The 120,044-nt window shown below is 35.4% G+C and overlaps 4 protein-coding genes across 6 annotated transcripts in view; 1 reads left to right on the forward strand and 3 right to left on the reverse strand.

Moving 5' to 3' along the window:
• Positions 1–5,590, reverse strand: part of LOC128995052 (uncharacterized) — a 7,003-nt gene extending 1,413 nt beyond the window's left edge. Inside the window, exons 1-3 of the mRNA XM_054419928.1 lie at positions 5,560–5,590; positions 661–722; positions 1–311 (exon numbers count right to left, since the gene is read on the reverse strand). The exon at positions 1–311 is cut by the window's left edge and continues 105 nt beyond it. Coding sequence (XP_054275903.1) covers positions 1–311; positions 661–722; positions 5,560–5,577 — 391 coding nt within the window. The 5' untranslated portion in view covers positions 5,578–5,590. The remainder of the gene's footprint in view (positions 312–660; positions 723–5,559) is intronic.
• Positions 5,591–33,220: 27,630 nt separating this feature from the next.
• On the forward strand, positions 33,221–78,295 carry LOC128995312 (kinesin-like protein KIF18A). Of its 3 annotated transcripts, none has more exons than XM_054420290.1 (16): positions 33,221–33,338; positions 37,357–37,542; positions 40,386–40,621; positions 43,807–43,964; positions 44,297–44,512; positions 45,076–45,232; positions 45,605–45,804; positions 46,490–46,582; positions 48,133–48,345; positions 50,779–50,967; positions 60,853–61,035; positions 61,538–61,690; positions 70,331–70,478; positions 71,397–71,609; positions 76,406–76,499; positions 77,711–78,295. In XM_054420290.1, exons 2-16 carry the CDS (start codon positions 37,367–37,369, stop codon positions 77,757–77,759), a joined length of 2,478 nt encoding a protein of 825 aa, XP_054276265.1. In that variant the 5' UTR covers positions 33,221–33,338; positions 37,357–37,366; the 3' UTR covers positions 77,760–78,295. The 3 variants fall into 3 exon arrangements, with proteins under 3 accessions (XP_054276265.1, XP_054276264.1, XP_054276266.1); XM_054420289.1 differs by lacking the exon at positions 33,221–33,338 and adding an exon at positions 34,044–34,234; XM_054420291.1 differs by lacking the exons at positions 33,221–33,338; positions 76,406–76,499 and adding an exon at positions 34,044–34,234.
• A 4,858-nt stretch (positions 78,296–83,153) lies between these two features.
• LOC128995015 (exonuclease mut-7 homolog) lies at positions 83,154–103,618 on the reverse strand. Its single transcript, XM_054419879.1, has 10 exons — positions 103,437–103,618; positions 99,919–100,120; positions 99,286–99,397; positions 98,545–98,688; positions 97,837–97,968; positions 96,885–97,039; positions 93,634–93,855; positions 91,758–91,886; positions 85,823–86,119; positions 83,154–84,578 (listed from the first exon to the last, which is right to left on the reverse strand). Exons 1-10 carry the CDS (start codon positions 103,601–103,603, stop codon positions 84,444–84,446), a joined length of 1,695 nt encoding a protein of 564 aa, XP_054275854.1. The 5' UTR covers positions 103,604–103,618; the 3' UTR covers positions 83,154–84,443.
• A 33-nt stretch (positions 103,619–103,651) lies between these two features.
• Positions 103,652–117,600, reverse strand: LOC128995450 (exonuclease mut-7 homolog). Its single transcript, XM_054420469.1, has 10 exons — positions 117,395–117,600; positions 114,939–115,019; positions 112,121–112,225; positions 110,647–110,754; positions 110,188–110,292; positions 107,729–107,866; positions 106,262–106,476; positions 105,631–105,827; positions 104,315–104,496; positions 103,652–103,782 (listed from the first exon to the last, which is right to left on the reverse strand). Exons 2-10 carry the CDS (start codon positions 115,015–115,017, stop codon positions 103,652–103,654), a joined length of 1,260 nt encoding a protein of 419 aa, XP_054276444.1. The 5' UTR covers positions 115,018–115,019; positions 117,395–117,600.
• Positions 117,601–120,044: the final 2,444 nt, after the last annotated feature.

The raw sequence follows: 120,044 nt of genomic DNA on the forward strand, positions 1-120,044 counted from the left end.
CACCACCGCCTCCGCTGATGATCTTAATGATGGTAGGGGCACCACCTCCTCCTCCATGGCCACCGCCCCCGTATCCACCACCGCCGCCCCCGTATCCACCGCCGCCACCTCCATGGCCACCGCCGCCGTATCCGCCACCGCCGCCTCCAAAACCGCCGCCGAAGCCACCTCCGAAACCGCCACCGCCGCCATAGTCGTCGCCGTGGTCATCATGCTCCTCGTGATGTTTGTGCTCCTCCACGTGGACTATCTCCTTCTGTTCATGGTGTACCTCCTTGACGATCGTGGGGATGTGCACTCGAATGTGGACACTGAACAAAATTAATGAATTAATGCGGACTGAAATCACAAATATTAAACTATAATACATATAGAGTTGGGTTCCATAAATTTGGTTTATAATAAAGACAATTTTACTAAATCCAAGTTCAACTTCGTTGAGCTGGATGTCACTATTATTATTTTCTGTTAACTCATAATATTGTTGCCACCCAATTTAGACTAGTCAATAAAAATGCAACTACTCAATATTTTTGAGATAGTAGTAGGTTATGAACACAGTTTTAATCATGCTTGTGATTGTCTTAATCATGCAAAAAAGTAAAAAAAAGTATCAATAGAACAGGCATAAAATAAGAGTTTTTGCAAAAGAATACTTACTGTTCCTTGCCGAAAGTCGCTTCGCTGGTGACAAAAAACAGGGCTAACGCCGCACACGATAGCTGAAACAAAGTTTTATTTCTCAATCGATTGTCTAAAACATTTGAAATTTTCAAACTACCGTAGCAAAGAATATTCTTAAAGGATTTGAAAATTTCTGAAACCATTTAAGATTCTTTATATAGGTAATAGCTATGATTCAAATCACAAAATAATATTTTTTCGGACTTTAGTTTCGAACATTTGCAGAATAAACAAAGTCTTCTGACTATTTTACTACGAAGAGAGCAGCTAGTTTCATGAATGTAGTTCAGTTGAATGGGGAACCAAGGAACTGACTCATCATAGTAAATGCTTCGTCAGTTTTTCCTTCAGATATGAAGAGTAATCGTGACTCTCTAGTCCTACATCTTTTTGTAACTTCTTTCAATGGCTAATGTAGTCCTTTCTCTGTTTCAAATGGCTGCGTCTTAACAGCGCATCAAAATGAGTGTGTGATGTCAGTCAGGATATCTTCATTTTAAATTTCCAATTAGACACAATTAATTTTAAAATTACAAGGAAGGTAAAATTAGCTTAGGGATTAGATTAGACAAAATCATTTCCGTAGAGTGATCCCTATTTGGATATTATCGTCAATGCGTTATAGAAGCATGGCGACTTTGATTTAAGATCAAATTTCAGCTTTTGTCGCTAGTCACAAACTAAGCTCACCACTACCAAACTAGACCTTCAACTGTCAAAGCAGACCCATCATTACAACTATAACTAAGAGCAGACACACACTAAAGGTACCAGAACTTGAATATCGTCACCATCGCAATCTGTACTTTCTCCCTGGCCAAATGGAAGAGTCGAGTTTACTTTACACCGCGAAATCAATAACTCAGGCAAATATTGAAATGTAAATGTGGTGTGAAAGTGAATTCTCCGATGGAGGATGGAGAATGTAGTTAACTATCGATGTGTCCGGGAAATAACTGGTCACGATCAGCTGATTGCAGCCAAGGGTCACTTCCGGCTGACCACCTCCGTCTGTTTCGTAACACCTCAGCCTTTAATTTAACTGTTCGACTCTCCCTGGACGTCACGCAGGTCACATAACATTCGTGTTTTACGCAGCCAGTTATTAGTGCGGAGCTCATCAGGCCTTTCACAGCACGAAATTACGTAGTTTTACCAGTTATTTGCGTATCTAAATTAATAAATAGTAGGATTGATTGCATGCTACAATAATAGATTCTGCCTGTTATGTTTATATACAGCTGTTGAATACAGCTTCCTTTGTCATTACACGAAATTAATATATTTTTTGAAAACTTATTTGAATGATGTTTTTCTACAAATATCGTTCATCAAGGATCCTATTTTTTATATTTTATACGTGGTCAATGAACGAGTTCGTTAGTTTGTCTAAAAGATCATCTTTTGCAATTGTAGGTCATCCTCTGAATCTAAAAAACTTTATTCAGCATCGTGAAATAAATTAACGAATCCAACTGAGTGGAATGCTTGACAAAGATACTTTTGAGAAATTCCCAAGTAATCACTCCAAAGAGTTGATTGAACCACACCACGTAAGAGCAAGTCGCTTCGTCTCGCGATCTTGAACTTGTCTCGTCCTAGACTACTTTCACTTACTCCTAGAGCACCTTCGCCTCGGCGGTAATCTGGTGGTCTAGTTGAAGGTGAAACCAAGGTCTCCCCGCAGCCTTTCAAAGGGTAACCACAATTTCCAAGAAAGTAGAAGTATGAGTTCACGTGAGTAGGAAGTAAAAGTAGTCTTTTACCGGTCAAACGAGTTGTGCAACGGGATGATCCGAGGCACCGGGAGATTCCTTTCGGCAACAAACTTTCGACACTCGTATTACCGACACTCATAGCTACGAAACTCATAACTCCGACACCTATATCTCCTACACTCATAGCTACGAAACTCATAACTCCGACACTTATATCTCCTACACTTATAGCTACGATACTCATAACTCCGACACTTATATCTCCTACACTCATAGCTCCGATACTCATAACTCCGACACTTATATCTCCTACACTCATAGCTACGAAACTCAAAACTCCGACACTTATAACATCGATCCACTTTGTGTAACTCCAACATTAACAACTTCAACTTATAAAAATACAACACTCATAACTCTGACACTTGTAACTGCGACACTCATAGCTCCGAAACTCCAAATTCCGATACCGAGAACTCCGACACTTATAACATCGATCCTCTTAACTTTAATATGTGTAATTTTGACATTTATCACTCCAACATTAACAACTCCAACTCATATAAATCCAACATTCATAACTCCGACAATCATAGCTTCAACCCTCGTCACACTGCAATACCCATGACTCCTACCAACTCTAACCTGCACATCAAACTAGAATTGTCAAAACGATAGTGCCCCACTCATATAGTTGTGCGATCTTTAGAAAACAAGGAATTTTATCACTGAGATCGTAATTAATTGGTGCAATTATCTCAAAATCCTTTTTTTATTCGTTGGTTTGTTTATAGTTCACCAGGAAACGCATGTACGAAAATTATTTGTTGGTGAACAGACAATGTTGTGTAAGCTTATCGGGTTGTAAACTTTTTTTCATGATTTAGAAAATCTATGAAAAAAAATCACTAAACATTTGGGAATGCATAACCTTGAGAACCTATTCGAAAACAACGAAATAGCTATCCGTAGTCCTGTATCATGTGCAATCTTAAGCATACACAATAATTTCTAAACACAACTCCATAAAAAATAGGTCCATAATAACCTAACACATATTAGCTCCAAGTTACGACGAGGTGCTCTAAACGAAAATAACAATGCATGCAAAAAGTGTCCCTTTCACTCAAACCCCAACGTCACAATCGAATTTATCAATGGATTTACGATGTTTGATATTTCCGGAAGAGATTAGTGGAAAGTGTCAGAATTTAGATGATCTGTGTGATATACATCTACGTATTCTAATTATTTAGGTAGAAAGTGGAAGATTGTGCATCGCCGTCTCCGTTGCAGCAGCCTGCAGATTGCACTTTCTCTGCTCCAAGACGTATGGGTAAATCTCGTAACTAATAATTACGTTATAAATTAGTTTTATCGCACCAAGCACTCGGCTCGATATGATATAAGGGTTTTACAACGGAAAAAGTGGGTATTAACACCGTGTTTTGTCTATAACCGATATTTGTATCATGACGTTGTCACATAGGGTGTCATCCCAGGAGCTTTGTGGTGGTTTCGGGATAGTTGGGAAACCATATTGACGTTTTTTTCAGACGTCATATTGGTTCAGAGAGAAGAACAACTAACAATGAGAGAAATTTACTTAGTAAAAACTAGCTGTTGTACCCGTGCTTTGCAACGGGAAGAGAACACGAAATAGAAACATTTTGATCTTTACATCTGTTGATAAAATAGTTACACATAAGCCTTTTAAAAACAAAATTTTACCTTTATGGCCTTAATAGGATAGCTGTTGTCATAAATTTAAAAAAAATAATAGTACTGCACCCTGTTGGTAAACCTTGTTACTTTTTAATGCTATTCAATATCATAGAACCAACTTGTGTAGCCTAGTTGAAACAGCTGACAAAATTCTTTTATTCCTTTTAGATACGATTACTCATAAGGTTAACATGGGAAACTCCAGAGCCACTGGGGCGGAGCCCGAAAGGACTTTTAAGATAAGAATGCGTCTATTTGTTAATCGGGAATGTGAGCTATCATCATACCAAATTTCAGCCCAATCCGACCAGTATTTTTCGCGTTAACTTGTCACAAACATACATCCATCCATCCATACATCCAAACTTTCTCATTTATAATATTAGTAGGATTACAGACGACACAGAGTTTTAATTCAAGTCCCGTTTGAGTTCACGTTACTCGTACAAGTGACATCAGGAAATGAAACTGTATCCTTCTTTCTGTGGCTAGGGTGTAAATGTACTAGCTGGTACGTATGAGTGGATAACATTTTTTAGTTTATTTCAAATAACATCTATTGATTTTTTTTCATCATGAATGTGTTTAGCAATTAGCTGATTAGAAATAATTTATTTGTAGGTAAAAAAAGTTAAATGTTAAGAATAATTAAAGTAGTGTTTTAGCTGAACCATATAGGCCTATACATAGTTAAAATGTGTAGCAGAATAGTTGATAGTGTTATTCAACATCTAAAAATACAATCACAGTAAAGGTATATCCGATTTTGTCATGGTTTAGTCGTATTCCTTTTTATGTATTTTTTTAATCGACGCATAGCAAATGTTCATAAAACTCCAATTCATCTGTAAGTACAAAGAAATATAGGATCGCTCAAAATAGATCTTTTAGTGATTTAGATGACTTCAAATTAGCTAGAATATATTAGAATTTTGTTTGTTACTGAAACAGAAAAATAACATACCGGCAATTCACACCCTGAAACCAAATTACTGCCTTATCTATACCACGATTATTTAATTTATATGTAGAAATATAATTTTAATAAAAGTTTGCATATACTTTTCATTTAGTATTTGTCAAACCTAGTATGTGATTTCAAGGGAATTCACTATTTTATGTATCCTTTACATTTTATGTAATTATATTTTATAACTTTAAGTTTGTATGAAAACCTAAAAGTTGTATCATGAAGCTGTATGTATATTTGTGTGTATAGATAATAGGTTTAACTTAGATCGTCTATATTTTCAGCATTTAACAACATTAATTTTGTAAAAGTGTCCCAACCAACAATAAATTCGCCCCTCTAAAATCAGGATGAAACTGTAAACTAGCCGCTAACCCAGGTTTAAGTTCTCTACCAAATAATCGAGTGAGTTTTTAAAGTTGACAGCATTTCACTATATCCACTAGCGAGCACTGGACTTACCTGTAGAAGGGAGCCCATGCTGCGACGGGTCCTTGTTTGGGTCTGAGCAGAACTCTCGCGCCTGGTTTATATATATCTCTGCGCCGGCGTGAACCTGTCCCTGCCCCTGCCCCTGTCCTGTACTTGTACATGACCTACGCACCTACGCACGCGCACACACCAGCACGCGCTCAGAGGTAGGATATGATCCTATGAACTCCTTCCTAGTATTGTCCTTAGCATACGGTGATAACGTTGTATATATTTTTAATTTGAATGAAATATATGCAATAATATTCACGCGTAAAATGTATACTAGTATACAGTAAAACTTGAAGGGGACTTGGCCAATTTTCACGAGTGAGATGTTATTTTAATATTTTATATTTCTTGACTTCGTCTTGATATTGATTTCGAGCCAGCAAAACCAGGTTTTTTCGATCCCTCATTTTCGGCCCTAGGTACGAAGTATACTATTTCGTCATACTGCAGCAAAAACAAAAAGCTGTTTTTAATGCATGCGTTGCAGGTCAAAAGTAGCATTTTTACTCTCTAAAAAAATTTAAAGGCTTTTTTAGTCTCTAGGGAGTAAAAATCAGCTGTTGTTATTAGTTAGTTGTTGTCTTATTTAAGTAACTTATTGTTACTTACGATTGAATAATTTACTAAATAGCCGCTGGTTTTCATTAGAATATTAAATGGAAAACAATCTAGAATCATCGTCTAGAAGTAAATTTGAGAGGTAATCTTTAAATTAAAACTATTTCAGTTTTGTAATATACAGGGCGTTTATAAGAGAATCATCAGGTTTTAAAACATTTTATTGACGTTAATGTTAAACAAATACGGATATAAAATATATCAACATTAAGGAGAACTCATACATTTTGCATAGATACCCCTACAAGTGCTCAATGTGCCGTCCATTAGCCGTGGAGCAAGTTTCCAATATATGCTGTAAATTGTCCCATACACCGGCTACCATCGCAAGGTTGATTGATTCTACAGCATTGCGAATTCATCCATGGAGCTCTTGAAGTGTTTAAGGCATTGGCGGTACATAAACTTTGTCTTTTACATAGCCCCATGTAAATAAAATCACACACCGAAAGATCAGGGGATCTAGGGGGCCATTGAGAAGGGTAAAGTCATCATCGTTACATTTGCCAAATACTAGAAAAAATACCGGTATGGATCATAAACATAAGCAAATGACGTTGTTGGCCCGAATCCTATACTAATAGCATTGAACATATTATGTTTTGGCAGTTCATTTAAGCAATGTTAAATATTGTTTATTTTCGGGCCAAAAACGTCATTTGTTTATGTTTATGATCCATACCGGTATTTTTCTAGTAATAGTGGATTCTTTTATGTATTTTGTTCAAATAATGGTTCAATACTGCAATATGACGAAAAATACAGTTTAATTGCAGTATAAAATTTTATTCATTCGTTGATCCAATAAATTGTCTAAATATTTTAGCTTTTAACAACGAATATATGGTATGTTTCATTGCCATTGAAATTATAATATTTATAGGATACAAAATACAGTAATTGAGCTGTTCATTCTGATTAATTTGCCACCCACCATAATGTAACCTCGGGTTTCCTTTTTTACTCAATCTCCATATAGGTTCGACCCCCAGATAAAATTTTAACCCAATGCTTAATAGGTACGTCTATAAAACGTGTTTACTCCACATAGCAAAAATTAACATAGACCTCTTGGAAATTGCCTACTCAACCCGACTGCTACCCCCCAAAACCACTACCAAAACTGCTCACTTACTTACTAATTGCTTACTGCCGTTCTTCTCCTCCGCAGATTGGGGGAAGCGTCATCTTTTTCTTTTTCTCATTTTCTTGTTTTTCTGGTATTGTTGTAGAGTTTCTGATCTCTAGTGGCTTCTATTAAATATATGTTCATTCAGGAATTCGTTTAGGCTGTAGTAGAGGCGTTCGAGGAGACGGTTGTTCAGTAGGGTAGAGCATTTTCTTGTGTCTGTAATATTTTTAAGCCGATTTAGTTGTAGGTTGTTAAGTTCCATCCCTCTATATGTTGGGGTTCTTGCAGTTTTTTTCTAGTCTATGCTGTGGTAAATTTAAGTAATTTTTTTGTTCACATATCAAACTCGTAAATCCTTCGTAGTAAAAATAATATAAAAAATATAAAAATATAAATACAAAAATTAAAGAAATACATTGTGAAATAATTAGAACACACGAGTGTCAGTGGCTAGAGCAACTCAACTCCATACATCTTGAGGGCAACTATCGTGCAACTCGTTCTAACATTGTTGAGGAGTGACCAATGAGGATCTAGCAAGTACTCCCTCGCACGAAGGAATCCTGCCGAAGGAAAAACTGGGCCTGACCTTGATGGAAACCCTGCCTGAGAATGTAGACTAGGATCAGTCAGCCGTTAGTATCAACTTGGACGTGATCAACTTTGCTTTTTACTACTTCTGGTTTGTTTTTGCTCAGGATTAGTTTCCGCTGCATCGAGTGCAATGCTCTCTTCTACACGGGGTTGTTTTTGCTCCTGAAATACAGTTGCTGAACCTGGTCAGTTGTTATTTACACCAGTGATATCCTCACCGATGTTAACAAATTGGAATTTTTTATGGTAGCAAATCTTGCCAAGTATTAATCATTATTGTTGCATTACTCCAGCAGTCCCCTTGCTGGGCCTAACGATTGCCGTTTAGTGCAGCAGTTTTCTTGTGGAATCTAATAAAATGGCATTAATTGTATCAATATCCTAACTGAAATAATGACATTTTTTAAATGACGTGTTTCCTCAAATCCCAATAATGTCTATAAGAGACTACAATGTCACTCAGGCAGTGGGACGGTGATCTGTGACAATTACAGTACGTGCAGATCCTACAGAGAACTTTGATGGACACCTGTTTCTCTGTAACGATGTGTCGTGTTAAACGGTGTAGTAACTGCTCTTGAGTCGTTCTACAACTCATTCATTAGTAGTGTAGTTAGCTGGCTAGATGAGTGGTTAAATGCTCGCCTAACAATCAGAATGTCACCGGGTCGAACCATCGAACCTGAAAAAGTCAGTATAGTTAGGTTAATCAATGGTCCTGGATAAAATATCTTATCTTAGTCAATGGCAATGCTACTGCAAGGGTCGTCTCATTCTATTCAATTATACACTCTTGCATTCAAATTCAGATTAAAGTTCGTACACAAAGTAGTGATGTTACTGAAGTCATTAACTGTTTACGTAGACCATATTGTTGCAGTGTATTTATTCCTGAAGCCTACTGGTCCACTTTGAGTCAACTCATGAATATGAACAACGTCTTCTATTAAACTGTAAGGGTGTAATTGAGCTTTCTTACACCCTATTTGAGTTTTATCGGTTGGCAATCAAACCACGCCCACCAAACCACAAACTATAATATTGATGTAGAGTTGTCTGGTATGTCAGCATGTTTTACCTTCATTATTGCTAGAACTTAAAGAATGTTTCCAAATTTTAATAGTTACAGAAAAACAATACAGTACCTATAAAGAAAAACTTTATTCAAGCAACTTTCTTGCAACATATTCAAACCAAACTTCATGACCAAGCTAAGTTTCATATTGTTCAAATTGAACATCACACACCACGCCTACGAAATTCAAATTTGTTTTTATTTAAATGAAAAAACAATGCAGTAGGAATCGGTAAACGCCAAATGCATAAAACCTACGTAGTAAGTGACCAAATCTTAGTATTTTAATATCATGATTTATTTATAATAATTATTAACATGTATGCCTTAATTTGCTGTCACCAACAATACTACATTATTTTTAAAAATCCAACAAAGTAATTTTGAATCGTCCGCAACCAAGAGAAACCTACCTGGGAGTTTCCAATTTATGCAAATACCAGCAAAAACCAAACAGGAGATTAATTTCCTTTTCACTGATTTGCCTAACCTTGGCTAAAGCTACGTTATCTCCGTAGCTGAGGAAGGATGTATATGTAATTCAAAATCGGTTTGATGCTGAGCCGCTGTTGTCAAAACACTTCCTGCTGTTGATGGCTGATTCCTGATGCCCGCTGCTTGGTGTTGACTTTCTCTGTAATAACCCTACCTTGCTCAAGGGCGACTGACCGACCATTCTCAGAACACACGCATGCAATTGTCAACTTCCTTGTGAAGCATTGAAGCTCTTTGCACCAATATACTATACGTCCTCAATTTTTTTTTCATGTTTCAATATTATTTTGCCTTCCAGTATTCGCTCTTAATTTACTGATTTGACAGAGTCAACGAGTCTGTGATCCAAAAAAACTGAGTTGTAACATCATACGAGAAATTTGTTTCCGTAAAGTGTTTATCCATTTCATTATTAAAGAAAACACCTGCTTACGGTAATCCACATATTAACCTTAGCAAACTAGTTTCACGAACGTTCGATGGTACCACTCCGGCGAGATTAGTACCATCGTCTTGGACTCGAGTTTAAGTCACCGTCTACTGAAGACCACAGTAATTCTTGTCCAGAAAAGAACTTCACTGTTTAGAGAAGAAAAAGCTATACGGTGCACAATATTGCTTTGTATCAAGCTCTATTTTACTATATGAAAGTGTTGCATAGCCTATGAATTGTACATCATTTTATATGCGTGACCCCTTTGTGAAGGGTCGAGGTTTTCCAGCTCTTAATTGAAAGCAAGAGGCAACGATTAGGCTAATTTTACATTGCCCTTAATTTACATTCTTTTGCTCTCAATTAACTTTTGCACTTCATACGCTGTTGTTTCATGTGAATTTTTTTTAATTTTAACTACAAATTGATTAGATATACAGGGTGAATAAAGTCAAGACCCCCCCTTCTAATATTTTTCTAAGTAAATATACAGAGATGTCCTTTTGGTGGTCGTGCAATCTTAGAAGGATGTTTCGTGATTTTGAAAATTTTGAGTGTCCCCCCTGGTGGCAACTCGAATTTTTTTTAATGTAGTAATGTAGACCCCCTTTAAGTGACAACTCATTTTAAAGTGTTTTTGTTTCCAAACACTTTAAAATGAGGTGTCACTTGAAGGGGATTTACATTTAACAATTATAATGTTGCCCCCAAAATCCCTCCTTTTCGGGGAACACTCAACAATTTCAAAATCATAAAATGAAACTTCCTGTCAATTATACATAAACACCCAAAGGATCATCCTGTAATATTTACTTAGGAACAAATTAGAAGGGAGGGGAAATTACTTTTTTACACACGAAAATTAATGTAAGAATAGACGTCATTAAACTTTTGATGGGCTGCCATATAGTTAGAGAAAAGATAGCGAACTCTGGTTTCCACCTTTCTTTGAATTTATATAAACACATCATTTTGAGGTGTCACTTGAAGGAGGGTGTAATTCTAAAAATTTTGGGTTGCCCCCGAAATTCCCCATTTTCAGGGGACACTCAAAATTTTCAAAATCATAAAATTAAACTTATTGCTAAGATTGCACGACCACCAAAAGGATATCTCTGTATATTTACTTATAAAAATATTAGATGGGGGTTATTGGCTTTTTATTCACCCTGTATACGATAAGTGCTATAAAATATAAATAAACGTAACTTAGTTTATTTACATTTGTTTGGTTGATTAATGAATTACTCGCATCAGTATGACGGTTCACTTGTTCTAAAATTCACATGCTCCACTTCTTCCAAACGAGGTCAACTTCGACTCAGACATAAAATGTAGTGTTCCTGTTTTTCGCACAGTTTCACATAAGATCTTAAGAGTCTTCCGTAGTGGAAGCCATGTTGGATTTCTTCCCCATAAGAACAATGTTAACTTTGGGTCCAAATATCTCATCAGCAAATTGTCATATAATTATGGATAAGGAGTTAAATTTAAGGAATTGCGGTCCTCTAGAGATTGACGTTTTTTATTTCACAATTTTTAATTTTTATAATGAATAATTGATTATTAATTAGCTTAATTTTAAGCTAATTATTGAAAGGAAATGAAAATGGATTTTCGAAATTCAAAAACCTCAGTCACGAGTCTATTATGTTAAAAATACAAATTATAAATTTCAAAGCTATATCATAACAAATAATGCCGTTACGTGTCCCCAATGATGTAATGTTCTAACATTGTTCTTATGGGGAAGAAATCCAACATGGCTTCCACTACGGAAGACTCTTAAGCACGCCCAGAACTTTCGGTACAGCAGTGTCAATTATATACACCATTTTTTACTGATTATGGTGGATATATTTTTTCAAGTGGATTCTAATCTGATCACTACCTAGTCTTGATTGTCTGTAAATTACCATTTTATCAGCACCACACGGTAAAGCTGCGTATAGAGGATCAGTTACTTTACTTTTCTATGAAAAATTGCTCAGCCTTCTCCAATTCCTTGGATTGTGAATAGAAATAAGTGCTATTTATTTTGCTCCACACATTACACACTTCTAGCCTGTTCCTCACCCGATACAGCTCAAACTTTAACTTCACCGATGTTATAGCCGATACCTTCTGGTTGTGTAGGATCACCAGACATACCATTGTCTTCTACATACCGTACAGAAGAGACGTAACTAGGTGGTAATCACTACTTCCGTGGTTCTGCCATTTCCACTTCCGATCGTCACGACCTTCAAGTGCTGGTCGCATATCACTATCAATATCACGCACGATCCCCGTCCTTTCATCACTTTCACACAAGCCGCCGCCGCTGTGCGCTCCTGAAGGTCGTCCATGGTTGATACACAAGCTGGTCATGCAACATAGTAGCTTGTCAAATTGTGATGATATTGGTTTACTTGGATGCGAAATAATTTTTGAAACAAGAGCTTAATTAGAGGATATAATCTGCAAAAGTGTTTACCTGTAACACTAATTTGCCAACCGTTATCTTATCGACGAGGTGAACTGCCGCTTGAATCAGCAGTTTTGGCAACTACATATTGGGATAGATTAGGTTGTGACTATTACACCTTCATTTGCATAGTGGAATATTTTAATGGTGGCACCCCTCTTCTTGACCTATTACGACAATGTGAAGATAGCTTTCTAGATATGCGTGTGTAGCCTAATTGCCACTTGTGCTATACTCAACGTAGTTGACGAGTCCACCTCACTCTGCGGTGTACTGACTGCTGATTGGCCTGTGGTTACGGCAGTCTGTAATGAACATCCAGGACTATTCCTGATTACAACCGTACTTCCTGGAGCTGATATGTCGAGATATTACGATGATCCTCCCACGCCCCCCACGCCCCTCTGCTGGTTGTCCGGGAATTAATCGTGTGTGCTTGGGAACTCAAACGCTTCCGTGGCGTATGCTTGAGAATCTGAACAAATGCCTCTTAACGAACGGAGCAACAGATGATTATGTTATGTTAAACACGATCTGCTTGTATACTACAAGTACGCATAGCCGAACTAGCAATGGCTTACGTGTGTATTAGCTGTGATGTGCTAAGTAAGACCTCGTGGAATACCATATTGATAAGATTGGATGCCGATTTTTTAAAAGAAAAAAATGTAATAGGAGCTATTTGTGGCAGAACAGTGATGCTTCTATGAAGAATGATTTATTAATGGACTCCTGAAAGTATTCAATTTTCAGGAAAGAAATTTTGATAAGGTGTTTCAGTTTGAAAAGAAAATATTTTTAGTCCTAACCTAACCATGTTTGGATAGTATTCTTTTGTACACGGTTGAAGAGCTTTGAGCAAATAAAAAAATAATAACATTTTTGCCAAATTGGTTCAATGTTATCTATATCTATATATTAATACGCAAACAGTTATATTTTCATAGTTATAACTCGATAACGGCAGTACGGATTCTAACGTTTGATGTACGAAAGTACCCAAATTTAGGATAGTAAATGTTAAAGAGAAGCAAAATGTGACGTTAAAATGCTCCTAGGTTCACGACTGCTGATCCAAACCCGACGAATCATTATGGTTCTAAATAAAGGGTGCGCCAAAAAGAAATGACGGTTTCTGTTTTGTAATAAGTCAGCTGTTATACTAGCTAGAGACCTCATTGTTGTAGTGAACGATTGCTTATGTTATGCCATTTTTAGGTTATGTTTGGTAAAACATCACGTCGTCAAAAGAAAGTTACTGTCTAGTGTGGTGTGGCACTGTTTGGAGTCATCGGACCATATGTTTTTGAGGACGAAAGTGGGAACACCCCCCTGTCACTGTAAACTCGGAACGCTATTTGGAAATACTGAGGGGGTTTTTGGTTCCACAACTGCGGATGTTATGAGGGATAGACATGACTAACACGTGGTTTCATCAGGATGGCGCAACTTGTCATACAGCCAATTATTCAATGTCAGTTTTGCGTGAACTCTTTGCCGGCAAAGTGATCTCTTGGTTTGGTGATGTGCTGTGGTCACCTCGATCCCCAGACTTAATTTTGTGTGACTGTTGGCTCTGGGGATACTTAAAAAGCAAAATGTTTGTTTCGAAATGTCAAACCATCCCTGAACTCAAGCAGTGTATCAGGGAAGAGATTGATTCTATTCATCAGGTGAAGGTGACTGCAAATAAGCAAAAAAAAATGGGAAGCCTGTGTTTATGAGAAGTTGATATGACCTGAGTGATATAATTTTTCATAAATGAAAATGGCATAGTAGTGTGTACAATATAACGTTATTTAATACATAAAATTGTAGTTTGTTCTTGAGTTATTTAGTATTAAAAACCATCAGGTTATTTTGGCGCACCCTTTAGAATACTTTCTCAGAGGGATTTTTATTTTCCAGTCTACTGTAATTCTGCGGTATGTAACAAGAGCCTCTCTCCTCCTTGGCAATCAACTGGCTATTCATGTTTAAGGAAACACATATTGCATGGTCAAAAGAAGTATGGTGATCCAGAGTTTTCACAATTCAATCAAATAAGTCTGTCAAGCTCACTTACCAGGGTCCTTTTACAAATCCAAAGACGACATTTATTTTTGTGTTAAGCTGCACTCAACTATTTACAATGTGTCTACATAAGGGACGAACTGGGCGAGGGTGTGACCCCCTGGAGTTCGATCCACAGAAGACTTCCTGTTTGTATATTCCCACCACGCGGCGATGCCAGCCGCATGTTCTAGGTCGAGGTTACCCCTTACTTTTACTTTCTCTTATGTAACACCGGCCACCGCCGCTTTTGTCTTCGTCCACTTTTTACCTCTATTGTCGACCGTTTAGTGGTTGCTGACCCATAACATCTCTTGATCGATTCACTCTGAACCATATTAATTACCCGTTTGTCTTCCACGCCTTAAAAGAAAAAACATGCCAAGAATTTGTAAAGGGCATTATCGGTGCAGTAATATTTTTGCTAGCTAATGCAATAAGGTTGATGGTGATTTAACTTTTGGATGTCAACACTTTATAGATTAAATAAAGCTCTACCAAATATTCTTTTAAAACTGTCTCCTCTTAGTTGAGGTTATATTTTCTTGACTGTTGCAAAAGAGCCCCTATTGGAAAATAGCCACACGTTAGGAGATATTTTCAAAATGTCATAACCTTTAAAAGAAAACCATGCGTATTTATGTTGCAGTAGCCTACTTATTCTAGCATATGTTTTAAACAATTTATTTGTCACTATCCAATTGGTCAACTGCACTTAAGGTAAAGTGTTATACAAAATTAGTAATGGTAGAGCCTTTGGAATTTGGAATAATAAATTATGACGTAGCATATAAGGATTCCTTATTCAGGCTTCGAGGTTTGTACCTTTACAATTCTTTACATCTGCTGGAATAAGCTATAAGCATATTAGAATATAGATTTACACAAATAAAAAATCTTAAGGATTCTGTTACAATACAAGTGTATTAATAATGAGCATTTTATTACAATAATAATTGAAGTTTGATGATTCAAATGAACAAATACCGGGTCGCCATCTTGGGTTTAGCTCAGTAGAATAGACCAATGAGTTTATAAATTAATACAATAATTCAATTACAAATATTCTCTGGGAGGGAACACGGCTGACTCAAAATATTAATACTCAATAACATATATTCCAATTATTAAAAATGGGAATAATTATATGATACTAGCTGCTGTACCTGCGCTTCGCAACGGGAAGGAATGTCTGTTTCATAATCATTGAACTAGATTTAGAATAAATAATCCATCATAAAGTTTAAGATTAAATAATCCTTCCACATAAATATATTTAATTTCTTTGGATCAACTGTATGAAATTGTGAAATGAGGATTTGGCAGTTATGGTTGTTTACATCACAATGCAACAACACAAAGGTAAACACTGTGAATTTTCTCATGCTTCCATGGAGAACAATTAGGCTAATATTTACTTTTGAAAACCTCACCTCAAAACTTTGAACATCTAAGGGGCGTAGCCCGAGAGGAACTCAGGGAAGTGAATATGCCTATGACATTTCTAAATATGTGGACAATCTTTGTGCTTAATTTTGGCTTTATTGGTTAGTGAATTTATTCGTGACAGTAAATACATAAATATCATACAGACAGACACCACCTTGCACCACCTCAATTTTATAATAGTATAGATTGCACTAAGGCTAGGATAGGCTAAATAGTCCAACAATGAATTGAATAGGATTCGAGTACTTTTGCAACCAATATTTTTTTAAAGTCGTTTCTGATTGAGCTAGTATGTTCGAAAATCATCTAATAATATAAATGTTCAAATGTCGAAAGCTGAATGTCCAAAGCTATTCGATGTGTTACCATACATCGAATAGCTTTGGAAGATATAACTGGTTATATCCGTACAATATAAATATTCTGGATTCGTTTCTCCTCATGAATACAGTCATAGTTCACACTTCATGAGGGGGACCAAATAAAGCAGTTACCGCAAATGAGCCTTTGTTCTCTGGGAACATTTAATTTTCACCTCCATCGCGGCAAACCGCTAAATTAAACTTAAACTAAACTAACTAAACTAAATTAAACTTAAATTAAACTCTCACTCTCCATAGAACATCGGTCGGTTGAATTTGTCTTGCGGGTTCGATTCCAAACATCGATGTTCAGAACTAATTGCATCGGTTACCGTTTCCTTTACAAATTCATGGTCATAATATTGAAACTTTATTATTCAATTTCTTCAACTATGTTCTCTGGAACCGTTTCGAAAGTCAATATTTAGTCAGCGTCGGAAGAAATCACTCTGGGCCTCATGTGTCCACTGGGAAATTATGAATCGCCCCAATAAGACGTGAAAGATCAGTTCTTTTTGCACACCTGAACCTTAACGAAATATTACAGGGTACGCAAATTATTGCAACAAACACGTCAACAATTATTGTAAACACCTCTTTAGTATTTTGTGTTTCTGGCGACACTACCTAAATTAATCATACATTGAGTTCAATTAATTGATCGTCCAGTGTTTTACTATGTGGTCGCAGTTTTCCAGAGGTTAAATCATTCAAGTTAAACTTTTTTAACAGTGTAACTTCCTATGATTTCAATGGAAATGAAATTCGATGTTTTTCAAAGCTACAAGCCTGATCACTCGAAACTAAACGAACTGTGCGCCAATCAATCCTAGAGACGTATCGCCTGATAGGTTTTCACCGCCCTTTCATACAGTTGCAAATCATTCGATCAAAAGTGAAACTGCTGTTGATCACTGCCGGATTCAAATGAGACATTCGTTCCACTAGACGCTAGTACTCGGTTCAAAATCTTTATTGCACTGAGTATCTCCATCTTTGTCGCACTCGTTGCAGTTAAGCACCCTCCGCTCTCTCCGTCTTTGTCTGTGTCGCTGTTTCCGGGGTTGGTTTGCATTATGTATGATGGCTGATGGCACCGGTTTGACCGTACTCCCACTTTCCACCATTTCACATTCGCCCGACACCCGAGACCTGGACCCTCGCCAGGCCGTGAACCATTCATGACGTCCATCGCTCCCAGAGTCATCATTAGGAGTACTAAAACCCTAGCCTAGGTTGTGCGGTTGGTCGGGTAAATGGTTTTGGCGGTTGGAGAAATGTAAATGGGCAATAAAGGTGGGAAAATCATTTGAGGAGAAACCCGTCATGAGCGGTAGGTACAGTGGCCTCGAGTTTTGAAGTAGTTTTGTATGAGCATGCAGAGATTCACGTTTTGACACAATCTAGAGTAAACGTTTTGTTTTCTTTCGAGTGACATTTTTTATCACATATGCTTGACAGTTCTGAGGCACATTAAAAGACATTACTGTAGACAAAATATAGGCCCATACGATTTTAAACTGTCGAATATCACGTCCTATCACTAAAAGAAATTGGCAATGTTAAATATTGCGTGTTATTATTTCTAGGCGCTTAAGAAATCTTCATTCGTCTCTTTGACTTCTTCAGTTCTTCGGCATGAATGTTTTTTTAGAACACCAGTGAATTAAATTGTTGCCCCTTGCACTCTGGATATTAGAACGGAAACGGAATGGATCATAAATATGAAAAATTACGTCAGTAGCCCTAAAATAAGCATGTTTGTATTATTTTTTAATTGGAAATGTCAAAGAACGTCCAAACCATCTGTTACGGTTACTAGTGTATGAATCGGGTCGGTGACATCATTTGTTTGTGGTACATACCACGAATACTAGAAAAGACCTAATGTTTCTTTTATAATACGCGTGGTTACCATCAAAAAAGGAAATCAGTCATGTTTCTAATTCATTCCACGTTATAGGTTGGCTTAAGAATTGTAATCAAAAAACTGTTGGATCTTTGCATTTTCTTCCAACAGTAAATTCTACTTTTTCTTACATTCCCAATGAATATACAATTTCAAAGTTTCAACCTTAACTCCATCCCTCCATGATTGGTAACACCTACGAAACATTCCGTGACTAATGGAATTATTGGACGCGTCCGTGAATCCTGTCTTGAGCGGCTCCAGTTTTTGTCTCCCACTCAACTGCTGCGGGAAATTGTCTAATAACATGTTTATCTCAAATAACTTTCTACGTGTTGAGTCTCCGACAGTTTAATGGCCGTAGGTTTTTGCTCGCATTCATTCGGTTTACGCAAAGGTCGCTGTGGCTGCTGCATGTTTCTCCTCTTACCGAGCCACTTCCTTCCTTCTGTTTCTGTTACAGCTGCAGATACGGTCAAGTTCACTGCTAATGTCACTTTCTTCCGCCAGGGGCGTGGCGGTCGCTGTGGAGGCGTCGCTGTCGTTAGTTCATGTTCACGACCAGAGACTACAGAGTAAATTGAGATAAGTGACGATTGCATTCAACTGAAAACAACGATAATGTACACCGATAATCAGGCTTCAGGTTTACAAGTCCTTAGATCTTTAGAATGAAAATGTTTTATTTCAATAAAGCCGATGAAGTGATGTTTTGTGTCTATGTCTAAATAAGATCCAATCTCAATAACATAAAATGTTTATAGATATACAAGTTTGGTTTTTTTATGACAGTTCAAATTATTTTTCCTATCAGATGGAAGGAATTTTCATGATGTTGTACAGGGTTCTTACTAATCTATATATTTAATACACAGTTGTAACACTGTTTTCTCAGTTATTACTGGACCGATCTACAAGATGTATGTCTCAAATTAAAGGATGTAATGCGTAGATTTGCCGAACTTCCTTAGAATTTACGTTTTTTCTAAGGGCTAAGCACTATAGACCTTCAAAGGTCGAGTCAATACAATTCTTATTGAAGATTATAATACACAGGTTATAAATGATTTGTCAGCTGTTTAATGTTTGCCAGACATTTGTTATTATTTTTATAACCTCACTTTCGGTATCTATATAATTAATACGCTACATGAAACTTTGTCGGTTGAACTCCTCCGTCATTTCTTAACCGATTTTATCCATTGACATCTCATTGGAAAAAGCGTGTCGCGTAGATTTGCAAACTGGCCTTACATTTTTGACAAAGTCCCTTGGGTTCAGCCCCAGTGGCTTTGAAAGTTCCCATGTTATCCTTATGAAGAACATAATTGTTTACGTTTTGATCAGCTGTATAATTTAATTGATGTTATTTATTTTTCGATTCAATGAAACACATTGGGTAAATTTATTTACTATTTGAGTTTTTGTAAACATAACCCCCAAAACGAAAACGAACCGTGTTAGTATGGTTGTATCTTGAATTTTTGTATTTATCGTTGCTTTGTGTCGCTATGACGGATCGTGTTAGCATGATTGTAACTTAAATTTGTGTATTTATCGTTGTTTTGTGTAGCTATAATTTATTTATGTGTTGTTTTTTTTTTTCTTTTAAATGCCTCCAACGCGACGACAACGAAACATAGACAGGAGGCGTACACGTCAGCACCTGACCCTGGACAATCTCAACTATTAGGTTACGAATGCGAGCTAACACTACCCCTAAAAGACTTTTCGTTCTCAATTGACCCTCTATCAATGACATGTGTTGCCTGTACAGCGAGGCATTTTGAGAAGGAGAAAACCAGCCGGAATGCTTTAGGTTTATCAATAACGAAGATAACCAGGTAATCAGGGTCTGAGTTACACAATGGTAATATTTGAGTTGACTCTTTTTAAACTCATTGTAAATATGACTGTTATTGGTTTTGAAATAACCCCTGTAATACTTTGCAATTGCTCGAATTCGAGCAACATGTACACTAGTGTAATTATTAATCTAGAAGTTCCTGTTAAAAACAGACACGATTTCGATCAAGGAAAAGTGTATTTTTTGTTAACTTATTATACCAAAATGTGTTATTTAAACAATATTTGTAGCCTATGTTGTGGTGTAAATTTTGTATTTTCGTATACTGTATTAGTTTTCCTGCGAACTGATTTGAAGGAAAGTGCTAATTGATTTTAGGTTTGAGTATGGAACATGAAATAATACCCAAAGTAGGGGACGAAAACTGTTTATTCCGATCAATATAATTTATTCCCTACGGCCACCAGGACAATCATAGTGAAATCCGCTTGCAGGTTGTGTAGAAAATTGCTTATGTGTGGGAAACATACAAACATTTTATCATAGGTGATCAATATTACTCAAGGTAAGTGTTTGGCGTTAAGCAGTACCAAACTTTACCTTCTGGAGATGGCAATTACGAATACGTGTAACTACAATATAAATTTGTATTTTCGAAATATGTGTTACTTTTCATGCAAAATGATCCAAAGGAAAGTGGTAATTGAGTTTGAGTTAGGGAATGGATGGAACGTGAAATAATACCGAAAGTAGGGGACGGAAACTGTTTGTTCCGATCAAAATCATTTATCCCACCAGAACAATCATGGGGAAATCCACTTGCAAGTTGTGCAGATAATTGCTAATGAGTGGGAAACATACAAACATTTTATAGTAGGTGATGATGAATCTTACTTAAAAGATCAGTGTTTGACGTTCAGTAGTACCAATCTTTACCTTCTCGAGATGGCGAGTATTCTGGATATGTAGAACTACAATTTATCAGTGAACTATACCCTAATTATTTTTTCCAGTAGGTACACAGGGAAGTTGCTTGAGAAACTGTGACTTACGATTTCGGTTCTGGCAAAAAAGTGTGTGATTTGATGTTTAAAGGCAAATTTGACTCGGGTCATTACAGTGTTATACAACTTTATCATAATCCCCAGGGTGTGAAAAGTACAAAAAGAAAAAGAAAAGGTGGAAACTGTGCGTAAAGAGACAACCAGAACGAAAAAAACGTGGAGACCCATGGAACTAAAAAGTAAATAACAGTGATGGTGTTAAATGTGCTCTGGAAGTTCCTAAAAAAACACCAACTCTTTTGAATTGGGGTCGTTAGATTGGATTTGTTACTACTGCAAATCTATGAATTTAGAGTCAGAACAGACTAACAGGGACACGACACAAGTATTTTCTCCTTATGTTGTCACAAGGGGAAGGTAAAATTAGCTCCTTATCGACATTCTGAGTTCATAGAAAATCTTATCAACATGGACTACATAGGCTATAAATAAAGTAAAAGAAACAAAAAAAACTATTTGAATAAATATAAGATCTTACAACTCTGCATTTGCAATGGTGAGTTTATAAGTCTCACTTAGATGAATAATCATTCTGGTAGTATAGGCCTATATAATTTTAAGATCCGGGGCTCCGTTTACCATCGGATTCGTTAATACCCTCTAACATTGAACCAAAGTATGCCCAACTTTATATACGAGTATAGCCTGTACGACGTATACGCAGCTGTTACTCACAGAATGGGTCAAAGATCCGTGAAATGCGGCCAACTGCTGATGCGTAATTTAAATTACTATCTTTATTCCGCACAACGAATGTAATGAACAAGAAAACAACGAATGTAGGAATATACATTAACAAATTATCTCCATAGCATAAGTAGTGTATTAGGTTGTCAGCATTGTGCAGTTCATATACCATTTATTTTTTAAATGTAACTCGAATTAAATTAAAACATTCATTCTACGAGGCGAAGAATCAACTGCGATTTGTAGCGCCCCAGCAGTAAGTAAGTAAGTATTTGGTTAAACTAATATATTGGTTTGATTAACATAAATAGTTTATACAGGCCCAACTATCCGTTCTACTTCATATAAAAAAAGCAGTCCCTAAATAAAATACAAAGATAAACAGTATTTGTTAATTATTATGTCTTTTATTTTATCTATTTTTTTTTTCAATTTCTAATATTATTATTTCCTGAAAGCGGAAATCTCTCACGCACGAGTAGTAGCCTATGTGAGAGGCATTTCATAATTAATGACTATGTTAGTATATTATTTTATTTATTTATGTCATTGCATAGCTATGAAATTTTTACTGGCAAAGCGTAACAATGTATTTACTTACTGAAATAAACATTATTTTGATTTTATTTGATTTGATTTGACAATATTCCCGTGGCGGAGCAAGGGCGCCTAACTAGTAACTATTATAAAAGTGAAAGTTTGTGTGTTTGTTTGTTTGTTTGTGTGTTTGAAGGTCAATCACGCATAAACCACTGGATGGATTGGGCTGATATTTGGCTGATGATAGCTCACATTCCCGATTAACATATAGGCATATTCTTATCTCAAAAATCCCTTCGGGCTCCACCCCAGTGGCTCTGTAGTTCCCCAGGTTAACCTTATGAGTATTCATATTTAAAGGGAATTAAAGAATTTAGTCAGCTGTTTCAACTAAAAAAGTTGGTTCTATGATATACAATACCCCCGCCGCAGCAAACCTGCAGACTAAGCGAATTTCCATTTGCCTGATTGGATTTACACTAAAATGTCTCCTTAAAAATATCACATTTATTCCCTATTTAAATAGAATCAGTTTAACACATACTTAGGTTTGCTGCAACAGGGAGGGTAAAAGTGTTTTTTATGTAAAATGTTAATAGTTAGTAAGAAATAAAAACATTTTCAAAATTTGGGCAAAATATGTTAATAAACAAGCAAACTACAACAGTTTACTTATTCTCCATAAGAATAACATGGGAATTTTAAATTAACAATTTTTTGGAATTTTCTCCGTAACCATTAGGCGCATTATAACGCTTCAATATACTAAATTATTTGTTTTTTAAGCTCTACAAAATAGTTTGGAAAGAAATTGCAAAACTTTATGTTTTTTGGGTCAAAAATTGGAAAAACCCATTTTTACCCCATAAAAGCCCCCATAAACCCCCGTTCCCATGGTCCGATCATGCTGGTTCGCGAACTCGTTCGAATAAACGTAGGTTTACACGTTTGTACCAAATTTCATCAAAATCGGATCATTTTTGCTCGAGTTATCGCGCTAACGGACACATGTATATATATATATATATATATATATATATATATATATATATATATATATATATATGTATATGAATTTGAACGAATGGTGTTTTTGGCCTCTAGGGACCTCAAAACGAAAAAACAAATCGGTCCTGGGTCCAGGTCTTATCATGAGTACTACGGTAATAGCTTATTCCCTATATGGGAAATTCGCTAAAAGCATTAAAAAGTTACAAGATTTACCAACAGGGTGCAGAACTATATTTTTTTTTTGCATTTATGTAAACAGCTAATTTGAACTAAGCAGCAACCAACAACTGTGATACGCAATGAGAACTGTCAAAGTAGGATTGTTTACAGTTATGACTATGTTTTAATGTCATGAATAATTTGTGATTTTTTAAATTTGTAATACTTTATTATTGTTTAGGTGAAGAGGTAGAACATAATGGCTATGGTAGATGTGTAATACCATAGTATACCGTCAATTTAAAGAAGCAAATTTTATCAAACTTTGTCCTCCCCCATTGCAAACGCAAAGCTTGAGTATAACTGCAATAAGCAATTTAAACTTATATGCCAACCCCGTACGAAGGACGGGTACTCTGCTAGTTATTTTATAAATCTGATAAATCTGATTTTAATCTGATTTTAATCTGATTTTAATCTGATAAATCTGATTTTAATCTGATTATTTATAAAATTAACAAAGTGATAAATGAACCCTGGTTTTGGTGATTTTTTTCACTTATTCATTCGCTTTTGGGACCTAATTTTCAATTATAAGTGACAACTGACCAAACAATTATGAAATATTCGCCCGAGTAGTTGTATAGTAAGTGTACGAGTAACGCTGAAACATATACTAATCATCTTATAAAAGCTCAAAATATTCCAATTTGATCTTAACGTTTTCCATCAACAATAGTATATTTCATCTCTAGGGCGTAAGCTCTTTTCATCCCGAGCTCAAGTTTCAAGGTTGAGGAAAATTAGCGAGGGTTGAAAAGACACTTTTTGTCCGTGTGGGGAACGTCATATTACATTATTTAACAAACTAAGTTAGAAAACAAATATACTTTTCATGTAAATATAAACTCTCAACACAACTTCCAGGTTGTTTTCAATTATGCCAATGCAAATAAGCAGCTGTTCAATAAGTTTTTGGATAATTTCGTCTATTACGATTGTATCACTGTACATTATACATGATTATACTATCGATATGTCGAACCACGATTACTATTCGTGTGTCGAACTATTGACAATATTGCAACGACTAGCTACAGCTGATTAAATCAATCGGTTAGTAATTTCGATACATGCGATTGCTTACAATCGCAGTTTGATTAGTTTACAACAGCCGAGTTTTACTCCCTAGGGAGATTAATGAAACTGAGGTATCTTGGTCTCATTAGTGATGTTGGTTCTACACGGGGTTTCTCTGATCGACCTGAAACGTGTCAGAACATGTATCTCCATGAATCTCGTCAACTACTTTCGCTCCGTCTGGATGCAATATTTAAACATCAACTAGTTTCAAGTGTCACTTGAGTTTATGTTGAGGTAGTGATAAATATATGTAGATTTCTATTCAAGGAGCAACCCAGCAACCCTCCGGTAATCTTCCGGGCACAGTGAATAGAGCGACAACCAAGTACTCTTCTCCATCTTACTCTCCAACTTATGAATCTTGTTAATTTAAGAAGAGAACATTTTTGAGTTATAATAATTTCATGTGATTTCAACTAGCAATGTAACAATTACGCCAGACAATACGAAACTTCCATTGTATTGCAGTTGAGAGGCTCATTCAACGTTGTCCTTGACTGAGTAAAACCAACTGAAACTGGTTTATAAAGACACCATATTAATCAACTTTGTAAGGATAGGAAGTCATTGTGATTCTGATTCTTATTCAACGATTCTATCATGTTTTCAAATGTAAGATAAATGATAATATTTATAAAAAAAATTGAAACAGCATTCTCTCTTGGTACTAGTGGTAAATATAAAAAAAATCAAAATAAAAAATGTTTATGTAACTAAGGGATTTGTTTCTCTGTTTAGCGGCCACTCTGTTTAGTGGTTGAAAATGTAAGTTAGCTTGATGTGGAACTCAGGGGTAGTATTGTATTGTATTGCCGAATTCACATACCGTTGCTCAGCCTCTTAGATGGTTTAAGTAATCTGTGAGACCAGAACAATACAGATAGAAAACATTGGATCCCAATAATTGGCATGTAATTACCTGATCCGGATCAGTCAATTATAGCGATCAGCTGTTATCTTGCCAAGTTATTGCTGGAAACTTCCACATTGCGTAACCCTAAGGAGGCTGTTCGTTGCTCGTGAAAGTGGATGATAACGATATAACGTCATCTGAGCTTCCGGGTTAATGAACTTGACCGACCGTAAAAGGTGGCAAGTCCACAACCACAACGGCGACCGGTGCGACAAGTCTAGACTGTGGAATCAATGGTGACAGCTTTTTGTCTGAATCCCTTGTTTTACCATACCCGGTCACCTAGTGAACTTGATCTTAGACGAGGGAAGTCCAAAACAAGGGAGATATAGACTCGGAGATTTATTGCTTCAGCTTGGTTGAGAATGAGAAGAAGCAATTATAGAGCCATCATTCTCCAATATCAATCGAAAGAGGGTTATTGATTCACACTAACCCAAAAGAAAAGAGTTGTCTATACTACCATGAGCTATGGATAAACAATGTTGTAAAATTTGAGAGGGATAATGCAAGACTTAAATTGGTTTTGTTATGAGGAAAAGGTCTTTATGTTTTAAGAAGGTTGTATTTTCTTCCCTAAGTCAACACGCATTTGCTCGAAATATGAATACTTACGCAAAACGTGCAATATTCAAATATCTACTAGAGACAGGAAGCGTTTCCGAACTTGTTCAACACCTGTCTCCCCTATAGGCTCAGCAAAAAATGGCGTCTAAGCTATAGGCCTATACTTGCACAATACACGCAACTGTAAAAGTACCTTTTTGCTTAACCTCTTTTCTACTTAGGCCAGCGAGTGAACGCGTTTCTACGTTGTCTACTTCTAGCACCACCTTCTAGCGTCCATTGTAATCGACGATTTGGCAAGATATTGAGATATGTGTCATGAGAATACTGCTCTCTGGCCATTACAACAAATCCAAATATCCAAATGATAATATTTCATTTTGCACATTGAAGTAGTTCCACTGTTCGATACATAAACATGATATAGCTGACTATTTAACTGCTACTCATTTTTATATTTCTTCAACTTCAAGCATTCAAGGTTTTTAAGTCTTCCGACAGCGCAACTCCCGACTTCCCTCCCAGCTGCGGTCATTTGGCAGAGCATCCTTCATTCTTTCTACCACTTTCCAGTTGCGTCACAAGATACCAGACGGTCGCAAGTATTTAAAGCGCATGCCTGCTGCCTCTTTTGGTCGTGCCAGGAATCACCAAAAGAACCTTTGCTTATGTCGAAAGAAGAGGTGTTTCGTAAGTGCGGAAGCCAGGAAGATGTATTTTTGTCCAACTTAGTTGTATTGACTCGACATTATCCTAAGTACTTCGCGTGTTCAGTTGTAACACGATTCCTATTCTAAAAAATATTATAGATGAGCTATCAAAATTCCCCACCGAAAATTCGCTTTTGAACTTTCATCGTCCTTTATTTACCCAGATACAAGAACTTGACATATTTTCGACCTTTGTTTGGTAGTAGCATTTCTTCTTGCCGCTTTTCTTAATAATTTCTCCGAAAAATTTAGCCGCAGAATGTGGTATCATCAGTGGATTTTGATGTCCCCAGAGGCCAAAATACCATTCGTTCAAATTTGTATATATGTATACAGGGTGGATGAAAAGTAACTTGCACCCCTCCTTAACTTTTGAACCTTTTGAGATACTAGTGTACATGTTGCTCGAAATCGAGCAATTGCAAAGAAGTACAGGAGTTATTTATAAACAAATAACTTGGTTAAAAACTAATAACAGTCATAATTTCTGATGATTTTAAAAGAGTCAACTAAAAGATTATTAACGAATGGAAATACTCACAATTACAGTCCTATTCCAGTTTAAAGGGTTAATTTTTAACAATTAAACTACCCATGGACGGGAAAAGGTAAGCTTACAATTTAAGTCAACGCAAAAAGTCTGCCAGCTTTTATCCTAAGTTATTTAGCCAATTTGTAGACAATAAGGTGTAGGCTACTTTAAACTCTTCAGGACAGAGTTGGGCAAAAACTGGCAGAACTCTGAAATGGTGTTATTTATCATAGGCTTACTCATATGCCAAATCCTTAAAATAAAAATTCAATAACTAATAAGTTATATAATTAAACACAAACCAACATCCAAAACTATGCACATTTTTAATACAACATAGATAATTTACACATTGACAGTTTACAATTTACGTTCTTTCTTCTCATGTTTCATAATCATTGAAATAGATTTATAATAAATAATCTATCATAAAGTTTGAGATTAAATAAACCTACCACATAGTTGTTTAATTTTTTTTGGATCAGCTGTCTGAAATTTTGAAATAGGCATTTGACAGTTCTGGTTGTTTACATTTAAATGTCAAAGCAAATGTAAACATTGTGAATTTTCTCATGCTTCCATGGAGACCAATTATTAATATTTAATTTCTAACAACAGCTGGAGTTTCAAAACAATGTTTGTTTCCCATGTTAATCTTATGGAGAAATACGAAACTTTAAAGGGCCCCAAGGCCTCACTCTCTAATTATTTCCCTAAAAAGAAAGTTTCCTGCACAACTTCACGTTACGCTCTTTCCAATGACACCAAAAACATGTCAATCAGTTCAGTAGTTTCGGAGGAGTAATTGTCACAAAAATCCTGCTTGCGTATTAAATAAGTAAATAGATATAGATTTGTAATTGGTTTGCGGCAACCTTCTTAGAAATGAGGGGCTACAATAATTTTGAAAATTTTGAGCTACCCCCTACCCCCACTACCCCTAGGAGCATTTTTTTCAAAATTAACAAAATGAGTTGATTTTTTATATTATATCCAGACTATTACAACGCATTTTACACAAATCCGTCTATCTTGGATAGGCTTGATTGCCATCGGCTTTGAAGGCTATTAATTATCCATCTGTCTTATTACCTTTATTGATCACAGGCTGTCTGTGTTATCTGTATTAATGTCTGAGGAACATGTCGACCTTAGTCAGTAACAAGACTACAAGATCGGGCCACTCACCTTACACTCATCTCCATTCTACTGGCTTAAAATTACCTACATTCGTATGGTCACGATTTCAGTTTAAAGTATTAAAAGTATAGGCTTTGTAAGGGCTTGATGTATTTTAAAAACAACGTTTTGACTCATTTTACATGTCCGCACCCTGGGATAACAACATTGTTTTACAATGACACTAGAAAGACCAATCACGTCGTTGAAGACAGCAGTAAACGCTTATAGCTGTATCCAAAATTCAACCAATGGAAGTATTTATTATACCATTTATACCATGATCCAATCGATCCGAGATCCGATGTTGTAAACCACAGAATGAACACACGTCGTGTCCATCTGTTCATTGGTTGCACACATTATCCGTTTTCTTGTTGACACAATCTATAGGATTCAAATCTCGAGATTTGGCCATACATTATTCGTGGAGAACGTTTTGTGGTCAAGGGTGCGCTTGGGTATGCTCTACCTCAGCTCGGAAATCTTCAGTTGCAATGTTGCACCATTGGACAGTGCCGCGAGAAGCGCTTGCAAAGGTTTCCAAGATTACTGTTTTCGAATTAACCAATAATGATAGCTACGCACTCTAAACGGCTTATAGTAGTGCAAATACCAATCTATAGTTCTGCGTTTTTCAAATTTTCAAATAACGTTTTTCAATAAGTTAGGGCTAGTTGAAAAGACCTTTTATCTTGTCCTACAAATCAAGTTTATAAGGTGTGTATTAAAAATAAATGAAATAATGAGACGCAGAACTATAGAAAATTTCTTCCTCTTTAATATGAGACCTTAACTTTGATTCTACCTTCAATGTAGCAGGTGAAAACAGTAATCTTGCAAACCCTTGCATTCGGTTGCGCGTCAGGGGTGGAGCGCACACTTAATCAAGTTGGAGTCTTGTTCATGGATACGGGAATTATCTCAAACATAAACTGGTAAAGGTAGAGCTATAAAGGAAGACGAACGCTACGCCGGAAGTAAACCAGTTATTGTTACGTCACAATGAGAGGTGAGAGCGTCAGAGCGAGTTATGACCATAACGACCTCACGACGTTAGGCAAATGACCTGTGACCGCACCAAGTTAATCCTGACCAACCTTCATGATGCTGTTGGAGCTGAAACTTCGACAAATATATCACCCAGAGCTCGGCTGAGTCCAGGTGAATCGTTAATGAGAGTCGTTCTTTTGTTGTCTCCGAACGACTTCCCTAATGGCCATGGCCTTCTACGCGGCGCTTGCAGTCTTCTTCAAATTTGTCAATGCAATCCAAACTATGACGTGTGTATAAATTGTGTTCTGCAGCTTGAAGGCTTTACAATAATGTGAAAATTTGACATTTCAAATTATCACGGTTAAATTTGGACTACCATACAGTCTGTTGTTTCGTTTACTGCTAATATCCACCCTTGCCCTCGTTATCACTTTGAAAGTAGTTAAGTAGTTTTCAATCCTATCCTCCTATACCATATATATCCCCCATATATCCTATACCCTTATATGAGCAATGTTTGCTTGTATGTATGCTTGCACAAATACCTCGAAAACGGCTTTGACAATTTCCTTCAAATGTTGTAAATAATTTATTTCTGGCCTAAAATCGTGTTTAATGCAGTTAAAATTGCCAATAAAAATCTAATTATGTACGTAAAAAATTAAATGTAAAATAACAGTTTTTAACAATAATGGTCTTATGGGTTGCCAAGTAGTGAGTATGTTTTATCTAACAAGGGAAAAGGCAAACAAGAGACTTGTAACACGTGTCTCTAACCAGCCATCCACAATATACTAGCAAATTACAAAATACAGCACAAAAGGAAAAACATAAGCTGTAACTATATTTTATTGAGTTTTATTGAGCAAAGATAAAACTGAAAATTACTCAATATAGGTGAAAATCCTGGTGGAAGTTTCCTGGTGACAAAAGTCATGGGTGAAAATAGTTCCAATCAAATACGGATTATTTTACTTGGCTCTCTCCTACTAAAACTTGATCCCCCAAGTATTGAGGCAATTTTTAGCAAACTTTGGTTTTACAGTGAAATATATTTTAAAATATATGACATTTTTTTATGTAAATAAGTGTTAAAACAAATATTTTCAATCAGCTGTTTTAACTTTAACAAACTGTCAAAACGTTTATGTAAGTATAGGCTGTAAAAAAGTTATTTTCACCATCGACTGTAAAATATTAATGTGTTGTAAGAATAACTTTTTATGTAAGAGCGCAAAGAAAGTCAATCGCCTTTTGGGAACTGTTAGATGCTTAGCTTACATCCATTCATTTCGATAGCGACAATGACTGTGCTCGTAAAACACACAAGATTTTTCCTACTACCATAATTAACATAACAGAACACATAGATTAACTTTTTAGTTGTATGAAATATCATTTAGGCTTTGTTTGCTTTTTATTCATTTTAATACTTCTGTAGTAGTTGCTGTTTTATAAATAAACCATCAGTGAAATCAGCTGATTCAGCAAGCTGGAAAAATCATTGAGTAAATACAGCGGGAATGAACTATTTTGCATATGGAAATAACTTTCCATTTCGTGGTGGTAGCCTTGACATAAGGTTACCTGGAGCTGGAGCCATCGACTATACATAGCTGGAGCTACATGATAATGAGCCACCAAAACAACCTACCACCAAAAAGAAGAACAATGTCAGGTGGTTCGTTGCCATTGTTGGGTGGGCCTAGACGGGAGCGTGCGACGCACGACAACCCACCTCTGATACATGTGATGTGGCAGGTTTTCGTGGTGGTGCCTAGACGGGATCATATATTCAACAACAACAACAACAACCTCAAATATATGCGTGGTTGCAGGTTGTCGGTGTAGTACCCAAGACTGGAGCATGCACTACAACCCGCCACCTCTGATAAATATATGGCAACATGTTGTCAGGTTCAGGTACCATTTGTTGGTACATACTACATATACACCCCCTCGAGTATTTGTGTGATGGCGGGTTGTTGGAATGGAACCTAGTCACCATCATGCGAAGTGATGGGTTATCAGGGTGGCACCCTGCAGCGACCATGGTTCATTACCACCGTGATGGGCGATACAGCGATACGATACGTATCGGAAAAAAATATCGTATCGCCGTATTGCATCGAGCGTCTGTATCGCGATACACGAATCGTATCATCAAAAATCGAAAAACGATACGTATCATATAGTTTCCCCCTCCCCTACCTAACCTAGAAACTACCAATTTAATAACATACGTATAATTTTGCGATTATTACAATTAGGAATGTCAAACTAACATAAGCTAACTTGATATCTAGACACTAAAATTATTTAAGGATGAAAAAGTTTTTTTTATAGTGCGAGTGCTGGCTTTGCGCCGGAACTCGGTCGGTTTGGGTCGGGCAGCAGACCTGCAGAGTGAATGTCCACCTGACACATGTGTTGGGCAGAAGTCCAGCAACTGTCATCGGTTCATGTCAAGATTTGTGTTTTTATGCTGTATTTATATCTATTAACATCTAGTCACATTTCTTTACTGTGCTTCGTACGAACCAAATTTTTGTAACATGAACTAAGCGGATTGCTGAACGTTGGATGAGGTCCCAGATGTGAGGCTTTATCAGCTGCTGTCCTCGGAGATGGTCGCCCTTGGGCCGCCAACGGCCCAGCTTCTCCGGGGACCACTATGCCGCCTTCCACCATCCACCTTCCAAGATGGATCACCGCCGCCCACCATCACTAGTGTGATGTGACAAGTGCCACCATAAGCTCAAGTTGCCTTGAACTTTATGAACATTTTTAATAAAAAAAAGGATTGCTTTTTTAAAGGGGCCCAAAATAATTTATTATTCCATTATTGAATTTTGATAGTCAACGTTATTTATTTCATTGTTATTTCTTTATTTGTTAATTAATTCTAAAGTTTAATACGTCATAGTTACCATCCTATTTATTTAGTTAGGCCTAATTTTTTTCAGTCACCGGTATACTGGTACCAGTTTTGTAAATTCAGAAGGGTAGACTTAAATTGATATTTTATCTAAATTTAAAAGATAATTCTTTGGATGGCTTTTTGTTATTGTTGTATTTGTTGATTTTTGGCATTATAGGCTTTTGTTCACAATTTGTTTGTCTTGTAATTCACCCACGGCCTTTCACTTTTTAGTTAGGTTTGTGGGACGACCACTCGCACTGTTACTATGGGGGGCACGCTTCCAATAGTTAGTTGTTCGTCTGGGAACGGTGCGAGGGGTCGGCTCAGCCCGTAGCTTTGCAGTGGATTAGGAAATCTTAATTGGCCTCCTCTCTGAATAGACGATCCTTATGCACGTTGAATTCACCACTGAACACTATTTTTTTAGAAGCATGTCTGCTGTGGAATAGTCACCACACAGAGACAGAGTTCAAGTTGGTTTGGAACATTTTCTTAACGCATAATATCTGGACGACTGTATTATTGATTATATATCTCCAAAAATGGAATGTTTATAATCAATGCCTGTATATGCACACTAGAATCGTGGATGTGTATCCATATTCTCAACAGTGACTTCTAGAACATCAATGTAGAACGTCTCTAAGTTGAAAAATTTATTTAAATAAAGTTATATTTATTTTCTTGCACTTATATGAAAGGGAAGCATAAACTACTATATTGCAAAAATCTTCATTCGTCTCACTCTATACTCTTTGCCTTTTTCCCTTCCTCCTTGCTACTTGCTAGATTCCTCCTCGTCTCGCTCGTCGTTCGTCGCTCGTCTGGTTTTGATTTTAAACTGTAACCGACAAACGTGCCATTCTATTCATTATGTTATTTACACTAAAGTTTGATTTTTTATAAACAAAATTACTCTTCCTCTACTCTATAAATCTAAGGTACGTATACATCTAATTTTAACAAAAGTTATTTTGTAAATAATCCATATCAGATGTAGGCATATCGTCAGTCAAAGATATGAATCTTTCTTTTGGCTAGTAACTTAACAGTTTTCTTGTAAGTACAGGCCTAGTAGAACCAACCTGTTGTAGAATGTGTTAGAGATGGGCTAAATGAGTACATCGAAATACTGATTACTACCGGTACTGGTACTCTCGAGTATCAGTTACTTTTGATGATTACTTTGTACTCATGAGTACTCATCACGGTCGACGGGATTTTGTACCCGTAGAGTGTTCCTGTATCAGTATAATACCAAATACCATTAGTGGATACCACTGGTAGTACTCAGTTCCTTTACAAAATGATTACTATGTGTTCTTAAGCAGTTTATTCATTTATAGTGATCAGTGAAAGCAGTTTTCATATATGTGGAATTTGCTATTACTAACAAATGATTATGGTATTTTCAGCTATAATACTCAGTTAAGTTTAAACGAGTAGGCTACTACTAAACTGATACCCGAGACGAGTCCTGGTACTGGATTGAAGGCTTAGCAGTACCACCAGTACTCAATAGTAGAAACGAGTACTCCAGTATCAGATACTTTTGGTTTTGAGTAACAGTTACACACGGGACTGGCGAGTATCCGATACAAAGTATCAGATACTGCAGTCCCGACTCACCTCTAGAATGTGTAGATTAGTTGTACAGCTATAAATCATTTTATTAAATTGACGATATAAGTTTTATTTTGATTTTATTTGAGTCTCACCAATTAGACCTATAAATGACAACTGCAGTAGATGTGTCGGTGTTAAATAATAAGTTTGTAAGTACACATCAGATCTTCAATTAGACTAACATGAAAAAAACCTGTTTTGGCATCACCAGGTAATTATTTAAGAGATTATTCACCTTATGCTAGATAAGATTGTAGGACTAACCTCTTACTCAGTCACTCATTGAAAGAACATTTCTGTAACCTATGTTTAGTTAGGGCTTATTAAAAGTTTACTTAGGCTAGGTACAGTAAGTTACTTAGACATACCGGTACCTATTTTGAGATGGCAACTTAAGGATTGTGTGCCCCATTGCAGTCATAAAGGTTTGATCTGGCAATAGTTAGATTATGATTTCTAGGACTAAATTCAATTTGAAGCTTTTGTATCTTTGCCTAATACTTACAAATGGCTATTAAGTTAGTTAGGCCTAGTTTAAATGGATGTTTAATTATAAGGGGGGTGTATCGGCGTATCTTCTTAGTTGTGAATTTACTGTACAAAGGGTAGGAGATTTTGGGGTTATAAGACAACAATAACAGTCTTCTGCTGGAACAGGCCTTACACTTATTAAGAACGAGTTGGAGGTAGGTAAGTAGCCAGTTAAAAATCTGTAAAATAATCCACATAGCCCAAGACTTATTCCACTTAAACTTGCGGAAAAACGTTCATATCTGACTACAGCGTATTAGGCCTAACTTAACTTAAATATAGAATTATTCTATATAAAAGTACTTGCCGACCCGTGTGAAACATTCGCTCTAAATCCTTTTCAAATCCCACTTATTGAGGCACACAAAATAACTTACAGTTAATTCTGCATAGGCATTATTGATTTTAGGAATAGATGTGGGTTAGGTAACATTTTAGATAATTAACCTTTTCAAACTATAAGTTAATGTTAAGTTATTTCAAGGATGTATTTACATGTTTACAGGACCTAATTTGAACACTATGTTTGAAGTAGTAATATGGCCATATACGATTATTATTATTATTATTATTATTATTATTATTTTGATGGCTTTGTTTTTACACAGGCATAGTTTTCACCGTAAAAGTGCAGCCTTGACAAAGCCACAAAAACTGAATGTGTAAAAGAAGTGTCTGGAACGTACAATACTTCCTTCTGTAGCGTATTTGCATATAAGTTATGCTTTATGTTATTTAAAGTCATGGTAAAGATAACTTTTTAGAGAAACTCCTTCATAGTCAGTATGAAAGGATTACGGACGATTGCGTAAATATGACTGACTGGAGTTAACCAACTTCGCTTTGATAGTTTAGGTGCCCAAGTGAGCTACAATCAATCTTGGCCCATGCTTTTAGGTTTCTCATCAACATGATAAGTTAATAGAGTTCTTTTTAGCATGGGTTTACGAGGTAACAAACTTAAAGGGCTTAGTTAGTTAAAAAAAAAAACTCTTATTGATACAACAGAGTGTTCTTCGTCCCTTGGTAAAGAACCGAATCAAAACTTATATTTAAACCGTTTCCTGTCAGTAACAAATTCGACACAACATGTTCATGTTAAAATGAACACCATGTCGTGAATGAAGAAATATAAAAGCTAAAGAATCCATGCGGTACTTAGGCCTACTTTTAGTTGTTGTTGTTTAAACTTTAATGTGAATAACTTAATCTGATTTCATCTCCGGGGTTATTTATCGCAGAAAGCACCTGATCAAGTTTGTTTGTTGTTTTTACGTCATGGATGAAATAAAAACAAATCACTTGGATTTAAGAAGTAAATATTTGTTTGTTTTTGATTAATTTTAATTTAATTCACATGTTTCAGCTGATCAAATAACGTAAATAAACATTTCAAGTCTAAATCACTGCATGCAAGACATCCGACACTGACAGGTTGAGATATTTCAAAACATTTAGTAAAACTATAATAATGCCTTGGCTATGATAAGTTCAAGTATTTTGATTATACCAAATCTCGGCGGACCTTATGTTTTTATTGTTTTAAACATTTGTATTACTCGCTCTACTTCAATTGAGAAAAAAACGCAAATGGATTGTTTACTTCTAGGTTATGTTGCCAGTTCCTCGGACAAACTTATAAACATTTTTTTGACTGAATTCACCAACGCAATCCAGACAAAGTCAAAAATAAGAAGTTTCAAAAACTCATTTGCTATTGAAACTATTGAAAGTTTTAGTGGTAATTTTAGATTTAAACATAGGCTAAGTGAAGGAATCAGTGTTTATGTATTTAACTATCGAGTAGTTACACGGTCAAGTTTATTTTTATGATTCAGGATCCGAGGCAAATACATAATAGGCCTATAGGCTACGCTACTCAAAAAGAGAAAATGAAAATTGCTATCCAAATCATATAGGCTAGGCAAGAGTTATCCAACGCATTACAACAAATAAATCCATCTTTCAAAGCTTTAAGACAGGTATTAAGAGAAACTCCAATGAACAACGTGAGAATGTTCTGATGCGGGCATCTACTCTGACTGACAAACAAAACGTTAAAATACGTTAACCAACTTTCAATAGTGTTATGGCTGTCCAGTTGGTAAGGCCTAGTTTGTGGGTAAAAACTGAAGCATATGAAACGGTTGATATCACCCCACTTTTCAGAATTCTCTACGAAGAAAATTCGTACAAATAGAGATATCTAAAATTAGTTTCTAACAAGTTTTCAAGCAACTCTAAAATGTAGATCCAATTACTTGAATTTAAGCATAACATTTTCCTCGACATTATATTTCATACTTACTATAATGTCATGGTTCATTGAGCCGCACAGCTTCTCTAGTATATTTATACTATCCGATAATGTATCGCAAGTTCTCTGCGGAACTCTACCCCCGAAGAGTAGCAAAGCACGGAGTCTACTCCTATTTGTCACCGCTCAGGGTACTAGCATGTTACTAAGTTCATGGAGTGTAGTTGTTCCAATGTGTCACCTACAGTATTATTGTTTTTGTTTGCCATTATATTTTGATAATATGTCAATTAATTGTTTTATTGATTTAATGTATACTACCGCTTTCATTTACCGCTTTTGTTTACTACAACTTTCATTGATGTTACAAGTTTTATGTATCTTTTTTTAGTTATCATGTAAGCTGTAGGCCTAAAATTATATTGTCTAATGTTTCAATACCAGGAAAAAACTCCTTAGTGTCACCGATTGTGTTTTAGAATCAAAGACACTCATAAAGGGTTAAGCTATAATCTCAACAATCATTTGTACCTGTATCTTTTTAGAAGTGTAGCCATGGCAAGCACTACGTCAAATAAAAGGGCCCTTGATGATAAGCATTTACCAAAACCCAAGATGAAGAAGGTCATGGGGAGTGGTACAAACAGTCTTCCTCCAAAAAAACCATCAAGCATTAAAGTTTTTGTGAGAGTCCGTCCTTTCAATAATCAAGAAAACTCACAGAACATGCGGTAGGTAATTTAGTCATAGGTTGTATTGAGTAATTTGTAAATATAGGAACTTAACTTGCACAAAAATTCAGGATATGCCTAACTGGATAACACAATATTTTTTTTAACAAAAATCATACCGTAGGCTACTTAAGTATTTAAAGGCTGCTCATGTTAAGTTGAGGCAGCCTACCTGACCAAGAGGGTGGAACAGGACACTGGCTAGGCCATCCCTCCTTACCCTTCGAGTAAATCCCATTAACCACGTTTCACTGAATACTTCACTTAAAAGCGAAAATATATTGATTAATTTAAAATGTAAATCAATTCGTCATATCTGAAAATAATTTATTCAAGGTTATAAAACCACAAAACTTTTCATATTCGTCCCGACAATCAATGTTGTCGGCAAATCGGCCGACTTTAAGTATTAAAACAAGAACTTTTCCCCTTATAACTAAGTACAATGTTTAATTTTAAATTAGGCCTACTAATAAATGATATTCTGTATTAATTAGTTCATAATATTTAGGCGGTTTTAGGGGAAGAAATCTATCACCTCCACTTGACCCTTAGCTTTAAAATAATAGCTCAACAGGCGATTAATCAATATAAATTAAATAAAAAAGATGTTGGGGGAACTTACCCTCAAACCTCAAACGTTGGAAAATATGTGATTTGACACATTGGATTGTTACGTTTAAAGCAAAATCGCAAAGATCTTCCGAGACAGCAGCGACATCTGCGATCACCCAGTATAACTTAGTTGTGATTTTTTACTTGACTCAACAGCATTCGAAACGCCGTTAATGAGTGAAAACCTCGATTGTAGGCTTTTGGCGCCGTTATCAAAACTCGAGTAGGGTACAACTTGATACTGTACACACTGATTCTCCGGTTCCCAACCTGGATGGTGGCTAGTTATTTGATTTAATTTACAATTACATATTGCCCGTGCGATTAATCAAACCCGTTATTTAAGCCACACGGTTATTAATCTCACTTCTTTAATGTATAAAATTTAAAAATACACAAAATATATATAATTATGACCAATCCACAGACAAAACTCTAATTTTATTTATATTGATAGATGCACTATTAATACAGACTTTTAAATTGATTTTGTACTACAAGAGACAATTTAGCAGTTTGTTTTAATACTTCAAGTCGGCCGATTTGCAAGGGAGGAACATGAAACATTTTGTTTTTTATAACCTAAAATACATTATTATTTTCAGATATGAAGAATTGATTATATTTTCAATTAATCAATATATTTACGCTTTTAAGTGAAGTATTCAGTGAAGCGTGGTCAATGGGATTTACTCTGAGGGTCGGGAGGGTCCGTCGAAGGACCGTCCTAGTTATTGTCCTGCTCTACTCTCTGGTCAGGTAGTCTGCCTCAACTTAACATGAGACAGTTTTTAGTAATAACCATCTGTGTGCCCTATGTGTAATGTGCCACAATACTTTAAAATACCCCCACTACGGCAAACCTGCAGTTCAATTTTCACTAAAATATTAATCCTTTAACATGTCAAATTTATTTCCTGTTTAGAAAACATTAGAATTGACAATTTAATTGAAACAAAACTAGTAACCTGCGTCACTTCGTGACTTCAAAATCAATGATATAGTTGAGAAGGTTATAACTATTTCTCATCAAATCCCTATTATTTTTCTATTTTCAACCCACGCTGTAAATAAAACATGTGATCAGAATTTCTTCCATTTGTTTTGATTTTCTGTTTAAATAATATATTTCGTCACTAGTATGGAAACCCATAAAGCCCATATTAATCTTTTTTAAATTTTAAAATAATTTGTTGTGGTTATTTTTGAGCCTATTTTAATTTATACAGGGATTTTGCACATCTACATGAAAATATCTTTCATTTGGTACCAACCGCGTGTATTTCGGTCCAGAATTATGATCTGGTCAGGCTCCGCTAGCTGTCATAAGTTTTGCAAATGCTTTTTAGTATAAGATATCCATAGCTTAAAAGTAAGCAAACTGGAACAATTTAATTAAACTTATCCTCCACAAGAATGTATCATGAAATTTGAAGTAGGTAGTTTTTTTTTAATATTCTTTTTATAGACTAAACATGCAACAAAACAAAAAAAAAGTTATTTGTTGCTTGACCTACATTGTTTTAAGCTCTACAAATGGTTTTACAAAATTGCAAAATTTTATGTTTTGAGGCTCAAAAATCCTAGATCCTAGTTTTACACCTTAAAACTGCTTTTTCATATAATCCATTTATGCTGATTTGTGAACTCGTTTGAATAACCTTAGATTTACATGTTTGTACAAAATTTCATCGTTTTACCCTTTAAACTTGGATATGCCCAATTTTTATTACAGCCATCAAGTAGAGCTTAAAAAAAACAAATAAATAATATTGTATATTAAAGTGTTGCTCTAAAATTAAACGTTACAGAGAAGATTAAAAAACTTTCATTTTAGATTCCCGTTTGTCTTATTGAAAAAAAAGAAAACTGATGTAGGTACTGTAGAAGTTTGCTTGTTTATGGATGTACCTTGATCATTGGCAAATTTAAGTTATCTCATTCCATACTATTAACATTTTGGTAAAAAGATAACACTTTTTTTTCTCTTTCCTGTAGCAGCAAACCTTAGAACTTGTTCAATCTAATGTTATTTTATTTAAGTTAAATGAGGAATAAATATACAGAGGGACTGCTTTTATTTCGAATATTAGATCATTAAGCATATTAATTATCTTTGTTAATTTATTATTAATGGAAGAATACGTTTACTTATCTTACTTTTTACTTTGATATTTAAGTAATCTTAGACCTAAGCCTTCTCATTATTTTATGCCAATCTTTTGCAGAAACATAATAAAAGTAATTGATGATCGAATATTGATTTTTGATCCTAAAGAAGAATCAGAAGGATTTTTCTTTCACGGTGTGAAACAAAAATCACGGGATATTGCAAAAAAGCAGAACAAGGACATGGAATTTGCTTTTGACCGAGTGTTTAGTGGGATTTCTACCAATGAAGAAGTTTATCAAGAAACTACCAAAGGAATTATCACAACGTTGCTTGATGGATATAATTGCTCAGGTAGATTGAAGTACTATGTTTTAATGTCTAGATATTATTTATAAGGTAGTCCGCCATGTCTAGGTTTTAGCTTTTGTTGGTGTTCATTTTGAACAAAATAGGCATTTAATTTTAGGAGTTTGAGACTGTATGAATCATTGATAAGTATTTTGTGGACATTGCTCACATTTTTCTGGCTCTTTAATATCCAGGGGACTTGTCAAGTATGATAACAAACACACACACACACACACTACACTCTAATGTCCTAGATTATTATTGTCCTAGTTGTGATTGAGCGTTCGACCAGCAAATAATTTTTGGAACAGAAAATAAGTTTTACAACCTTGAGGAAATGGGACTTTCATGAGTAGCCTGTGTTAAACAAACCCGTCAAGTCCTGGATATAAAATAGCTAATATAGAGAAAGACGAGTGAAGCAACAACAACTATTCACAATAAAATTATTTTTACAATCCTACCTTTAAAAGTTTTTTATTATAATAGCTTTAAAATGTGTAATGTACTTGATGAATTCCTGTATTTATTTTTTGTAGTTTTCCTTTTCTTGTAACAAGTGTTATTGTATATTTGCAAAATTAAATCTCTCTTCGATATTTAATTTTTTGAACAGTTTTAAATATAAAATGAAACTAACATTATGTTACATAGTTTTTACTTCCATTTCAAAATCATGAACAACCCAAAAACAAAAACAAACAAACAATTAAGTCAGCTGAAAACTATTTAAATTAATATATCTGTTTTAAGACAGTACAAACTCTTCCCCCATGAAATAATTCAAAGGATACTGTAGATGCTATATCTTCCGAAGTTGATTTATGTGCCGTCTCCATAGCATGTCATCAACAGCAACGGAGTACATAACTCTTTCCAATTCTTTTCTTTATTTCGCCTTTTCTCCAAACAATTTTGCCATTTTTCACCATTTCTCTTACCAAAACATGTTCACCTTCTTTGAATTCTCTTATGGTTCCTTTGAAAGATGTACATCCTTGTTGGGCTGTGCGAAAGGTAGGTTTCAACGTTGACTCTAATGAAGGTCTGCCACTCAGCTGGAGCATTTTTTATTCCGAACATGAGTCTATTGACAGCATATACACCCTTATATGTGCTAATGGCCTGTACTCTGGCACTCTCGTTGTCCATGGGAATGTTTAAATACGCTTGAGAAATATCAATAGTCGAAAAATACTTACAGCCACTCATGCTCGCAAATATGTCATCCAATGTTGGAATTGGATAATGATCAGGTTCCAAGGTCTTATTAACTGATACTTTGTAATCAGCACAAAGCCGAATATCCCCGTTTGGTTTAACTATCGGTACTATAGGTGTACCCCATTGACTGTAGGTCAACTTTGAGAGAATTCCCTCCTTTTCTAACCTGTCAATTTCATCATTGACTTTATCCCTTAAAGCAAAAGGAACAGGGCGGGGTGGCAGGTAAACCGGCTTAGAGTTTGGTTTCAAACTCAAATGAGCTTCATAGTTCGGTACTTTACCCACTCCTGGTAAAAAAACATTAGGAAATTCGCTCTTAAGATTCTCTATAAACTGGTCTTTTTTATGATCTGTTTGATCTTCTGATACCTGGTTTAATGAAGGAAGCTCAATTTTGAACAACTTTAACCACTCCCTTCCAAAAATACTGTCTACGTTCCCCCGAATAACATACAGGTTGCCCACAGATATTTGATTTTCATAGCAAATTTCGACAGTCGCAAACCCTACTGGGCGAATTATTTCTCCTGTATAGGTTCTTAACGGCATTCTTGTTCTATTTAGAATCTTACCTGGAAATAATTTCTTAAACAGATGCAGCGGTATAGTACTGACCGCAGCACCAGTATCTAACTCAAAAGAGGTACGCTTATCGTCAATGGTGCAGTCTAACATAATCTTTCCCGGCCTGTTTACCATTTCGGGTTGATATGCATCATCCGAGAGCTTAGACAATTTAGTACATTTCTTCTTTCTATCCACAATGGATAACATTGACATAAAAGGTGGATTTTGACACTCACCTTCCTCTTCATACTCATTTCCTGTCGAAGCGTCATCAGCTTGTCGCATGTTTTGTTTCTTTCTCCGACAAACTTTGCTGAGATGTCCTTTCCTCTCACAATTCCAACATTTAATGTCTGCTGGAATTTCGCATGCACTTATGTGATGGTGTCCCCCACACCTGAAACATGATATTTTACTACCCTTTCCTTGCAAATATCCAGCGCTTTTCTTCCCTCGAATCTGAAATTGTTCTCCAACTTTTGATTGCAAATTTGATTCTTGGATTTTCGTTGTTTCACTTTTGATTTGCTCAAAGTTACTTGCTATTTCAAGACATTGGTTAAACGTTTTATCTTCGTGAATTTCAATTAATCTAGACAGCAATTTTCCATCATGAATGCCCGAAATAAACTGTTGCCGCAGATGAACGTCAGATGTTGATGCATTACATTTTGGACATTTAAAATCACATTTACTGGCTAAGGTTTTCAGATCTTTGGCAAAGCTGCCTACAGATTCACTCGGATTCTGGATTCGTTTAGTGAACTTATGTTTTTCTGCAATAATACTTCCCTTAGGTTCCAGTAATAATTGTAAAGCTTCACATATTTCGTCATAACTTTTATCCTCAATGTCACATGGGCTTAGATTAATTCTCAGGTCGTGAAATACTTTAGGTGTCAATAAATTGATCAAATATTGCTTTTTCTTTAATTCTGACGTGATTCCGTTTAGGTCAAAAAAGTTGTCTAGCCTTACCATGTATGAACTCCATGTCTCATTGTCTTCATCAAATTTATCAAAATTAGAACAGAAAATAGGTTGACTGGGTGTTAATATACCTTCTTCTTCTAGCTCCTGGTGTCTCTCACCCTTCCTCCTCCTCATCCTCGTCGCCATTGAACAGTTTTAAATATAAAATGAAACTAACATTATGTTACATAGTTTTTACTTCCATTTCAAAATCATGAACAACCCAAAAACAAAAACAAACAAACAATTAAGTCAGCTGAAAACTATTTAAATTAATATATCTGTTTTAAGACAGTACATTTTTTAATCCCTCCTCTCAGTTAGTATGCAACGTAATGTGTTGGTGCCAACACAGTCAATCAAGCTGTTTGATTTACCAACATATCACTGAGCTCTGTGACAGTATGTGTGGACTGTTGCAGTGTTTGTGTATGGAGCCACTGGAGCTGGCAAGACTCACACAATGTTGGGCAGCAAACAAGGTCCTGGAATCATCTTCCTCACCATGACCGAGCTGTACAGCCAAATAGACCAGCTAAAAGAGACTAAGAACATTGAAATTGGCATATCCTACCTTGAGGTAAACAAACCAAAAATATGTTATAGTTAACTCTCCATTATTTTAGTTTGGCTTCCAAATTAGAGGACACTTCAATGAGTCTAATCACCTATTTCATTCTTTAATAATGTTTGTCAAAATAGGGGGTTTCTTACTAATTTGTTGGGTCAAAATCCGTTAGCCGCTTAAACTCATATTTGAATTCAAGTTGGGTTAGCTATTTGTATAAATATAAAATATTTTTAATTAGAAATTTTTTTTGAAATTATGAAAATTAACTAACCTTACCAGAGCCAACTTGTGTTTTAAACGTTGTGTTGAGCAACAGATAATTGTGATGCATTGTCTTGCAGGTTTACAATGAGAATGTCCATGACTTGATCAACCCGAGAGGATCACTACAGTTGAGAGATGACTCTAGTGGTGGAGTGCTGGTGGCAGGTATGAAGGTGGAGAAGATATTGTGTGCAGACCAGCTGTTCCAGCTGCTACAGAAGGGCAACTCCAACCGAACTCAACACCCTACTGACGCCAACGCTGAGTCTTCTCGATCTCATGCTGTCTTTCAGGTCAGTTACCAGCTTGTATGACCTAACAACATTGAATATTGTAAGCATTTTTTGGAACATTCTTCTACATAGTGGGATCAGTTTTATACATTTAGCAAATCAATCCACTCAGAAATCAAGACCTGTGTCCTTATAACACTTTACACATGTTGAGTTATGTTGTACAATGACTGCAAGCTGAGAGACACCAACTCCTGTGCCAAGAACTGAAGACACGCCCTACTGAAATATGAATGAGTTCTATGACTACTTTTTACTATAAATTGTCCCATCGTAATCATTAAGTAGTAGCAATTTTTTTGTACAGTAGAAACTCTTTACACAGCCCTCAATAACACAACGACCTCAATTTTCCTATTTCCCTCGAGACACTTCTTATCAAGGTTCTACTGAAATATGGAACGACAATGTGGCTGTATTGATGTTTTTACAATAAAAACATTGTATTGCATTATCTGGACTGAAAGAGAAAAGTACAGTATTTTGTTTCACTTAGGCTATACAATCTTAAGTAGGATGGATTTTTAAATAACCATTTTACAGAATCAAATTTGTGTGAACAGGTTTATGTAAAGAGTTCAGCAAAAGACAATGGAGAGCTGAAGATTAGCAAGTTGTCTATGATTGACCTGGCCGGGTCAGAGAGAGGGTCGGCGACTGGAGGAGTCAAGGCAAGGTTCAAGGAGGGCTCCAACATCAACAAGTCCCTTTTAGCACTTGGTATGTGTAGTCAAATAGCTTTCATCTATGATAGAGATGTGTCAATAAAAAGACCTATCGACTCTTGATACCGATACTGCCGGCTTCATATACCTAACTCATCTGTTGATAATAGCATTTTTCTCACTAGTTTAGTAGTTATGTGTTCAAAATGTACTAAGCTATAAAACCAAGTTGTAAAATATAGCTGACAACAAATTCACAAATGAGTTAATCTTAAAAATTAAAATACAGTATAGTAGACCTACAAGACAAACAATTTTTTCAGGCATGTTCTCCATCCTCTGACTTAGGTGAGGTACCAATTGTATCTAAGAATTGTATCCCAATAATTTGTTGGTGGTTATTTATACTTGTTGATATATGTTACAGGTAATTGTATAAACAACTTGGCAGATGGCCTGCGTCACATTCCCTACCGAGACTCCAAGCTTACTCGTCTGTTGAAAGATTCTCTTGGTGGAAATTGCTTCACAGTGATGATTGCCAACATTGCTCCCACCACTGCTTCATACGAAGACACCTACAACACACTCAAGTATGCCACCAGAGCTAAGGCGATTAAGACTGCGGTGAGCTTCTGTTTTGTACATTTATTGCCTTTTGTTAAATGTAACTATAGCTCATGCGTTTCCTGGTGAAGCCTGGGTAGGGTTGAAGCCCCTACAAAACCGGTTCTGAGCCACTCTTAACCACCTACTCCCACCAGGAAACGCACAAGCTCTAAAAGGGATTATGTCGTGAGGAGACCACAATCTTTTGAAAATAAAGTGTCCAAAAATTGAAAAAGGGAATTTAGTTTTTAATGGAAATCACTAAAAGAATCTTTGTTGACCAATTTTATCTCATGTCTTCCTGAAAAATAATCTTTTTTTTCTACATAACATTTATATGATTATTATGTATTTCTTAAATTTAAAGTCTGTAGGCCTACTTACCTCATGTGTCATAAAATAAAATATTGACAGTGAATGTATGTTTAGTAGACTTAGGCTATTCTAGGTGATGTGAAAGTAGAGCAAAATGTATAAACATGAAAAACTGTAGGCTACATCAGGTCAGACTTCTTTTCTAGAGAAAATTTGGAAAGATCAGTCACTTATATAACATAAAATGTAATAAAAGTCCTCTAAAGATTGAGGTAAAATTATTCTTTACTGGGTTTAACCGAGTAGATGTATGAAAATTTCAGTCTAGTATTTAATAAAAATTCATTACAAATGGTAATTAGTTTAATACAAACTATATTTTTTCTAGCTTTCAAAGAACGTTTCGGTGAATTTGAGCATCGAATACTATGCTCAAGCCAACAACAATCTCCGAAGGGAATTAGCTGAGGCTAATGAGAAGGTATGAAATCTAATCTTTACATTTTCTTTTATGTTACTGCACAAAGAAGTAAGGGACAGAGGATTGACTCCCTGATACACATAAGGGGACTTTGCCCTGGACACCTAGTGCTGGTGTCCAGGGCAAAGTCCCCCATTACCCTTATGTTCTACAACGCTCAGATGGAGGAAGGCTCTAAGCCCTGTACGTTAGGAGTTTAGAGCTGAAAGCAGACAGTTGTCCCATAAGCATGTTTCCTCTGTACCTTACTTCTCTGTGGTTACTGGCTTTAACGCCTTGTCATATTTGTCTATTTTGCCTACAAAAGAGTTAGTGAAAGGTTGCTTCGCATTAACTCAGAAATAAACTGAGCAAACAGCAGTTAGCTGCTATTGCCCAAAAATACTACACTATTGTCTAGACAAAGTATAGGCTAAATATAAATTTATGTTGGTTTTAATATTCATATCATTATATCAAGTACCTAAATGGTGTTGAAATATGTAGCTATACAACCTCATCAAACCAAACTATTGCCTACTTTATTTGCTGCTCACAAAGGTTGTTCATAATAGTAGAATTATGATTTATTCTACTAATTGTTGAAAAGAATTAAATGCACAAATGCATATATACAAAAATGTCTAAAATAATGCAATTCAATGTCAGCAAAATATTCTAATAATGAATAATTTCTAACTGAAGGTAAACAAAAATATATGAAGGAATTACATTATTTCTATTACAATAACAATAGCAGTAAATAAACATACATTTAGTCTCCAGGTCAAAACAAAATACCAAGAAAAAAAGTATTTCTTAACATGGTGAAAAAGTAAACTATAAAATCTAAACTGTCGAAGGTTAATATTAAATCTAGTGTTATAGGCCTTAGTCACAAGTATTGCTTAAAATGGCGATTAAATTTGTTTGCATCGATGGATGTTTAATAACTTGGATACAGATTAAATACTTTTAATATTTGTAATTTTGTAAAACATATATTCTCTTGATTTTTGATTATTTTAAATTCAATGAACTATGTTAGTTTTTAATTCAAAAACTGGCTACTAATTAGGGATGGACGGGTTTCACTTTTAGTTTGGGACGGGATGGAATTTTTATTTTCTTCCTAGTTTTCAGGTGGGAACAGGACATGATTTCCAAAAGGAAAACTGTAGTTGTTTTAAAAATCTTGAGTAAATTGGCAACAATGACAAAACAAAATCAATTTTAAATTGTTATTGCATTGTCCTAAGTGATCGTGGTATTAATGTTACCAGGCTATCTCCCACAATTGGATTTCATTGTCATTGTCACCCACCATGGTAGAGAAATCGTGATATCTAGTAATAGAGGAGACATCATCATTGCCAATCGTGTAATGAATTTAATCCTGCCTAATTGTTGAAATAATCTTCCCAAAAAGTCTGGACCTGTCCATCCCTGCTACATGTAAATGCATTTTCTAGCTCTATCCATAGTCAATGCTAATAACTACAATCTGGTCAAGCCAGAAGCTCACTTCTCCGTTGTATATTTTATTTTCTAATGTTTGGATTGGATTTAAGATGAGATTGATGGAGAATGCCATGAAACACCCAGTGACGTCTCCTCCCCGGGCCGACCCTAAATTCTCGGCTAGACTTTCAGAACTGTACAGGGACAAGGAGCAGATCTATGCTGAGTACCTCTATATGGAAGGTCAAGTGAAGTTGCTGCAGTGGCGCATGAGATGCAAGAATCGGGCGCTCAATCAGATCAGGAACTTTGGAACTAATGAGGTCAGAGGTGTTTGTATATATAGTTATATAGTCCTGTTAGGGTGTGGATTTTTAAATTTCAAAAAAGGTTTTTGCATGAACTACATGGATGAGAGCTGGTCATAATACGGATAATACAAAAACGCATTATCCGTATTATGACCAGCTCTCATCCACGTAGTTCATGCAAAAACCTTTTTCAAAATTTAAAAATCCACACCCTAACAGGACTGTACATTTTGGAATCACTAAACTACATTCATTCAGCTAAAAACGACCTCCTAGAATCAATTCAAATCAACCATAGATATAATACTCGAAATGAAAACATTTTTTTATTTCCAAGGCACCATTTGACCCTTTATGAAAAAAGTCCACTATATGCTGGGCTGAGGCTGTACAATGTGCTGCCTTCAAACTATAAATTGTTAAATGGAAATAATTTTAAAGATAAAATAGGTGAACTCTTAATTGACAGAGCCTTTTATTTAATTGCGGATTTTCACAATGCCCCTTTAGTTTAGAATAGTTTTATCATTCAATTTTAGCGAATTTCCCATATAGGGAATAAGCTATTACCGTAGTACTCATGGTAAGACCTGGACGCGGGACCGATATTTTCTTTCATTTTTAAGTCCCTAGAGGCCAAAAACACCATCCGTTCAAATTCATATATATATATATATATATATATATATATATATGTGTGTCCGTTAGCACGATAACTCGAGCAAAAATGATCCGATTTTGATGAAATTTGGTACAAACGTGTAAACCTACGTTTATTCTAACGAGTTCGCGATCCAGCATGATCGGACCATGGGAACGGGGGTTTACGGGGGGTTTTATGGGGTAAAAATAGGTTTTTCCCATTTTTGACCCAAAAAATTTAAAATTTAGCAATTTCTTTCCAAACCATTTTGTAGAGCTTAAAAAAACAAATAATTTAGTATATTGAAGCGTTATTATGCGCCTAATGGTTACGGAGAAAATTCCAAAAAAATTTTAAATTTAAAATTCCCATGTTATTCTTATGGAGAATAAGTAAATTGTTGTAGTTTGCTTGTTTATGAACATATTTTGATGAAATTTGGAAAATGTTTTTATTTCTTACTAACTATTAACGTTTTACAAAAAAAAAAACAGTTTTACCCTCCCTGATGCAGCAAACCTAAGTACTATTTAAACTAATTCTATTTAAATAGAGAATAAATGTTATATTTTTAAGTAGACATTTCAGTGTAAATCCAATCAGTCAAATGGAAATTCGCTTAGTCTGCAGGTTTGCTGCGGCGGGGGTATTGTTAATTTATATTATCATCTTGATTACTATTTTATTTGTTATATCCTGATAATTTTAACTCTGACAATGCACCTATTCTGTATGTAACACATGTAAAGAATGTTATGTGCAAATAAAATATGTCTATGTCTATACTTTGTTGTGTTATTTTTTTTTTTACATTTATAATTCATTTTTAAGTTGTTGAAATATTTAGCGCTTTAGTAAATTTCCCAAATAGGGAATATAACCTTAGGTCTAATGGGAAGACCTGGACCCAGGACCGATTTACGTTTTTATTTTAATCTCTCCAGAGGTCAAAAACACCATCTGTTCAGATTCATACACACACATTTATTAGCGAATTTCCCATATAGGGAATAAGCTATTACCGTAGTACTCATGGTAAGACCTGGACCCGGGACCGATTTTTTTTTTCGTTTTGAGGTCCCTAGAGGCCAAAAACACCATCCGTTCAAATTCATATATATATATTTATATATATATATATGTGTCCGTTAGCGCGATAACTCGAGCAAAAATGATCCGATTTTGATGAAATTTGGTACAAACGTGTAAACCTACGTTTATTTGAACGAGTTCGCGAACCAGCATGATCGGACCATGGGAACAGGGGTTTATGGGGGCTTTTATGGGGTAAAAATGGGTTTTTCCTATTTTTGACCCAAAAAACATAAAATTTTGAAATTTCTTTCCAAACTATTTTGTAGAGCTTAAAAAAACAAATAATTTGGTATATTGTAGCGTTATAATGCGCCTAATGGTTATGGATAAAATTCCAAAAAATTGTTAATTGAAAATTCCCATGTTATTCTTATGGAGAATAAGTAAACCGTTGTAGTGTGCTTGTTTATTAACATATTTTGCCCAAATTTGGAAAATGTTTTTATTTCTTACCAACTATTAACATTTTACATAAAAAAACACTTTTACCCTCCCTGTTGCAGCAAACCTAAGTATGTGTTAAACTGATTCTATTTAAATAGGGAATAAATGTGATATTTTTAAGGATACATTTTAGTCTAAATCCAATCAGGCAAATGGAAATTCGCTTAGTCTGCAGGTTTGCTGCGGCGGGGGTATTATTTATTCATATTGCATACCTAATGGTCTCTTTTTAGAGCTTAACTTATGTTTGTATTTTGTGGCAGGACTTGACAGTAACGGAGAACTCGCTGGCACAATTAAATGCAAGATCGACCAGTTTGGTGGAGAAGATGGCAGAGGTGTGGCAGCGACGAGAGCTACATCAGGAAGAGTACAACAAATTTGTTTCGGAGATGGATCTGGCCAAGGTCACTAAACTGCTGCAGCCCGAAGCTAGTCTCAAGGAGGCACAGGTATAAAAGTGCAAAAAAAGAGTATAAAGTCTTGTTTACCACAGTGTGTTTTCTAATGTTTTAGGAACAACTCTGAGCAATTCTTTGTTTGCAGTTTAGTTTTGTTGACAAGTTCATAATATTTGAGGGATTTCGCAGATACATTCCAGCATGATTAAAATGTAAGGAAGTTTTCACCATGGTTCCAGGTAGAGGTGTTCGGATAGTGAAATTTTAGTTTGAATCGGATCAATAATGAGTGTTTCAGATTTGGATGGTCGACGTACAAGTACTTAACAAATCAATTTTGTAAAGGACAAGAGTTAAACGTTTAGTAAGCCACCGCCAGAGAAAGGCTACTGGTACCTAAGACCGGTAGATGCCATTTCAGAACGGACAAATGTTCTATGTTGAGTTGAAAACAAATCATGTTAAAAACAATAAAATCAATTGATAACACATATACAAAGTTAATAAAAATACAAAGATAAAAATTGAAATTGAAAAACAAAGATAAAATAACAAATTAAATTGCCATGGTTAGGCTACTTGATAACCCAAAAATAACCCCAATCACGGCTACTAAGTAAGTGGTATGTTGTCATCATCAGTGCCGAGCTAACAAAATCTAAGACTGAACCACGCCCTCGCACTTGCACCCAAGTGAACCCAAATGGAGCGTGATCCCATGTGCAGGGACGAGGACCGACCCACAGCTCTACCTAAAAACAAGAACAACCGTGGAGGAAAGGCTCAAGAACAACTCGCTGTTTGAGAGGAACAAGCTGTAATAAATCTTTAAACAATAACAAACCATCAACACACAAAATGCACCATAGGTATACTTACTTGTATACTTGTGTTGATCCCACTAGTAGCTTTCCAGCCGTGGTCGTCAAAGTTGTTTAATTTTCAGGTAGGGCCTATCTTCTCTTAATCTTCCAAAAATTCTTCCAGCTTGTAATAGGCCTTTTCTATTAAATAATTTTTGAGATTTTTCTTGAATAAATTTTTGTCTTGGCAGCTTCTTATTTCTTCCGGCAATTTATTATATATCTTACTTGCAGTGTGATGTGGTCCAGCTGTCACTAATGATGTTCGGTGACAATTCAGGTGTATATGGTTTTGTTGCCTGGTGTTGTAATTATGTACTTCGTGGTTGCGTTTGAAGACTTCCGGAAATTTCCATATCATCATAGCTGATTCCAATATATAAACGGAGGTAAGGGTGGGAACTTTAAGATTAATAAAAAGTGGTCTGCAATGTTCCAAAAAATGGGTTTTACAAATTATTCTAATAATTCTCTTCTGTAGTAGAAAGACTCTGTTTGCTTCACTGCTGTTGCCCCAAAGTACGATGCCATAACTCAATACGCTATGAAAGCAGCCATAATAAACTTTCATCAGGATATGATGATCCACTATGTTTTGTAGTCTGCGCATAAGACAACATACTACCACAAGTCTTGAGGTTATATGACCAATGTGGATATTCCATCTAAGGTTATTGCTTATTTTGATTCCAAGATAGTTTACGTTATCATTTATTTTTAAGTTTTGATTTTTTAATTTTAAGAGAGGGCTATGGTCAGGTGCCTTTGTGTTGAAAAAATTTAAAACTGATGTTTTGTTTTCATTTAGTACTAATTTGTTGTCGTTGCACCATTCTTCCATCTGATGAACGCCTATCTGGGACTTGCGTATTGTTTCCTCAGAGTTTTTATTATTAACTATATGGCAAACATCATCCGCAAAAAGCCAAAGAGCTCCCTCTTGTATTGTCTCTTGTAAATCATTGACATATAGCAAATACAGCACAGGTCCCATATTTGAGCCCTGCGGGACTCCAGTGTTGATGTTATTCTGAATTTTTGATCTGTATTGCCTTATGACATTATCAGCACCTAAGTTATTTACGGCTACTAACTGAGATCTATTTAAATGACATAATCCAATTTAAAGGTGCATTTACTATACCCAATTTTTGTAGTTTTAATCTTAGGATCGAGTGATTTAGGCAATCAAAAGCCTTAGTCATATCATAAAATAGTCCAAGTACTTCTTCCGAGCAATCTACCTTTTCATGTACATGGTTAATCAGCGAGAACACAGCATCAATTGTTGACTTATTTTTACGGAATCCATATTGATTAGAATTTAAAATGTCATTTTTTTCCAAGTATGGTATTAATCTATTTAAATATGCCACTTCAAAAATTTTTGAAAAAACTGACTGTATGGCCACTGGCCTATAATTGCTTACCTCCTCTTTACTATTCTTCTTGTGTATAGGAACGATTTTTGAAGTTTTGATTATGTCTGGAAATTTTCCTTCGTCAAAAGACTTATTAATGATCACAGATAATGGTTTTGCGATTACATCAACGCAAGCCAACAGTACCTTGCACGGAACCCCATCCACACCTGAACTAGATTTACGACATACTTTTTGTACAATTTCCACTATTTCTTTTTCATTTGTATGTTTTAGTTCTAATATTTCATGATTGGGTAAATCTACCAAATTGAAGTTTGGAAGGTCCGAGGATATAGGCCCACCTGAATTGGCTCCAACCAATTTGTCTACTTCTTCGTAAAAATAATTAATTATTAAACAGGTTAGCTACCACAATAGGGTTTTCTTGAACTAAGTTATTGGATTTAATTGTTAGGTTATCATGAGTTACCACTTCTTTTGTTAGGCTATGCACAATTTTCCAGGATTCTTTACTCACATTGGATGAATTAATTATTTTATTATTAAAAAACTTTTTCTTGCTATTTGCTACAAGTTGAGTGTGCAATTTCTTAGCTTTACTATATTCCATTTTTACTGTAGTATCCTGTGTTATCCTACTTTGCCAATAAATATTTACAAGATTCTCTCGGGAATCAACCACTTCATCATCTATCCAAGCTGTGTCCTTTTCATTTTTTAACCTAACTACCTTTTTGGGGAAGCTAACCATAAAGCAGTACATAAAACTATCGTAAAAATCCTTAAAAGCTAAGTCACAATTATTAGGCCTATCATCATTTTCCTTGATCCATTCTTCTTGGTTCAATCTAAAAATAAACTCCTCCATATTTGATTTTGTTAAATTTATTCTTTTCTATTTTTAAGTTAACATTCTTCTTAATATCTAAGGTCAAATCTACAAAAAGCCACCGGTGATCGGACATAGGTGTTGCCATTACTCCGTGGTCTGTGAACTTTATGTCCTCGTTGACTGCAATATAGTCAATTTGTTTGGCAGTGGTGTCAGTCACCCTTGTGTCATCGGTAACTACATTTATTAATTTATGTGAGCTGAGAACATCAAACAAATAAAGTTTTTGAAGTGAGTCAGTTTTCCCATCAATATTTATATCCCCACAAAAAATTATGGGCAGGTTGAAATCTGTTAGTTTGTTCAATGCATTTTCTAGATAGGCCTATTCAATAAATTTATTAAAATTATTATCGTATGGCGGTCGATACACAACCAACAACATAAAACTAATATTGTTATTTAGGGATAAAACACATGCACTGGACTCAAATACTCCCTCGGCCATCGAGTTTTCAAAAGCCAGAGGCTTAGCTTTAAAACTTATATTATTTTTAATCATTATGGCAACACCACCTCCAGTCGATTTTGTTCTGAACGAGTTGTTGATTACTTTGTATCCAGCTATTTTAAAATGTTGATTTTTTGTAGGATTCAGCCATGTTTCTGCAAAAGCAACGATTTCCGGTGACAATTGTTCTAATTCTACCTCCAGTTCATCCATTTTTTTATTTACTGATCTAATATTTAAAAAACTTAACCTACATTTATTACCGTCCTTAATTAAACTATTTACATTAGACTCTAACGCCATATACTTGTTAGAGTCTAGGGCATGTTTTTTTCTGAGTGCTGAGAGTTCAGAGTTCAATGTTCCAGTGAAAACAGTGATAGTGCTAGTGCAGAGCAGAGTACCAGTGCTTTTGAGTGTTCAGATAAACTGCCAAAGACTCCTATTTCTGGCAGCAGTGAGGGTGGTTTTTTATGAGTAAAACGTCATGTACAAAAAGGATATTTTCACATCACAGCCTGACAACTTTTAATTCAAATACTATGCTAGAAAATGAAGATATATCATTGGCTTGTCAATTTACTAACAATGTTTTGCTGAATCACAATCAAAACCCTTTAACAGAAAGTAATTACATCAATGGAAGGGCATCACAGAAAGTATCCTTTTTGCTCAATGACATAGTAATAGGTACTAACATTAAGTCAAAATGTAGCAATGAAATAGGAGCAAAAAATTCTGTAGTTGTAAGCAACAAATTGGGTTTGAAGGATTGTGAAAATCAAAATAACTTAGATCTTTCCAGTCATTCTAATTTAAATTTACCGGTATTTTTACATTCAGGTCTTTTAAAACAGGATAACTATTGTTTTAACTGTAAACATTCTCACTTTGATATATATAAAACATGTGATAGGTGGGAATATTGTAAAGACGTCAGCAGCAACATAAATAAAAACGTTAGTTTTCTTATGCACTTAAATATTCAAGAAGGAGTTTTCAAAAAGATGCATGAATTATACATTATTATGGAAGACTCGAACGTAGATATTATCTGTTTTAATGAACATTGTTTGAATTCAAATCAAATAAGTATGTTATCTGGCTTTAAAAACTACAGTTTGGTAGCATATTATTGTAGAAATACAGGTGCAAGAGGGGGGTCTTGTATTCTCTTAAAGCAAACCCTTATTTTTAAAGAAATGACTGACTTTTATATATTTAACGAAGAAAGCATTTTTGAAGTCTGTAGTATTGAAATACCCTCTACTAAGATTATTGTAATTTCCATCTATAGAACTCCTTATGAAAATAATTTAAAACAATTTTTAGATAAGCTAGAATCTCTTCTTTGTAAACTGCAAAAGTATATAAAAACACATCAGATATACATAGCAGCAGACTTCAACATAGATATTTTACCAAATTCACACTCACCTAATAATAGAACAAAGTTTTTAGACTTAATTAATATGTATGGCTTGAATATAAACTTCTGTTCACCAACCAGAATAACACATGACACAAGTACCTGTATTGACAATATTTTAACCAATGATGTTCTGAGACCAGAAGTAAAGAGGTCCAAAATGAATCTTGAATTAGGTTTTTCGGACCATAGGGCACTTTTTATTGAAATTCCAAGAAATAAATTGTTGGATGAAAAGACAGGTGGCAAAAGAAGGTTGTTTTCACAAACAAATAAGGCTTTATTTTATAAATGTATTTCAGAAATTAACTGGAACTTATCACTTGTAAAAGACGCTCAGACAAATTTTGATAGTTTCATGCATGACTTTTTAGTTAGTTTTGACCACTGTTTTCCACTTAAGTTTTTCTCAAAAAAATTACAAAAAAGACAAATTTAAAAAAAGCTGGGTAACCAAAGGAATTAAAGTATCTAGCAACAAAAAAAGACAATTGAGTATTATTGCCAAAACTAACCAGGACATTAATTTTCAAAAGTATTACCGAAACTACAGGAAAATATTTAAAGCTGTTTGTGATAAAGCTAGGAAATTGTTTAACTGTAAGATAATATCGAGCGCTGATAACAAAAGTAAAGCGGTGTGGAGTGTTGTGAAGTCTGAGCTTGGAGTATTAAATGCCAAAAATGTAGACTTCCCGGATGTGTATGTAGAAGATCAACAGGTAAAAGATAGTCAAACCATTGCTAACCTCTTTAATGAAAAATTTGCTAACGTGTCCAAAGATAATAATTTTAACTCCTGTATCCTTACAGCAACTGAGTTAACAAATAAAATTTATATTAATTCAGATATAAATTTTCAATTCAGAGATATAACAGTGTCAGATGTTAAAAAAACTATTAAAAAATTAAAAAACAAAAAATCTGTTGGATGGGATGAGATTCCTATCGAAATAGTTAAGAATGTAACTAATTTTATTGCACAACCACTTGGTCTGATAATTAATCAATGCTTTGATGAAGGAATTTTTCCACATCAACTGAAAAATGCAGAACTAAAACCACTGTATAAAAAAGGTTCACCGGGAAATCCTGAAAACTATCGTCCCGTATCCATTTTACCATGTTTATCAAAGGTTTTTGAAAAACTTGCATACAACCAAATTTATTCATATTTTGAAAATAATTTCTTATTCACAGAAAAACAATTTGGATTTAGATCTGGAAGAAACACAACAATGGCTGTCTCAGAGTTCATAAGTCAATTATCGGCTGGCCTGGATGGATCACAGAGTACTGCGGCGGTGTTCTGTGATCTATCCAAGGCGTTTGATTGTGTGGATTATGACGTTTTAATGAGCAAACTTCAACATTATTCATTTTCTGGCATGGCTTTGTCTTGGATTGATTCTTATTTAACTGACAGGAAACAAAGAACATCAGTTATAAAAAATGGCAAAAAGTTTATCTCAAATTGGCACAAAGTTAAATGTGGTGTCCCACAAGGTTCGATATTGGGTCCTTTACTATTTTTAATTTTTGTGAATGATGTACCTCAAAATGTATCTTCTAGCCTCATATTATATGCAGATGACACTACATCCATAGTTAAAGCAAAAGATATGTACCCAATCTAAAATTAGAACTCAACCGCTCACTCATAGATTTGTCCAGTTGGTTTACAGTAAATGGGCTTCAACTCAATAGTTCTAAAACACAGGTTATGTTATTTCAAACAATCCAAAATAGAGAGAATCAAAATTTTGAATTACGCTACCAAAGCGATACTTTACCATTCGTTGAAGATACAAAGTTCTTAGGCTTAATTATTGATAAGAATTTAACCTGGAAACCACACATAGACATGATACTAAAGAGGCTGAATACAGCCTGTTCTCAAATGTATGTTTTAAGGAATATAATTGATCTGAAAACTAAACTTACTGTATATTATGCAATGTTTTATTCCATCATGCAGTATGGAATTGAACTATGGGGCTCAACTTCATATGCCGACACAGTTTTTAAAAAACAAAAGAAGTATTTAAGAATCCTATCTTTTGCATCAAAAAGAGCATCATTTAAACCTATTTTTAAAAAATACGACATATTAACAATGCCTTCTCTATATATATTTAAAATGATGGTTTCTTTAAAAAGTAACTACCAATCATATGACAACAATCAATTCATCCATCAATATCCTACTCGTTTTAAAAATAATTTGAAATATCCAAGACATCGCCTCTGTCTGTATGAAAGATCACCATTTTATATGAGTCTCAGGCTTTACAACAGTCTACCTACCAAATTCAGACAAATTACCAGTATATCAAAATTCAAAAGCGAGTTTAGAATGTATCTCTTACAAAAACAGTTTGAATCTGTCTCTGAATATTTAAATAACAGTTAAACATTTTTCTATTACATTTATTTAATTTATAGGAATGAATTGTAAATCTAGTTTTAATAATGGACAATGTCACCTGTTTCATCAGCATTGCTGAAAAACTTGAAATGTATTGTGACAATAAAGGAATATTTCATTTCATTTCATTTCATTTCATTTCATTTCATTTCAGTTCCCAATCCTAGGCCTAGGTCTACCCAGGTCAGACTGTCTACTTCCTCTTGCTGGCACATACTGACATACAATCACCCCCTCTGGCCATACTTCTGCATCAAGTAGCTTATTAATATAACTAGATTTACAGCCTACCTTAAATGATGAATAGCTATTGTACTTAGTCGGCAGCTTCTCACAGATAACCTCAACTTCACCATTACACACACTTTTTGCATGTAGGCTCACAGATTCCACATCTACAGTGGCCTTCAATCTTGATATAAAGAGCCATGAGTATTTCTCGGCCACTTCCAACCCGTCACTAATTTTAGCTTTTCCATAAATAGCTTTGTTGCTTCTAGTTTTCTGTACGTGATCCAGCCTAGGCCTAGGCCTACTTGAATGACCGTTACCATTACTAGGCCTATACGTGGATTGGTGCTTCCCATGATTGTTGTAATTAGGCCTCCTATGTCGTCTGTTTCTATATTCCGTCCAGTTTTCATTTTCAATCACAGTTTGATCATCGTCTGAAACACTTCTTATTTCACTTGAAACATACTCTCCATTTTTCTTCATCTTTCCAGATTCGTCATTTGCTTTGCTTAGGTTTAAGCCGTTGTCAAACTCTTCCTCTTCACTTCCACTACCACTTTGATTTTCCTGTCTCTGCCTGTCCAATTTTTGTGCAGATTCATCATTCCGTTTCGCTCTGTCCCCCTCTGCCTTTGAACCATTTCCTTTGTTCCCCTTTACAATTTTACTCCAAGTAGTAGCGTCATGCGTCGTCTGCTTACTATTACTATTACTTTGGCTGCTAGCAGCAGCTTGATTTGTCATAGTCTTAATAGATTTCTCGACTTCATCTAGTCGAATGTCTGTTTTTTCATTATTGCTAGCAATACTAGTAACCAAAATCAATAACTTATTAAAAGATTCATGCAAAGATATGTAATCGTCAATGTTATTCGTGCCCTTAATTAGCCTATCTACTTGAATGTAGCATTTATCACAGAACCATTTAACATTTTTGGACATCTTGTTGATCCATTTATATGAGTCTTTATTTCCATTCATACAACTGGGATGGTACCATGAGTGACAAAATCCATCACAATACAGTCCCTCGCCATCACTAGGAATCGTGACGTCACAAACAGCACATGGTGCGCTAGTTTCATCCATAGCTCTCTCATGCACACTTCCAGCATAGATATTTGCCACTCACCCACTTCGAAATGATCTGAATGTTTCCAAAAATGATCTTCTTGCTTTATAATACCATATCCAGCAACTTATTTGTGCAAAAATTGGAATAAACCCACTAAAATATTAAAAATACTGGCAACCGAAATCGGACACGTCATGCAACTTTAACTCACTCCACTCCTACTGTTGATTGAACCCTTGAATAGCTAGGTTTGATACATGCTATTCAGATTTTTTTTAAGTAAAAATTTGGAGTTCTCATCTATCTTACTAGCTCCAAGGCCATTTCTTTAGTTAAGCATAAAATTTGTACTAAAAAAAATGTACACAAATTTACTTTCAAAATTCTTTAAAAAATAAATAAAAACTTTGAAAAAAATTACAGCAATAACCAAAAACATTCTTTCTAGGTTTGATAAAATGTTTAAATCTTGTAACAAATTACTAGTTAGGGGCCCCCAAAATAATTAAATTTAATAATAAAATGCTGTGCTCAAAATAAATGAACAATTAATAAAGTTTATCAGTCCATTTGGTAACAGTTAAATAAATAGGCTATCTTAAAAATATGTATAAAGAAAAAAAATGGAGTTTGATTGAGTGACCATGTTGTATAGGTTGCTAGGCCATCCTCAATTTTGTAGTTCTTTTTAAGAGGTTGGCACCCTCTTTTATTGTAACCTTGCATTTACGCATAGTCCTCTGGTGAGGGCGTAAAGAGTGAGCTGGTATAAAGAGTGAAGTGTACTAATAAAAATTTAGTGAAGTGCACCAGGATGCAAACGCACATCAACACTGCTATAGATTAATAGTCCGTTGTGCCATCGACTCACCTTTACCCTCTGAATATTGTTTACCTTCAGGATTGTTTTATGTCCCGTTCTTGCTACTGTTTCAATTCTCTGTGTATTTTACCTTTGTACCCCTCCAATTTTGGCTGGTTTAGATTCTAATCTTGTTACATTTTAGTCTAAAAGTATTTTCTTACCTGAGGATGGGATCAGATTCCAGATCTCGAAAATTTGAAACTTGTTAATTGTGATGAGATAGATAATGTGTGCAATTTCCCATCAATTAACACCCTAAGCAGTTTAAAGATTTAATAAGTGCTAGATTGATACATTTGATGTTTATGTCCCAGTGTGAACTTGCTGGAGTCAAGATCCAGCTGAACCACTGTCTGAAGATCATCAACATGCAAGACAAGCGACTAGAGGATCTGCAAGCGGCTGTGGACACCGTGTCGGCCATTTGTAGCGAGTACCACCAGCTGCTCAACGGACTCAACATGGTCACTGACAACATGAACAACACATACCAACAGGTACTTACTAGGTTAAGGTGCTTTAGCAACTACGGTTCATAGTCTCTACTATAGGCCTATACAAGAGATAAATTTGATCTAGTGGTAGTCCGGAGTTCAAATCCTTCAAATCAGGAAAATTGAGGAGACAAAGGACAGGATAAGCAGACATACCTTATAAATTTTAGGCATCCCATTTCAAGAAAGTAACACAAAAGAAAGCACAAAGAAACCAAAGAATATTTTGAGGCCACTGGCCCCTTTCTCAACATTGAGAGTCACATTCGATTCTGGATTCTTTCACTGGTAATGGAAGCAGTGTTGCCAACTCTATATAAGTTAAATGAATATTTACAATGAGTACAACTGTACAACTGTCATTGATTATTATATACATACGACCAAGATTCCCAGAATCGAATTGACTCTTAATGTTCAACAATCTTAGCAGTTGCTAACCAATGTTAGTTCAATAGTAAACTTAATATAACTACCTACTCTTGAAGGGCTGTGGTTGTCTCAGGGCCTGGCCAAGATCAAGGGGCTGAAGGCTGTCAAGTGGCTGGACTTTCTGGAGGACCATGACGAGGAGGACAAAGGTGTGACACTTAGTTCTGTCAGTGTCCGTCCTTTCATCAACCTCACTCTGGGAGTTCTTAACTCTTCTACGCCTCCGGTGAGTAAACCAGCAGAGGACAACTTTGTTTGAAACAAGGATTTAAAACTTTAATTTATTTTACCGAAATTTCGGGAATTTTTTGGGGAAAAAATATTCCCGATTATCGGGACGGGATTTGGTCCGATCGTCGGCGATTTTGCCGCTTCGCGAGTGCCGATGACGCCGCTATTGCAAGCGATAGGTCCGCGAACGCAGGAGATGAAGTCATTTCGACGATTGCGCCGTGACCGCGGAGTCATAAAGACGATCGCGCCGTGACCGTGGAGTCATAACGACAATCGCGCCGTGACCGCGATTATTGGACCGACGATCGCGCCGTGACCGCGATTATTGGGCGACGATCGCACCGTGACCCCGAGTCATAACGACGATCGCGCTGTGACCGCAGAGTCATACTGACGATCATGCCGTGACCGCGAGTCATACTGACGATCATGCCGTGACCGCGAGTCATAGTGACGATCATGCTGTGACCGCGAGTCATACCTACAATCACCCCGTGATCGCGGAGTCATACCGACAATCACCCCGTGATCGCGGAGTCATACCGACGATCACCCCGTCATACCAACAATCACGACGTGACCGCGGAGTCCACCGTCTAACGAGCCGTGACCGTGAGTCATACCGACGATCACGACGTGACCGCGGAGTCCACCGACGATCGCGCCGTGACCGCGGAGTCATGCCGACGATCGTGCTGTGACCGCAAGTTAACCAACGATCACCCCGTGACCGCGGAGTTGCCGACGAACTTGCCGTGATCGCGACCCATATCGACGATCATGCCCCGGAGTCCACCGACGATCGCGCCGTGACCGCGGAGTTGCCGATGATCGTGCCGTGATCGCGACTCATACCGACGATCACGACGTGACCGCAGAGTCCACCGTCTAACGAGCCGTGACCGTGAGTCATACCGAATATCATGCTGTGACCGCAAGTTAACCGACGATCACCCCGTGACCGCGGAGTCATACCGACGATCACGTCGTGACCACGGAGTCATACCGACGATTGAGCCATGACCGTGAGTCATACCGACGATCAGCTCGTGACCACGGTCATTTTGACGATCGCACCGTGACCGCGAGTCACAAGTTTCTATAGGTACCTGTAAATTGTTACCCATTTTTTGGTTTTTATAGATCAGTGCCACAAACGGTAAAAATTGATTTCGAATGTCTTTTTTGGTAACTGCAATACTTACGACTTTCTTTTTATGCACAGAAAAAAATCCCGTCCCGTCCTGTCCCGAAAATCAGGAAGGAAATAAAAATTCCGTCCCGTTCCGAACTAAAAATTCAATCCCGTCCATCCCTAATTTTACATGGTGTTGTACAGTACAGTTGTATTGTTTCAGTTTTAAATACATTTGTCGTTAGCTTAAGTTGCTAAGATAAATTTTTTTCTTCTCGGATGCTACTGGGCTACTGGGTAAAGAAGCCATACGCTGTACTGTACATATTTTTGAGCGAGTTGAACTGTTTTCCATTAAAAGCGTTAAATAAAACACTGGTGAAGACATTGAGGAAAAGGGGGCTGCTCAATCTACTAGCATTGACTATTGGATACTGAAGTAGACGTGAATTGGAAAAAAAAATTGTGTATTCAACAGAAATCAGTAATTTAGATCAACACAATCTGTAAGTGGCTCACATCAACTACGACAATTTTGGTTAAAAAAATGGCTACAAATTTAACGTGGGGATGGAATGTCTAATAGTCAAAGCTACTAGGTTTGGCTGAACATCTGTTACTTTCTTTTCTTGACAGTTTTAGCGAATTTCCCTATAGGGAAGTAGCTATTACCGTAGGTGGCACGGTAAGACTTAGACCCGGGACCGATTTACTTTTTCATTTTAATTTTTATATATGTATATATATATATATATATATATATAGATTTATATATACATATATATTTTTTTTTTTTAAGAGGTTGGCGGCCTCTTTTAACCTTGCATTTGCCCGTCCACATAGACTAAGCGCCCGTGCGTGGATCGTTTACAGCAAAGCAAGGAGTGAGCCGGTACAGTACAAAGGTGAACTGTACTGATAAAATGTTATCGGCAGTGACCAGGATCCGAACCCACGACACTACTGCCTTGGGCCGAAGTCCGCGACGCTACAGACTGAGCCACCGACTCACTTTGCAGATACGTCCGTGAACGCGATAACTTGAGTAATTTTTGTCCGATTTTGATGAAATTTGGTTTAAAGGTGTAAAGCCAGATAAACTTGAATGAGTTCGCGATCCAGCATGATCGGACCATGGGAAAGGGGCTTTACGGGGGGTTTATAGGGTAAAAATTGGGTTTTCTCACTTTTGACCCTCAAAACACAAAATTTTCCAATTTCTCTTTAGACCTTTTAAAAGAGCTTAAAAAAACAAATAATTTAGTATATAAAAGTATTTTTGTTCGATTATTGGTAACGAAGAAAATTAAAAAAATTGTAAATTTAAAATTCCCATGTTATTCTTATGGAAAATATTGTAAAATGTTGCAGTTTGCTTGTTTTTGGATATTTGATAACTTGGCAAATTTATTTATTTTATACTAAGCTATCAATATCTTACTAAAAAACACACATTATTAGTTTCCTTGTAGCAGCAAGTGAACCTAGGTACTCGTTAAACCTAATCTATTACTTATTTAATACGCAAGCAGGTTTTTTGTGACAATTACTCCTCCGAAACTACTGAACCGATTGACATGTTTTTGGTGTCATTGGAAAGAGGGTAACGTGAAGTTGTGCAGGAAACTTTCTTTTTAGGGAAATAATGAGACATTGAGGCCCTGGAGCCCTTTAAAGTTTCGTATTTATCCATAAGATTAACATGGGAAACAAAATTTGTTATGGAACTCCAGCTGTTGTCAGAAATTAAGAGTGAAATATTTATTGATGGTATCCATGGTAACAAAGAACAAACCCACAAAATTTAAAAATGTAAACAAGCAAAACTAACTCTCAAATTAATTTTGATTTCACAATTCCACACAGCTGGTTCAAACATATTAAATACTGCATGATTATTAGAACAGGAACGGTAGGGATCATAAACATTAATCAAATATGTCATTCGCCTGAATCATTTTTGTCTATGCCCGAATGTAAACATTTAACATTGATTAAATGGAACTGTCAAACTATATGTTAATGTCATTAGTATGGAGTTCTTTCAACATCATTTGTTGATCGAGTTTGTTTCAATATTTTTTTTTGAACTGCTGTAATAATATTTTACAGGGAATAATTGTTAGATAAATTCATGGATATAAGTAATAATTCAGATTCTTCAAACTTTGCTGTTATTAAAATTGTGTATCCGCAGCAAACCTTCAGACTAAGCGAATTTCCATTTACCTGGCTTAATTAATTCAAAGATTAATTATTCCCTTAAAATGGTAATTTTTTCCTATTTAAATAACATTATTAAGTTAATTTTAATGAGTACTTAGGTTTGCTGCTACAGGGAAGGTAAGTGTGCTTTTGTTGAAATGTTGATAGCTAAGTATGATTGTTATTAGTTTGCAAATCCTGTAATACTTTACAATTGCTCGAATTCGAGCAACATGTACACTAGTGTTATTTAACACGTTCACTGCGCTACGAGATCCCGAGGTCTCGTATCGTACCTAGCCCGTAGTGCGGGACCCATAATTTGGCTTCTTTCCAAAAATTACGACATCGATATTTCGGCGTACAGTTATCGTAAAGAAATGAAACTTGTACATATATAATGCATTTTTCTTGATGTATCAACTAGTAACTATGAAATGAACGAGATAAATAGATCTCGTAACGCACTGAAGTAATAATCTTTTACTTTATTACGATACGAGACCCCTGGGTCTCGTATCAAAAATAGTTGTTCCAAGCACTACATGAGGCTAATGGGGTGATTAGTAACCATGGTAACCTTTGTTGAATGCTTGGATGAAAGAAGGAAACCAAATAAATAATTCAAGAACAAAGAGAAAGAATAATGGCGTTTTTATACTGTTATTAGCACTAACGGATGCGTAATAAAGGTTACTGGTAAATTACCTAAAATATCACGATTGTGCAATGTTGTATTTTGATGTAAACAAGCAAATCATTTACATTAATTCGAATGTTTCTCCTGGTCCCTACTAAATCATACAAAAACCGGACAAGAAATTTCCGATAAACAACTTTGTATCATTAGTTTTTGTTTTGCGATTGGGATCCCTTTCCCAGCCCTTTAGGGAAGTGGTGCAAGTCTAAATATAGCTTCAAGGTTGCACCCATCCCTTCCCCCCCGCCCACTCGACCCACTGTTGGCACGCACTCATTTCGAGGTCATAGCCCAACCCCAAAATTATAACGAAATAAATACAGTACGGTAATTTGTAAACATATTTCATTTGTATTTTATTTAGCCTGAAATCAGCCGTAAGGAAACGCATTAATATAAAAAGTGATAAAAGAAAGATAAAATATATTTTTTATAACGATTACGATTATAAGGAATTCGTAAATAAACAGGTAACATATATTTTTCTTTATTTGTTATTGTAGGAAAAGAATAAATACAAATAAATAATGAACTATTACAGCTGTGCGGTACGAGATCTCGGGGTCTCGTACAATGACGTCATATTTACTTCCTGGGCTGGCTGAAGATTGTCAACATTGTACTGGTTCAGATAAACAAACACTCAGCGCTCTCTTGCCTTTCTTTACGAGGTTATGATGCGCAAAAGATTACTGCGCAACGTAATCTCGGGGTCTCGTATCGCACCTGGGTAATCATAGCGGACGAGACCTATAGATCTCGTAACGCACCATTGGAATAATGGTGGAAAATATGTAACGCAGTGAACGTGTTAAATATATTTAATTTAAAACTAGGTGGCGTTCGCAGAGGCATCCACAAAATTGAGCGGAGTCATCAAGGGTTTATATTATATTGTTTTGGTCATACTGCAGTAATACCAGTCGTTTTTAATGCATGCGTTGCGGGTCTAAAGTAGCATTTTACTCATTAGGAAGTAAAAATAGTTTTGATCCTCTATGGAGTAAAAATCAGCTTTTGTCAACTCAGTTGTAAATTACTGTATGTAAACGATTGCATGTATCAAAATATGTATCGACTAGCTGTACCCGCGGGCTTTGCCCCGTTTAACTTCACAAGTGAGCTCGTTCGCATGGCTCAATCACGTCCTGGTTGAAGTTCGTTCGCTACGCTCACTCACCTTTAGGTTGGAGCTCGTTCGCTCCGCTCACTTGCCTTCAGGTTAGCTCGTTCGCTACGCTAACTCGCTTCCAGGTTGAAGTACGTTCGCTACGCTCACTCACCTTTTGGTTGCAAATTGGCTGTAGTCATAAATAAAAATAATAGTGCTGCTCCCTGTTGGTAATCCTTGTAACTTTAATGCTTTTGAACATCATTAGAACAGAACCACAGTCTAACAATAAAATATTAGACTGTGACAGAACCAACTTGTTTAATAGAAACAGCTGTTAAGAAATTCCTTTTAATTATGAAAAATCATAAGGTTAACATGGGAAACTCCAGAGCCACTGGGGCAGAGCCCGAAAGCCCGATGAGAATAAAAACTACTTAGTTTTCCTATTTAATGCCCAAAGAATCGGTGTACCAAATTTCAGCCTCCTAGGTAAATGGGAAGTGGGAGAATTAGTGATGAGTGAGTGAGTGAGTCAGTCAGTCAGTGAGGGCTTTGCCTTTTATATATTTAGATTCGTGCTTCCTAATTATTTTAACCTACAGTTCCTTTATAGTCTACAGTCTCTTCCAATAGTGTTTTAGCATTGCAGATACATTAATCTATTCCCACACTCAACACGCTCACCTTTACTACTTCCTCACCACTCCCTACATCGTGGACCTATTTCTCTCTCTTCCCATAGCATTTTAGGATTGCAGATACATGAATGTAATTGCCAAAGACAGTTCCCACACTCTGCACTGCAAGCCTTACTACTTCCTTCGCCATTTCCTACGTCATAGACTTGTTTCCTTCCCTTCTCATAGCATTTTTGGATTAAAGATACATCAATCTAACTGCCATAGACGGTTTTCACACTATGCTCATACTTTACTACTTTTTAAGCCATTTCCTACATCCTGGACCTGTTTTCTTCACTTTCCATAGCAATTTAGTATTTTAGATACATTAATCTAATTGCCACAAACATTCTCCACACTCCGCACTGCTAGCCTTTACTACTTCTTTCACCATTTTCTATGTCGTGGGGATGATTCCATCCCTTCTCATAGCATTTCAGCATTGCAGATACATTAATCTAACCGCTACAAACGGTTTCCATTCCCACACTCCACACTGCTCACCTTACTACTTCCTTCACCTCTTCTTACGTCACAGACATGTTTCCCTCTCTTCCCATGGAATTTTAAGATCGTAGATACCTTAATTTAATCGTCATAAACAGATCCCACTCTCTGGACAGCTCACCTTGACTACTTCCTTCACCACTTCATACGTCTCGGACCTTTTCTCTCCCTTCCTATAGCATTTTAAAATTGCAGATCCCATAATCTAATCGTCATAAACAGTTCCCACACTCCAGACTGCTCGCATTTACTACTTCCTTTACCACTTCCTACTTCACGGACCTGTTTACCTCCCTTCCCATAGCATATTAGGATTGCAGATACCTTGATCTAATCGTCATAAAAAGTTCCCACACTCCGGACAGCTTACCTTGACTACTTCCTTCATCACTTCCAACATCGTTGACCTGTTTTCCTCCCTTCCCACAGCATTTTATAATTGCAGATACCTTAATCTAATCGTCATAAACAGTTCCCACACTCCAGACTGCTCGCATTTACTACTTCCTTTACCACTTCCTACGTCACGGACCTGTTTACCTCCCTTCCCATAGCATATTAGGATTGCAGATACCTTGATCTGATCGTCATAAAAAGTTCCCACACTCCGGACAGCTTACCTTGACTACTTCCTTCATCACTTCCAACATCGTGGACCTGTTTTCCTCCCTTCCCACAGCATTTTATAATTGCAGATAACTTAATCTAATCGTCATAAACAGTTCCTACACTCCGGACTGCTCGCATTTACTACTTCCTTTACCACTTCCTACGCCACGGACCTGTTTTCCTCCCTTTCCATAGCATTTTATGATTGCAGATACCTTGATCTAATCGTCATAAACAGTTCCCACACTCCGGACTGCTCGTCTTTACTACTTCCTTTGCCACTTCCTACGCCACGGACCTGTTTTCCTCCCTTTCCATAGCATTTTATGATTGCAGATACCTTGATCTAATCGTCATAAACAGTTCCCACACTCCGGACTGCTCGTCTTTACTACTTCGTTCACCACTTCCTACGTCACGGACCTGTTTTCCTCTCTTCCCATAGCATCATAGGATTGCAAATATCTTAATATAATGGTCATAAGCAGATCCCACACTCCGGACAGCTCACCTTGACTACTTCCTTCATCACTTCCTACGTCACGGACCCGTTTTCCTCCCTTCCCTTATAGTTTTTGGAATGCAGATACCTAAATCTAATCGTCATAAACAGTTTCCACACTCCAGACTGTTCCCCTTTAGTACATCCTTTAGCTCTTCCTACGTCACGGACCTCAAGCTAGTGTCGTCATTTGATTATATTTATGATTCATACCGTTTCTATTCTAATATCTGTGGAATAATGCTATCAGCTATTTCTTTTTCTACTGCATTCAAAAGTCAACAGCTGATCATATGTCTTTGTTTATGTGTCAAATACTGCTTCCATAAGGATTACATTGAAACTTTGAGACCCAGTGGGGCGGATTCCTGAGAGTTATTTTTAACGCCATATAGATGTTGGCACTCACCGATATGGTCTTTATCAGTATCACCATCCAAAATTTGAAAACGATTGATTCAGCCGTCTAGGAGGAGTTTGCGTATTACGAAATGCATAAAAGTCGACGTATAAGAGCTTCGCTCAATCAATTCAGACAAATGGAAATTTGCTTAGTCGGCAGGTTTGCTGCGGCGGGGGTATTTTTCTTATTTTTTCAGTTAAATCATTGATGTTTGGTTTCCAAAGATGGATCCCTGTAGACATTTGTTTTAGAGGATAGTTAAATGAACCACTCACTAACAGCAAATCAAAATCCAATTTTCTCCTTTATTTTATATTTTATTTTACTAGACTACTACAGTAGTATGATATTTGATTTGATGTAAAAAACATAAGCAATTTTATATTTTACGATACGATAAGTTATCTTTTCAATTTGGGTTGGTTAAAAAGTTATGTCTTTTTGCCAGTCGGAATAAGTTAGTAATCAAAGTCAGTTGTTGGTGGTTCATTCGACTTCAACAAATTTACTCTCAAACTGGCTATATCTTTAACATGGAAATGAGATATCTACTTATATCAATAGTCAAATGTCAAATTATCAAAGTCTCCATTGTGAGGTGCTTTACATCTGTTATTCACACTTCAGCTTGTCTCAAACACTAAAACAGTTTAAGGTTAAGCCTGAGGCTTGCAGTGTGAAAGTGTTGATTCTATACATTTGTGATAATCTCATCACAGTCTTAATGTAACATAACAGGTCATATGGATTAATCAGAAGCAACCTTTACTGTTACAGTTCATGGTAGCAGAGTCTCGGCCGAAGCTTGTGCCTGAGTCTCACAAACCAGCGACTGAACCGCTCACATTTGAAGAATCATCAAATATGAATGGAACATTCGTCCTAGATCATCCCATTGATGAACCAGAAAACCAAGAAAAGTCACGTAAGTTTTAACAACATCTTGATTATTTGTCAATAGGGGCTCTTCTTAATGCCTAAGTATTTAATGTCTAGTTCCATTTGATGTTAAGTTCCATAATGCCCAAAACTATATTAAAGACTCAAAATGTCTAAACATAGTCTTTACCAAAAGGTTTGTACAGGTTTTGCCCCCAGGTAGCCACAAAAATAGTAGAGGTCCCTTTAAAATTTTGAGTAAAGTGCAAATCAAATAAACTTGTGATTTGTAATCATCCAAGTAGCCTAAATGATCAAAATTCTCAGTAAAAGGACTCAAGGCCAGAACAGGTTTGATTTTATTTTTGGTAGGAAGAGGAGACTTTCCTGTACAGTGGGTGAGTATTCTCATTGGGAAACACAATTATATAATTGTGTTTCCCATTGAGAATACTATATCAAAACTTAAGTGTTGGGTTGGTTTTTGAACAAACTCAAAATTTCAATATTCCATGGCCAATAACCACTTTGTCAATCACACAAGCTTATGTTTGTTGGTAATATAACTAATATAAATATAACTATGTATTAGGTAATGCTTGCATAAAAATTTGATCTAAACAAATTTATAACATTTCCCTACATCTTTTAATATTACTTACAAAAAATGTTTAACGTTCTCAACGGTTTTCTTTAACATGTTGCCTACCGGTAGTCACTCCTCTGAATGTGCCTTGTGTCACCAGCCAGGTAGTGAATGTGTTAAAAACATTCCAGTAAAGTTGTTTGTATCCCTATTCACTGATTAACTTATCAAAACTGATACCACTACACTATGCCCAATACTTATTTTACTCATCTTTCTATACTTTTCCTTATCACTGTAAAACTGATTCTCATTTGTGGAACAAGTTGTTGGATCATGTCAAATAGTTTGATTTAGTCTGTATTTTGCCTGGTACAGGTAAGACAAGCTTCATCCTTCCTAAAGTGCCTTCTCACACTATGACGGCGAAAGTGCCTCTGCGGAAGTTTACTCCTGCTCGACCGAGGTTCGCCAACGCCAACAGAGAGAACATGGTTTCCAAGCTGGCCAAGAAAACTCTCCCCTCCACCAACAGACTTCAGACAGCTCTACGTGAGATTAATAACCAGATGAAAACTCCAGAGACTACTGGTAAAATGCTAACCTAAAAACCCTGGTGGTGCTAACCTAACTAAAAAAAAACAGTCCTGCATGAAACTAAAAGTATGTTAATGAAACATCAAGTGATATTTACTTTCATCAAATTGTTCCCAGTAGACTCAATTCTACGTTTACAGTGCAGTACAGATTTTATGTAATATAGTTGTGGAAACATGTGTATTGACATGTGGGTTGTGATGACCATGCGCTTTTATAGATTGAATTTTTAGCTTGATTTCGACTTTGGTAAAGTTAAGGGTAAATTTAGAGGGGCTTAGACCGCTTTCATTTAAAGGTATTTTATTTGAGTCACTTTGTTACAAAATACTCAAGTGGAGACACTAAAAAATCTTAAGAAAAAGTTAATAAAATTTAGGACCGTTTCCCGGTCTTAATGTTTTTAGAACCGCTAGTGTTGCTGGCTGCCATTTAAAATACATGGCCTATGGTGCTCATTACTGCACGGTGAACCAAGAATGGAGTATAGATGATGATTATTCTCATGTTCAGTAAAGGTGTGTTTGTAAATTAATATAGTCCAGCCAGCACTGTCAAGATAATGATATTAATTGTCTATCCACCCAATTAGACGTTACTTGGGCAGTTCCAATGACAAGATGACCTCAGTTATATTAGTAGTTTTTAAGAGACGTAGGAATTGGCTAACTCAGGAACTCGCTAACTCGGTCGTGTGTCGGAACTGGCTAACCGTCTCAGACAGGAATTGGCTAACTCCGGAACCCGCTAACTCGATTATGTCACGCGGCGGAATTCGCTAACTCTGGAAGTCGCTAACCCGGCCGCGCCCACTGCACGGAGCGTTGCCAACCTTGTACGACGAAATAATTGTATTTCAAAATGTCAGTGTCAATAAAGATACAGTAAATGTTATTGTTTTTTGTTATCAATTCCACTTTTAACAGCTACCTAGCCCAAAGTAATTAAAAAGCAATTAAAAAAATCATTAATTATTGTTTTTTTCATTTTACTGTACAACGGCCAATTAAATGTTTATGATTTCGATCTTAAATATAAATGCCAGTATTATAGGAAAAAATAGAATATGAAAAATTATTGATTATCCAGTAGTACCAATTAAACTTCCATGAAATTAAGCTATAATACACGCAAGTTCTCAAATACGGAAAACAAATTTCATCGTGATGTCGTAATAAACCAAAACCACTTTCATAACTAATTCATAAATTTAAAATTAAAGGTTCGTCGTTGAATCGTCCAACATCCGTGAAAAAATATGACATAGGCTACGTTTCATAACAATTTATAGAATAGCTGTAAATCTAGACCTAATAGTTTAAACCAACGCATTGTAGGCCTACTAGTAAAAGCTAGTTGCCTAATTATTTCAAAAATTTGTTGAATTATTGAGTAATAATGTTACATGTTTTAATAACAGTTTTTAGATGATAAACCTAAGCCCCACTAGTAAATAATAGAAGAATATATAATATTCTTATATTAAAACGTGACAGGCTTATTTTATTTCACGATTCTTAATCGACGACTTGACGGATATTCCTGATTTTAGTGTTAAGTTTCCTTTATATTACTTTTACAATCGAAATATACTATATCAAGCCATTGCTCGGTTCCTTGTTCCCCGGTACTGAGCTACTCAATAGACAATAGCTTTGTTGTTGGATAAGATCGGCTAATTTTAGCTATGGCCACCATTCATCAAAATGATAGCAAACAAGAACGCCTGGGTCCATTTAGAACCATAAAAACTCCAGACTTTTCAAAAGTAATGAAAGACGTAAAATTAATATTAATCAAACAAAATTAAGATGATGACCCGTTCTACACTAATAGCCTACGATAACAGAAATTTACAAATTGTATTTTTGCATAGACTATTTTTTTAATATAATCCATCAATACATTACCACTTTATAATGTACTGATTAATACTAATTTATATTCAATAGCTCTATTTAATAATATATTTAACACTACTAAAAAGTATTTCTGTAATGACGTTTAACGTGTAAATTTTATCGGCAAGTTAATCCTCAAAATTCAAGGTCCTTAAAGTCTACGGCAATTACTGGAGCTTTTTTACAATGTCTAATTGTTGGTTGCCTCGAATAGGATAGACTATTACATTACTGCTTCAATTTTGGTTAATAGATCATATGTTTCCTAACATCATAATGTAACAACATTTAAATTAACTAGCTGTTACCCACGGGCTTCAACCCGTTTGACTTCATAAGTATTAATAAAACTATTGATTGGTTAAGTTAAGCTGAAATAAACAAAACAGATTACAGCATTACAAACAATAACATACAAATAAGAACAGCTGAGGTATTTTTAACATAAAGTATATGGAAAGTTCCCTTTGGGAAGCAATTATGACCTTAAAGGGCAATTTATGAAAAAATGGACAATTTTGCGCAAGGTTTCTCGTCATGACGAACATTTTAAGTATATGGTTTATGGGGGTGTGACTTATAGTTTTCTCAAAAGTTCATGGGTACTTTTGGCTGTATATATAGATTTTCTTGGCTAAAGTAAAGACGCAATATTATAATAGAGTGTTAACGTTTTAGATTTTCGTTATTCATTAATGTACCTAGGTATATCATGTGCCTGCTATACAAAAATATCGAAACTATTTTATTTGTTTACTAATACTATGATTCGGAATTATTTTGGTAATAAATACAGAAATATTACGAAGAACCAAACTATTGTTAACACTCGCACGACAGATATAATATAGGCCTTTAAAGAAACAAATTTTATAACCCATCAAGGACAAGTTTTCATAACCTGTAAAAGATCCAAATTAAATGTACAGTACTATCTTTTTGCATCCCAATAAACTACTATTTAAGTAAGAAGACAATAGATAAAACATACTCCCTTATATTAGTACATTTCTCATCCTTATAGATCTGCTGAAGACAATTTTATTGTTAGTTCTGTCCAGTGCAATGTCTGTAAAGGTCGTGTTTTGTTTACAATTTAGTTGTTGTTTTCAGTCATTTAAAACCTCGTTTAACTAAATAAAACGTTCTAATCATAACTAATAACACGTCCCCTAGTTATATAACCAAACAGTAGAGAACAAATCATGAAATCAACTATAAAATAATAGAATAGAAACACAATTTCGACGGCACTAGCGATCAGTGTCACCGGACATGAACTAGACGCGAAAAACGAGCTTCAAAATGTACAATGGGATGTAATGTTTACTTGTGTTGGTTAGTCTATGGTAAGACTATAATGCATTTTCCACCCTAATAGTATTCATAAGAATTATATTAAACATACTTTCGAATATATATTTATTTTATCGACTACATTGCTCTTACTCCTAATTATTCGTAGTATACGATATTATGGTACCGATACGATCGTAGGTACTACACTTTCGGCAACACTGGCCAACAATCTTCGTGCTTGGCTCCCATTGGACGTCGCGAGAGGCTTCTGATTGGGAGTTAGCGAGTTCCGCCGAGGGACCGAGTTAGCGACTTCCGTACGAGGACGGAATTCGCTAACCCGGCTCTAGAGCGGGTTAGCGGGTTCCGGAGTTAGCCAATTCCGAAACCGAACAAGTTAGCGAGTTCCTCTCATCGACCAAATTTGAAGATAGGGCGTTTAACATGGGGTTAGCGAGTTCCAGAGTTAGCCAATTCCGCGGACCCGTTTTTAACCATGCTAAAAAAATGTGTGTTTTAGCGAATTTCCCTATAGGGAAGTAGCTATTACCGTAGGTGGCACGGTAAGACCTAGACCCGGGACCGATTTACTTTTTCATTTTGATGTCCCCAGAGGCCAAAAACACCATTCGTTCAAATTTTTATATATGTATATATATATATATATATAGACATATATATATATATACGTCCGTGAACGCGATAACTTGAGTAATTTTTGTCCGATTTTGATGAAATTTGGTTTAAAGGTGTAAAGCAGGATAAACTTGAATGAGTTCGCGAACCAGCACGATCGGACCATGGGAACGGGGCTTTACGGGGGGTTTTATGGGGTAAAAATTGGGTTTTCTCACTTTTGACCCTCAAAACACAAAATTTCCCGATTTCTCTTTAGACCTTTTTAAAGAGCTTAAAAAAACAAATAATTTAGTATATAAAAGTATTTTTGTTCAATTATTAGTAACGGAGAAAATTAAAAAAATTGTAAATTTAAAATTCCCATGTTATTCTTATGGAGAATATTGTCAAATGTTGTAGTTTGCTTGTTTATGGATATATTTTGATCAAACTTGGCAAATTTATTTATTTTGTACTAAGCTATCAATATTTTACTCAAAAACACGCTTTATTAGTTTCCTTGTAGCAGCAAACCTAGGTACTCGTTAAACCTAATGTTATTAAAATATATTTAACTGAAAATCAATTCAGACAAATGGAAATTCGCTTAGTCGGCAGGATTGCTGCGGCGGGGGTATTTAATATTAAAAAATGATTTTATCTAAACTACACAAAGTGCTTAAAGAAAAAAATCTTATGAGATAGCGCAAAATTGTTTTTTATCAATTATTATTGTGTTTGTCCAGTATGCCTTTTGTAACCCATATTGGAATAATTTTTCCAGTTGTGTTCCCTGTGTACATCAAAATCCAAAATAAAACAAAACAAACTATTGAAGAAAGCATATACTTTTTATTCCATCATGTACTTTAAAAATTAAAACTTGACATTGCTAGCTTGGATTGATGCAAGTACCAGTATATTGGGCTGTTCATGTCACTTAAGATCCATATGTGTTGTTCTGCTTTTCAGTGTCTTTAAATGGTTATAAAATAACCCGGGAAAAGCAAAGAATCCATCGCAACAATGTCCACCATTATGTTACACCCAAATTGAAACGTCTTGGGTAAGTTTATACTTCTGCATGTGTAACTAGCATGGGGTCACTAATACAGTTCTTGTCTTTTTGTATCCAAATCAAATAATAAATACGGCTTTCCTCTAACAGGGTACCTACGGTTACTGAAAACACAAATTGAAATGTTTCAAGGACTCTATCCACCTAATAGGTCATGGGGATTAAAAGTGTTCTAATTTTAAACAATATGATAGGCTTGCTGTGTGTAGTGACTAACAGTTATAGCCTAAATATCTCCTTATTTCTTCTTTCTCTAAGAAATTTAGAAGTAAACAGGAGCAGTAAATGAAATAACTTTTTAGATACATCTCCAATTAAAGTAAAATATGGGTACAAATCATTTTATGCGATATAGGTTGAATATTAGAGGAAATAGTTAAGTGTTAAAGATTTACAGTACTACTTCTATCTTACGTATTAAGCTTAACTTTGGTGTTGACCAAAAGAACAATTTATTTACCAACAAACCTTGATGACATGAGTTTGTAGACTTTTCTAAAATTAACAAATGAGACTCGGTGGTATTTTTTTCCATGTAGGCTATTCATAACAACTGAAGAGTTTCAAGTTTTTGCGTGTTTGATATGTCCCGCAATTTAAAAAACAACCTCTTCGTGGGCCACCCCATTTATAAACTGTGATTTTTCCAACTATGGAAAAAGTGATATAGTATTTTTTATAAATTATTTATTCATTTAAAATAAAAAGAATTTACTGATCACGTATCACCGTGATCTTAGTGATCAACCATTGCTTTTTTTAAAAATTCAAGTTATTTTCCGTGTATAACATATTATCTATATACTGTATTACAAATGATTCAGTGGAGCAATAGGTCACACTGGAAGTCACAAATTTTGTTTAAAGGAACAGATATTCGTGGTCTTGTTACGTTTCTTTGACTGTAAATAGAATCAACATTGCTTGGTTTTTACCTTCTCCCACTATACATAGTATATGGATTGGAGAAAGTTGTAGCATGCCAGCATGCCTGCTTAATCCTATTTTTGTCAGTTTTGTTGGTTCCGTGGTTTTTTTTATGTAGTAGAATGGGTACTAGCAATGGGGTGCAGAATTGAACATTCCAACCTCAAGTAATGCTATGTTACCAGTTACCATATGTATAATTTGTTCTTGATATATTCCGTGTTGTTAGGTTGGAATGATTAAAAACTAAATATCATCCACTAATGTTTCAGATCCACCCCAACTTCGACAACAAAAATTTCCAAGGGTTTGAAAATCTGAAGTGGAGAAAAAGAATAAACTGTCTGTTGAATAATTACTTTTTGAATTTAATGTTAACAATTAATTGTAGTGTTTAGACTGATAGTGTACCTCCTTAGGTCAAAATGTAAATTTATTGTTAATATATTTTAATACTATTGTGCCTGTAAAGTTAATTTTGATAAACTTGACAATAATATTTGTATAGCTTTTGTATATTATTGACTCTTTTATTTCTTTGATATTTTATTCATTTAGACCTATTTTTAAAGTTTGTGATAAAATATTTAAAAACTTCTGTATGTAGCAATGTTATCTCTAAATTATGTGTGTAATTATTTATGTTATTTAATGTTTTTGTATCCAGGAAACGAACAAGCCTAATTGCATATGCTTTTATCGTTAAAATGTAATTGACGATTTCATTTTATTTCAAAATTATTAGATTATTAGTTCAGAGTCTATTGTGTGTATATGTATTGTCAATGCCTACCTACTATCTACTTGTTTATTTTAGAAGATTGGTTAATTTATAAAAATAAAGTCTAACAATGAATCATGACTCGTTATGAATGTCCTTTATTCTTTTAGGTAAAATCTATCAACTGTGGGACCTCAATAACACCAAATTTTCATAATCCCCTTGCATTCCCTGTTAATCATCATGCCTAAAGTAGCCTACCTTTTTAGGTTGAAGGTTTTAAATATTTAACCTTGATAAGTCAAATTTTACTGTGTTGTGAACAATAATAGTTTTACCTAAGTCAGAAGTTCTCATGATGTGCCTCAATTACTAAAGTTTTATCTTCATGCATATTGCATAGTGTGCAAGTCAGCCGTGTTTTGATTATTGTCTAGGCTTGAAAATCTATCTTCTTTGTTTGGCTAGTTCTGTTAGCCTACAGGTTACTGAAATTATTTTGGGCGCATCATGTCACCCACAATGGAATACTAGGTATGCAGTCTAAAGGCCGCCAATTGAACGGAACGAATAAATAAGACAACAATTAATTAATCAACGTGACAGGGTTTTTTTATTTCACGATTCTGAATCAACCACTCGACGGATTTTCATGACTTTTGTGTTGAAAGAAAGAAAGTTTTAAGAACTAGGGAATGTCGAAGCCATAATTTTAGTTTAGGGTCCCAGATGTTTAGAAATTAAGTTTTAATTTTTAAAAAGTCTAGCAGTTGACGTTAGCATTCTAAACTAGCTTTTGGTAATTTGCTAAACATAACACTAACTCTTCTGATTGAGTATGGCTCAATTAGGGTGAAAACATAGTGGAGCGGCGAAGGTAGCGAGTCAAGAAACTGGATTACAGGAATTTTGAATATATACATAAAACTCACCTTTTGGCTTGCTGGGAGCTCCTCTTACTTATGCTGTGAAATACGTAGAGGCGTTTAATCCTTATGGGTCAGCTAGACTATTGCATGTCTTCTTGTGGTAATGTATTTATAAAAAAAAAATTGTATTTAGATTTACATCACAAATCTTTGATATTATGGGCTAAAATTAGAGTGAAAAATTTTTAGGTAACATCAGTTCAATCAAATGTTGCCAACAATATACTCATGAAGTAGGCTTCCAATCTAACAACAGGATGAGAAGTTTATTGCTCTGATAAAAACCTTTGTTTATAATAAATGTTGACAAATATTGATTTGTGTATTGTTTTAGTTCCTATCTACAAAGATCAATATTATTTGTTATGTCACTAAAATAAATATCAAACATTTATCGATATCTGTGCAATCAAATGTTTCCAGTACTTAATAATTATAACTAAAGGAGATGTTCCCTAATGCAGTGAGTGAGGGTGAAGTGCAGAAATGTTTTTTAAGTGTTTTCATTGGTGGTTTGAGTTTTATATTTAAAAAATGCCTCACTGTTAAACAACTTATACATATTTTCTTGTCAACTCAGGAACCTCGTATTATTTTGAGGAAAGATAACATGGAGTAAGGGATGGGCACAACTGCCAAAATCACACAACCGTTGTGCACACAACCGTTGCGGAGCGACAACCGTTTAATTAAACGGTTGTCGACAACCTTGGCTTTGGCGTTGCGTTGTGGCTGTGCACTGTTTACGTTTACAACGATAACGCTTAGTAGCTCAACGGTTGTGAATAGACGGTTGCGTTGTCGTCGACTGTTGTGAATGTCTTTTTTGCATTTTGTTTTAATAGTCCAGTCAAACTAAGACAAATTACCCTTAAACCTGGGCAAAATTGCTTCACAAGCGATTTAAGTGGTATTCAACTCAGAAAATGTTGCTTTATAACATATCCAAAATCCGACAAAATCCATCAATGGGAAAGTGACTAAAATCAGAATTTAAAATGGCGGCTTTTCCCAACATTGGACAAATTGAAAAAAACATATTTCACATGCATTTGTTATGCACATTTTTCGAGATATTGACTTAGGACCACCGCCTGTATTTATTGGGTGGAGTATTTCATTTTGATAGGGAACATGTTTTTGGCCGCCATCTTGGATCCGCCATATTGGACATACATAATTTTTTTTCAATTCAATGATAGTGTTGTGAGACATCATTACCAAATACATTTTTACACTGATTTAAATGCCGAAATCCGTTTTTAAATATCTTTATTCATTTAGAAGATATATTCAAACGAAAACTCTCCACCATACATTTCTTATGGACGTTTCGTAGTTTAATAATTGTTTTAACATTATGTTTCTTATATCTCCAGTTCTTATTGACGCTTGTAGTTCGTTCTATGCTTAAAATATTCAGTAATGTAAGGGCTTTCATTTGAGCTCTTGATCATTAAAATCAGACGAGTTGAAGACCAGCAACGAACCTCAGAACAATATTAAATTTAACTTTTTAGAAATATATTTTTATTAAAAGATTTATAACTCGGGTTGTTAATACGTCACAAAGTTATTTCTGGTCTCAAATTACTCAGTAAATGTTTAGCTTTAATTTTATTGATCATTAAACAAAATCTGACAATTTTAAAATGAGTCATGGTTCTTAATTTAACATTAAAATGTATTTATTTTGAAATTTGTCATTAGTTAAGGACATATATCCCAAACCCTAATAACTCCTGGAAAGTAATCCATAGCTAAAATAAAAGTCAATAATTTGGCGAATTATTTAAGACTATAAAGAGTTTTGGGAGTTATTTAGAATTGGGGATATACGTCTTTAACTAAAGAGAAATTTCAATATAAATACATTTTAATGTTAAATTATGGTCCATGACTCATTTTAAAATTGTCAGATTTTGTTTAATGATCAATAAAATTAAAGCCAAACATTTACTGAGTAATTTGAGACCAGAAATAACTTTGTGACGTATTAACAACCCGAGTTATAAATCTTTTAATAAAAATATATTTCTAAAAAGTTAAATTTAATATTGTTCTGAGGTTCGTTGCTGGTCTTCAACTCGTCTGATTTTAATGATCAAGAGCTCAAATGAAAGCCCTTACATTACTGAATATTTTAAGCCTAGAACGAACTACAAGCGTCAATAAGAACTGGAGATATAAGAAACATAATGTTAAAACAATTATTAAACTACGAAACGTCCATAAGAAATGTATGGTGGAGAGTTTTCGTTTGAATATATCTTCTAAATGAATAAAGATATTTAAAAACGGATTTCGGCATTTAAATCAGTGTAAAAATGTAGTCGGTAATGATGTCTCACAACACTATCATTGAATTGAAAAAAAAATTATGTATGTCCAATATGGCGGATCCAAGATGGCGGCCAAAAACATGTTCCCTATCAAAATGAAGTACTAACCACCCAATAAATACAGGCGGTGGTCCTAAGTCAATATCTCGAAAAATGTGCATAACAAATGCATGTGAAATATGTTTTTTTCAATTTGTCCAATGTTGGGAAGAGCCGCCATTTTAAATTCTGATTTTAGTCACTTTCCCATGGATGGATTTTGTCGGATTTTGGATATGTTGTAAAGCGACATTTGTTGAGTAGAATACCACTTCAATCGCTTATGAAGCAATTTTGCCCAGGTCAAATCATAATTTTACTAGACTATAATTATAGAAAGTAAATGCTTGTATAAATTAAATTGGCCTTAGCCTAGTAACCTGTTGCTATGCATGACTTACGTGTGAAACCTAGAGATAATTGAATAGGTATTATATAGTTCATAAATATAAAATAATTTTAAGTTTCTATTAAGCATGGATGTCCTCTGTGAACAAAACCGGTTTTAATTTCAAATATTATAAATTTAACTTGTTTAATTGAAATTTAATTTAATTGTTTAAAATTTATTGAAATTGATTTATTGTTTTTATTTATTGAAATTTAATTGTTTAATTAGAGTAAATCTAAACTGATCTTGAATAAACGACAAACTTAGAATAGAATTGCATCTTATTATATGGTAACGATAAGAAAGGTATCAGTTTTTCAGGTAACATCGGTCTTATACAAACAACGACAACGACTTCGCCGCGAAACAATTGAATACAACTGCCTCAGCCTGTTTTACACAACCGTTTAGTTGGATAACGCCCGCCACTGGCTATCCCACAACCACAACCGAACCAAACAGTTGTTGTAGAGTGTTGCGTTTAGCAGTCGCGCAGCTGTGGACAACGACAACGACAACTCCCTGAAAACGTTGTCGACAACTGCCAGCTCTACACAACCGTTTAGTTGTGCAACGTCTGCCGCGCAACAAGCGTTGCGTTGTTTTCGCCCCACCTCTAACATGGAGTTTAGAGCATGTTTCTTTTGTGTCTAGTACACAAAATACGAGTGATGTTTTAGAACGCTCCTTACCCCCCCTCATCTCCAAGATGCCCCCAACAACAGTCAAAATGTTACACTTTCAGTGCATACCCAAGTTTTACAAGTCTGTATTACATGTTGACAATAGCGGTCACCCGCGTCTCCGTGCTGCTTCATCGGAAACCTTGAAATATATTGATTAAATTATCTAATAAACAGATTTTAATGTATTAAAAACATACAATGCACAATGACAAACAGCAGGCCTACTATGTTTTTGTTTAAAGCAGCTTTGCACTTTCAGTGCATACTCAACACCATATAGATGCTGGATTAAAAGCCCTTTAATTGAGCATCGTGGTATAACACTGCACTATACAACAGTGAACCCCTTTTGAGGGGTTTATGGAAAACTTATATTTTTCGGGGAAGTTTCAAATCAAGGCCTTTCAATCAATTATGCGGTTCATAGGTGTTTAGCTTATCGGTTTCTCAAAATTTCATGATCCTTATTAGCTTTATAGAAGATTGTCAAAGGCTATTTTTGTGACAATAATTTATCAAAAGTATTTTTTTTTTATTCAATTAATTCATGAAATTTCTTAATCTCCTAAGTAAAAATTATTCATAAAGGGAAAATGATATGGTGAACTAAGTCAAAACTAGCATTTATTTAAACTTATAATCCAGCAAGTGTTGGAAAAAACACTTCTTGCATTTGAAACAAAACGGTACAAAATTAAAAAACAACAAACATAATTTGGCCAACTTGTGGTAACTTGTCATTGTTGAAACATAACATATAAAAATATTCAGGTAGGAAAAGATACTTTATGTAGGTACATATTAAAGATACCTATTATATATCACGTACAGGATAAAGTTGATACAAGTTTAATACACAATCACAATACCATACCATTAAATCTAATAGAAGAAAGACTAATTGAACATTAGATCTTGTGGAAGATCAGAATGGTGATACAGTGGACCCCTCCAAACTTTTGTCTTCCAAATTACTTAAATCTACGGCGATATATAAAACAATTGAGTGAAAGCTATTAACTATGTTTTATTTTACGATAACTTAGTTTATAAGTTACAAAACCATACCATCACATAATATCTGTATATAACCTATGTATCTTAAAACTATTATGTATCTTAAAGAATCTTGAATCCATGTGCAAAGAATCTTGCAAAAACTGAATCTAAAATGACCATTTAATAGTCATCCTAGTGTTTGATGGTGACAGAAGAAAAGAAGCTTAAGGGTGTTGAGGTAATTTATCATTTATCACAAGACTTTTAACAATAAATTAACAGAGTTAAAATATAAAAAAAAACTAAATGTGAGAACAGCTAGAAATAGTTCCAGACAATTCTTCATACGTAAGTGCAACAATTTCCTCATATTAGTTTCATATTATGTCTATGTTTCCAACCACTTTGGAGAGATTTAAGTTTGACAAAAACGTCAATGGTTACTAACAACAGAACTACACGGATTACTGGACAATTAGAGAAAATTTAACCACACTTCGGTCCTTTGACAATTATAAAGAAGGAACGGGCATGACATAAATAAAAACTAACATCATGACTGAAGAAATTTTAGTCAATCGAGTACTTCACAACAATAACAGGCAAAACCCCAGATAGTTTTGAGTTATAATTTGGCATAGGGTTTCTTAAAGTTGTTGCAATTTAGATTTTTCTTCTCAAGAAAAAATGTGCCAAGCCTATTTTCTAGGTGTATTATAAGTCGCATGATCTATTTGTATTATTCACAAGAACAGAACAGTACAGTGTTTAATCAAGGTTGTGCTATGCCTTACAAATGTTCAAATGCCTTAATGTTATACTACAATGCAGTGTCCTTACATATACTATTTGTCAGGTTCCGGAGGAGGTCCACTGTACATGTGTATCACAAGATTGTCTACTTGGCGACAATGTGTTGCAAGTTGTCCAGGATACGCACCAAGTGGCTGCCATCCCAGTAACAATGGCCACAATTATCACATACGTAGAACAACGGCACACTGTCAAACTTGTCTTTGGGTATGCTTTCGTGCTGAAATCAAAAGTTTTTTGAGTTAGTCTTAAAACATTAAGACACAAGCTAATACAAGTTTTTTGACAACCTCCCTTCAACAATATTACTATGTAAATAAGATTAGAATAGGAGCTTTATAGATGTCTAATATATGAATAAAAGTTTTGCCACAGATAAAATACTGGTTTCAGAGAGGGATAGAGCTTCAATGTTCCAATCAGAGAGCAATAAAATGTCAACCCTCCAGATGGAAGGAAGGGTGATATGATGTGTAATGTTGTAATGTCATATTGTTGAGAGTCAATGGCCCTCTCCTCAAGACCACAAACTGTACTGTGGTGCATTAGGGTGAATCAGCTGAAGTCAGCAGATGATACTTGGACAGTAAAAACAAACTTTGTGTCTAAAACCAGGAACTGTCCTTTCCTTTGGGCTATTACAGTAGAATTCTGACTATCTGGAACATTGATTATCCAAACACTTAGAGAAAAAATTTTAAAACCTAAAACTACAGTAATAAGCAATGTTATTAAAAGAGGCAGACACCGTGATTGTGTCAGAATCCCAATTATCTGCAGTCGTGTAGACAATATCATCGTGCTCTGTGGTGACAAGAAACTGTCTTCTGCAATCACTAAAACATCATCATCGTCTACCATGATTGTGGGAAAATCCTGAGTATCTTCTGCAGGCTATAGAAATCTATCTCCTACAGTCACGAAAACATCATCATTTTCTTTAGGGGTCAAGGAAAATCATAACCGTCCTCCACAATGGCGGCAAAAGCGTGAATTCTTTTCGCAAAATCTTTGCATATACATGACAAAACATGACTTTCTGAAAACATCCCCCAGAGTCTTGGTGAAGATCCAATCTTCTGGATTTTTTACAATGCCAAAGTGTTGCAGTCTTGATAGATTCGGTTGCTTGTAGTTCTACTGCATAAGATATTTTAGACTATAGGGCTCATATTAGAATGACAGCAGCGAAAGTGCAAGACAGACTACTAGAGTAGATGAGTTATATGCTGCTAATAAATTAGAGACAAGGTTTTCAACTACAAACAGGTCTCGTTTTGGACATTGACGAGAGGAGGGAAGATCTGGGGCCGATTAATAAACTGTCAAGTGTTGATGGTTCTATAAAGAAAAGGCTAAAAGAAATTAAACACAAAAAAAGCCTTGACGTCTTGAGCATTAGGTGAAAATTCTAAGCTAGTGTAAAATTGAATTAGAAATACCAGCAGTAGCCCTATTTTTTACCTTGATATGAGCTCCTGTGCTCGTTTCACAGTTGTAACCATAAAAGGTATCCTCTTCAACTGGTGTATGATTGGCTCCTGCCTGTGACGTGACATACCCTGATGGGGCATGGGTAACTGGACCTGGTATATCATCATCTGAACAGCTGTCATCATCAAAGTCATTGTAATCATCGTAGTCATCGTCAGCAATATCCAGTTGGTGAGCAGAAACATGCCGGTGTGTTCTGTAAGTTGAATCAATAGCTTTCCTCAACTCCTGAGGGGTCAGCTTCTTGAAATCTGCTCCATTACATAGCTATAAAAACATAATAAATATTGTCACTTCAGATCTCTAAATACAAAAATATGTAACAGGATTGACTATAATATGAGGTTTTGGGCTGTAGACATTATTAAGGCATCAACATTAACCCATCAGTTTAACTGTTACGTATAATACAGCTGTAACTTAGAAAACACATTTTATTCTATAGTTATACAACTGCTTCAAAAGATAAATATTTATAGTAAATTTATTATTTATTTATAAGCTACCAAAATAAATAAATCACAAACTGTAACCAATTTTACTTCATAAAACATCAGAAATAAAACAATTACTCATGATTTTGACCTATTACTGTTCATAACTGTTACACAACTAACCATTTGATATTATGATAGTGTAGGTTATATTGTTTTGCCGTTTTCTGTTTGTTGAACAGCGTATCCTTATTTAGGGATAATTGACATGTCAGTGGTTGGGATGATGAGATCGACCCAACGATCACATAAGACCAACAGATGCCTAGTTATGCCTATCCAACCAAGATTGTAACAACTGAAGCACGGTCAGCCATCTTGCGGTAAGCCATGTGGTTGACAAAGAATATTTTCAACAAATATAACAAAACTGTAATATAGTAGCAATAGGACCATATTAGATTATTAGTAACCGGAAACAGATTAAGTTACTGGGTGGCTGCACTGCCTACATCGGCGTGGAGCTCCCTGATTGGCTGCCGATCGGTCAAGGAGTTTTCCGTCTTGATGATCGTCACTTCAAGTCTAGCAAGGTGCGTAATCAGATGTCGCCATGTTTTCTTAGTAGTTCTAGTAATTATTACAATGGCGCAGTCGTAGTAAAGTTAATTTTGTTCAACTTCTTTTTCGCGAGTGCGGATTGTTGAAAAATTAATTTGAGGAACCATGTCGTCCCGTTCAATAGGGAGTATGGGGGAATTTAACCCTCATGAAGAGGATATTTCGTCATATTTAATGAGGCTGAAACACTACTTGAAGGCCAACAGCGTAAAGGAAGGATCGGAGTTATCCATTTTGATTACTGTAATTGGACCAAAAGCTCTGGCTGTTCTCACGGACTTAGTATCACCAGATTCGGTAGATTCCAAGGATTATAAGGATCTGTTAAAGGTGTTGGAAGCACATTATTCTCCAAAAAGGTTAGTGGTAGCCGAACGCTACACGTTCTATTCACGTGTTCAGCGTCCCAATGAAAGTATTGCTGATTTTATGGTAGCAATTAGACATTTATCAAGCACATGTAACTTCAAAGCCTTTCTTAAGGATGCACTCAGGGATAAATTAATATCTGGAATCCACAATGAGGCAATTAGGCAAAAACTTCTCAGTGATGATCAAGATTTGGATTCAACTTTTTCATTAGCACTAACCTTAGAGCAAGCTGAAAAACAAACTAGTCTTTTTGTAGGTTCAGGGAACCATGTTCATGATTTAAATAAAATGAGTCTAGGTCCACGTAAAGTAGGCCTAAGTGCCAAGCATGGAGTTAAATCAGCTAAGTTTTCAAGGTCACCTGCTGAGGTAGGCCTAGTTGGCCAATTTCATAAGCTAAAATGCTATCGTTGTGCGAAAGAGCACAAGGCTCATGAATGTCCTTATATCAATTTTAAATGTAATAAATGTAAAAAAATTGGACACCTTGGTAAGGTGTGTAAGTCGAAGGATGTGTCTGATAGGCCTAGGACTAACAAAAAAGTGTTTAAGGTTCACAATGTTGAAGAGACATCGGAAGTTTTACAGGACTTATGTCTGTATAGTGTAGGCCTTGGAGATGGAAAGGCGGGTTATGAAGTAGGGTTGCTGATTGAAAACCATAATGTGACCATGGAGCTCGATACAGGCAGCGCCCTTACGGTCTGCCCCTTTGAGTCGTATCGGAAATATTTTTCACATCTGGCTTTAAAGCCTTGTTATGTAAAACTACTTACCTATTCAGGAAATGAAGTAAGTGTGTTGGGACAGATTTTGGTTAGAGTAAAAGCGGCCGACCAAATTTATCAGGACTTGCCGTTAGTTATTGTAGAGTTAGGCCAAACGGGTCAACCAATGTTGCTAGGTAGAAACTGGCTTGAACATGTAACCTTAGACTGGAAGTCTATATTTTCTCAAGATAAAACTGGAAACCGCTCCGACGAGCACGTTTTTAATAGGCCTAGCCTAAACTCTATTGACAAGTTACCTAACCTAACTTCACTTCAATCAGCTGACTCGGTTCAGCCTAGGGCCAAGGAAGATGTCAAGCATTTAAGGCAAAAGTTTTCTTCTGTGTTTGAAGGAAAATTAGGTTCAATCAAGGGTGTGAAGACACATATAATTTTGAAAGATGGAGCTGTACCGAAGTTCTGCAAATTTCGTCCAGTGCCGTTTGCACTCCGCAAACAAGTGGAAGAGGAAATAGACAAGATGGTGGATGATGGAATTGCTTATCCTGTTTTGAGTTCCGACTAAACCCCACTGGTTGTTGTGCCCAAGCCTACAGGAGTTAGGCTATGCGGGGACTTTAAGGTAACGTTAAACCAAGTTATCCAAACTGAACACTATCCTTTACCTCAACCCGAGGATATTTTTGCTTCATTATCTGGTTGTTCTGTGTTCTCTGTTATTGATTTACAGACAGCCTATCTTCAACTGGAGGTCGCTGAGGATTCACAGGAGTTGTTAACCTTGGCAACACATAAAGGATTATTTCGTCTTACTCGTTTGCCATATGGCCTATCCAGTGCACCTGCTTTGTTTAAGGCAGCTATTGATGAGATAATTAAAAATCTTCCCGGTACGGTAGCGTACCTTGATGATGTCTTGATTGGCGGACATTCATACCCTGAAGCAGTGTCTAGGTTGGAGCAAGTTCTTCAACGCTTCCAAGAATTCGGAGTGAAGGTTAACGATAGTAAATGCAAATTTTTACAACCTGTTGTAGACTATTTAGGTTATAGGTTGTCGGCTGAAGGTATAAGTCCACGAGAAGGGCTAGTGGAAGCCATCAAGGATGCCCCGGAACCATCAAGTAAGGAGGAGTTGAGATCATATATAGGACTCATTAATTACTATGGTAGATTTATTTCCAATCTCTCTGATAAGCTGAACTGTTTCTATGAGTTGTTGAAAAAGGATGTTCCTTTTGTTTGGTCTAGGAAATGTGCTGAAACTTTTAAACAGAGTAAACACTGGGTGTTATCTTCTGATATTCTTGTACATTATGATGTCAATAAGCCACTAGTGCTTACATGTGATGCAAGCCCTCGAGGCGTGGGGGCGGTGTTGTCCCATTTGATTGATGGCGAAGAGAGGCCTATTGCTTTCGCCTCTAAAACTCTAAGTCAAAGTGAGAAAAATTATTCTCAGCTTCATAGGGAAGCCTTAGCATTAGTATTTGGTGCTAAGAAATTTCATAAGTATATTTACGGGAGAAAACATGTCATATTACAGAGTGACCACCAGCCGTTGGCTACTATCTTTGGCTCAAAGCGAGGAACCCCAAGCCTAGCCGCAGCGCGCCTACAGAGATGGGCCCTGATTTTGGCTTCGTATGACTTCGAAGTGAGATATCGCAAGGCGTCTGATGTGCCACATGCCGATGCCTTATCCCGGTTGCCGTTACCGGCAAGTGATTCACTGGAACTGGAAAACAACTTTATCTCGCACACTCAGGAATGCGTGGAGGTACTAAACTGCTTCAGCACGGTGAGTACCGAATCACCTATCACTTCTAAGGAAATTGCTAAATTCACTGGTACTGATCCTATATTATCTAAAGTAAGAGATTATGTTTGGCACGGCTGGTATGGCGCTGTGGATAAAGAGTTATTGCCTTATGTAAAAAGGAAAGATGAACTTTCTGTGGATAGTAATTGTCTTCTGTGGGGGGCCCGTGTGGTCATTCCGACAAAATTGAGGAATCAAGTTTTAGAATTGCTTCATGATCAACATCCAGGCATTACACGGATTAAGCTGTTATCACGTAGCTATGTGTGGTGGCCCGGTATAGAACAAGGTATTGAAGAAACAGTGTCTTCTTGTTATATTTGTCAGTGTACGAGGAATGCAGCTCCAAAAGTCCCTCTCCAACAGTGGCCCCGTGTGTATGGCAGATGGCAACGGGTGCACATAGATTTTGCTGAAGATACTAATTCTAGGCAACAAATGTTAGTACTAGTAGACAGTTTTTCCAAGTGGATCGAGGTGTTTGTTATGAAATCTACTAGTTCTCTCAAGACCATTGAGCGTCTCCGTTCACTTTTTGCATCGTATGGGCTTCCGGACACTCTAGTATCTGATAATGGCCCTTCTTTTACAAGTTTTGAGTTCAAAGAATTCTTAAAGAAGAATGGAGTAAGGTTTGTCTTATCACCTCCTTATCATCCTGCGTCAAATGGTGCGGCCGAGCGGTGCGTTCAAGAAGTGAAGAAGAATCTGTTGAGACAGGTGTTGAGTGAAGGCGGTACTGGTTCTCTGACTTTGCAACATAAACTTGATAACTTCCTAATGACATACAGAAATACACCTAACACTGTAACCGGACATACCCCGGCAGAATTGTTTCTCAACTGGAAACCTAAAACTAGGCTTGCACTTCTCAAACCTAACCTCAACGCTCGTATTGACACGAACCTGGACAGACAGAAGGAGAGTTCGGATAGGCATAGGGGAAGGGCAAGATCCTTTGAAGTTGGAGAGAAAGTGTTCGTCAAAACTGTCAGGCAGGAGAAAATTGATTGGGTACCTGGAAAAGTTCAGGAGATAAAAAGTTCTGTAATATATCTTGTTAGTGTATTGGGAAAAGTTAGGCGTTGTCATGCTGACCACCTCAGGTCTAGAGTGATCATGGAAGAGGAGGGGATAGCAGTGCCAAGTTGTGAGCCGAGGTCTCCCATGAAACCAGTACTTCCTGAGCGAGGGGAAACTTCAGAGGACAAGGAGAGGCAACAAGTTTCGCCCAGGCGGCAATCTCCATTGAAGGACTCTGAGACTGCAGCGGTCCAGCCAAGACATGAAGACTCACCTGCGGTAGTGCAGTGCAGCCCGCCCAATCTTAGAAGGTCAAAAAGGACAATACAAAAGCCTGAAAAGCTAGACCTTTAAGCTATTCAGGCAGAAGTGAGAAGAGTTTATTTTAGTTTTATGAGAAGAATTTTTAAGTTGGAATCAAGGTTTAATTAATAAAAATGAAAAAAAAAATTATTATGAAGAGAAAGTTTTATGTTTGAAGAGTATGTTATTTGTGGTCTTACAGCAGTAGTGTGGGCCTAATCTAAATGGTGGCGAGTGTAATATAGTAGCAATAGGACCATATTAGATTATTAGTAACCGGAAACAGATTAAGTTACTGGGTGGCTGCACTGCCTACATCGGCGTGGAGCTCCCTGATTGGCTGCCGATCGGTCAAGGAGTTTTCCGTCTTGATGATCGTCACTTCAAGTCTAGCAAGGTGCGTAATCAGATGTCGCCATGTTTTCTTAGTAGTTCTAGTAATCATTAAAACATACTTGTAAAACTCAAAATTGATTTCAAATCAAGTTGTATTAGTAGTACAAAATGGATGTTTTTTTTGTCAAACAATCCAAATAGATCTAGGAAATTCAAAACTTGTTTTTGAAACGTATGACTTCTAAATCAGATTTTCCATTTACCTGACATCGACTAAATATATCCTCTTTAGCCACCATAACGTTATAAAACCTCAAAACTTCCACCATCTGTTCTTTGGATGTTTGCTTCATCACTCGATAACACATTCCTTCAGGCACTTGTGTGTGCAGCTGAAACACAAATAAGTGTCATAAAAAACTAAGAAATCTTCAAAATGTTGATTTCAAAATGAGGGCATAAAACTGGAAAATGGCCAACTGACCCAGTCGGTTGCCAATAAGGTTATATGTCATTTTGAAGAGCAGAAAAAACACATGGATGTGTGTTTCGTGTTGGCGACATTTGAGTGTCAAGTCAATGTTTCTATCTTATTTCAGCAAAGATTTCACAATTTATCATGCACTCTTTTTTCTATAGCTTACAAGTAGACAGCTGTAACGAGTTTAATTAGTTTTTAAGTTAATTCATGGAGTATTTTTACTTGTCTTCAAGGAGTATATGTATGCTGAAGTTTTTATTTAGTTTAATGCCAAGCAAACAAATCACACTCCTTAGTTACATAAAGAATAATGTTTTCCAACATAATTCTCCCTAAAAATATATTTGAATTTGTCAGAAAAGATTCAAATTTTTGTGGTTTTGTTCAAATTAGACCTATAGTTTGAGTAAACAATACTTTGAGAGCACACTAAAGAACGCCCCAGAAGAGAGCTTAATCTCCAGGCATACTATTTTATATCCTATCTCATGATTTGACAAGCAATGTCTGATTTTTTCTGGATTTTCTAACAACATTTATTTTTTTTAATAGGGAAAGAATTTGGTTGGAATTTTAAGAATGGAGAATTTTGGGGCTACAAATGTATTGGTGGACTGGTATCACAGGGAACACTTTGAATGTTGCTGAAAAAACTCATTTGGTAACTACAAGTCATAGCACTGGACTTATGAAGTTAGATCAGCAAAATTACAGAAGCAGAATGAGATTTCAGCTTATATGAAAAAAATCCAACTAGATTCATGATTAATGGGGGGTTTTAATTGAAATAAAACTATTACCGTATGCCAAACCCCAATGAAATAGAAGAATCTAAATTTCTTTAGAAGTAATAGTGCAAAAACAAAAAAAATGTTATTCACCTAATATACCACCGTAAAATGAAGACTTTGATAACATGATGAAAAGGAGAGCCATTTTTAAACTAATGTTTATTTTATATTCATCGGTGAGCGTGAAAAATGAACCAAAGGTTTCAATGACTGAAGGGAAGGAAAATTCTGTATGAGTAGAGGCTAGTACTTTAACTTGAGTAAGATGATATACTTATGTTTGTCTCTATTTTGTTTTGTTGCACACTTTTACTTTACGAAGTTATTATTATTTCTGTGGTATGTAATAAAAACATTATTTTTTTTATTAAAATTATTATGTTTATATTGTTGTAACTATTAAACCCTATTTACCACAAGGCTCAGGTCCCCGGTACTATAAAATCATCCACAGAGATAAAATAGGTAACCCTAACCCATTATATTAACCCATTTAAATGCAAGTCTTACAACTAGAACTTCATCTTGTTAGTAAGACTCATTTAAGACATAAACAAATATTTTCGGATTGACTCGATTCGTGGTTGGTTTTTATTCTAATACGAATGGAGCGCACCTAATTGAACACCCTATTTTTATTTCAACCAATTTTATTACAAATTTGTAACATTAGAGAAATATATAATAATAATCTGTAGGAACTGGAAAATCATCACTTGGTATAATTCATTGGTGAATTTACAATCTTGTAAATTGTTTTTATCAGTGCACAAATTCCATTCAAAAATTCACAGTGATGTAGTAACACGTAAGTGAAATTTTGTATAACATGTGATGAAGAGTGGGTATCAGACTACATGTACTCACTCTATCATAGACAGCTCCTTTGGTCAGAATGACTCTGTTCTGTTCTCTGTTCAAGGCCACACAGACATTGTGGTTCTGCGTATTGCTGAGGATCTCAGCATCCACACCCACAGAGCGCAGACTGCGGCCGAGTCCTTGTAACATTGTGTCGCACACCACTTTAAAATCGGCCACTCTGATTGGCCGATTTTTAGAGGACTGAGTCGTTGGCTCTTCAAATACCTGTAATCGCACACAATTAAGTACTTATTTCTAAGTGAATATGAATTTAGGGTGAGTGGATTCCATTTTGTTATTGGCTAGGACAAACTATTTCTTAGCCGGGACGGTTAGTTAAAAGCCTAATGATCATGGACAGCTTTGAACCTTCGAAAGGTTACAACTATTCTCAGTATCGAACCGGTGACCTTTGTCACTGCTGCTGAATTAATCAACAATTATCAGTTTTTTCAGGATATAATGCACTAAATGAGGATATAACTAAATGAGACAGTCGATCCTGGAAATAGTGGAAATACTGACATAAACATAACGACTAAACTATAAAGAACAATGTCATATTTTACGGTCACTGACATCGTTATTTACAACCCACAAATGTTCAAGAAGAATATTTTACACTCTTTCTATTGAGGGTATTGTGTTGCAGGATGGCCTCTTTCCTACCAGGCAAAGCTACTATTCAAACACACATCCTTGAAACCTGAGCCCCTGTGTCTGAATTACATCATTAATGTTTATGTTTATTTATTAATTTATTGTTTTCTCAAAAATAAACACTACTGAACAGCCATTTTAAGATGGTAGCACTACTCAGCGTATTGCTAATGGCTGTTGTGTTATCGTTATCACACACTAAAAGTCACTGACATTTCTTCCTAATGTGTGGTAATGGATGTAACGGTAATGGTGTGTGTAATGGATGGTTTATTAAGGGAAAGTAACATCATAACATCAAGTTAACTATTAGCAGTTCAGTGGGCAAAGTATTTTGATGTAGTTTTGATGGCTAAGTAATAATTATAAAGTATAAAGGCCCATCTGATTACTTATCAGTTCACTTGTAACACTGTTAGTTCTAAGAGATAACTTAACTGACTTTATAATTTGCTTGACTTTCCCAGGAAAGGAATCTGACAGCCTTTTTTTTTAATTTATTTGGAAAATCTAACAACATTTCATAAACAAAGCTTGCTGCAAAAGCCAGGAAAAAAAAACAACGAATAGGCTACTGGACCGAACGATATACTAGAAAAGGGGGTTTCTCAAATGGAGGAACGATCATTGAACTGTGTATGTCAATTCAAGCTATATTTCATGTTGTAACTTACACAACATGTAATAACTAGGTTGTCTTGACGAAAACTGTACTCAATGTGAATAAGGATTGATTAAATAAACAGAAGAGTGTACTAAATACTAATTAAGACACATCAAATTTAATAAAAAGAGTATTAAAAGTGCAAAAGAAATTCCTAAGAGTCATGACTCTCAAACAGCTTGGAAGCTCATGTAAAGAAGCATTTAAAAGTTTAAAAATACTTACAGTACCATTTATATTTACATTTTTGAGGTTCTGTGTCATGTAAAATAATTTAAATTAGTACTCTATAGACAAAATAGCCACAATTACAATACTAGACACTAGAAATTACTTACAAACCCTCATCATTCTATGACATCTTTAGAAAAGAGTATTCATTACATATGAATTAAATTGTCCACTAAACTTCCAAAACACCTAAAAGCACAGCAATGAGTCCAGCACAATTTGCAGATAATGTTAAGTGTATTCTGATCAGAAAGGCCTGTTATAAAGTTAAGTTTAAGACCATTTTCTAAATGACTCTCAAATATTATAAGCAGGTCCTGTTACTTCCAAAATGTTTTATAGGGTAAAAAGTTCCTTCTCCATTAACCTTGTTGATTTTTAAATGTTACATAATATATATATATATATTTTTTGTGAAATTTTAATGAAGACTTAGTTATTGACTACAGTTAAATGTTTTGTACATTAGTTATGTTTTACGTATGTTATAATTAAATTCTTTAAATCCTGTTATTTAAGTTTTAAGCTTGACATTATTTCTTGTTGAACCTTTTGGTTAGTCTATACAAAGAGTTCCTCAAATGTTAAACAACTATTTTATTCATTATTACTAAATACCTTTTAAGACGGTTATTTCATTTTAAGAAAGGTCATTATATATTATTAGGCTATAAGAAGAATGACGAAGCACCTGTGCATTTATCTGTTACCTCTGTACGCTTATGTGCTAATAAACATGATTTTATTTATTTTTTATTTGAATTGATGCTAAAAACCTCTTAAAGTAGACTTAGATAGAAAATAACAGGAAAAGGTTTGACACAACATAATACACAACAATACAAACTTACGAAACAAAAATATATTTAGTCCAACACATTAAAAACATCGCCATTTCGAGACGATTTTGAGATATTCTCATACAGTCTTTCTTAACATTTGTTGGTATTTGTCTAGTATTTGTATTGTCTAAAAATGACACGTTTTGAATTTTTTCCATAAAATTTATAATTTTAGTTTTTTTGTAGTTTTAAACTTTAACTTTGCAAGCAATGAAACAGTTAAGGTTTTGTGATAACTTTCATATTTTTAAAGTTAAAAAAAGTTAGTGGTCAGTGAACACACTTGCCCCAAAAATGCACTTGCCCCATCTTGACCTTATATAAGAGTATTTGTATTTGATTGAAAAAGAATTAACTAAACACTATTTAAAAACAACACATAAACAAATTAAATTTAACTTTAAAGTTATAATGCAGCAAAACAAATGAAGACACCATAATTTCAGAACTTGAACTACATTGATATTGGACTTGAGCTATCTTATGTTTTGATTGCATAGCTGATAGCAATATCAATTAAAGAGTTGGTTTTGATTTGAGTTTATTTATTTTACAATGAGATAAATTTGATTAAGTTTGTTGATTAGTTCACAAAAATTGATTTGTATCAAATCAATGGTAAAATTAATCATAAATTTACTGGTTGAAGCAATTTCAAATCAAAACCAACATGTGAACTTCCCATTTAGATTAACTTTTGGTGGGGTTTATCATTGATTCTTTTAAGTCAACATAGAAAACAAATATATTTGTAAAAATACAACAAACTGATGGTAATTACACATATTTAACAACATTAAATAGTTTGCACATTCCAACACCGATGTACATTTATAACTTGAACAAATCGCTCATACCTTACGAGACGGTAATGGTTTCTTCTTAGGTTTTTTGGTGACGTTAGCTCCAGCTATCATAAGATCTTGACAAACATCCTGGAATGGTACTCCTTGATTGATGCACTCACGGGCCAACACTTCATAAACAATAATCAGGCAATAGGCATCTAAAGCTGCAACATATAGTGTGGATGTTTAGATCTTTCTACCTCTCTATTCAATAAGTTCCTGTTCTAAAACAATGTTAGAACTTTTGGGCATGGATAGAACAATTATGGTTAGAAAACAGCGTACTTGAGATTAGATTTGAGTTTTATACAGCAGGGTTTTTCACGTATTTCGTAAATGATGGTCCAAACCCTGGTCTTTTTTCTATCTGAACTTTTGTTAGATAGCATCATTAATTGATAGCCCTAAAGAAAAGGTAAACCAACCTTATTACAATGTGTAGGAAAGATCTGTTGGGGTTTGGACAAATGATAACTAGGTCTAGATTTGATCCCACTCGAAATTGAACCGGTAATATTATTTAGAATCACTACCAAATCCCCAGTCAGTATTTTATTCAACCAGAAGATGGGTTGAAGTTAAGTGTTTCATAAATGAGCTGATAGCTTCGATGCTGATCTTAATCAGCTGGTTTTTTTTTAGCAAGGACCATTAAAAGCACGATAATAAAGGACAGCTGGGTTCAATTATGAACCACCAAAAAGCTACTGATCTTTCTCAGGATCGAACCAGCAATCTTCTGATTATTACGCAATCACTATATCCACTCTACTATTAAACTATTTAATGGGATATTTTTTAGGTTAAAAAATTTATTGACCAGTGAGACAGGTTACAGTGTCTAAAAAGGTTAAAATAATTGAATTATGTATATAAACAATTTAGTTATAGAACTTGATGTGTCTATTTATTTGCGGTTAAGCTTTACTAAATAGTTTACGGCATGTAGGGATATTTTTACCTGCATAGTTCCTCTGGGCATCCCTCAAAGGTCGGCGGTCCCAGTTGGAGAACTGCTCAGACTTGTCCAATGGCAAACCCACACACAATGAGACCAGTTTTGACAGACCCTCCACCGTGTCACTTTCCTCACCTGGAACATGTCTCTAATGTTGTAGAGAGTAAGAAACTAACTGTTTTAGTGATATTTTTTAGACGTTAAAGTGATTATACGAGTAATAGTAGTAGATGTTAATGACCATGTAGTGTTTGTTGTACTGAATAGTTGTCCACCCCTAACGGGTATAACGATAAATTATTAACATTTATTATTGTCGATTATCGAGAATTTTGTTGAGAAAAGTAAATCATTTTTGCTAATACAGAAATGTTTCAAACACAACATGATTAACATTACCTTACAATATACGAATAAAAATGGAAGACAAGCAAAGAATTCAAAAGTGTTCAATAAATTTTAAAAATGTAAAATGGTAATAATGGTTTCTTGTTGGTTATTAACCAAAACTAAATGTAGACAAGATTTAAACAGTGGTGATTTGTTCTTGATTGACTTGACAATAGATGGATGCCTTAAGAACTTGGTGCATTCAAAATTATAAATTGGGTGCTATTCCACCGCGTGCAAATAAGCAAGTTGGAAATACATCTTGAATATTGATGACTCCAGAGTGACACAACTTACTAATACAACATTTCTTTACGTTACCTTTGAATGGTAGTGTAATATTGAATTCCCTCATCAATTTTTTCCATAAGAGATTCAAATCTAGGAAACCTAATCCTGCCATCTTAACATCATTCATGTTTATGCTCTCTTTCAGCTTCAACAAGTCCACTGATAGTCCAAAACCTAGAAATAAAAGAATTATTTGGAAACATCCCACAATTTACATAAATCTAAAAGTTGCATATTCTAAGCAACACTGAACAGTGATTTCAATTGAGAAAAGCCTACGTTCATGATCCATGCCTTGCCTAGTTGTCTACAAACTAGGTTTTCTGGGTACGGCCATGTCACAGAATTAAGAAATAAGTTATAGTTATAACCAGAAATCCTAGTTTACAGTGTTGGTTAATGGCTAGTGGCCATGGAATCCTTACTTCTTAAACTATTTTAATTAATTAATTTAGTGTATTGAAAAACAATAATCATTAATAAACTTAGTTCCCAATCAACTATCGTTAAAATATAATAAGAGAGTACCAAACTCATTCATTCACAGATTTAAAAACAGAATTAAACTAATTTGTCAATTGTACCCATTTCAAAATGGGCAAAATCAGTGGACAAACATTACAGAAAACTGAACTGCCTCACTTCAACCTGATTACTTTTGCCCTAGGGAGAAAAGAGCTATTTTAGCCCAATAACCCATGTACTGATAACAGCCGTTTGGCTGCAGTATGAAGAAAATTAATTTTCTAAAGCTTGATTCCAACCACTTACCCAACTTTAAAATGTCTGGATTCAAGAACAGCACCTGGCTGAGGTCTTTCCACACAGGACTGTGTTGTAGAGCCGGAACATCCACCAGGAATGTCTCTTCATGAGTGGCCACCTGTCGAATCATGTTCACATTTAGTATGCAATTCACAATTTGCTATGTGATGAATTAAATTGACTTTGGCAAATATATTTAAGGGATATGTAGTATAATATATTTCAAAGTAAGGTGCCATTATAAGTCCCATTATTTAAGCAACAAGGTGTTTTTTTGACACTATGAAATCGTCTGAGAAGCCGAGTATGTTATAGTGCTCGCCTTCAAATCTGAGCTGGTTTGATTCACAGCGATATCGATATCATTTCTGGACCAGGGCTATTGATTAATGATGATACCAAACAAAAGGTCGACGTTAGATAGTAACAAGTAAGGGTTTGGACCGTTCACTAACGAAATCTTACAAAATCTGCTTGTGTATTTTTACAAATAAAATTAAAATATAAAGTTAAGTATAAACTCTGCATTAAAATTGTAAAGTGCATTGTTGACACAACAGAAATCAGTTAAGGACATCAACATAATCTGTAAGGTGGCATTTTAAAACTGACAACAACACATTGGACTAAATGTCTAACCTGCAGTAGTGAGAGTGCCTCAGATTCAGAGCAGAACGCAGGCTTCCACTCAGCATCCAGCCCCACGACGTGAGTGTTGGACACAGCCTCCACACAGCGGGCTAGTGACTCATCTGTGTCTACCATCATAACTATGTGACTCTCTGGCAACTGCAGCACCTTCCTCGGCACAGTCACTCGTGGCGGCGAGTAGTGGTACTCTCTGACAAACATCACATTGTGAATCTTAAGTAACGACGTTGCCCCCTTCATTCTAAGGTTGCTAGGCTCCACAACCATTGTCACATTACTTCAGGCTAAGCCTAGAGGGTCGCGTTATCACTAAAATAATACCCCTGCAGCAGCGATGTTAATAGTGTGTGAAATACAAAAAATGACAAATTTGTTCAAAATACATTTATAAACAAGCAAACTACAACAGTTTACTTAATCTCCATAAGGACCTGCTCCTGTTAGATAAGATAAGATAAGATCTCCATAAGAATAGCATGAAAATTTTAAACTTACGGTATTTTGAACTTTTCATATGCTCCATATTGTATGATAATAAAATCGCATCAATTTACTACAATTTTTTTTTAGCTCTACAAAATTATAGCTCTACCCCATAAAACCCCATTCCCATAGTCCGATGATGCTGATTCACAAACTACTGAGCGTACTAGTAGTGATAAAAGTAGAATAGTATAACCATTGCAATTTCTTGTTTTATTGACAGATGAAAAAGTTTGAAAATACTGCAAGTTTCAAGTTTGGACCGAAAGTTAGCCATTTTTATCTAATGCAACACTAGATTCCAAATTGGTACATTTACCATAAAAGGAACACATATTATTTACAGACAGTTTTTGTGCAAGGCAGGGCTTGTCTATTATTTTTAGATTTAGATAATTTTGATCAGAGATGAACATAGTACATTTCAATTAACTCCAGGACTAATTATTTTATTTAATACAGCTATTTATTCATTAGATTTATGGAGACGTAGGAATTGGCTAACTCAGGAACTCGCTAACTCGGTCGTGTGGCGGAACTGGCTAACTCTGGAACTGGCTAACCGTCTCAGTCAGGAATTGGCTAACTCCGGAACCCGCTAACTCGATTTTGTCTCGCGGCGGAATTCGCTAACTCTGGAAGTCGCTAACCCGGCCGCGCCCACTGCTCGGAGCGTTGCCAGCCTTGTACGACAAAATAATCGTACACTGCCGTATTTCAAAATGTCAGTGTCTATAAAGATACAGTAAATGTTATTTTTTTTTTTATCAATTCCACTTTTAACAGATAACTAGCCCAAAGTAATTAAAAAACAATTAAAAATCATGAAAAAGTGTTTTTTATTAAACTGTACAATGGCCAGTTAAATGTTTATGATTTCGATCTTAAATATAAATGCCATCAGTATAAAAGAAAATAATAGAATATGAAAAATATTCAAAATTTAGTTTAATTGGTAATAAATAATTAAACCTCTACGAAAATAAGCTAAAATACACGCAAGTTCTTAAACACGGAAAACAGATTTAATTGTAATGTCGTAATAAACCAAAACCATTAATTAATACAGTCATCAACCATTGTAACTTTCATAATTAATTCATAGATTTTAAATTAAATGTTCGTCGTTGAACCGTCCAACTTACGTGTACAAATATGATGACATAGACTAAGTTTTTATCTAGGCCTAATAGTTTGAACCAAAGCATTGTAGGCCTACTAGTAAATAGTTGCCTAATTCTAAAATGTGATGAATTTTTTAGCAATAATGTTACATGTTTTAAAACAGTTTTTAGATTGTACACCTAAGCACCACTAGTAAAAAATAGGAGAAGATATAATATTCATATAATAAAACGTGACAGGGTTATTTTAATTCACGATTTTTAATAAACTAATTGACGGTGTTTCCTGATTTGAGTGTTGGGTTTCCTTTATATTGCTTTCACAAACGATATAAACTATACCAAGCCATTGCTCGGTTCACCGTTCCCCAGTACTGAGCTACACAATAGACAATAGCTTTGTTTTTGGATAAGATAGAATCAGCCTGGAAAAAAACTCCAGACTTTTAAAAAGTAAGCCTACTGAAAGACGTAAAATTAATATTAATTCAACAAAATTAAGAGGATGACCCGGGTTCTACACTAATAGCCTACGATAAAAGAAATTTACAAGTTGTATTTATGCATAGACTAACTTTTAATGCAATCCATGAATACATTAGGCCTACCACTTTATAATGTATTGATAAATATTTATTTAAATTCAATAGCTCTATTTAAAAATACATAACCACTACAATGTAATTCTGTAATGACGTTTAACGTGTAAATTTTATTATGATTTATGATTTAAGGTTACTACAAGCCCAGTATATAAAATACGAACTCAAAAATTTTATTTGCCGAAGTTCACAAAATGGTATTTATTCGAATAAAAGAAACAAATGGCGGACTACGAAAATAGATATTTATTTCATAACATGTAATAGATCCAAATTAAATGTGCATTTTTATCTTTTTCATACCAATAAGCTACTATTTAAGTAAGAAACCCACATATAAAACATACTCCCTTATATTAGTACATTTCTCATCCTTATGGATGATCTGAAGACAGTTGTATTGTTAGTTCTGTCCGGTGTACTGTCTTTAGAGGTCGTGTTTTGTTTTCAGTAATTTAAAACCTCGTTTAACCAAATAAAACGTTCTAATCACAACTAATAACACGTCCCCTAGTTATATAACCAAACGGTAAGGAACAAATCATGAAGTTAACTATAAAATAATAGAAACACAATTTTGTCGACACTAGCGATCAGTGTCACCGGACATGAACTAGACACGAAAAACGAGCTTCAAAGTTTACAATGGGATGTAAAGTTTACTTGTGTTGGTTAGTCTATGGTAAGACTATAATGCATTTTCCACCCTAATAATCATAAGAACTTCTCTGTGGTTAAACATACTTCAAAATATATTTATTTTATCGACTACGTTGCTCTTACTCCTAATTAAGCGTAGGATACGACATTATGGTGCCGATACGATATAGGTACTACACTTTCGGCAACACTGGCCAAAAATATTCGTGCTTGGCTCCCATTGGACGGCCCGCGAGGCTTCTGATTGGGAGTTAGCCAATTCCGAAACCGAACAAGTTAGCGAGTTCCTCTCATCGACCAAATTTGAAGATAGGGCATTTAACATGGGGTTAGCGAGTTCCAGAGTTAGCCAATTCCGCGGACCCGATTTATGTACTACAAAAAAATAATCAGTAAGTCACAAGGGCCAAATGCAAAATGCTATTTATGATTTGTGTGTAGGTAGCCACCTCGATATTGATATTGATACTAATGTCCAAGAATCAGTGGTATCTAGAATCCGGTATCCAGAATCAATATCAACAACCGTCGCATCCCTACCTTCATGAGATTTAAAAAAAATTAGTTAAGATTAGGCCTAAACATAAAGATTGCAAAACAAATTCTATGTTAAAAAATACAGAACACTGGTACTTACAAAGTGCCAGTCCTGAGGTATGTCACTACATTGTAAGGCAGCTTGTGTGCAGGAATGTTGAACTTGCGAGCAAAGAATGCAGCCTCCACAACGTCTCCGTGCAGATTGATTGCAGCGACTAGCTCCTCCTCCAGATACGAGTCTCCACATACAGCCTCTGACACCATCTCCCTCCAACACTCACCCTCTGTACAGGCAAATCATAACTATAACAACTACAACTTGCGAGCAAAGAATGCAGCCTCCACAAGGTCTCCGTGCAGATTGATTGCAGCGACTAGCTCCTCCTCCAGATACGAGTCTCCACATACAGCCTCTGACACCATCTCCCTCCAACACTCACCCTCTGTACAGGCAAATCATAACTGTGACAACTACAACTTGGAAGCCGGGGTTTCATAAGGTTTATCAGTCTTTTCCATTTTTCTGTTTCCTTTACATGTTTCGTTTGTTTGAGCTAAAGCTAAGCCTAAATTCATTGTTCTACATGCTGAATTGTTTGTCAAAAATATTGTAGGCCTATGTAGGTTCTTAAAGTTAAAAGAAAAATTACTTTTTAAATATAAAAAACAATAGAGGAGCTCAATCAAAAGCAGTCGAGTGATAAGTTGTTAAAGATTATACTCACAATATTGTGGTACCTAATTGATTTTACAAGGTAAGAATAACAAAAAATGAAAAAATACACTGCTCAGCTTGTGTGGCCGAAGAGAAAATAAATAATCTACATTAACTTTACTGTAGATAGCTCTTTGAACATAACCAACTGGCAACTAGACTAGCAGCATCAAAGTCATCTCATAGACAAAAAACACAACTTATAATCAAAAGTCAAAACCAACATAAAAGCGGTTAAAAGGACAGTTTAAAATACCCACCGATTTCATTGTACTTGTAGCGTTTACAAATCACAAAATGCAAAGCTCCCTCTCTTTTCTTGCGAGTCAGGTTTGGGCAGCTACTAGGATGAATATTGAATATTTTCAAAAACCTTGCCAATAGCTTTGACATGGGTTTGTACTGCAGCTTTTCTTGTTTTGGTTCTGGGATATTCAGCTGTCTGTAACACCAACAGTTAGTTAAAAGCTACAGTCTAAGGTCCGAAAAATCAAAACAGTTCCTCTGATGTAATACAGCTATTATTCGCCACACCACAATATCAAATGAAAACTGGGATATAAAATCAAAAATATGATAGAATAAATACCTTGTGCGTCAACATGTTGGTGTGAATCAATTGACTAATAAGATAGTACTGTTTCATTTATGTTTTTCTCATTTGTCCTAACACCAGGGACTGGTCCTTCGCCTATGAATATTCAAAAATAGTTTCATACAAAAATTAACATCTCATAAGCTACAAGTACAACGTTTAAAATTTGTGATTATGATTGTAAGGTATCGACAACACTGCAGATCTTACACTCTGTGGTCAAACCCTATTTGATAGGATATATTTGTGTGAGAGCAGGCCTAATGTCATTAAATCAGCTACATAATAACCAATTCAATTAACAATGACTGGAATACTAACCAAATTTCAGAGATGAAAAAATTCAGGTTTCACAGCAAACATCAGAGTCCATTATCTTAATTAAATTAAATCAAATCAAAATCACCTTTATTCATAAGTACACAAGTACAATGAATAGAGTAAGTGAGAAATGGAACATATCGTCTATTCACAATATTATAAATTTTAAAATTCCTCATAGGAGTAAAATAACTTTCTTACTAAAAATGTCTTTAGTTTACAATAAAATTGTCTGCTATAAAATTCATTTTTTATATCTTTTGGTAAAAGAATGATATATCTAAGTGATGATCTATCTACTTATCAATAGTGATACACTACTGAATACATTTATTTATTGCATTCTGACTTTGTTTGCATAAAGGAATGTTTTTGGCTTGTCAACATTGTGTCATTATAATTTATCCTATATGATCTTTAACCACCATTATACACAATCATATTATGTTGAAATTGCAAGCAAGTGTTTTGTAAATGTATCATATCAAGTGTCACAAATTTTACACAATTGTTACAATGGTATGCTTGATAATGTTATACGGTGGAAAAAAAAATGTAACTTCATGGGAAAAAATGCTTTTAATTAATTTTATTTATCAACCAATTAGTACGACGAAATAAACAAAAGTACTTGCGGTGATGAATAACAGCTGAGCTTACCTAATAACATCCATGATCTTCTCGTTGACTCGACCCTGCAGCAGTTGATCGAGGTACTGAGCTGTGGCTGTCTGCGCGGCAGGACTAATACGCAGATAGTCCTCAGCGATTGTCAACTTGTCTTGGAACAACAGCGGCACAACAAAGTCCTCTATGCCGAACTGGTCGAGTCCCAGGTACATCGCCGTCTGGCATGCCTACAACCAAACAAATCTTATTAGTGACTTTTATGAATGTAAAACCATTAAAAGTTTGAACACTTTTATAATATTAAAAAAAGTGTAATATTATTAGCTCTTTAGATTTAAAAAATATGGTAACAATTTTTCCACCAGTTTTAACCGTTTATCAAATTTAGCGTAAAGCAGATACCCTTTAAAGCACAATTCACTCCATATTCGGAAAAGTTATCTTTAGGCCTATATACATATTTCTTCCACCTTCTATTCAAGTCTAACGTGACCAAAAAGATTCACAAAATACACCAGTGAGTGAGAGACTGAGCACTCTTAATTCTTTAATAGCTGTCTAAGGTGTGAAATCATTACAAATTCTTTGATAACAAAAAGATAATTGCTCTGTCCCTTCAGGTTTATTGTATCAAGGTTTGACTGTTACAAACTATTCATACCTCTTTGTACTGTCGGTTTTGTATAAAACTGTTTATTCTTTCCACAAACATCTCTTTACTGGATTGAAGTTCGTACACCTCAAATGCCATTTTTGTGAGTAGTCCATTTCTTTGCTTGGTGAATATATCAAACACATCAAATTTAATATCTAAAGTAAGGCACGAAGCGTATTTCTCCTTATTTGGTTTTAAAAACACAGCCAACTCTTCAATAACTGAAACAAGCCAAATAATCCACTCTTATTCAATTAAAAGTTATTTTATTTAAACAAATCACTAGGTTTTTAGTCATGCAATTACAATTGACCCTAGTAAATAAGATAAAGCTTTGCTCAGGATTATTGTCATAGTTTCAAATTCTACCTTACTAAATTACCAAATCACAAGAAACATTAGCCTACCCCACCTAACAGTTACATTTACTTCAAAATATGTTATGATCGCTAATGATTGTATATTCTCATTAAAAAGACACTAAGAGTTCTAAATTATATGTGTAACGACATAACAAAAAATACCTTCGATTGAGTAAGAATAGTTACGGAAAGTAAATAAATGAAATGTCTTATAACACTTAAAACATATATTTACGCTTATACTGATACTCACAAGACGGTAAATATACAAAAAAGATGGTAAGTGGTGATCGATTTCGATTGGACACTCCAATCATCATCAGACCCAATAGGCAAATGACAAGAATCTTGAATGGCGTCCCTACTTATATCCTATTGCCTACCGGAAGCACCGGCCAATACATTTTTATAAGTACAACTGGAGTCGAAATTTACTTGTTCATTAATCAGCTTATTTCTATTTTTACATTTTTCCTTATAACGGGAAATCGTAGAGCGTTCACTCAAAATTTTTTTTATTCCTCTTTCTCAGAGGAACAAAATGAGTCTTCACATGATGCTCCAAGTCTTATGGTTCAATTTATGCAAATTGTAGTAGAACACGGAATTTCTTCTAGGAACAGCGTGGGGATGGCGGTATTCCCGGCTCGCCTGCATTGCCGAGCTCTTAACAATAGCGTTGTTTTGACAAGCTGGATTAGGACGGGTCCACTCTACCTGCAGAAATGGGACTTTATTTTTGTTTCCTACTATAAATTATGTTTAGTGGAGTTCCTTGTTCCTTTGAAAGGTGACTGGTTTAATCCATCACAGAATCCTCATCATGCAAGTCTTTAGTGTGTAATGTATTGCAATTCTATCACAAAGCCTACTCCACTGGATTTGGGTTTATAAAATGAATTGAGGTTTATTGTTTCCAAGTTACATTTGTGGTATGTATTTCCAATGTTAGTAGTTATGACTGCAATATATCACTACAACCTTGTCTGATGATGATCAAGTAGTTTATTGATGACTTATGACATTTTAACAGAACTACTATGGTAAAGATAATTTACGCCAGTGTAATACCATACAATGATTCAGAGGTGCAAACAAACCATACAAGTACCTGCTAAAGGTAAAGACATAGGTTTCCCCTGATAAAAGTCAGGGCAGGTAACAGCAACTTTGAAGGCTGAATCGTAGGGATTTTCAACTGATAGAAAATATTCCTGCAGCATTCTTGAGACATTTTCACTCTTCTTCCCTGAAAAAAATGTGGGGTTTGTAAGAATGCATTTGTCATTTTCAACACAGTCTCAAATAAAAAAGAACCTAGCATGTAACAAGGAGTTTTAAGAACTAATGAAGACATTATTAAAATCAAGAGGATTGAGCAAATTTCTTACAATTTAAGAACTAGGTATTGTTATTAATTGGTTATGTTTAAGGAAAGGCACTAGGCCAGGATTGTGTTGTGATTTTAAAATCACAGGTATGAAGGTAGGGCATAGTACACAGAAAGGAAACACACAATAGTTTGTCCCTTTCGTGATTTTCTCAAGTTAAGACAAAGAGAATTGGACTAAACTACCATGACAGAGTGTCACAGAGTGTGGAAAATTGTTTGTTTTCTGTGGGCATAGTTGGGAAAGTTAGTCAAAAATTCTAACTAGTTAGAAGTTATAAGTTAGTCCCGTAAAAAGTAACTGATAGAAGTTATAAGTTAGTTAGTTTAAAAAGTAACTGATAGAAGTTATTAGTTAGTTGAAAAACTAACTGATAGAAAATAAAGTTAGTTTTAGTAGAAATTAGTTGTTCGTTGGGCAGTTGTTTTAAAGTATTTTTTAATGTCACATCTTGGTTACTAATATATACTATAATATGAGTAAAGATTGCGCAAGATATGATTTAAAAAATGGCTCCTACGATTTCCTCCAATTTCAATGCTATTGAAAATTGCTTGTATAATACATTTGCATTGTATGATGTCTTACTAACCAAAGGGATAATTACGACTGTTCAAAAACATTAAGTCAAAACGGCCGTAACGGAAGTTACAACTTATTGAGCTGTAGACAAAAGGTAAAAACAATTTTTTAGTTATATCACAGCTCATGGGCTAAAAATATGGATTTTAAAACATTAAGTGTTTTACTGCAAAACAATATACACTGACATTGAACTAAAAATCTAAAGGAAAGGCCAAGGAGATTTGTATTTTTCGACGATGCACCGCACGAATTGATGCGTTATTACACCATCCCGTAATTATAGTTGCAACGTTCCACGATCCCAGTGACTTAATGCAATAACGGTCGTCAGATAACAGATGTTATGTATCATGAGTTTTATATTGATTGAAGCTTATTGTGGACATTTTATAGATTGATCGTCCAAATTAAAAAGTTTTGTAGACTAAATTGAGGATAAGTGGATGTCTAACAAAAACGAATTGACTTTACTACTTAATTAATCGTAGTAAGACTGAAAATATTTGTAGGCTTATAAGCTCTATTTTTTACCTCTTGAACAAATCAAACACCTCGAGCAAGTTCGGTCCCCTGGTACTTGTGTTTTAATCAAACATTGTCACATTTTACATTACTACAACATAAACAAATGACATAAAACTTGTCAGATAATGAACATCAACTAAAGACAATGCTTTGACACTTGAGATGATATATCAATCACCAAACAAACATTTCCCCTTCCCACCCATCAGTGCTTGGGGTGTAGATAATGGCCGTCACTACCCTTCCACAGGCTCACTGCATTCCAAAGCAACTGGACTTTGACTTTCTCTTTCCCCACCCCCCGCGTTGTTTGTCTACAAGGGCGCTGACCTCTCACGGCCGCACGCAACCCTCACTGATCATGTGAAATAAATAACCAGTATTTGAGATGCTTCCGCATAATTGGGAAAGTTAGTTGAAAATTCTAACTAGTTAGAAGTTATTAGTTAGTCCCGTAAAAAGTAACTGATAGAAGTTATTAGTTAGTTAATTTAAAAACAAACTAATAAAATAGAAGTTAGCCAAAAAACTAATGAATAGTGCTATTCGATAGAATTTCTATTCGTTATTCCCAAGTATGTCTGTGGGTACTGTGACCTACCTGTATTTATTCTAAGTTAGTCCCAAGTTAGTCTAAGTTAGTTTTAAGTTAGGCCCAAGTTATCCGCTAACCTTTTATTATAATATTTTTTTTATAAACAGACAGCTCAACAGTTGTAAGAGGCCGATAAAGAAAGTTGACACAGTTATTGCACACAATAATCAAATGCACAAACAAGTTTGTCTTACTAAACTCGCTTGGATAGGAAAGTTTTGATATAAGACAGAGTTGCTACTTAGCGAGTAATGAACATGCAAGTAAATGTAATGAGCTTTGTTTGGCAAATTACATGATGGAAATTATCTAAGTGGTATAGAGTAATTTAAATAATATTTAAAATGATATCTTTAACAGTGAATGTTCATTCAAACAAAAACTCATGCACCCCAAACATAATAACAATCAATGGTAGGTATTGAGCAATCAAATGGATTAAAGCCCAACATTTACGTTACATGTTCAACTCACATATTACATCATCGCAGGTTAGAGTGCTTCTGAACAAAGAAGTCAAAAGAAGACTGAGAAGAAGAGGGAACCGATCGGCAAATAGCATTGGAAACTCACAATCAACTAGCAAATCAAATAAGGAAAATTTTACATTAGAGATTACATTCAACATAGATATTTTGATAAATAATTAATTCTATCTAAATAAGAAGTGAGTAATGAAAACAATATACACAATCGTACATAGAAAGAAATTCTAATTACAAGATTTTAAAGTAATCGTACGAGGGTTCCTACAAAGGCCTTATTTTTAGTTCCTTATAAACATCACTAAAACTTTGCAAACTGGATGTTCATCTCTTGAGGGGTTCAGCTCTTAGGGGTTTGAGTAGTACAGTGTATTCACACATTTAAATTTTCATTTTTATAAGGTTTTTTGTTCAAAATTTTAGTTTTTTATCACTAAAGAAAACATACATAAGTTCCAAACTGATCTCAGGTTTGTCAGGAAGTTCGTTGAGTGGTAATCTAACTGGGGCTGCGGAGTGAAGATTGGTTGCTTCTCTTCAATTTCTTGGCTGGAATCTGAAAACAAATTGTATTTAACTCTTCACGCCTGATGCCTTTACACATACTAAAAATCTGTTACCACCATTACTTTAATAAGGTTACCTTACTAGGTGTATGGAATTTTCCTTTACGCCAAGCCCAAATTATTATTTGTCTAGGCTTGCGTGCCTATTTTAGGGACATAAAATGATATTTTTCTTTAAAAAGTGCTACTGAAATTAGGCTTTGAAAATGCAATTACAGTAGAAACTCTCAGTCTCATATCCAACCTTCCCACAACTGACTCCTCTCGAAATTCTAACGTCTCCGTCTATGATCTACAACGATAAACTTGAACTTGCTGTTCAAGCGTTATTGTCCGTGTAACCAACCGAAATTATTAATTCATTTTTGCCGCTGGGATTGAAACAATGACTATAATATCAGGCTATACACCTTTTGTAATCAGCAATCTATTATTTTTTATTAGAGGAATAGTTTCAGAGCTCTCTTGTTCAGCTTCTAAATCTCATAGGACCGTCAAAATAGTCAAAGAAACATTTTGTCACAAAAAAAGATTTATTCCATTGCCACAGAATTATTCTTTTGCATTTTATTTTTCTATTAATTAATTTTTTTAGGCTATGTCATGTTTGTCTTTTAGCAATTATGTGTTTTAACAGAACAGAAAAATCCACTTTCTCCTCTTCAATACTAAAAAAGAAGCAAAACAGGTGTTGCGTGCAATCCCTTTAAAACCAATAGTCAATGTTTAAAACTCACTAATGCCGCCAACTTCCACCCAAGCTGGACAACGTTTATTCAAGCTGGACTGTTCACAACACATTAGTAAGCTTAATATGGATTGCACATGTAATGGATTCAAATCCATGCATGTAGAAAGAACTCAACACTACTTCACTAAGGTGAAACACCTTAGCAAACTGAGATACCATCAGCCGACCAGAATGAGTGAAACTATGAGCTCACATCTACACTAGCGCTCGCAGAGTAGATTCAAAAAATTACTCAAGCACCAGTGGGTTGGTAAAAATACTATGCCTACCTCATCGTTAAACACACACTTGTGACTCGTCGTCAATTGATTAACTTTTTATACATTAATGTAGGGACATAAAAATTAAGACTAAATGTAATACTATCTTCACATGGCTAGCCAAAGTCAGGTCATAACTTTTGTGCATTTTCTTCAGTGTCTGGTCTTAATCATTTACAACAGTTAAGAAATTATAAATTATATAGTATTGCTCCATATTTATTTATATAATTAAAAAATGACTTCCTCATAAAGTACCTTTTACTAAGTTTGTTTCCAATAGTTAGTGTTAGGTAAAATTAGGCTAGATACAATTTATTGCATTAAACATTACAAAGAACTAACCAGGAGGGTGTCTTTCAATCTTATTCTGCAGCTTGTCGCTTTGATTGAGGGTATTTTCATAAGATGAAAAACTTCCGCGTCCTCTGCCTCGCCAACCAAAACCATCTGTAAACATACCAATACTGATAATCTTTTAGCAAGCTACTCTACAGTTAAGACTACAGTTGAATCTCATTAGCTTGGGTGACTAAAAAACCATCCAAATTGACTCACAAGATAGTGTAACGAGGACATTTTACTTCTAAGAGTCAATTATCCAAACTAATTAAAGAGCCAGAGGCGAGGAGTCATCAAATTGTTTAAGTAATTATGATAAGCAAAGGTGGGCGAGTTGCTCAATACTCTGCACATTGTGAGAATTTAAAAATGATGGCGGCAAATCACTGACGTTTTGGACATATGACGTTGTAGATAATCAACTCTCTCTAAAGAAAAGATACAAAAGCTACACAAAATATGTGGAGTGGCAGCGAGGTTTATGTGTGGTACCTACTACTACAATGCCTCCTATACCTTGAGCATTTACTCTACTGTTGAAAATTGTATTCCTTTAACAACAATCCCTTAGTCATCATCTAACAATTTGTTTATGAAGCAATATTTCTCTGTCAATCTGAATAATTCTTATGCATTAATCACCACTGTTCATGAAGGCTACATTTAGTTTTTAGTTTAAATTATTTATATAGATTTCAAATTTACATGATGTGTACAGGCTTATGAAGATGATTCGGGATAGATTTCTAAAAAAAATCCAGTATGCTTATTTGATCACAATTAAACAACAGGTTTAATTACAGCCTACATCCAGGGCAAATTTACCGAATAGGCCCGGTAGACACGTGCATCAGGTGCGTCGCGTGTATTGTGTGTGTGGCATGCATCCCAATGGTCACCCAGCTAGGACGGGGGCTTAAATCAGGGGGTATGCAATAGGGTATGGGGGTAGGGGGGTGGGGGGACCTTTGTAATGGCTATCGCAAACCGCTTTTACGAAAGGCCTTCCAGCTGTTGGAAGCTAATTTCTCTGCCTGTAAAAACCATTATATATACATATTTAGACCTATACATGGTGTCTTGCAACCTTATGAACAAACTTTGTCACGTTACTCAGCATGTCAAAAGAAACAAAAGATGTAGTATATCGTGTCCTATGTCATTCCGTTTTAGGTCTATCTGTCTGTATGTGATTTTACAAAAACATTCATAACTCCTTAACTGTTTGAGTTACAGCATTGACATTCTGTAAAAATGTTTATCTTTATTGACCACTATGTTTGACTTTATATGAATAAAAATCTTGTTTAAAAACAGTTTAAATATGGCACTATTTTTTAATATTTGATGCAAAATCCCATGATAACCGTTAATTTTACAAACTATTTGCAAGAAATGTAAAGTTTCGTTCATTTTATGCAGATTATAACGATATCTTATAAGCTTAGTTTGGACAAAGAATAACTGGAAAATTATTTTTTTTCTTGTTATACATTCAGTTTTCTCCATTTAACGCCTTCGCTGCGGCCCGTCAAATGGCAGGCGTAGCCCTAGTGTGACGCAGCCTGCAGCGTCGAACAAACCCGTTTGCCGGGATGTTGGCTTTCAAATTTCGTTCTGACGAATAGCAAATAACGTGTGGCGGTATCCTGCTTTACCCACAGATAAAACACCCACAGATAGCAGCACTGCTTGGAACTTAGCCGGTCACATTGTATTGCCAATTGGAGGGAAAATGACAGGCCAACAAGTTGATTTTCAAGCTTGCCAGACGGGGATTTTATAGAGAAATTTACTACCAACCTACACTACAACAAAAAGCAAGTCGCACACTACACGCTAACGTGGTATAGGTCCGCCTTCGACCGACGCTAGAGCATAATCAAAGACGAAAGGCATTGGCACCGTACCAGATCGGGAATGGCCGCACACAATTTTTTAAAAAACGTTAAATTTTTCAAACTACTTTTTAACATTATTTAAATGGAGTAAACTGAAAGTATAACAAGAAAAAAACCAATTTCAATTTCTCAGTTATTCTATGTCCAAACTAAGCTTACAAGATAACGTTGTAATCTGTATAAAATGTACAAAATTTTACGTCTTCCAAATATTTTGTAAAATTTACGGTATTCATGGAATAGGCATCAAATATTTTTTAAAGCCGCCATTTTTAACGTTTCATGAGTTTTTATTCATATTTTGGACAAACACAGTGGTCAATAAGATAAACATTTTTACAGAGTTTTAATGCTGTAGCTCAAACAATTAAGGTGTTATGAATGTGTTTGTAAAAATCACATACAGATAGACAGAAAACGGAAAGGGATAGGACAAATGTTATTTACATTTTTTGTTTCTTTTGACATGTTGAGTAACGAGACAAAGTTTTTTCATAAGGTTGCATGACACCCTGTACATATTGCAAAGATGCGCTACTATAAGTTGGGCCTAGGGCGCTGAGAGGCAGGGTTGCCACCTTAGGTTAGGGAAAAATCGGGACATGGCTGAATAATTTAATTGTTGTTAATATTTTAGTTGCAATTTAAGGGGGCGTGTGTTCGGGAAGGGTGGGGCAGCAGCGAAGTGGGTGAAGAGCCATAGTCTGTCTCACTCCCACAGCTCGGTATCTCTCTCTCGCACCAATGCTACGAGGAGGTCGTTTTCTAAGCGGCCGACCTATACCAGTAACTTCTAGGCTTAACAAATAAGTGCCAAATGTGACGTAATCTCTTCTTTAAATTGTAAAGGGCTGCCTAAATGTGATAAACAATTAAGTTACACTCCATACTGAATTTTGTGAAATTTCGATTTTACTTACAAGAGCTCTCATTCTGTCTGAATTCATTATATTTTCCTCTCCCAAAGCCTCTTCCTCTCCCTCGTCCACGGTTTGACATACCTATAAAATAATTGACAATAATAATTGCTGTGATTGATATTTTATGTATGTTATTACAGGTACTTATGTTGATTTGATCATACTGATTAAATAGCTTGGGTGTTGTTTATTTATGAATGGAGATGTTAGAATAAATTACAGTAAGTTAACTTCCAGTTCACTTTGCTTTTAATATGATTTTAGTTTCTAATCTAACAGTGGTGACAACCACTATAACAAAAGTTAAAGAATATGATCATACATAATTTAAGAAAATCTAAGCCACTAGAATGACAACAAGAAAAGAGTGATTACCTAACCAAACATTGATTGATAAAGGCCCTATGTTCCTCGAGACTAGTTCAAACTACAAAAGATGCTTTAGGAAATTTATTTAGGAAAGAATAAATTTGAAACAAAAATTGAGCTTGTGGCCTGAAAATAAACTGGTTTGCTGCAACAGGGTGTTTGGGGCAAAAAGGTGTTTTTTTGTAAAATGTTAGTAAAAAAGTTACTAAAATAATAGTTTGAAATGAATGGATTTTCCAAATTTGATCAAAATATGATAATAAACAAGCCAACTACAACAGTTTACTTATTCTCCATAAGAATAACATTGGAATTTTTAATTTACAGTTTTTTTTTGTTTTTTTTTTCTCCGTAACCATTAAGCTTAGGCGCATAATAACGCTTCAATATACTAAATTATTTGTTTATTTAGCTCTACAAAATGCTTTGGAAAGAAAATGCTAAATTTTAAGTTTTTAGGGTCAAAAATGGGAAAACCCAATTTTTACCCGATAAAACCCCCCTTAAATCCCTGTTCCCATAGTCCGATCATGCTGGATCGCGAACTCGTTTGAATAAACGTAGGTTTACACGTTTGTACCAAATTTCATCAAAATCATTTGCTCGAGTTATTGCGCTAACGGACACATATATAAATATATATGAATTTGAACGGTTTGTGTTTTTGGTCTCTAGGGACCTCAAAACGAAAAAGTAAATTGGTCCCAGGTCCAGGTCTTACCATGAGTACTACGTAATAGCTTATTCCCTAAGTTATAGGGGAAATTCGCTAAAAACAACAACTAAAACCAGGCCACAAACTAAGTATGATAAACAAAAACTAAAGCTTATGATTTTTTTTTTTTATAGGATCAGAAAGTTATTCTTCTTTTAGAAAATCAACGCAGTATTCAATAAGTTAACTTAACTTACGTTAACATTATAAATGCATATAGGATTATAAAATTAACTTAGGCTAATTGTTTCGTCCACTTTTAACTTAATCATTATTAACTTACAGTAAGACTCCCTCTTATACGGGCACCTTCTAACAGGACATCGGTTTAACCGGACTACACTCAGCGGTAATGACATCTCTTTAACCGGAAAATTTTTATCAGCACATTGGTTTAACCGGACTAGATCGGCAGGAAGTACACAACCTACTGGATTAGCCACATTGAGTGGGATAATAGGCCTGAGCCTAGAGTTAGGATTGGGCTTGAAGCTAGATTGAAACTATCGATTTGATTGGTAAACCTTCACTAAGATTTAATGGGTACAGTTTCTTAACTGGGCTAAGTATGCTAAGTTAATATTTATTGAAACTATCGATTCGATTGGTAAACCTTCATGCGATTTTTTTCACCATCAGCAAGTTTGGTTGGTTAGGTTAGGTTATGATAGTTTTATTATATAATAGATATATTTAAAAATATCGATTATTAATCAATATTTTCAATTCGATAGTTTCAATCAAGGCTGCACTTTACTTTAGGTCCTACACTCATTCGAATGAAAATATCGATCGATATATCGATATATCGATTAATCGATATATCGATTAATCGAATAATCGATTAATCAAATAATCGATACTTTCATTCGAATGAGTGTAGGACCTAAAGTAAAGTGCAGCCTCAATCAATATTAGCATAAGTAGACCAGTTAAGAAACTGTACCCGCATAGGCTAAGTTAAATCATTTCTTAAATCCTAGGCTATGCACTTTATCTTTATGCAACAATCTAAAACTCAACCCTTTAGGCTAGGTTGATATGCTTATTTATAACTTAGGCTATGTGCAAAAGAAGTAAAAATACTTATACTTACTTGTACTTGGTTACTTCATCTTTGACCAACAAAGTTGGATTGATTGCGTCTTATTTACATTAAAAACATTTAAACACAAAACATATATATACAACTAAGCAACAGCCTCATTTTAAACCAATTTTTGTTACCTAATTAGGATTTTAAAACCTGAATTTTAACAAATTAAAAATAAGTGGATATAACCTAGGCATAATCTAAAATAGAAATTAACTAGGCATATAGGCCTAGACTAGTCTAGGTTATCCTACAATATTTTACTAAACTTGCGCTTACCTTATTAACTTTGAAGTTAAGAAGATAGTCTGCTCTGCTCTGCCTGCACCTAACCCTGCCTAAATAATTTTCTTTGATTTTTTTTCAGGAAATTAAAATATTAAGTTCTTATTACTAGATTTAAATATCACTAAATAGCACGAACTGAATACATTTCATTTTACAAATAGCCTACGTTTTACAAACTTAAACAAAAATGATTATGAATAATACTATTAATAAATACTGTGTAAAATCTCTACAAAATTAATTATTATTCATTTCAACTGTTCATTGTTCCACAATTTATTTTTAATGGGATTTAGGAAGAACATATGATTTTGATATTTGATTACTTCTGTTTCTGTAACTGTACCGTTCTGCGTTCTGTTTAGTGTTTTTCTGTTGCTGCTGTTGCTGTTCTCTGTTTCTGTTCTGTTTCTGTAGAGTGTAGATGACAGATGAAGTAGTGTAGTAGAGCGTAGAGCCAGAGCCTAAAGCCTGGTTTACACGGGTCGAGTACGGTGGGCGAGTCAGTGTACGAGTTGCCACTCGCTCTCTAACTCGCATGGTGTAGACATGCAGGCGAGTCGAGCAACGGGCGAGTTGATAGATGAACGTGAAGTTACCCCCGCCAACAGTTTTTAGAATTTTTTGGTGTGTTATTGTTGAGCACAAATTTATATATTATATATACCTTTGAGAAGCACAAATTCAGCACTAAATTATGGATATGTTTTAGTTTTTATAATTTGTGCTCATTTTGGTGGGGCCAACTTCACGCGAGTATCCAAGGCTTCACTTGGTCAGTCGCAGCGAGCAAGGTTTTGTGAAAGAAAGGGATAAGCATCGATAGTCGATGTTTTCGAAACATCGTTTTCCTATCAATGTTCGATCGTTCGATGGTTTTTTACATCGATGGTAGGTTACCGATGTTTTTGTTACATTGTTACAACCAGTGGCGCACCCAGGGGGGGGGGCTTCGTGGGCTTAAGCCCCCCCCCCAAGGACCTAGGGTTGACTCTTTACGAGGGTCAGGAGTCAGCTGTATATACGTACATTTTTCACTAATTTTTAAAATATCATTAACTTTAAAACTATTCTTACAACATATTTAAATTAAAGACAGCAAGGAGCACTCGTTTTGTAACGAGTATTTTTAGGCCTATGCAGACCATGCAGATGGACAGAGAAAGCACGACTACATGTTAACATTTCGAACACCTGCCTCATAGTGATAGTGGCGACTGGCGACTGGCGATAGTGACTACGTGAACGTACCGTCGACACTATAGCGCCGTAGCTGCTCCCGGTTGCACCAATGCTCACTTGACCTTGACGCGCTCGCCCTGTGTTCTGTGTGTAGTGGACAATCGTTGAATTTTTGATTTGAGTACAGTGATTGTAGTGGTAAGTACAGTGTTTGTTGTGATGTTGTTAAGTCAAGCTGTGTTTTTAGACTGAGTGGACTTCCAGCTTTGAATATTCACAGAGAAATTGAAGTCACTATTGTGGAGGTAGTTTCTATTCTCAAAAGATCGTCTAGACGTCTGGAATTTGTTTGGGGGGAAAAATTAGTGACATCTCAGCTTCATCTTCTGTTCACGTAAGATTCCCGAAACTAGACCTGATCGCTTTAATGGTTCTCCTCTACAATGGGTAAGCGCAGTCGCTCCAGGGTGACAAGCACTAGTGGGCGGGGGCGGCGCCAGGCTAGGATTTTTTTCGCCAAACGGGCAATATTTTCAAACTAAGTGCTTAAACGTCACCGACATCTACCCACCATTTGTATATTCGCGTCCTTTGCACGTGCACTCAGTAAAGCTATCCTGTTTTGAGGAGATTTATAAGTAATTATTATAAGTTCCGTCCAATGCACTTAATACAAATTAATGTTTTAATTTCGAACGCCCTAATATAATATGTTAAATATAATAAACCTAATTAAAATACCAATTCATGTTTTACAGTTTATTATTTTTTCAACCTTTTCCCCGGGGGAGGACACCCGGACCACATAGCCCCTCTGACCCCCTGGTACGGGGAAGTGTGGCTTGGGCCATCCATGCTCCATATAGGGTGCTCCAAACCAGGCTACGCCACTGATAGCGACCTTCTCAAACAACTAGATGGCTTTTAGAAACTATCTTAAGTGTAAGTGTGAAACATTTTCTATACCTGAAGTAGTTTGAAATAGTCAAGTTCTTAAATCAAGACCAAATTGAAGACACTCTATCAGTTACATGCTAGGTCTGCTACAAGTAAGGACAACCATACAACAACATTTCAACAGAAACCTATCACTTCTTATTCTACTTCATTTCAAGCACAGCAAGTTTCAATGATTTTAGCGAATTTCCCTATAGGGAAGTAGCTATTACCGTAGGTCTCATGGTAAGACCTAAGCCCGGGACCGATTTACTTTTTCATTTTGATGTCCCCAGAGGCCAAAAACACCATTCGTTCAAATTTATATATATATATATATATATGTGTGTGTGTCCATCCGCACGATAACTTGAGTAATTTTTGTCCGACTTTGATAAAATTTGGTTTGAAGGTGTAAGGCAGGAAAACTTGAATGAGTTCGCGAACCAGCATGTTCGGACTATGGGAACGGGGGTTTATGGGGGGTTTTATGGGGTAAAAATAGGTTTTTCCCATTTTTGAC

The sequence above is a fragment of the Macrosteles quadrilineatus genome, unplaced genomic scaffold, assembly GCF_028750875.1.
Source record: "Macrosteles quadrilineatus isolate MER2022 unplaced genomic scaffold, UCM_ALF_1.0 Scaffold_5__1_contigs__length_97177068, whole genome shotgun sequence".
Taxonomy (NCBI): domain Eukaryota; kingdom Metazoa; phylum Arthropoda; class Insecta; order Hemiptera; family Cicadellidae; genus Macrosteles; species Macrosteles quadrilineatus.

Coding starts and splice junctions, on each gene's coding strand:
- LOC128995015 (XM_054419879.1), bottom strand. CDS start 103,603: ATGGTGTCAGAGGCTGTATGTGGAGACTCGTATCTGGAGGAGGAGCTA. Junction 98,689..99,285: donor TCCAGACATTTTAAAGTTGG/GTAAGTGGTTGG, acceptor TTTTATTTCTAG/GTTTTGGACTATCAGTGGAC. Junction 84,579..85,822: donor GCACAGGAGCTCATATCAAG/GTAAAAAATAGG, acceptor TTTTGATTTCAG/CACGAAAGCATACCCAAAGA.
- LOC128995450 (XM_054420469.1), bottom strand. CDS start 115,017: ATGTCAAACCGTGGACGAGGGAGAGGAAGAGGCTTTGGGAGAGGAAAA. Junction 105,828..106,261: donor AAAACCGACAGTACAAAGAG/GTATGAATAGTT, acceptor GTTTGGTTGTAG/GCATGCCAGACGGCGATGTA. Junction 104,497..105,630: donor AAGATCATGGATGTTATTAG/GTAAGCTCAGCT, acceptor TTGGTGTTACAG/ACAGCTGAATATCCCAGAAC.
- LOC128995312 (XM_054420289.1), top strand. CDS start 34,206: ATGAAAAAAACCTGTTTTGGCATCACCAG. Junction 44,513..45,075: donor GATCTCATGCTGTCTTTCAG/GTCAGTTACCAG, acceptor TTGTGTGAACAG/GTTTATGTAAAGAGTTCAGC. Junction 45,805..46,489: donor CTAAGGCGATTAAGACTGCG/GTGAGCTTCTGT, acceptor TATTTTTTCTAG/CTTTCAAAGAACGTTTCGGT.